This window comes from Erythrolamprus reginae, chromosome 2, assembly GCF_031021105.1.
Source record: "Erythrolamprus reginae isolate rEryReg1 chromosome 2, rEryReg1.hap1, whole genome shotgun sequence".
NCBI lineage: Eukaryota > Metazoa > Chordata > Lepidosauria > Squamata > Dipsadidae > Erythrolamprus > Erythrolamprus reginae.
Genome location: NC_091951.1, coordinates 325,100,110 through 325,244,288, shown reverse-complemented (window position 1 = coordinate 325,244,288; position 144,179 = coordinate 325,100,110). Strand labels below are relative to the sequence as shown.

Sequence of the window (144,179 nt, the reverse complement as noted above, 5' to 3'; positions counted from 1 at the left end):
TAACAGATCACAGAGTTGTCCACTCAACGTTGAATCCCATATTTCTTCTACTTTGATGAGCTGAAGATAGCATCCAGTTCTTCTCACCATCAGGCTCAATATGAGCTCACCAACCATATCGTGAACGTAAACCAGACTGAGAAACCATTACTTGCCCCAAGTACTGGACTGAGCTTTGTGACTGACTCGGAATTTAGAACTTAATTCCCTTTGTTTTATTCCAACAGCTGGACAGTGTTCCCTCGATTTTCGCAGGGGATGCGTTCCGAGACCGCCCGCGAAAGTTGAATTTCCACGAAGTAGAGATGCGGAAGTAAATACACTATTTTTGGCTATGAACAGTATCACAAGCCATCCCTTAACACTTTAAACCCCTAAATTGCAATTTCCCATTCCCTTAGCAACCAATTAGATTATTACTTACCATGTTTCTTTATTAAAGTTTATTAAAAAAAATATTTATTAAAGGTGGATGAAAGTTTGGTGATGATATATGACATCATCATGTAGGAAAAACCATGGTATAGGGGAAAAACCCGCAAAGTATTTGTTAATTAATATTTTTGAAAAAACGTGGTATAGACTTTTCGCGAAGTTTGAACCCGCGAAAATCGAGGAAACACTGTATTTATAACCTGTAATTGCTTTTTGGTGATCTGCAGAGGCTGTATATATTTTCTGATATAGGTCTTTCCCATGGTTGCCCATATTCACAATGTACATTTCAGACAGTCTATATAAATTTAACCATGGTTCTAATATTTGAAAAGCAAGTGTGGCCTTTAGAGTGAGCCAGATGCCTGAGTCATATCTCATTTGTAAGTAAAAGGTGACATTCTACATTGCAATGGAGCTTTTCTTTTCTCTGCCTCTGTGCTCTTTTGAAATCTGATCTAGCAAATTCCCCTTGAAACAGGCTTCTTGATAGAGAGGGAATCACTCACCTTTCCGTAGCATTGGCAAAAGTTGTTCCATGGGAAGGGCCACTTGGAATTCATCCTAAATGTACTTTGGTTTTCTTTACTGTACTTATTCATTTTATTCAATTTTTATGCCACCCACCTTGCCTAGAGGTGACTCTAGGTTTATTTTTTTAAAACCCACTAAAATAATAAGCAGTAACATTAAATTAATTTAAAATTGACAAATTATGTTTTATTCAACACAGTAATAAAGTTACTCTGAATACATTACCTAAATCTAAGAAAAAAAGGGAAGCAATACAAATTCAAACTGTTGTGTTGGCAGTTCTGTGTTAGCAAAAACTTCAGAAGAGAAGGATTTAGGGGTGGTGATTTCTGACAGTCGGACAGTAGGAAAAGCAGGTAGGATTCTTGGCTGCATAGCTAGAAGTATAACAAGCAGGAAGAGGGAGATTGTGATCCCGCTATATGGAGTGCTGGTGAGACCACATTTGGAATACTGTGTTCAGTTCTGGAGACCTCACCTACAAAAAGATATTGACAAAATTGAATGGGTCCAAAGATGGGCTACAAGAATGGTGGAAGGTCTTAAGCATAAAACTTATCAGGAAAGACTTCATGAACTCAATCTGTATAGTCTGGAGGACAAAAGGAAAAGGGGGGACGTGATCGAAATATTTAAATATGTTAAAGGGCTAAATAAGGTTCAGGAGGGAAGAGTTTTTAATAGGAAAGTGAACACAAGAACAAGGGGACACAATCTGAGGTTAGTTGGGGTGAAAGATGAAAAGCAACATGAGAAAATATTATTTTACTGAAATAATTTACAGACAGCCATATTAGGAATTGCCCAAAGCGCTTTCATTACACCATTACCCAGCAATGCTCAGCCAAATGAACTGAAAAACACAACTTAGAGAGTTGTCTTTGCATGGCCCCAGGGAGTCTGACCAACAATCAGAGAGCATTTCTTATACAGGAAAAGGAAATACTGAGATGGGCCCCAACAGAAGTTATAATAACTAAGGGACGCTAAGTAACTGCCCTTTTCTTTTCACCCAACATCTGGAAGCATGTGATCTACCTTTTCTGTTCAGGAACTGATGACATGTCCACTGTTAAACTTCCATGATTCCAGTGTCTTTTTCCCCACTTGTAACTGAACCCAGAAAAATATTCCTTGCAACATCGCCATCCAGAAAACCTCCTTCCTTAGTACTTAGCTTAATTGGCACAAAACTTTGTGAATTACTTGGAGTCACTTAGGTGAGACATACAGGCAAGCAAAGCAGAACAGAGGACGGCAGAGCAAGAAAGTGTAGATTACTCTTGCTATAAGAAATGTACAACTGTTGATCTCTGCAGTAGATGTTTCAAAGTAATCTCAGAAATGGAAGGTAGAATTATTGACAAAGCGTTGAAATCATACAGGCATATCAGTCAGCCCCAGTTAGCAACCTAGAAGGTCTTTTTTGATCTGATTTCAATTTATTTTCAAAGTAATCCCATGTACAACATATTGAGAAATCCATACTTGGAGAACTGGACTACTAGAGAATAGACAGCTGATACTATCTATTGTCTGGTGGGGCATCTCCACGAGTATGTTGTAAGTAGGATTATTAAACTTTTCCAAATAGAAATACAGCACTTATTTTAGCTAATAAAATGTGCTTCAAGACATCAAGGCTGCCTACACCTCCCATGATAAAGATGGATTAGAAACAGAAACATAGAAGATAGACGGCAGAAAAATAGAAGATAGACGGCAGAAAAAGACCTCATGGTCTATCTAGTCTGCCCTTATACTATTTCCTGTATTTTATCTTAGGATGGATCTATGTTTATCCCAGGCATGTTTAAATTCAGTTACTGTGGATTTACCAACCACGTCTGCTGGAAGTTTGTTCTAAGGATCTACTACTTTTTCAGTAAAATAATATTTTCTCACGTTGCTTTTGATCTTTCCCCCAACTAACTTCAGATTGTGTCCCCTTGTTCTTGTGTTCACTTTCCTATTAATTCTTAGCACCACAAGAACTGCACCTGAATATCAAAGAAAATGAAAACTTCCCCCAAAGAGTTTGAATGTCAATCAGCTGTATTAATGACCCATCCCAATTCCCAATGATAAGTGAAAGCATCCTTGGCAAGAATAAGATGAGGGTATTGATTGTGAAAAATCATCACAAAGCAAACTCAAGACTAAGGTAACTGTGCCGTGGATTAGGAATGCAGTAAAAAGGGTGGAGTTTGCTTCAAGATGCCATTGTTTGCATAAATTCACTTTCTTATTTAGGTTAGCAGTGGACTCCTATGGCACAAATGGTAGCTCTTGTTTTTTTCTAAACAGAGCTATAGTTTATACAGGCTGATCCCCAGTCCATAAATTTAATTTAGAATAGAATAGAATAGAATAGAATTTTATTGGCCAAGTGTGATTGGACACACAAGGAATTTGTCTTAGTGGATATGCTCTCAGCGTAGATAAAATAAAATACATTTGTCAAGAATCATGCGATACAACACTTAATGATTGTCATAGGGGTCAAATAAGCAATGAAGAAGCAATATTAATAAAAATCTTAGGATATAAGCAACAAGTTAGTCATACAGTCAACATGGGAGGATATGGGTGATAGGAATGATGAGAAAAACTAGTAGAATAGAAGGGCAGATTTAGTAGAAAGTCTGACAGTGTTGAAGGAATTATTTGTTTAGTAGAGTGATGGCATTCAGAAAAAACTGTTCTTGTGTCTAGTTGTCTTGGTGTGCAGTGCTCTGTAGTGACGTTTTGAGGGTAGGAGTTGAAACAGTTTGTGTCCAGGATGTGAGGGGTCAGTAAATATTTTCCCCGCCCTCTTTTTGACTCGTGTAGTATACAGGTCCTCAATGGAAGGCAGGTTGGCAGCAATTGCTTTTTCTGCAGTTTTTTTCAGATTATACATTGCCTCACCTGGATTGGATGAAAGAAAAAAAGGTAAATTTGGATGTCATGTTTGACTCATGATATTTCTTTCATCTAGAGACGCTTCCCTTTGATCTAGAGAGCTTCTTCATAAAGATACTAAATTATATGGGAAATATACTAAAATCTCAAGATTTAACTGCTGAAGGACGGAGCAATAATCCCTCAGCACCACCTTCTGGAAATGGCTATACAAGTAGATAGACAGGGAAAAAAGGCAGATCCTTATTTAAAAGAGGGACATCTTAGCGTTTGCTCTAAAATGTCAAACAATGAGAGTTCGTCAACAAAACCAAGAATCAAGTCACGTTAAAACATTTCATTGTGTACATCCCTAGTTATTGGATTTTAACATCTTTTATTCTGGTTCCCATTGCTTCTTTTGTGATCGGATTTGGTATTTCTTGGCTTCACTGGCCACTTGCAAGATTCCAGCATGTTCATATTTTCCTCCACTGTCTCAGTGTTAACAATGTGTGTCCAAATCTATGACCTCAAGTAGGGACACAAGAGTCTGTTATTACTATTTGAGCTTCCAATAAACCCCAAGCATGGGCAAGTTTGACCTTATACAACATGTGCAGATTTATTTAGAAGCATTTGGGAATGTCACCTGCTCCCGAGCCCTTTTAACTATATCCACATAAAGCATTTGTCTAACCACACACAGTCACCATAGTCCTCAAAGCTTCACGAGGCTGCACAAGAGGCTGCTTGTGCTTAAGGTCACAGACACGGCACCCCCTCTCAGTGCTTCCTTTGGCTCAGGATGAACCAAATACAGAAAAGAGACAGCTGGTCTAATAAAGCCACTACAAAGCGGTGGAGAGTTTTGGGACCAGCACAGTAAAGTTTGTCATAGCCTTTTGGTTACGGAACTCCTAAGAAAAGGAAGAGAGGGAGAAATTCTCTGGAATTTGTGAATCAATGCATCAATATTTCTCTAAAAATGTTTTTTTTTTTAATGAAATCATTCATTTTCCTCAACAGCATAACATTTCAGTTCTCTGCTGAGACGTGAAGTATGACCAATTGTTTCCAGAACAGCTTTGGGAAATTCAGTGCAAAAATGAAGCTAAGGTAAAACTTTGCCATGGTTCTTTCTACCATGTACAGGGTGTGTTCCAAAAGTAATGCATTTATTATTTTTTAAGTAATTTATTGAACAGATTTGCACAAACACTTAAAATTCTTCAAAGTACTGTCCTTGGACCTCTACACATTTTTTCCAGCGACTCTGCCATGACCAGTACACACCCTGGAAGGCGTCTTCAGGGACCTCTCGCAAGGTCTTCATCACGGCTGATTGGATCTCTTCTATGGATGAAAAATGGGTTCCTTTCAGGGCTGGGAACAAAATGAAGTCTGCTGGGACGACATCAGGACTATGGGGGGGCAGCATTGGCACCTGGTGTTTGGCCAGGAACCCACGGACTCATAGCACATTGTGGCAAGGCACGTTTTTCATCCATAGAAGAGATCCAATCAGCCGTGATGAAAACAGTCCCCGAAGACGCCTTCCAGGGTGCGTACCGGTCATGGCAGTCGCTGGAAAAAATGTGTAGAGGCCCAAGGACAGTACTTTGAAGAATTTTAAGTGTCTGTAGAAATCTGTTCAATACATTTCTTTTAAAAAATAATTGCGTTACCTTTGGAAGGCACCTTGTATGATCTAATCAACTATTTGAAAAATTGATCAGGAATGGCACCAGTAATACTTAGATTAGATAGAATGTCTAATCCAAGGATCCTCAAACTTGGCAACTTTAAGACTTGTGGACTTCAACTCCCAGAATTCCCCAGCCAGCATAACTGGCTGGAGAATTCTGGGAGTCGAAGTTCACAAGTCTTAAAGTTGCCAAGTTTGAAGACCTCTGGTCTAATCTATGACTGCCCATATCTGGTTCCTACCAGGGGTGGCTACTGCCCAGATTGGGGGGGGGACGCAGTGGGGTAGTGAAAATGGAGCTCCACCACAGAGCACCCAATTTGCACCGAAAGGTCTTGAAAGAAAATGCAGGGCATCCTGCATAAGCCATGGCCACAGTGTGGTGGTAAAAATTTTGGTAGCCCTTCACTGTTTCCTACAAATCTCTACACAACTCTGCATAATAATGTGTACTGGTAATCTTTGACCTACGACCACAATAGAGCTCAAAATTTATGTTGCTAAGTGAGAAATGTGTTAAGTGAGTTTTGCACTACTTTATGACTTTTCTTGCCACATTTGTTAAATGAATCGATGTAGTTGTTAAATTAGTAACACTGTTGTTAAGTAACTCTGGCTTTCCCATTGACTTTGCTTTTCACACCCGGGATACTGATACTGCAACTGTCATAATAAATATGAACTAGTTGTTGAGCATTCAAATGTAAATCAACTGACCATGGGGATGCTACAATGGTCATAAGTGTGAAAGTGCTCATATTTAGACATTCTGCAATTTGAACTATAGGTAACCTTTGACTCACGACCAGAATTGAAACCAGAATCTCTATTGCTAAGCAAGGCAGTTTATAAATGAGTTATGCCCAGTTTTATTACCATTTTTGCCATGGTTGTTGAGAAAATCACAGTTGTTAAATGGATCATATAAATTCAGCTTTTCTCCATTGACTTTGCTTGTTAAAAGTCCCTTGGGAAGGAGACACATGGTGATAACATAATCCCAGGATGCTGCAGCCATCATTAAACACATGTTGGCTGGCCAAGCTTCCATATTTTGATGACATAACTGTAGGGATGTTGTAAGGATCATAAGTGTAAGGATGGGACATATAACATTTTTTCAGTGCCTTTGTCATTTTGAATAGTGACTAAACAAATGGTTGTAAATCAAGGATTATTGGCAGCAGTGGGCTACTAGCCGGAATGCTAAATTGTGCTCGCCGCCACAGCTCGTAACTGCTTATGGGGCCAACGCAATTTTGCTTATGCAGCTGTGGAGGTAGCAAAATCGCTCATAAGAACATAAGAACATAAGAAGAGCCATGCTAAATCAGGCCAAAGCCCATCGAGTCCAACATTCTGTTTCACAGTGGTCCACCAATTGTCCTTGGGAATCTTGAGCAGGAAGAGAAGGTAAAACCCTCCCTTTCCCCTGACCCCCAACAAATGGTACTCAAGGGAATCCTGCCTGCCTCAACCAACATAGATGCAGCACATGGACATCCGTTTCAATAACCCCCGATACATTTGGCATCCACGAATCTGTCTAATCCTGCCTTGAAGCTATCAAGACTGACAGCTGTCACAACCTCTTCTGGAAGTGAATTCCATAAACCAACGACCCTCTGGGTGAAGAAATATTTCCCTTTATTTGTCCTCACTTTCTTACCTAGGGGCTTTAGGGAGTGCCCTCGTCCTAATATTATCTGATAGAGAAAAGAATTTTTCCCTATCCACCTTTCCTATCCCATGCATGATTTAATAAACTTCAATCAAGTCATCCCTTAAATGCCGTCTTTCAAGACTGAACAGACCAAGGCGTTGCAACCTGGTATCATAAGGGAGGTGCTTCATTTCCTTGATCATACCTGTTGCCCTTTTTTGCACCTTTTCCAGTTCCATTATATCCTTCTTGACATGCGGTGACCAGAACTGTGCACAGTACTCCAAGTGTGGTCTCACCATCGATTTGTACAGAGGCAATACAACACTTACCGACTTATTTTCGATTCCCTTCCTAATCATGCCAAGTACAGTGGAACCCCGACATAAGAGCTGCTCTACTTAAGAGCAACTCGAGATAAGAGCTGGGAGGGGAGAGATATTTTTGTTCTACTTACAAGCCCAAATTCGAGATACAAGCGCCAAGGAGCTGTCTCCTGAAGCCAAACGCTAACTTCCGCGTTCGGCTTCAGGAGACAGCTGCAAAGCGGCGCGCATGTTTTAAAAGGTTGCAGCCGGCCTGGGGGGCTCGAGGGGGTGCTTGCAGCTTTCTTTCTTGCTCTTTTTCTTTCTCTCTTTTACCTTCCCTTCCTCTATTTCTTCTTTTCTTTCTCCTTCCCACCTTCTTCCCTCCCTCCCTCCCTTCACTCATTCCTCTCTTACTCTCCCCTTTCATAAGTTTCCTTGCTTCCTTCCTCTGTTCCTGTCCCTTCCCCCTTTCTTTCTTTCTTTCTTTCTTGCTTTCTTTCTTGCTCTTTTTCTTTCTCTCTTTTACCTTCCCTTCCTCTATTTCTTCTTTTCTTTCTCCTTCCCACCTTCTTCCCTCCCTCCCTCCCTCCCTTCACTCATTCCTCTCTTACTCTCCCCTTTCATAAGTTTCCTTGCTTCCTTCCTCTGTTCCTGTCCCTTCCCTCTTTCCTTCCTTCCTTCCCACCCTCCGTCCATTTATTCACCCATTCCTCTCTTGATCGCTTAAAGCCGGTCCCTGGTGCAAAAAGGGTTGGGGACCTCTGTCCTACAGGATTGGGTGGCAGAGAAGTTGAACATATGTAAATTTAAAAGTTTAAGAAAGTTTACAAGTTAAGTGAAAGAAACTTCATTATTCATTTATATGTACATGTACATTTCTTCATTAAAAACATGTCTTTCTGCATAATTTAGACTAACTTTGTGAGTTTTTTGAGGGCTGGAACCAATTAAAATTATTTACATTAATTCCTATGGGGAAAAGTCGTTCGAGATAAGAGCTGCTCGACTTAAGAGCCCAGGTCCGGAACGAATTAAACTCGTATCTCGAGGTACCAGTGTATGGAATTTCCTTTTTTTACTGCTGCTGCGCACTGGGTTGACATCTTCATTGAGCTGTCCACTGTCATTGAGCTCATGGAGTCATTGAGCTCATGGAGTCACAGGTATGCCTGTGTTTTGGCATGTGCAGAAGCAAGAAAAACTCACCCAAAAACGGGCACACCTGTGGCTCCGTGAGTGATTTTGCTAACTCCACAGATGCAGAGGCAAAATCACGCTGGCCCCACAAGCACTTACAAGCCGCAGTGGTGAGCACAATTTAGCGATCCAGCTAGTAGCCCACCGCTGATTATTGGTATCCCTTTTGCAATGCTGTAACCTCCCCCACCCGCGCCAATCATGCTGCCAATCAGTAGTTTGGTTTTCAGTACGTATATGAAGGAAACATAAATTTGTAAGACAAACTCCAGAATAGTTTTCATATTGTTTGAAAGTCTAAAACGGGGGAAGCCAGATTTTAATCTCATTGCAAGTGGCAAACCTTCATCTACTTTATATCACTGCCTCTATCCAACAAAATTGCCTCTGCACTTCCCACCACCCACAATTAAATAATCCAAAGATTACCTACTTGGGTTTTGATTTAATTACTGCAGATGAGGAAAGGGGAAGGATAACATTTGTGGCAAATATTACTAAGGAAATTCAGATAAATTCGCCTAAGAAGAAAATATCTTCCTAGCTGCCTCTGGTTATTTGTACAAATGTGCAGGAATATTTGCCCACCTTCTCCTCCCAAAAAGAGCACCTTATGCTTGCAAACTGTTCTTAGCAAAACAAGATACAAGTATATAACTAATCTCAAAGTGCCAAGGAAACAGAATTTCCCAAAAACAATTCTCACACTGTTGTAAGTCATGATGCAGCTGGGCAGAAAATCCTTATTGTTTCTTAAAGCCAATGCTAATTAACTTCAACAATAAAGTTCCTCATAAAGAAATGTTGGCCATGATTCCATTTTATTTTTTCCCACAAAACAATGTTTTCTTCTATTTTTTCTCATAATCCAGCCAGACAAATTAAAATGTATAAATTTCTCAAACAAGCTTGTTTTTCAGGGAGAAAATGCAGTGACATGCTTGTATCCTGTTGGACAATTGAATGTAGAGTGAGTTTTACTGTAATTTGCATTTTGTGGTTAACAAACAAAAGAATAATAAAATACTACAAAAATATAAAATACAATGTCTCCCTAATATTGAGGTAGAGGCAAACTTGAACAATAAATTATCATTCAATAAAGTATGTTAGCAATAAAATCAGTTTGGTGTAAAGGTTTAAATCACCAGGCTAGAAACGGAAATGTGCAAAGAGGTCTTATTTTCTGTGGGGCACGATGACTATTGTTTTTCCGCTTGTCCATATAAAGATAAGTAGTTAAAGAGTCCTTGTAGAACTGGATCAAAAGCTGACCAACAGTGGTATAATGGAGAAGGAATATGGGGAAAGGCAGGTTTAGGGCCTTTTTTGGAGCACAAACTCCAATTTCACCTGCTGGAATTTACAAATTTGCCTTGCCTAAGTTAATGAATGGAAATGCTAAACAGGATTTCAAGTTGTATTATTGTTTGTGACAAACTGCCATAGCAAAATTAAAAAATGAACAAAAGAATCAAGTAAAGCCATGAAGCAGCTCCTATTTATTATTCTAATTTCAATTCCATTCCTAAATGATAACTCTACTTTGCAAGATTATTGACATTACTATTTTAAAAGTTGCATTCCAGCAGACAGAAGTTCATTTGTTACAATTCTATATCAGGGATGGGAAACAATGGTCCTCCAGAAATGCGGAAAAATTCCAACAGCTACGTTCAGCATGATTACAGTGAAGAATTCAAGTTGTTCAGGAATATCTGGAGAACTTCATACTCCTTTCCCCTGCTTAAATATGCTTTGGAAGTTGAATTTGTGCAATCAGAAATAAGCACTTCTCAAAGTTAGCTCCTGTGTTTTCTATTCACCACCACAAGTCTGTGAAATAAACACAACTCTTACAATAAAAGTACAGTGTAATGAAGATAATTGTGATCAGAAATATAAGTAACCTTATGCCAAATATCTTCTCATGGATCATTTTAAGCCTGTCCATTGGTGGTCATTCCATCACTTAGAAGCAACTTCTATAGCTTCTATATAGTTGTAGATGTCTTCTGGAGGAATAAAGCAACTGTCTTAGGAAGCATTCCTTCTCAATCTGTTAAATTATTTTCCTTCTTGGATTTTGGAAAACATAAAACTGTTTCTTCACCTCCTAAACACCTGAATAAAGCATGCGAAATGTGATTTGAATTACTGATTCAATAAATCAACTGAAATTGGACATTTGAATCAAGTTGCCTAATTCGATCAATCTGATTTACCAGTCAATTCATTAAAAATGTTTCTGCAAATGCCCAGAAGTTTCCAAAATTGCCCATATCAACCCAGAGTCATGCTGTTTGATACAATAATTGTAATCAGTTTTCTGCTTCATTCATAAATGTAAAGACTTTAGTTGAATTGCCTTCAAACTGAATTTCCATATAAAATATTCACACAGTTCTTCTAAATTAGTTGATTACTTTCAGATTCGTGGAGGACATTTAAGTATTTAAGCCAAACTCAGTTACCAATCTTCCTATACCATACTTGAAAAGAAGTAGAAGCATCCTTATTTCAGGCAATAAAATGCCTTGGATCATTCTATCTATCTATCTATCTATCTATCTATCTATCTATCTATCTATCTATCTATCATCTGTCTATCTATCAATCATCCATCCATCCATCTATCTTTCTTTTTTTCTTTCTTATATCTTCTATCTTCTCTCATCTATCTCTTCTGCATTCTTTACTGAACATCAACCTTATTGACTTCAAGGGGATTCCTTCTGAATTAGCAGGTAGACAATGTCTGTAAAGCAAAAATAGCTGTATGGAAGACCATGGATATTATAAAACAGTAATTTTATTAGCATGCAATCTTTCAAAAAAAAATCATTAGGCAAGATTGAAAATTTGGAGGTGGTGATGGAATAGGGAAGAGATGTACTATAGGTGATGTTTAAGTCATGTCTATATTGTCTGTGATGGAGAACTTGCAGACTTTTCCATTTCATGCTGCTCTCCTGATAGCAAATGTCTAGGGATGTACAAAAACTGCTTTTTGTGCCTTTATCAAGAAAACTTGGGAGACAGTACAGAAAATCCATACGTAACATTCGCCATTGAGATCTAACAATTTAGGAATGGGGTTCATAAAGACCAATCAGAAAATTCAAAACATTATTGCTGCAGTGTGAAATACACTTACAAGTCATCATTCAGGGCTTGCAGAGTAAATTTTTCTTCTTTGCATTCTGATGAAGAAAATTAAGAGTTCGATTTTAAACCATGTCAGGATAGCAAAATCTCAAACTCCAGCACTGCTTTTTATTCTTTTGGGGGCAGGAATGTGATAATTTCTGCACAAGGGTGATGGGTTTTATATTCCCCCTTATTCATTGATAATGCCATCTACCGTAAGAGGGCGCCCAAGAACCCCATATTAAGGCTAATATTCCATGGAAAAGAGGGGAGTGGTGGTACTAAATGGGGGCTGGGGGGGGGGTGGAGACAAATGAAAAAAAAGGATGTAAATTGCTAAGAAGCTTCTGAAGTAATCAAAATGCCCCAGAGCTTGATAGGAAAGGTCACAATGTCTGTCTCCCCCAAACACAAAACATACCCCCACCTCCCCCCCCCCAAAAAATGCAAGAACAGATCAGTCATTTACCAGCCTGGTTGTGAATGGTTTTGACTGTGGGTGCTGGGAGGTTTGTATTGTGATTCTTGCCCATTTTCAAAAGCTAGGGCTACTGGCGCAGTCTGAGGCACCCAAACAACTGTCTTCTAATATTAGCACGGCTGTATTTCTAGATCTATTATAGTCTGTCCAGACAGATCCTATTGTAATGGGATCTTTTATTAAAAGATTAGCACTATCTCCTGCAGTTGGTGGAAAAAAATCTGTTATCACTGAGTTATTTGCAGTTGCAAGGCTGGGCTTTTGAAAGGGGGGGCGAGGAGAGAGAGACACTGGGGGGACCGGAGTAAGGAAGGGGGGGCAGACTGGGTTGAATGGGAAGGGGAAGGAGGGGGGGGTCACCCGGACTTCAGGAGAAAGAAAGCACCGTGACCTGGCAATAGGCAAGAATTTCTGTCTGCATAATTTGCAGTCTGTTGCCTGTTGGTAACGGCTGGGAGCATGAGGGCTCTGGAGCAGGCGACCACGCAATAGTCTCCTTCTTCTTCTTCTTCCTCCTCCTCGCCTCCTTCTTCCTCTCCTCCTCCTCCCCCCCTTCTATTGTATTGTTTTTATTTAAAGAGGCGGCTTTTTGAATCCACACGCCTCAATTTCTCCACACTCCCCCTCCCCCTCCGTTCAGTAATCATTTGGTACAAAAAGGAAATATCGCCTCTTCGGTTTCATTCAGCGGTGCCAAAAAGAAATGTTTTTTTTTTTTTGTTATGAGAAACGGAGCCCCGTCAACTCTCTGGAAAGCAGGGAAGAGTTGCCAGACGGCGGTTAATAGAGTTAACGGCGCAAAAAGTTCATTAGGCCCGCTCCAGGCGCGTCCTTCTCCTAATAGCCGAGAATCCTTAATTATTTCGTTCTGAGGCGAAAAAAGGACCGCCTACGTCGCCTCCCCGCTCCCGCTCCAGACGCCCTCGAGTCAAGAGGCTTTAACACGCGGGACATTAAACCGGGCATTAAACTTTGATTTGTTTTTGACGAGTCCCAGAGAGGGTGGTGCGGGCGCGCCAGACACTTAAAACTACTGTTTGGAGGTGTGAGGCATTGAGATTAACGAGTAGCCACAACATTTGGGCGGGGGGGGGGGGGGAGGCTGTTGCGAACTAGGCTAGCGGAGGGGAGAGGAGGGAAGGGAAGGAGGCGCGGGAGGGGGGGGGGGCAAAAGAGGCATTCGTGCCGGATTAGAAGCGTGGGTCGCCGGACGTCCCAGCCCCTTACAGACTTATAGGTGCCATCGCGGAACCCTCTCGGCAATGGTAGCGCGCGCGGCACCTTCGACCTCCCCCCCCCCCCCGGCCAACGGGATCTGGGAGAGAGCGAAGGAGAAACGCGGCGGGATAGTCTGGGTCGCGCCTCTGCCCTCCCCACGGGAGCGAAGTGAGGCTGGCGGTTGCCAATGGAAAACAGCCCCGGGAATACGGGCAGGGGAAGGAGCTCGCCTGCTGTTTCCGCGCGCCCAGCCGCTTCGCCTGAGGCGGAGATAAGCGTTACTCTCCCTCCGTCCCTCCCCCCTCCCTCTTTAAGGAAGAGGAGCCTGGGTTTTGGGTTCCCACACTCCGTTCCTCTAAAAAGCCATCCCCTTGGCAGCGAGCGGAAAGGACTCGCTGCTTCCTTTCCCGATCCCTCCAAATGGATCCAAAGCCCCAGCGGTTCCCCTGTCGATTCGATCAAGGTTGAGGAGGGGGGGGGGGGGGATAAGCGAAAGGCTGAGGGAAAGAGAGACGAGCGAAAAGCTGAGGGGGGGAGAGATGGGCGAAAGGCTGAGGAGAAAGAGATGGGCGAAAGGCTGAGGAGGGAGAGAGATAAGCGAAAGGCTGAGGGGAAAGGCTAAGGGGGGAGAGAAAGGCTGAGGGGGAGAGAGATGAGCGAAAGGCTGAGGGGAAAGAGATGGGCGACAGGCTAAGGAGGGAGAGAGACGAGGTGGGCGAAAGGATGAGGAGAAAGAAATGGGTGACAGGCTGAGGTGAACGGCTGAGGGGGGGAGAGACGAGGGAAAGGCTGAGGGGGGGAGAGATATGCCAAAGGCTGAGGGGGAAGGTTGAGGGGAAGAGAGATGAACGAAAAGCTGAGGGGGAAAGAAATGGGCAACAGGCTGAGGGGAACGCCTGAGGGGAGAGAGAGAGACGAGCTAAAGGCTGAGAGGAAAGGCTAAGGGGGGGAAGAGATAAGCGAAAGGCTGAGGGGAAAGGCTGAGGGGCAGAGAGATGAACGAAAGGCTGAGGGGAAAGAGTTGGGCGAAAGGCTGAGTGGGGGGAAGAGAGAGAGATGAGCGAAAGCAGTGGATGGACCCACGCACGCGCGCGCACACACACACCTTGGGAGACAAACAGTCGGAAAGGGATTGAAGCCGAAGTTTTTTAAATCTCCCCCCACCACCCGAGCACGCGCGCGCGCATGCACACACCCTCCTCCCTCCCCCTTTCTCTCATACTCTCCCCCCCTACACACACACATACACACAGAGAGACATTAGAAGACCGCCCACCGCACAACTGAGACCCCATTCGATTTAAAGCCAGACGGCATTCAGAGGCTGACATTCATTCAATAGATAGAGCGATCATAAGCAAGGCTGGGTGACGGGGCGTGCTCGCCTCTTTCTTTACCCTCGCCTGACTCTTGCCACTCGAGGTTGCGTTCGTTCGTCTCTTTCACTCGGAGGGGGAAAAAAGTAATTTAAGGATGTTAAATCAGAGAATCTTTCCGGGCATGGTTTTATTCCTGATGTTTTTCTGCCACTTCATAGAAGATCGAACGGCACAAGGTAAGATACAATTCGCACGCTTCCTCGCTGGTGTTGCCTCTGTCTACTCTCTATATGTTCCTTTCTAGCTCACCAGGCGCCTTTACCTTCTTCAACCCACCCCACGCGTTCCGATCCTAAACTCAAGACGGAGCTTCTCTCTGAAGTCTAGGAGGGTTTTTTTCCCCAACTTGACTTAGTTAGGATCGCTTTGCATTGGGGGCTTTCTGGGAATTTCGGAGACACGGGGGGGGGGGATCCACGATTCGCTGGACAGAGAAATCACTCTTCCCGTCAATCTTATCACCTTAATCACCTTCTCCATCATTAGCTCTAAATGGCTTTTCTTTAAAAATAATAAATAACGAAAGAAACTGGCGTCGCTGTTGCCTGGCTTAAAACTTCCAGCACCAGCTAAGAACTTTTCCGAGTTTGGCCACCGCGGTGGTTCATGCCTGGTGATTTATCCGCCTATTTACACTTCTTTAAAAAAAAAAAATACTCAGCCCTCTTCCTTCTATGGGGTACAAAATAATATTCACATTTAGTCCACACAAATCCGGACGCGGATTCGTGGGCGGAGTGGGGTGGGGGGAGAAAGGGAGAAGAAAAGAGATTGTAAAGTTTGGAGGCTTTTCTTTGTGCCTCTTCGTTTTGTGTCACTGTGGGAATACGGGCTGTGTTGCACAACCGCAAGCCTGACTTGCAGCGCCAATCTAGACGAGCCTTTCCAGAATAAATCCCACCCTCCACCCCGCGCTTCACTTCAGTGGAACTTGCTTCCATTCCAGGTAAACGAGTGAAAGGTTAGGGTTAGGTTAGGATTTGCAACGTTGGGCTTCGTTTAAAGCGCAGCGCACGGAAATTCACACTTTGGAAACTGAAAATAAGTCTCCTCCGCCCCTGGCGTTGTCTTGAGAGAAAAGTTAATTGACATTATTCCGGAACGCATTGTTCTGTCCCATCCATACATTTTATCTTTCATGTTACATCATTGTAACTTTAAGCAAGTAGCAAGGAAAAGAACTTCCTAACTGAGAGATCTTTTGGGTGCTGCTGATATTACTGCCTTAAAATGGGTAGATGTGGGTCACGAGGGCAGCGCCGGTTCTGCCTGGCATTCTCTGGTGTAAAGAAACAAATTCGTTTTGATCTGCATTTGTCGGAGGTCAGGCTGGCGATTCACGAAGGACTGGTTCCAACGAACTTCTCTAGATTATCTCAAGGAATTGGAGGACAGGTCAGATCGGTGTTTTTGGCTCGGTTCTCACAGTAACAGACGGAGTCAAGGTTGTTGGTGTCAGTGTGCGCGTGTTTAAGTGCGCGTGGGTTGCTGTAAAGTCCATGCCAAGTTGTCTATTCCACGCCCTTCTAGGTTATCCCCTCGGTAGAGCTGCAAATTGCTGCGTGTATAGTCTGACTGCTAATTTTCCCCGTCTTGCTTTTTCTCTTCTCTTCTCTCCCTCTTTCTCTCTTCTTTTATTTTCTTCTCTCTTCTCTTCTCCTTTAGGCGAAATTCAAATATTTCGAACGACCCGTCCTTTATACTTGCTAGGATCAGGCGCTCCTACATCTCGGGACTGATGGGGGTGGGAGAAAATGTAGTGAGATTTCCCCCTAAATTTAGTGTGCAAACTTCTTTTTAGTGTTAAATGGTGGTTTTTTTTCTATCGGCTTAGATTGTTTGTAAACAGAGGAGCTGGGTTGAGGAGATTAAGACAGGTTCGCCAACCACAATCACTCTCTTTCTCGCGCACGCACATACAGATACACTCACTTTTGATGCTCCGGGTCTATTTCCAGACCCCGCCGTGCGCAATTAACCCCTCTTCCCCACCCCCACCCCCACCGTCCCTCTGAAATTGCTGGCAGTTGTCTATCTTCCCCGGGAGAAATAACAAGGCATCGAACGGGTTTGATCAAGTTGTTGAAACTGCGCTTCCGTTTGAATTCGGAGGAGTAGCTTCAGGTTATGAAACGGGACGTATAAAAGTAAACAGTCTAGTATAAGTCAATGAAACCCGCACGTGTTATGTCTGGGTCACTGGTAACTGACACTGAGCTGGCTGCGTCTCCCTCTCCCTCTTTCTCTCCCTGCACTAGCTGGGAATTGCTGGCTCCGGCAAGCCAGGAACGGTCGCTGCCAGGTGCTCTACAAAAACGGTCTCAGCAAGGAAGAGTGCTGCAAAACCGGGAGGCTCACCACTGCCTGGACGGAGGAGGATGTCAGCGACCACGTGCTTTTCAAATGGATGATTTTTAGCGGAGGGGCCCCCAACTGCATCCCCTGCAAAGGTGGGTCCTGCTAAGAATGGTCTGGGTTCTTGGAAGGGCTTGTAAGTTAAGAGAGGAAGAGAGGAAGCTGCTTGGAGCATCTTGGTTCATTCAGTCTAGTAACACCTTTACCTGGGTCCCATTAGGTACAGAAGTGTGGTCTCTGTCCCTGAAGAAGCCAAACTACCACTGCTGGGAAGGAAAGGATAAGCAAGATTATTTTCGGTGCCAAGGATTGTACATAAAACATACAAAATCAAGTGGAATGGATGGAAATTGTGCTTGAGCATTTCTTCTCTTCTTGGGAAAACCCCAAAGTGTAGTCAGATAAAAGCATTCATTAGAATGTAGGACTCTGTGTTATATCAATTTAAATTATTAGGCTTCTGAATTATCTTATCTCTCTACGATGAATGGTACTGGATTTTAGAATTTCCAAGAGCCTATCTAAGTAACACTAGTTGACTAGTTGATCTTATTAAAAAAAAAATCAAAAAATCTTGGCTGATCAGAAACAGGATCAGAAAGGATTACTACTTGGATGAGAGGCTACCAGAGAATGCCAGAGCTGTAGACAAGACTGGGAAGTGAAACAGAAGGAGAGACTATCCAAGGAGACAATGTATTATTGTCAAGAAACTTATCCAAAATTTTTGGATAGTGTCCTACCTGCCCAACTGACAGGATGCCAGGAATCAAATTGGAAGTAGATCTTCCTCTCACCTACATAGCCCAAACTAGAAGACAATTTGAGTGGAATGTTTTCTCCTCCATATCATAACTAAGGCTATTTCCAAGTACAGTGGTACCTCTACTTAAAAACGCCTCTACTTAAGAACTTTTCTAGATAAGAACCGGATGGTCAAGATTTTTTTGCCTCTTCTTAAGAACCATTTTCTACTTAAGAACCCAAGCCCAGAAAAATTTCCCAAGAAATTTGAGCACCAAGGTCCGGACAGTTTCCTGCCATTCCCCCTTTAATCCCGGCCATCTCGGGCTTTTCTGGACTTCCAGAGCAGCCTTTCAGTGGCGCTTAAGGAGGCTTTGGCAGTCCAGAGCAAAGGGAGCGTTTTCCCTTTCTCTGGGTGCTTGGAGAGGGAATAAACCTCTGCCAGCTTCTAGAGAAAAGAAATGCTCCCCTTGCTCTGGGCAACGACTGTCCTCCTCCTCCTCCTCTTCTTCTTCCTCCTCCTCCTCCTACCCAAATTCTGAGCTTTTCTTTCTTTCCTAATGGGTTTGCACACATTATTTACTTTTACATTGATTCCTATGGGAAAAATTGATTCTACTTACAAACGTTTCTACTTAATAACTTGGTCACGGAACGAATTAAGTTCTTAAGTAGAGGTACCACTGTACATATTCCCCCTCCATGGCTCAACTGATTGATTGAAAGCCGCATGACTTGACATGCTCCCTCATTCTGGTCCTTGGTATGCTCACCCAGAAAGGTATTTTGTCTTCACTGGAGTTATTCTCTAGGCATCCTATTTCTCAGGCAGGTTTATTTTGTGACTTTGTTAATCACAGTCTCTGTGCTTTTTTAAGCTTTGTAAAACAAGGTTTCTAACAGGATTGGCTCCAGATGCATCAGAGAACTTGTTTTAAGGAGAGGGTCCCTGCCCTCCAGAGGATGATGTAAAGAATTCTTTACCTGCCTTTAAATGCACTAGCATTTAAAACAAATTTCAGACCTAGCTGAAACACAGAATTATGATTGATGTCCTTGGTGCCAGCAGAAAGTTAGCTAAGAAAGCTAAAGAAAGCTAAGAGATGATACAATGGAAATGCAGTTCCGAAGTCACTTAATTTAGTCTGGCACATGCATCAAGAACAAGATTCTTTTCTAAAAGTAAAAACTATGTATTGCAACCAAAGTTTTTCACCCTGAAACCTTGAGAAATTTCTGCGCCAGTAACCTTCAGCATGAAGGATGGTGGAGAACAAACTCAGCCCATGTCAAGGGCACCATATGAGCATATGAGCAGAGATGTTTTTGCACTGACTGATGGAATAGATAGAGGAGGCGGGTGAAATAAAAATAAGGCAGCTTTGGAATCCTGTCTCCCAACTGGCATATGGCATCTTTCCTTGATGGAAATTAGTCACCTTGACATATAGAGTACTTATCAGTGCAATGACAGATTAATCTATTCTATCTGTTCAGAGCCCAAACTCACTCATCCTGCTAAGCCATAGTTTATTGAACAAACCAAAGATGAGATCCCACAATATGATAACCTCTAAACCAGTGTTTCTCAGCCCTGACTTTAAGATTTGTGGACTTTAACTCCCATAGTCCTCGGAGAGGGGCGGCATACAAATCTAATTAATAATAATAATAATAATAATAATAATAATAATAATAATAATGACTTACCAATGTTATATTATTATTATTATTATTATTATTATTATTATTATTATTATTATTATGTCAGTACAACACAGCAAACGAGATTACTATGCTGGATTTCGTATTTCATCACCAGTCGGGCGCTTCCCAAGCACCTAGAACTGCGTGATGTAGTGGTGAATTATGTTTGCCGATCCTAGTAAAGCGGCCTTTTGCAATTGACAGATGGAGATTTTGTCAATTCCAATGTTTTTCAAATGTCCGCTGAGATCCTTTGGCACTGCGCCCAGCGTGCCAAGTACCACTGGGACCACTTTCACGGGCTTATGCCAGAGTCGTTGCAGCTCAATTTTTAGATCTTCGTATTTCACTAATTTCTCTATCTGCTTCTCCTCAATTCTGCTTGTGCTTCATAACAGGTGGATTTGTAAATCAAAGTCAAACAAACCACATTATGCTAATGCAAAGTATGACCTGAGCCAAAGTGTATTTAGAAAGGTTTTAAAGTTTAAATACTAATGCTGCTTTTGTATGTAAAATTGCATATCATTTCATTGCAGTGCAGGGTTTTTTATAAAGTTTTGTTGGGAAAAAACAGTATTTTGTGAGTCAACAATGTTCTCATGTGTTCCCTATGAAATTGTGATGGGAGATTTAGACGTTATTAGACAATGATTTTGGACTTTATGTCACCTGCCCAACTATTTTCTCTCTATCCCCTTCCCATTTCCTCTTTTAGAGACCTGTGAGAATGTGGACTGTGGACCTGGGAAGAAATGTAAAATGAACAAGAAGAACAAACCTCGGTGTGTCTGTGCTCCAGATTGCTCAAATATCACATGGAAGGGACCTGTGTGTGGCTTGGATGGAAAAACCTACAAGAACGAGTGTGCCCTTCTGAAGGCCAAGTGTAAAGAGCAACCAGACCTTGAAATCCAGTATCAGGGCAAATGCAAAAGTATGTTTACAGTAACCTTGTTTTCTCAATCTTAGAATCAGGGATAGAAAGCATGTATAGAAAACTCCATAAATCACTTATTCTACAGAAAGATGATAGGACCCTGTGGGAAAACAGGTTGTGAATTGTGTTCATGTTCACAAAATAATTATAGAGAGTGCTGGTGAGACCACATTTGGAATACTGTGTTCAGTTCTGGGGACCTCACCTACAAAAAGATATTGACAAAATTGAACAGGTCCAAAGACGGGCTACAAGAATGGTGGAAGGTCTTAAGCAGAAAACGTATCAGGAAAGACTTAATGAACTCAATCTGTATAGTCTGGAGCACAGAAGGAAAATGGGGGACATGATCGAAACATTTAAATATGTCAAAGGGTTAAATAAGGTTCAGGAGGGAAGTGTTTTTAATAGGAAAGTGAACACAAGAACAAGGGGACACAATCTGAATTAGTTGGGGGAAAGATTAAAAGCAACATGAGAAAATATTATTTCACTGAAAGAGTTGTAGATCCTTGGAACAAACTTCCAGCAGACGTGGTAGATAAATCCAGAGTAACTGAATTTAAACATGCCTGGGATAATATATCCATTGTAAGATAAAATACAGGAAATAGTGTAAGGACAGACTAGATGGACCATGAGGTCTTTTTCTGCCATCAGTCTTCTATGTTTCTATGTTTCTATAATAACACAAGGGGTGTTCTAAAACACAGGCGATGGGATGGGCAATTTTACCATAGTGTTGTCAAACTTGGTATCCCCAAATGCATGCTTTTCAATTACCAAAATCTTCAGTAATTCCACACTGGCTGAGTATTTTCTCGGGGAAAAAACCAAAAGCCATTCCTATAGAACTCATTTATATTTCTGTGCCAAAACAAAGTAGAAAATCCTGAGATGTCTAAGTTGTATCATAATCGTTCTGCAAGTTTTGTTTTTCTAAAAAAAAAATGAGGAAAAATGTTAGATAGCTGCTCCTTGATGAATTAGCCGCCTTTTCATTTGCAGGTAAAGACCCAGCGGCTGCCTAAGCCAGTATTCAGTTTCCACAACTGTCTCATGGGGACAGAGTAGCAAACACACAAAGCAATAATAGCATCCTGACCACATTTCCCAGTAACTGCCTATAATATTGGCTATAATTCATAGGTGGGAACGGGAGCGCATGGATGTGCGTGTGTGCTTTGCATGTGTGCAATGCTTCTGCACATGTGCAGAGCATTTTTTATTATGCCCAAGCAGGTGGGTGGAGCCTCCCGCTGCTGCTGCTATCAGTTCAGCCAATCCAAGGTGAACCAGTCGCAACCCCCCCACCAATCAGGATGGTACTTTCTGATAACCTTAGCTGCCCCCGTGTCTAATACCTCCTTGAAATCATCCACATTGCTAGTTGCTCTGCATCTTCTGGCAGTGGATTCATTAAACTGCACAGCAGGTGGGGGGGGGGCACATCCAAGAATACAAATCTGCAGTTCTTATACCAGTTCTTGAAAAGTACACAACCTATTTTCCTTCCTATTAAAACTGGAAATTAATTTGTGGACTCAGTGATACAAACTGTGGTCTACGATTCCTTCCCACCGATTTGCAGCCTTGAAAGTTTGCTCACATGCCACTTTTGGATGTGGAGGGCGCAGAAATACTCACTTATATATGAGAAAATATTATTTTACTGAAAGAGTAGTAGATGTTTGGGAGGAACTTCCAGCAGACGTGGTTGGTAAATCCACAGTAACTGAATTTGAACATGCCTGGGATAAACATATATCCATCCAAAGATAAAATACAGGAAATAGTATGAGGGCAGACTAGATGGACCATGGGGTCTTTTTCTGCCGTCAGTCTTCTATGTTTCTATTAAGATGAGAACTCCTTCCTTGGAGGTCTTCCTGATTGCTTCCAAATGGTGTGGAACAGTTTGGAGCAGCTGAAATTACAGCTTCTCATTCTTGTTGGCTAGGGGGTAGGTGACAAGGAAGTGGAAAAAGCAAGTTGGACAATAACAAAGCCATTGTGACATGGACAGTGGGATTTTTCAAAGTTATGCACTTTGGCAGATGCTAATTCTTTTTCTAGGAGGATTAGAAGAGTTTATTTATTTTATTGATTTATTTTTTCAATTTCTATGCCAACCAACTTGCTAGGAACTCTAGGTGGCTCACAGCAAAAATTTAAAACATCAATAATAGTACAAAAACCTCTAAACCAGTTTTAAAACAATTTACAATGCAAACAGTTAAACCCTTGCATATCATTCATGGCTGGATTTCGCTGGTTACCACCATAAGATCAACGGCCCCAGGGCTATTGGAAAAGCCAGGCTTTACTGCTTTCCGGAAAGCCAATAGGATGGGGGTAGTCCAGATCTCAGGAGGTAACTGGTTCCAGAGAGCCAGGGCAGCCAAAAAGAAGGCCCTCTCCCATGGACCCACCAGCCGACACTGTTTAGCTAATGGGACCCCGAGAAGACCAACTCTGTGGACCCTTACCAGTGGCTGGGAGGGTCTGAGTATTTAAAGTATTGGGTAGAACTGAGTTAAGTATATTAGTCCGGCCCTCTAAAACCATCCCAATTTCTCATGCGGCCCCATGGCAAAATTAATTGGCCACCCCTGAACTAGAGTATAAACTAACTGAAAATTAGTTTAATTGCGGTCCACTGCCTTAGTTTAATCAAAGCTTTGCAGTTTTTGCTATTTGTGTCTATTCTGATGGCTCAGATGCTCTTATTGTTCACATGTTTTCCCTACCCATTTATTTCAGAGACATGTAGGGATGTTTTATGCCCAGGGAGTTCCTCATGCGTGGTTGATCAAAATAATAATGCCAATTGTGTGACATGCAACCGGATTTGCCCCGAGCCAACTCTACCTGAACAGTATCTCTGCGGGAATGATGGAATAACATACGCAAGTGCCTGTCATCTAAGAAAAGCTACTTGCCTGCTTGGAAGATCCATTGGCCTAGCCTATGAAGGAAAATGTGTCAGTAAGTACAAGAGATTACCGGTCTATTTTTAAAATGAGAGGAGATACACAAAGGGGAAAGCTTTTCCAACTGATCCAGAATCAGGGTGGGCTACTGCCCAGATTGGGGGGGGGGATGCAGGGGGGTAGCAAAAATGAAGCTCCACCCCAGAGAAACCAATTTGCACTGAAAGATGTTGAAAGAAAATGCAGGACATCCTGCATAAGCCACAGCCACAGTGTGGTAGTAAAAAATTTGGTAGCCCTTCACTGTCTGGAATCCTTATTTCATAGCACAAACCTGGCTATTGTTCTCCATAGTTATTGTTTTTAGATTTCCCCCCAGCAAACTTTAGCAGTTGAGCACCTTTTACATTCTACTCTAGCAATTCAAATCCATGGCTCTTCTTCCTTGAAGCTGAATTGTTATTGGTTATTTATATACAGTAATTGACTTCTTTGCCCCAGAAACAGCTAACTCTCCCTTGCTTTTGAGAATTGTTGCTTGGATTGCTCCACATCCACATTGAAAAACATATATAACAACAAATATAATTTCAATACCAACCCATATATTTGTATCATCTCTTGTAATAAACTAATAAAGTAGCCTAAATCACATGTCAAATTCCCAGTAGTTCAGTCTGTCCAAGAATTTATTTCAAATAGCTAATTTTAATTATATTAAATGACAGACTAGATGACTTTTCTCATTCTTATAATCTTATAATCATTATCTTAAATCTTTATTTCTAAAAGGAAATGAGAAACATTATTGTTATAACCCAAATGACAAAAACAGACAAGGAAGCAGCATTAGATAAATAAGTAACATATACCAAAGGTTAAATTAGAATAGAATGGAAAGAGAAAGAGAAATGGCTCTTGATCTTATATGTCACATGAGGCAGTTGAATCTAGGAATGACCAAAGGGCAAGTGGGCTTCCTTTCAATAGATGTATAGGTAGTCCTTGTTTAATGACCTTAACCAGGACCAGAATTTCCATCACTGAGCAAATCAGTCACTAGGCAAAGCATCACATAACTCTACTACTTAATGACCATAGTTCTAATAGTTCCAGTTGTTAGGCAAGGACCTCACATTCCCCATGCTCTGCCATGTTGGGTTCCACTTCAATTCTCCCCATATTATCATTATTATTATTATTATTATTATTATTATTATTATTATTTAATTAATTAATTGATTTGATTTGTATGCCGCCCTTCTCTGAAGACATCTGCCCATCTCTGTTCCTATCATTGCCCTTTTGGTCACTCTGCACTCTGCCACCACCATCTATCCTTACTTTCTCCCAGCTGTCCCAGCTTCACCAACTTCTTCTGATGTGGCACACCCAGCCAAAGCAGCTGCTGCCCTTTTGAAGACCTCTGCAGTGCCACAAAGAGTTTTTCAGGCTTTGCAGAGGGTTTGTGAAGTATCAAGTAGACCTCGGAATGCCTTTGGGTGGCCAAAAGGCAGAGCTGGTAGAAGATAAATCAGTGTGGGGAGTTGCAATTGTTAATGAAGGTGGGCTGTCAAGTGCCCAAGTTTTGATCACCTGAATGTAGGGCAATTGAACAGCCAAAACCTGGAGCATCAGTTGCAACTATGATTTTTTTCCAAGCGCTTTCATAACTTTGAACAGTGGTTGAATAAATAAATGCCTCTTAAGGGAGGACTACCTATTCCGAACCTGAGCAATCTAGGATTTGAATTGCATCTAAGTACTGGCAATGGGATAGCTTCCCCATTGCGCCAGAACGTAACTTAGCGTTATAGAGGAAGCTCCATAGTATAACCAAATGATCTACATTATTTGACAATTTTATCAGAATGGTGAAGTTGCAATATTATGACATAAGATCCACCTCTTACATGCGTCCATGAGATGTCACAATATATGTACGAAACAGGCAGAGCTTGTATTGTGGCATTACAATGCTTCTTTGCTCGCTGTGCTACCTGTATAGATAGGTATCTGTGAATACAACTTTCTCCCCTTACAGCTCCTCTTAGAACTGATTAATACACTGCTTAAGGATAGTTTAAAAGTAATGGGGAACATGTTATATATTTTAACCTCAACATTTTTCATTGTTCCCATTTTTTAAAAAATACACTTGAAGGTAACTAAATCATTTCGCTTAATGATAAAGGTAGGTCTCAATGGAGAGTGAAGCTGGAAGAAGCCATGCTACCAGATAGTGGCAGTTTTAGTTCTCACCTGTGCTAGTAACAAGAAGAACTAAAACTCTTAAGAGAAATTCCCTTCCCCTAAAGCAGTGCTTCTCAATTATTTTCTGTTATGCACCCCCTAAGAAGAAGTAAACATTAAGTGCCTCCCCATCTCTCTGATCTGGGCCCCAATGGAATTTTGGTGCTAATATTTATTATTTTACTTATTATAAGCTGCAAGCAAACTATTGGATGGGAAAGGCTGCTCTACCCACTTACCTGGGAGTAGGTCACACTAAACTCAGTGGAGCTTGTTTTCGCAACCTCCCATTTCACAACCGCCCTGCCTGGCTGCTTTATTTCCGGGCTCAGAGCAGCTTCAAACTTTCTGTCTGGGAGAATCAATCTAGACTAGAGGCACCATGCATGGTCCCCAAGGTCACACACGCCACCCTGGCATCATTCCATGCCTTCTCTGGGGGCACGCCCCACTATTTGAGAAGGACTGCCCTAAAGCAATATTAATTAATGCTGCTAAACAAAAATAAGAGAGATGGTTAAGATGATGTATTTACATGTCACTTCCTGGTGATGAAAATGTGGCAGTGGTAATAAAGGTACTTTATCCAATAATTAGGCATGAGGACTAGGCATGAGGTAGCTCTCCGGATGTGGATATGCTCAATTTCCAGTTTTCTCAGTATTAACTCTGTTGGTTTGGGCTGCTGAAAGTCATGTTTCAACTACATCTGGAGGTCTACCCCGGTGATGGCAAACTTATGGCACGGGTGCCACGCAGAGCCATATCTGCTGGCACGCGAACTGTTGCCCTAGCTCTGCTCCAAAGTGCATGTGTGTGCCAGCTAGCTGATTTTTGGCTCACACAGAGGCTCTTGGGAGGGCAATTTTGGCTTCCAGAGAGCCGCCAGGGGGTGGGGAGGGCATTTTTACCCTCCCCCAGCTCCAGGGAAGGTTTTAGAGCCTGGGGAGGATGAAACACAAGCCTATTGGGCACACCAGAAGTTGGGAAACAGGCTGTTTCCAACCTTCAAAGGGCCTACAGGGGGCAAGAGAAGCTGTTTAACCCTCCCCAGGCATTGAATTATAGGTGTGGGCACTCACACATGCGCAATAGCATGCACCCATATTCTTTTGGCACCCGTGGAAAAAAAGGTTTGCCATCACTGTTCTACCCTCTGCCATAAATTCCATTGGTGGTATTATCTTACTAAATTGGAGAGGATGATTTACTAAAAGCCCCTTAAAGTGAATGAAAGTCAGAAGCAAATTAGAAATCAGAAACTTTCTGATTCTAGCCCAATTTCTTATTTGCTCTAGCTCAGGGAAGCAGGAAAAACCATACTGCTTATGTAGGTTCGATGTTGGCCCACATAGCCGCCTCTGAAATATTACTGTATTTTTTAGAGTATATGACACACCTTCCCCCCCCCCTTAAAAAAGGCTGAATATTTGGTTGTGTCTTATACTCTGAATGTAACTTTTTCAGAGCTTTTTTTCCAGCCCTAATGAGGCGCTAACAATCTTCCCAGTTCTTTTTCATTGCTACTCTCTCGAAGAAGATTTTTTTCCAGGCCTAAGTTTTTGCAGACTTTTTTTATTGCTACTCGTTTGAAATAAGATTTTTTTAAAGTCCTAACTAACCAAGGGATAAAATACTATGCTGAAGCTGACCAGACTAAGGACGCTAGCCAGATTAATACCTGGTAGGCAGATTTTCCCCCAGTTTAAAAATGACAAATTAGAAGGACAGAAGGACAGTTTAGTCAGTAAGTCAACAGAGATCTGACATCAACTCACTTCTATGTGTGGAAAATCACTTATATATTGTTGCCAAGAGAACTCGTTGGCTGTATAAATTACTAAAAATTGTAATCTCTTTATGTCCCTATCTCAAATTATAGATAGTAAATTACAAATATTATTATGTTTACTCATCAAACATCCAGTAGCATGTCTCTTTAATTAACAGTTTCAAGTAGAATGCAGTCTTTTCAGAACAAAAGAGAAGTTAGCAGGTGGTACTTTAAGCAATATTTAGGATAGTATAGCTAACTACAATTCTCAGAATACTTTAGCATTAATCAGGCTAACAAGGATTGTCAAGCATTATTTAGTAACTTTTGGAAGGCCGCAAGATTCCCTAATCCTGAATTGATAGCGAAATCCATACTTCCAACTTTAAGCAATATAAAATGTTGATCATAATGTTTGCCTTTAATGTGTTTTCCCTAATTTTGTACATCTCTCAGAATCCATTGAAGTTGGGCAGCCAATAAATATAAATTAATAATTCAAAATAACAAGAAGCTAATATTAAAGGCCTATAGAAAACAAACGGGATGGCTTTGACAAAAATACACAAAAACTGTTACCTAGGCAAAGAGAGCTGAACTCTTCTTTAAAACCTAGAGATTAAGATAATATTCTGAAACTACTGAGGGAAATGCCTCTCAAGTTCAATGGAGCATAAAAAGAAGAAGAGCTAAAGTACAATAAGGTTTGCAAGATTGAGGTCAATCCCACTAGATAACCTAGACCAGGAAACTGACTCCAAAGGTAGACTAGAACTACTATATAATAAATAATAATTAATAATAATAATAATAATAATAATAATAATAATTTATTGGATTTGTATGCCGCCCCTCTCCGCAGACTCGGGGCGGCTAACAACAATAATAAACACAACATGTACAATCCAATAATAAAAAACAACTAAAAACCCCTATTATAAAACCAAACATACACACAAACATACCATGCATAACTTGTAATGGCCTAAGGGGAAGAGCTATCTCAACTCCCCCATGCCTGGTGGTATAAATGAGTCTTGAGTAGTTTACGAAAGACAGGGAGGGTGGGGGCAGTTCTAATCTCCAGGGGGAGTTGGTTCCAGAGGGCCGGGGCCGCCACAGAGAAGGCTCTTCCCCTGAGGCCCGCCAAATGACATTGTTTAGTTGACAGGACCCGGAGAAGGCCAACTCTGTGGGACCTTATCAGTCGCTGGGATTTGTGTGGTAGCAGGCGGTTCCGGAGGTAATCTGGTCCATTGCCATGTAGGGCTTTAAAGGTCATGACCAATATTTGATTGAGATGGGCTATATTAGCAAAATCTTCCAAGTCTGTTTTATTTCTCCTTCCTTACTCTCTACATATCTTAATAGATCCTGATCCACATATTTTCAGCCACTCTTTAACTCTCATCAGTCACCTTCACTGGTTTCCATTACCTCTTCCATTTCTGTTGTTTGACTGGCCAATATAACTGCAGCCAGAACAATGTGCCAGAGGTAATAAACACACATACTCTCTCCCTTCTTTTGTTCTCTCATGACTGCTGATGGAGCAGCAATAAACCAAATGGTTCTGAAGAAGTTGATTATGTGAATAAATGAGTTCTAGATGTTTACCCAAAGGATTGGAAATGAATCATTCCCTGTCATGATCTCAATAACGTATCAGGATTAGGTTCAGAAATATTTCAGCTATTTTCTGGAAATGAATGAAGTATCCTGATTTTTTTAAATAATCCTAGTTCAGTGCTAATTAATTGGGGTGAGTGATTTTTTGCATAATTTATATTATATTTATATATGCTGTCATTTATCCTGAATTTATCTAACTTGTCTTCAGTGATGGCATTATATAGTCAAAGTCTACAAATCAGATAAGACTATTACACCATCTCTCACTGACTAACTAATTTAGGAATTAGGAAAAAACAGATGAGCTAAAATCATTCCTAGTAAATAACAGGAGGTAAACATGATAAGAAAAAGTAGGTATTTTCAAAAATTGCTATTTCTGACTTCAAATTATTAAAATGGGGGGGGGACCTCTGGCACAGCTCTTCCATAAAACATTCCACTCCACATCTGCCACATCAGAGCTACTTGCTATGGAAAAATGCTATTGTATACAAATTCATATTTTAAAAACTCATAGGAATGCACTCCTCAGATCCAGAAGGATAGAATTTGGTCAAAAACCTTTTCACCAAATCCAGTTATTGACAATTATTGAAGACTAGTCTTTGGCCCTGATTCCACTGGAATGTGTGATACTTGTGAATACCAAGTCTTTGAAGACATTTTCTGACCACATGGCTTTGGATTCAGTTCAACTGGATTCCAATGGAAACATTTTACTAGGCAAGGAAGCTTAGGAAACACACACTGGATTGATCCAAAACCGCTTTTCTCCCTTACAAATAATAAATAACAGGTCATGCGTATAATGGACATCTGCAAGTACTAAAATCATGATCAAACATAATCTTCAAAATTGTATCAGCATCTTGAAGTGGCTTATAAATTGATAAAGTAGAAAATAAACAAAAAACATTTTTTTTCCAGTAAAAGATCGTTGCAATTACGTTGCAATTACATTTGGATTAAGACTTGATTCCTCTAAAACAAGTCTGCAGAATAGTTTACTTGTCCGTTGAATGCTCTGCCAAGCAAGGAGACATTCCACAATTTAAGCAGTACCATTAGAAGTGTAAATGCAGTGTAATTTAATATCATAACATTAAGTGTTCTCCAGGTGAGTAATCACCTGTCACATTAAATATTAAAGTTCAGTGGCAACTGTTGCATGAGTTCTAGAGGCTATACGCAAAGCTTTTAGGGATCACGTGAAACCCTGAGAATTTAGATTGAATATTTCCGAGTCCACATCTAATTGTGATGTGAGCAAGCATTTGCACACGTGCACAATAACAGACACACACAGCCGATTTCCTCTGCCCTAGTGAAGATTATCCTCACCAGCAGAAGCAAGAAACAAGAAGGTTTAATCCTAACTGATTTGGGAGGAATCTAAGCAAGCAGAGTAAACAAGACTCCTAGGGATGCTATAGCACAGGTTGTAATTGTTGCTATCTATGTTCTAACATGCTTCTATGCAGGGGTGGGCCTCAAAACATTTAGTAAGAGGTTCTCTGCCTGGTTGCTGGGTGGGTGTGGCCTATTCAGCATCCTGAACCCTGGCAGGGGAGGAGCTTTTTGCCCTCCCCAGGCTCCAGAGGCTTTGCTTGAGCCTCCGGGCAGGCAAAAATGGTCTCCCCAGGCTCTGGAAGCCCCAAACAGGCCCATTTCCAGCCTTCCCAAACTTCCAGGAGGCCCATTTTTCACCTTCCCCAAGCCTCCATTCATGCCCTGCACTTATCTGCATCAAAAACGGGCCACATGGGGGTGAGGTGGGTGGGGCAAGTCAGGAGTGGGATTTGGGGGTACTCCAAACTGCAAAGAATCTTAGCTAGAGGTTCTACTGAACCCCCGTGAACCCCTGCCTCTATGTTCCTTTGATTTCAACCCCTGCTTTTATGTTCCTTTGATTTCAAGGGAACAGATTTAGATAAATGCCTAATTTCGCCATTTAAATAACCTACTTTTTAAAATGCTGCGCATTGATGAACCATATTCAGTTCTCCAAAACAGTTGTGCTTTTACAACTACTACTCTTAAATCATAGATTCTAGGTTAGTGCTGCTACACTTAATAGGATGATTTTATAGACTGGTTTTTTCAAAAGGCTAATCTGTCCATTTATTGTAACTTTCCAATTGTCTCTTGAATTCAAAATCAAGCAGAATATTACATTTGTATACTGCTCAAAAAAATAAAGGGAACAGTTAAACAATATAATATAACTCCAAGTAAATCAAACTTCTGTGAAATTAAACTGTCCATTTAGGAAGCAACACTGATTGACAATCAATTTCATTTTGTTATCAGCACATACAACTTTCTACAGAACAAAGTATTCAATGAGAATATTTCATTCATTCAGATCTAGGATGTGTTATTTGAGTGTTCCCTTTATTTTTTTGAGCAGTGCAGTATACTTGCATTTTTGTTTATGTTTGCTCTATCAAATGGTATTCTCAAAAAAAACCCCAAAATTGATTAATTAAACTGAGAGCCTTGATGTGTAGGGTTCAGCTTGTGAGATTTCAATGAAAGGCAATAAACCCAGTAGTTGTTCACCAGATTATTCATAGAGAAGTTTCTTCAGATGTTATACATGGATTTTTTTTTTTGTAATGTCATGTTGTAACTACTTTTTTGGACCCAAGCTGGAAGACCTTGGAAAGGCCATTTCCAGAAATCCCAATCTCAATGACCTCCAGGACTTTTGAGAGTTGTTGCCTAGACCCGACTGAAAGGCACCAGTTTGCAAAAGCATATCTAGATTGTGTAGCCAGAATACTAGGGCATCTGATATTTGATAATAAAAAAGGTCATTTTCCCCAAGAAACAAAGCATTTTCCCCATTTGCCCTTCACTTAAAAATGATGTGTGTGTTTTTAAAGTATGAGCACTGATATCCAAGATCAAGTGAGCTTCAGCAGTTCCTGAGCACAAAGGAACTGCAGGGAGATCTGCTGACTAGCAGCTTGGGAAATCAGTATTAAATAAGGTATGATATAGGCTAAATTCTAAATAACTATTCAAACATAACTCTTATTGTGTTTAGTGACACTGGCTTAGGTGACAAATGCTGAAGAATAAAGAAAATAAATAAGTTGGCTCTTGATATCCTAAACCCTTTCTTAGATAAAAAAGTTACACTGAGGTCATGCCATGTATAGGCCATTTTTAAAAATATAACCATGTTGTCCTATTAGAGCTGAAAGTCAGCTCTTCACATAAAGTAGTTTTAAATAATCAAGCTGCAAGCTTCCTGTAGCCTGACTTCTGTCTTTGTCTGTTTGACCGTCTGTCTGTCTGTCTTCCATTCTCTCTCTCTCTCTCTCTCTCACTCTCTCTCTCTCTCTCTCTCTCACACACACACACACACACATCCCAACAAAAGCAAAGAAAGCATAATCGGAGAGTAGATAAGCTACTTTTAGGAACATTCCTGCCATTAGATTCATTAAATCTGGTTTCTCTGAGCACATGTCAGAAAAACACAATACACAGTACTCTCAGAATCACCTTGAACCACAAGATGGGCAGCAAATAAAATTGATAGTTTACCATCAATTTATCATTATTGATAATAAAGTGCACCCCCTCCTCCATCCACCTTAAGAACTTGAGAACTATATATTGCATTATTACTGTCACTGGGGCAGAAATTATAAAGCAGATTTTAAAAATTATCTCCTGTCCTTTCCAATCATTTTTGAAAGAACTCCCTCCAACTGAAATTAAGAGAAAGGAATAATAAATTAATTTCAAGACAATGTAGATTACATGTCTGCTTGGGCAAATATTTTGGCCAGGGGTGTCAAACTTACATCGTCACAGCATCGTCATATGATGTATTGTGACTTTCTCCCCCATTCATTAAACCAGGCATGGGCATGGCCAGCTTGTGACGCATCCGCCCTGTGGGCCACATGTTTGACACCTCTGGTTTAGGCTAAAAGGACTTTGCTCTAATGAGTACTCCACCCCATCTGGAAAAGAAACCCAGTCAATGTTCCTTTTGTTCCTATGTAATACTAGATTTTTACAAGATTTTACTTTTTAGTGTCGAAAAGAATCAGCCTTTAAGACTACTGGGCAGTACGAGATGATTCCCAACATTTTATTTCCCATCAAAAGTTTCTCCCCAACTTAAGGATGGAAAATATGTTGAATTACATGGTTTTGTGGCAAACCCCCCACCCTGCACCCAAAGTATTGTTGGATGGTAGTTTTAGTCATACTCAAGTCCCACTAATTCTGCTGATTCTACATCAAGCTTGGCTGGAATTAAATCCAGATAATAATATTTATACCAAAGCAGAATAGGAAGGAGTGTTATATTTTGTGTTATACCGAGTACAGAACTGGTCTTGGGTACTCTGCATCTTACCTTGAAGGTTGGGCATCCTTTCTGCAACACTTCAGGTGCGGTCCATAGAACTTGCAGTCACAGTGATTTTGCTTTTTAGCTGAAGAATTCAACCACCTTCACAAACTGCCTTTCCTAGTAGCGCGCTTGATCTTATCCTCTACCCCAGCACTTGGTGATAATTCAAATTCTCCACCTTCGCTTTCACTCTGTTTTGGGGGGGGGGATTCACTACCTCCCCCCCCACACACAAACTTTTTTGAGAGCATTGTTTTTCTTTTGCTCTTTTAACCCTTATCGCTTCCCATTTTTCCTTTAACGAAAACCCTTTATAGAAGCCAAATCTTGCGAAGACATCCAGTGCAGCACTGGGAAGAAATGCTTGTGGGATTCCAGAGTGGGCAGAGGACGGTGTGCCCTTTGTGATGAGCTATGTCCAGAAAGCAAATCAGACGAAGCTGTCTGTGCCAGTGATAACACCACTTATCCAAGTGAGTGTGCCATGAAGGAAGCAGCCTGTTCCCTGGGTGTGCTATTGGAAGTAAAACACCCAGGATCTTGCAACTGTAAGTGAGATTTTTAACCTTGCAGGAACTTTAATCTTCTGAAGGCAAACAAACAAAAATCCTTAGAATAGGTGAGGTTGGAAACCTTTCTTAAACAGGAAAGAAAACTATGCAGTAGTGAGATCTTATGTAGAAAGATTTGTGTGTTATGCAGAAATCTTGTGCTTTGATGAGAAGAAAAATCAAATGTTTGAGGTTCCTTTCTCTTTTTAGGAAGTGTCTAACATCAGAAAGTTGCCTTAGATGCATCTTCCTAGCTGTTTCTTGCCTTCCGTTAATATTGTTTGCTTGAGTGTGCTTTGCTGCCTGCTTTATTAACCCTTGGCTATAACCTAATTGCTCCCTCACCTCAACCCTTCCCAAACTAGCTTAACCCCTAACCATGTGGGCTGCTGTCCGCTCACGATGGCCTCTGAATGAAGGACTCAACAGCAATTTAAAAACCTAGAACACAAGAGCACTTTTTATCTAATTTCAGGAATCTGCCAAATAAACCTGAGCCATTGAGTCTCCAGAATTTGCTGCAATTATGACTTCATAGATTATGTCACACACAATTTACACATACATGCAAAAAAAAAGACAAACAAACAAACAAAAACCCACAATCAACTTTATTGTATAACCACAGGTGCCAAAGTGCATCTCACTGCAAATCTACGCTTTAAAAAAAAACACACCACATCCTATTTTGGCTATGCAGGGGGCTTTGAAAACATGCACAGACAGCTTCTGCGCTTTGTCATCCGTATTTAAACAAGAGCTCCCCTGTATTCTCCTATCTAGCCATCAATGAAGAGCCTGAGGAAGAGGATGAAGAGGATGACCAGGACTACAGCTTTCCTATATCTTCCATTCTAGAGTGGTAAAAAATTCCATCACTTTTGAAACAGCCATTGGGCAAGAATTACAATGTCCATACTGTACATAAGTGTATGCTTATTTATTTGGGGAAGAAAGAAGTATACATATAGTTGAATCTTGTAGACATTTATTTATACTGTGTCATGTTTTATAATTTATACATTAAAGAAGTCTGATTGACTGTACACTTTTTTTTTAAGAAGAAGAAATGTAATCGTTATAGGATGAGCTGTGTTATTTATTGTGAGGTCTCTTGCTTGTAAAGTAAAGCTTTTTTTCTTGTAAACTATAAATCCATTCCTTAGAGCCTAACCCTCCTCCCCAATTACAATTTTCAGCTCCTTATTTCTGCCAATGTTAACTCTTTTCCATTTTAACAAAACTCTGCATGGTCGTTTCAGTTACGTTTTCTATTTATTGTGTTTCCTTCTTGCCAATTCTGTATATAAATACATGCTCCCTCGGATATTTGTTTACAAGGAATCTTGACTGACCAAAAGGCGCTGTAAACTGAGTTAAGTATATATTTGAGGTGGAAAAGAGGGAAAGCTTTAACAAAACCTCTTTCCTGGCTATGTTCTCTGATTGTATCATGTAGTAACGGGATCTCAAAATCCTGAACGTTTATATTGTACTATGAGAATTCAAACCCAAAGATCGGATTATGAAGGGTTTTTTAGTTGCTATGTGGCTAAATGTAAAGAAAGCATTATTTTCTTTTTTTAAGAAAAAGAAGAAAAATGAAAATACATTGTCATGAACACCAATGTTTTATTAGGTCTATCCTATCAGATGGTTTTTTAGACATTCTTTTTGTTTCACGTTCAAAATGTTAACAGAATAGTATATCAAAGCTTTATCAGTTCAAGTTTCTTGCTTTTCATAATACTTTCTTTTTCTGAGGCAATTTTATATTTTCAAACATGACAAGTTAAATATAAATTCATTTAAATATATAGTTTTGTACTTTTCTACCATGTAAATGTGCAATGTATATAAAAGTTATAATGTGTATTTGTAAATAATTATGAGTGAAAAAAATAAAAAAATGGATATCCTTTCCCCCAAACCTGTGTATATTGACTTCAGTTATTGCTTGGGTTAAGATGGTGTACAAGATTGGGTTTTTAAGTGTGGGGAAGGTGATTGATGAAGAAGGTATTTAGTACTTGCAAAACGTTATTCCAAGCTTTGTTCCTAACATCCATAATGCAATGTGTCTTTATCAAATAATATCTAAATAGAAAACCACCAGATTTAAATATTTTTGACTGCTTCTGTTATGGAAAAAGGGTAATATAAACATAATAAATCAATTAATAAGTTGAGCATAACTTTTGCTTGGGTGCAAAACATCTAAAACGAATGCTAGATAATCCAGGTAACTTATGGTCACTAAATGAGAAATATTGTAAGATACCTATGTAGAACAAAGAAGGAAACAAAGATTTTGTATGCCAAAAACTGAGATCGTAGTTAGTAGTTTTCTGGGAATGTGGTAAAAAATGTATGTTCAATCATTTTTAATGTATCCTCATTACTCAATCTTGATGAGAGGAAAATTCTGCCCCATGGCATTGTAAATATTTCATTCTAATGTAAAGGTATTTTTTCAGTCTAGACAACTCTAGCTTTATATCTCCCAGCTACAACCAACTGAATATTTCTAAGTAGCCCATAAAGAAAAATAAAAGGTACTCATTTTTTTTTCATTACTGTTTTCCAGGAACTGATATTAATAGGCTCTGAAATCTGAATTCTGCATATATTCTGCGCATTTGGTTTTTTCAAAACAATTAATAATAATAATAATTAATAATAATAATTTATTAGATTTGTATTCCACCCCTCTCCGAAGACTCGGGGCGGCTCACAACAGTAATAAAAAACAGCATAACAATGGGACAAATCTAATAATAAAAATATATAAAACCCCCAACAATTTAAAAAGCATACAGCACATACAAACCAAACATAAAATATAAAAGCCTGGAGGAGATGTCTTAGTTCCCCCATGCCTGGCGATACAGGTTATGATAAGCTTATGATAATCATTATGATAATCATTCTATCCATTAACAGAATTCCTCATGTGTAATATGATACAAATTTTTCAGGTTCTTTCTTTCAATCGGATTCATTCGGAAATGGGTTACTCATGGTTTGCCTACAATTTTGCAATTCCACGTGTTCTTCAAAAAAATTTGTGATACCATTTTTATTGGCTTACCATTCTGCCACATCTCCTTTACTATCAGGGAGCTTAAAAGCAGATGATATTTTTGAGCACATTTATTTTAAATTTTAGAAATAGTGAAGGGTGCAATTGGTGGTATTTATTTGCCGATCAGTCTGCACTAACAGTGGCTACTCACACTTCTGAAAATAGCCTCATGGGAAGAACTCCCTTATAATGTCTTCCTGGGAGGATTTTAAAACTGGAGGTTTTAAAGAAGAGATTGGAAAGAGCTTGTCTGAAAAGGTAGTGATGGCGAACCTTTTTTTCCTCGGGTGCTGAAAAAAGATGTGTGCATGCTATCACGCATGCGCAAGTGCCCATGTCCATAATTCAATGCCTGCAGAGGGCAAAAACAGCTTTCCCCCACTCCCCAGAGGCCCTCTGGAGGCCAGAAACAGACTGTTTCCCAACTCTCTTGGGCCCAGTAGGCTTGTGTTTTGCCCTCCCCAAGCTCCAAAGGCTTCCCTGGAGCTGGGAGGGTAAAAATGCCCTCCCAGAACCTCTGTACAAGCCAAAAATCATCTGGCCAGCACACATATGCATGTTGGAGCTGAGCTAGAGCAACGGCTCATGTGCCAGCAGATATAGCTCTGTGTGCCATCTGTGGCACCCGTGCCATAGGTTCACCATCACTGGTATAGGTTTCCCTGCTTGAACAGTGGGTTGAACTAGAAGACCATCAATGTTCCTTCCAATCCTGTTATTCTGTTATTCCTAAAAATAGGATGGGTCCAATGAAAGTCAAGATATACACATGCACCTCTTAGTCACCTGATAATTAAAAACAACGTAAGACCTTTACACTCTAGGAAAGTCTTTCAAATTACATGAGGATGGGCAGAAAATTTGCAGCCCAATGATCCACGTTGAATGAATGCTAGTGTGGATTCTATAAGCTGTAGACCATTAAAGTCTACTGTCAGTGAATGACCTCTCCCCTGTCAGTTTGGACGGTTTATGTAGAACCAGTAGCGGGATTTTTCTCCACTTGCTGAACCAGCAACAAAGGCTGCTGAGACACACCCAGAACTAGTCCTCCAGCTTGAAATCCATTCACTGGAGCCAAATTTACACAAAAACAATGCTCTATACATGCAGTTAAACCCAGGAGCAACGGTATGTGTGCACGAAACACTTCCAGCATGACCCCGAACCAATACGGAAGGTAAGTGGAACCTGGGGGAAAAGAAAAAAGGGAGAAAGAAGGAAATACCTATTTGAAAGGTTATATAGAAATGCAAATTAATTATTAATATTAACTATATAAGTAGGAATACGTATTAATGAATATCATGAGAAATATAAACTGACTTGTCACGTAATGTCCACTGTTTTTAAATGTTTTCTGTTTGTTATATGTATTTGTAAATAAAAATTTTCTAAAATTTTTTTTAAAAAAGGAAGGTATGTGGAAGTCACCTCTGACTCACTGGTCCTTCTCTCTTTTTCTTAGTGATCTTCTTAGATCACTGCATTGTGGTGGGGTTAAAAGAAAAGAATTCATTCTGCATGGTGCTCTGACTTCTTTAGATAAAAGAATAAAAAATAAAAACACTAACAAGAGAATTATTAAGAGAATTAAGCCTTTGGCTCCAAAGGTCTATTTGCTTACTAAGAGATGCTCTATTGCAGGCTTCTCCAAGCTTATGCCCATTAATGTGATGAATTACAACTCCCCGAATGCCAAATGTATTTGACTACATATGACCATGTTGAGTGGTCACTTGGGGAGTTGTAATCCAACACATCTGGAGAGTATCAAGTGGGGAAAACTGATTCCTTTCCCAGAAATGATGTGAGGAAAAGATGAGGCTGAAACATTTGTAAGATTCTTTGCAGACAAAATAATTTGTATTTGCTCTAATTAGATGCCACTGGGATCACGTCTTAACCCCAGACGCTGAGAAGAAAGGTGGTCAAACTCACAGAAAATAGTTGAAAAGGTGGGATTTTATTCCAAGATGAGAACACATGTCCTGGTAAGGGGAGGTCTGAGTCAAAAGAGGGTGAAATGGAGGCTAGGGGGAAGATATATAAGTTAGAAGACTCAATCCCGATTGGCTAGATGGACGGTGTCATCCCATATTTGGATGTTGGCTTCACCTACTATGGCACTGAGGATGCAACATTTGTAACATTCTTTGCAGACAAAATAATTTTTATTTGCTCTGGTTAGATGCCACTGGGATCAAGCCTTACCCCAAGCTGGGCACTATCTTAGAATATTATCTGGATTTTATTTACCCTTACGGAAAGTGAAGAAATAGGTATGGTTCTTTTAAGGCTATGAGCTCAGTCACTCGTGTATCATTTGGGTCCTTTAGACAACAAGCATATACTGTATGTGGTTGGTTTCATGAGATGAGCAATGCTTCTTTGAGAAAAAGAAATGCCAATTGCCTTAAGGCAACGTTATGTCCTCTCCTGCCACCGCCACAAGGGCACAGTCTCTCAGTCCAGCTCCTTTATATAACTTCGGCCTGATCTCCAATCTTCAACTTTGGAGAAATATTTTGCAGGCTATTGAAGGGGATCAGAGGATCTTAGATGAAGTGAATTATCTACTGTATATCACTTCTAGTCAAGATGCAGGGCTGGGACCAAAGCTACACTGATTGTTCTGGTGGATTAATTTTGTTAAGGCTTGAAAGGAGGGACTATTGACCATAATATCTCTCTGGACTGTAAGGTTTGGGGAATGATCGTCAAGCCATTCCTATCTGGTCACATGGTTGGCAAGCCACACCCACAAATAAGCCATGCCCACAGTGTGGGAGTAAAGGTTTTTGCAGCCCTTCATTGAACACGATGGATACAAGCTCTGCTCTTTTTAATGTGCAAATAATGTTGTCGTATGAATGTCAGAAGTGGGGCTGCATCATGACACTACAACTGCCTCCTGGATGATTTTGGTTCCACCTGCATGGACCAACATGAACTAAAACACTATCTAGTAATGCTTCTGCACCTTCATTCAGCCCCAAAATACTTAACAATAACCTGTCGAAAAAGTTGTTGTGGTTGAATAATGGCCACTGATCGGGGACTCATTAGCACACCAAAAGGGTGTGCAAATGCAAGGTAGCGTGTGCCCTCACCCATAATGCAATGCTTTCCCCCTCTGCCCTCCTCCATGAGCATAATCCCCCCATGGTCCCCCCCTCTGTGCATGTGTGCAGGCCTCACTGAAGCCTCCGGACTTCCATTAAGCCCATTGGGCTGTTTTTCGTCATTCCCAGAATTCAGGAAAGCCTCCCGAAACCTGGGGAAACAGGCCAACAAGGTGTTTGGAAACAAACTTCCAGTTGGGCCATTGGGCCGTTTTTCGTTGTCCCCAAGCTTCAGGAGGCTTTCTGAACCTGGGGGATGGCAAAAAAAATGGCCAAAAAGAAGCCCAAAAATCAGCTGTGCAGCATGCACATGTGCGCTGGAGCTGGCATACGGCAACATCTTGTGTGCCCTCAGATATGCCATAGGTTTGCCATCAATGGTATATATTTTACCTCTCGTGTAAACAGTCTGGTGCGAAGTTGAGGAAGGCAGCTCTTTATCACTAATATTGTTGAGTTGTGGAATAACGACAGGGGACAGACTTCAAGGAACACTTCTTTACTACTTAACACAACTTCTCTGTGCAACCAGCAACTTGCAGTCTTTCAGCTAGCCCTCTTACAGGGAGCTTTCAGATGCCTCAGCCAATAGGGTTTGAGCATTCGCCTGCTCAAATGCTGGAACTGGGTGAAACAATGTATTCAGTTTAATACATAACAAAGAGGGGTGGGCTACTGCCCGAACTAGAGTCAACACAATTGGGTAGTGAAAATGGAGCTCCATCCCAGAGCACCCAATTTGCACTGAAAGATGTTGAAAGAAAATGCAGGGTGTCCTGCATACGCCACGCCCACAGTGTGGTAGTAAAAAGTTTGTTAGCCCTTCACTGATAAAAAATATGGATTAAGTCTATCAAATGGTTTTTTACGTGGTGAGTTTCACATTTCTTTGAAAAAGGATTGAATATAGATGCAAAATGAGTAGTCATTTCAATGCACAAATGGGACCATTGTTCTTAATTTCTTTCAAGATTTGTTTGCTTTTTAATTTCATAGTAGTATTTTACCTAATTTCATATATATATATATATTTTGTCTTAATACAGTGGGAATTATGCTACTTATTTGCAACAATCATGCCACTTAAATTCAACAGTGTGGTCAGACAGGTTCTATGGAGAAGACAAAACCTGTTGCAAATAAATCCCAGCGACCGGTTATGTTAGGTCCCACAGAGTTGGCCTTCTCCGGGTCCCGTCGACTAAACAATGTCATTTGGCGGGACCCAGAAGAGCCTTCTCTGTGGCGGCCCCGACCCTCTGGAACCAGCTCCTCCCAGATATCAGAGTTGCCCCCACCCTCCTTGCCTTTCGCAAGCTCCTTATAACCCACCTCTGTCGTCAGGCATGGGGGAATTGAAATTTTCCCTTCCCCCTAGGCTTATAGAATTTATACATGGTATGCTTGTTTGTATGATTGGTCTCTTAAATTGGGGTTTTTTAGATTATTTTTTAATATTAGATTTGTTACATTGTCTTCTTTATTGTTGTTAGCCACTCCGAGTCTTCGGAGAGGGGCGGCATACAAATCTAATAAATAAAAATAAAATAAAAAATAAAATAAAATAAGTAATATCTAACTCAGTATGATAAATTACAATTTGAATGCACAGATTCATTCCTTCAAATCCAATGGGTTGACTAGTGAAATTGAGGAACCTGGAAAATCTGATTAACAATTAACTTTCTGATTAATGAAACTTCACTTTTTCTGGGAAATAAGAAAACAAAATAGGATCCATTAGTAATCTCTTCCTCCACAATGGCATGTAATTATATTTCATAGAAGTACAACCAAAAACAAAGCATTCCATAATCATTGTAGCAGCTAAATTATATCGCAATTGGTAGGTGAAGCTGTGGCATTTGGAATGGTTGAGCCCCATTATGAGATCAAGTCTGCCACATGTTTAAAGAGATACCACTCTGTTTCAGAAATGCAAGGAATGTGTGAGACACTTAATCCTACGGGAGACTAGCTGAATGCATAAACAAGGCAGATTACAGGAGGTAACAAAGCTGCAGATGAATTTAATATGAGGTGTCCATGCTGAAATGTATAAACGTGTTAACCTGCCAACTGTTCCATGTTGCATCCATATTCATACAGTAATTGCATGAATTTGGCTGGGGAAAACTAAAGAGAGTATTATGCTTTTAGATTTTAATATGTTGTTATACAATTGTCTGTAACTTTAAAAAAAATCATAGCATGGCATTTAAAGATACTTATGTGAATATTAGTTTGATTGTTGAATGAACGATATTAATGTTTTTTTTCTTTTTAATTAGCATTTTAAAGACTGTTTTTTAATGTATTAATTGGATTGCTATTATTCTTGTTTTTCTGAATATGCTTTGAGCCACCCCGAGTCCTTGGAGAGGGGCAGCATACAAATCCAAATCTAAATTGTGATTGTGATCCCACTATATAAAGCGCTGGTGAGACCACATTTGGAATACTGTGTTCAGTTCTGGAGACCTTACCTACAAAACGATATTGACAAAATTGAACGGGTCCAAAGACGGGCTACAAGAATGGTGGAAGGTCTTAAGCATAAAACGTATCAGGAAAGACTTCATGAACTCAATCTGTATAGTCTGGAGGACAGAAGGGAAAGGGGGGACATGATCGAAACATTTAAATATGTCAAAGGGCTAAATAAGGTTCAGGAGGGAAGTGTTTTTAATAAGAAAGTGAACACAAGAACAAGGGGACACAATCTGAAGTTAGTTGGGGAAAAGATCAAAAGCAACATGAGAAAATATTATTTTACTGAAAGAGTAGTACATCCTTAGAACAAACTTCCAGCAGACGTGGTTGTTAAATCCACAGTAACTGAATTTAAACATGCCTGGGGTAAACATATATCCATCCTAAGATAAATACAAAAAATAGTATAAGAGATAGTATAGTAATAGTATAGATGGAACATGAGGTCTTTGTCTGCCATTAGTCTTCTATGTTTCTATGTTTCTCAATCCATCCATCCATCCATCCATACATACATACATACATACATACATACATACATACATACATACATACAAATTAAAATAGGTAGCATGAAAGAGACCAATATGAAAGCTCTTAGCATTCCAAAATAATATTGACCTGGACTATTTTCTGGTAATAACAACAAAGACAGAGGAAGTAGTGTTTTAAAAATAGGAGGATTAAAAGATGAAAAATAAATTCCGTGACAAAATCCTAAGAAACTTGTTTCATTGTACACATTCAAATCCAGTCATGATAAGACAGTTGATCCAAGCCCAATGAACTCAATAGCCAAATCCAGAATAATAATTAAACAATTATATATTGCAAACTTTACTATATGGGTCTGTGAAGACAGACTGAGTTTTATCCCAATGATACCTTTTACAGCATGCACACACGACTCATTCATGCCCCACACATGCTTACACAACCCCCCCCCCACACACACACACACCATTTTGGGCCTAGCAGGCCTCCCTGCAGGCATTTGAGACCAAAATCGGGTGCGAGGTGAGTGCGACATCCCCCACACCCTATTTTGGGCCTAGCAGGCCTCCCTGCAGGCCTTTGAGACCAAAATCGGGTGCGAGGTGAGTGCGACATCCCCCACACCCTATTTTGGGCCTAGCAGGCCTCCCTGCAGGCCTTTGAGACCAAAATCGGGTGCGAGGTGAGTGCGACATCCCCCACACCCTATTTTGGGCCTAGCAGGCCTCCCTGCAGGCCTTTGAGACCAAAATCGGGTGCGAGGTGAGTGCGACATCCCCCACACCCTATTTTGGGCCTAGCAGGCCTCCCTGCAGGCCTTTGAGACCAAAATCGGGTGCGAGGTGAGTGCGACATCCCCCACACCCTATTTTGGGCCTAGCAGGCCTCCCTGCAGGCCTTTGAGACCAAAATCGGGTGCGAGGTGAGTGCGACATCCCCCACACCCTATTTTGGGCCTAGCAGGCCTCCCTGCAGGCCTTTGAGACCAAAATCGGGTGCGAGGTGAGTGCGACATCCCCCACACCCTATTTTGGGCCTAGCAGGCCTCCCTGCAGGCCTTTGAGACCAAAATCGGGTGCGAGGTGAGTGCGACATCCCCCACACCCTATTTTGGGCCTAGCAGGCCTCCCTGCAGGCCTTTGAGACCAAAATCGGGTGCGAGGTGAGTGCGACATCCCCCCACCCCATTTTGGGCGTAGCAGGCCTCCCTGCAGGCCTTTGAGACCAAAATCGGGTGCGAGGTGAGTGCGACATCCCCCCCCCCATTTTGGGCCTAGCAGGCTTCCCTGCAGCTTCATGGGACCAAAAATGGGCTTTTTTGTACCTCCTACACTTGCCTCACCTCCAAGAATGCACATGTGACCCTCCTACTCCCTGTACATGGATGCACATCTCCTGCATTCACCCTGTACTTTGTACATGCATAACAGATGCCTGAAGATCAGTTGGCTGGCGGTAGATGCATGCACATGGGTGATAGAGCTGAGCTAGGCCAGGGGTAGGCAAATTTGGCTGTTCTGTGACAGGTGGACTTCAATTCCCAGAATTCCTCAGCTAGCATGATTGGCTCAGGAATTCTGGGAGTTGAAGTCCATGAGTCATAGAAGAGCCCATTTTGCCTAACCCTGAGCTAGGTGATGGCTCATATGCCCAGAGAGGGCTCTGCATGCAGAAGTAACTGTGTTTTTCTTAACTGTAGAATTTCTAGCTTTAAAATCTCTGTTACAAAGCAACGTTGCCTCTACACACCTCATGATGCCATAAACTGGGGGGGGGGGGAACACCCTTTCTTCTCCAATTTTGTAGACTTGGGGTGTTTTGCAATATAACACCCAACTGTCAAAGGATGCATCTGGAAGGCCCCAGGTTGAACAACACAATTTACATAGAAGAAATTGAAAATGGGGAAATATTTTGCTTTGAAATGGCCAATTCAATATTGCATATGTATGTACAACATTGTTCATATGGACTTATATGTCAATAAGCAGATTTTGGTGCATGGTCCTTCACAATGCTTAATATAAGATGACCAGACGTCCTGCTTTTGGAGGGACAGTCCCGCTTTTTAATAGTTTGTGCTGTGTCCCACAACGTTTCAAAGATAGGGTCACCTTATTCTAGGGGCTATCTGGTCAAGCCTTTCTTCTGAGCGAAGGAAGACAAAACTTGCACGGAGGTAGCTGTGGAGGCTTTGAAAGAGAGACTATTAAATAAACTGGGGATTTTCTCTCTCTCTCTCTCCTCCCTCCCTCCCTCTCTCTCTCTCACACACACACACACTCATGGCCACAAAAAGGTTCTCTTCCCTCCTGCCCCCTTCCAAGAGTCTCCAACTATGCAGCCACCGCTGCTCCTCTAAAGATAGGGAGGGAGGGAGGAAGAGAGAGAGAAAGAGAACAAGACGGAGGGAAGGAGGGAGAGAGAGAAAGAAAGAGAGAGGGAGGAAGGAAGAGAGAGAGAAATATCTAGTTTGAAACTAGCTCAACTATTTAAGTGGCATTTTGATACTTAGCAGAGTTACTCTCCAGTCTTTTTGTGGAGGCTTTACAAGGCCATGTATGCAACCAAAAGCAAATTGGTCATGTTTAATGTTTCTATGCAGGATAATGACAAATTCCTTTCTAATTTTATTGTAAATGAATTGTACAGATGTCATATTTTCAGGTTTTAAAAAAATCAGCAACATGTTTCTGTACAAATGTTTAAAAGTATGGCTTTTTCTAATTGGATATTGTATTTTTTAAGTCTCATTGAGGGCGCTTTTAATTGCTGCTAAAAAAAATTTATTGCTGCTAAAAAAAAAATCAAAACAACCTCCTTAAGGTGCAAGTCAGCTGAAACTCCTAGAAGGACTAAAAGTAGATAATTCATTAACAATCAAGGCATGTCAAACCAATCTGTGTTGGAACTATACAGTATAGTTCGAGTCAGTTTCCTGAACTGGAGCACATGGATACCAGAGGTAGAAATTGTTTATAATTATTCTTGGTTTCTGGAAGTACAGTACTGTCTACAAGGTGGGAAAATGTTCCTCTAAAGAGATGCCTCTTGTGGCTTGTACAGATATAAAATGTGAAACATTTTCTAACTGCCTTGTATAATAACAGACCTTGAAGGTTTTCTAATCCAATTCAACCCCCCTGCTTAGGCAGGAAGCCCTACACAACTTCAGACAAATGGGTATCCAATATGTTCTTTAAAATCTGCAGTGTTGGAGCATTCACAACTTCTGGTGGCAGGCTGTTCCACGGATTCATTCATTATTCTGTCAGAAATTTTCTCCTTAGTTCTAAGTTGCTTCTCTCCTTGTTTAGTTTCCACACATTGCTTCTTGTCTTACCCTCCGGTGCTTTGGAGAATAGCTTGACTCGTCTCAGATAATTTAGGTACGTAATTTGTTTATTTATTTCATAGACCAAATTTTTAATCAAGGAACCCAACACATACACACCGTCAATGGTGTCCCACTTTACCAATGTGAAAATCTGGTCACCATAGCTTAATATCAATCACAAAAGGTGAGTGGACTATTTACTTACTTACTTACTTACTTACTTACTTACTTACTTACTTACTTACTTACTTACTTACTTACTTACTTACTTATTTATTTATTCAATTTTCAACTATCCATTACTGTTGTTATTATTAGCAGTAATATAATTACTTAAGAGTATTTATTAAAATAGTTGTACATAATACATGTTTGGGGTAGATAAACAACCTGAAACTTCACCAACGTGGTTAATGATATGAAGAATTTTGGGACGCCTAATTTTAAAAGGATTATTTAAGTGACTGTCAAGATTTTGTCATTATAATAAAAACATCTGCCTTAAGCATTAGCAATACTTTTTAAAATTAGCTGTAGCTAAATGGAATACTTTGGGCAACATTTGGCCTAATGTAAGCTGGACCTTACTTGTCTGAGCCAGATTTATAACTGAGAGTATTGGGGTGGGTTTTTTGCTTTCCTTAAATTAACAGGAAAAAATTACCCATGTTCTAATATTGCACCACCCTGAAATCCTGAATTAATTTGAAATGAGTTTGGGATCGCTTACACTTCTCTGAAGCAAACTGAAACAAGTTATATACAAAACCTAGCCTTAAAAAGAATTGTTTATATTCAAAACTAGGTTTTGTGGTCCTATTTTTTTTATCATTATTTCTGCTTGATCCTTGATGCTATAGATATGCCAAGTATTTTGAGATCCGGGAACAATAAGTGAAAAAGGCAAGTGTTGTTTAAGTGTTGTTTTTACTTATTTTATATGACTAATGTTCACACTGGCAGTCCTGGGAAATCTATACCTCTTATTTTGGAAAGCTCTGCCTGAAAAGGTTTCAACTCCCTAGAGACTGATATGTAGATGAGACATTAAGGAAGATTATAATACCCTGTTATTACCTCCCCACATGCTACTAACCAGCACAATAGCCTGAGAATAGTCTTCATTCACCAATTTGGGTTGCTATTGAATTCATCCTCTTGTTCCAGGTCTTCACACTGAAAAGCCATGACTGGAGAAGGTTGTGAGCATTGAAGGAGAAGGAAATCTGGTGCTAATTGTGATGGAAGATTTTGAATCCAGTGAAGTGACAGACAGATCACAAGGAAGTTAGGATCCAAATCAGGGACTTCATTCTCTCCTGCCTCTTTTTAGAAACTTTAACAAGAAGAGATTATGTCCAAGCCAAAGGATACTAGAATAGAGAAAATAAAAGCTGCCAATTTTAATGCTAGTATTTCTAAATGTATACAGTAGTCCCTCGCTATACCGCGCTTCACCTACTGCGGCTTCACTTCATCGCGGGCTTCTGAGGAAGTCGATCGGCAGATTTAAACAGCCCGCCGAACTCGATCGGCAGTTTTTTTTTTTTTTTTTTTAAATCTAAAATTGTAAATACTGTATTTAAATACTGTATCTAAAATAAATACTGTGTGGGAAGGGTTTATAAACACTTAAAACAATGAAAACTTACCAAACAATTACAATATAAATACTTAAATAAGTACTATCAGTCGATAAATTCCCCATCGCGGATTTCACCTATCGCGGCCAGGTCTGGAACGTAACACCAGCGATAGGTGAGGGACTACTGTAGTAACAAATCATTTAACAGATTAGGAAAGATTAATATTTAATTTAGGAGCAATACATTTCTACATTGCTTCCTTTTGATGTTAAATATAATATGCCAGTAAACAGTGTGGCTTTTGTTGATGAAATTTTGAAGTTAATCAACCTTGTCATATTTTTAGTAGCAGGAAATCCAATTTGGAATGAAATAAACGCCACTCAAAGTTACCCCGAGGAAAGATGGACAGCAAATAAATATTATAAATATTTTATAACCATAAATAAATAAATAGAATCTAAAGAACTTGAGGTTGGGAAAATTATTCTTTTAAAAAAACCAATATTCTATATATACACACGAAAGCTCTGTTTTACTGAGAACATTGTTTTCCATTAAATGCTCTTTATTAAAAACATATCTAAGACCCAGTAAAGTCAGGTTTTTAGCAAGGCATCAATAAGTTCATAATAATGAAGATCAGATTTATTAATATAGTAAGAATGTAATAATGTGGTTGCAGGCCCTTAGAAATAGAGTTAGTCCTGCCTTAGGCACAAAGACAGCTGGCTGACCTTGGGTCAGTAATGTTCTCGCAGCCTTAGGAAGAAGACAATGGCAAACCACTTCTGAAAAACCTTACCAAAAACATGCAGGGACTTGTCCAGGCAATCTCTTAGAATCAGACCTAAATGAATGGAAGAAAAGCAATGCTAGTCTAGATTAGCCAAAATATTAATAGCAGACTTACACTGATGGAATTTGCATATCTGAATGTATGGTATGTTTAACAATAAGTAGCATTGAGAAAAGAGCTAATTTGATGTAGTGGTTAAGGCATCCGGTTAAAAACTGGGAGACCATGGGTTCTAGTCTTCCTTTAGGCACAAATCCAAATGGGTGACTTTGGGCCAGTCACAACCTCTCAGTCTCAGGAATAAGGCAATGGTAGCCACTTCTGAAAAATCTTGCCAAAAAACCTGCAGAGACTTGTCCAGGCCATTGTCAGCAGTGATCATTTATTTAAAAGCACAAACACATTAGAATAGTTTGAACATCTTTGGCCCATGGTTTGTGAGATTTGATTCAATACTGTTATCTAGTGTAAAATAACCTATACTATTTTTTTTTAAAAATATATATCATTAACAAAGTTGGAAGGGACCTTGTAGGTCATCTAGAATTCTATTCTATTCTATTCTTTATGAATTGTTATGAATTGTTTTATTGTGTTGTGAGCCGCCCCGAGTCCACGGAAAGGGGTGGCATACAAATCTAATAAATAAAATTAAATAAATAAATATTCTCCACTCCACTCCATTCCAACCCCCTCCTCAAGCAGGAGACTCTACACCATTTCTGACAATTTGGTTTGCTTCTGTGTGATAACTGGTTTTTGAGGGAATTGCTTCTTGCAGCAATTTTTGTGCAAGAAGCAATTTTTATGTAATTTCATAGCTGCTTTCATATGTTTACCTGTGTGTGGCTTTTGAGCTCCTGCAACTTGATGGGTTTCTGATTGCCCTGCTTTTGTTTTCCTAGGTTAATCTTAGTCCCAGGTCTTTTGTCTTTCTTACCCTGGGGGTTAAGGAAACAGGAAAAGGGCAGTTCCAGGTGAGCTAATTTTAACCTTCTGATTCCCCTTGTCTTAATGGGTGTACTTAAGAATTTAGCTGGTGCATTTTCTTTAAGGGGAAAGGGCTGGCTTGTATTTCTTGGCAATAGTTTTTGTGGTTTCTGGTTTTGTGAGGTTTCTGGCGCTTTATGCTAATACTTTCCATAATGCCTTGATGTTTTTTATTCCAGTGGTTTTATCTTTCCAGTCCCTGGGGGGGGGGGGGAATGGTGTTTTGGGGAAAAACTGTTGTTATTCTTTTGGCGTTTCCCTGGCACTGTCATAATTTGGTTGTGTGTTTATAATGTCCCACAGTTATCTACATATTAATAATGATCGAATACTAATAATATTTGCTTACACACTTTAGTGCCCTTTCCTTACACCTGTTTTCTTTCATACTTTTAGATTTGTAATTTCTGTTTCTGTTAGTTAACCATTGAGAAAATAAATCCCATTTTAAAAAGTATTTGAAGCCTTCTCCTTGATTTTAATTGTCAATTTATTCATTTATGTACATTGTAATATTTTCTTTGTTTCATTTTCATATCTTTGTTTTTTCACTGTTGTGCAAACACAATTCCAGAAGCTATCAATATATGTAAACTTAAATATGTATTGTATTCCCTGTGAAATACTCTACAAAATACAGTGCTACCTCATCTTACGAACTTAATTGGTTCCGGGAGGAGGTTCGTAAGGTGAAAAGTTCGTAAAACGAAACGTTTCCCATAGGAAACAATGTAAAACCGATTAATGCATGCAAGCAAAAGAAAAATCGCAAAAACGGCATTCCTCTGGGTGCCGCCACCCGGCTGTCCCCTTTTGAAACAGCCCGGCGCTTCTCGGCGTTCTCCTGAACGCGAAACCCGAAAAGTTCGGCAAAAGTTCGGGTTCGGCGTTCGGATGGCTGCTGAGAAGCGCCGCCGCCCAGCTGTCACCTTCCAAAACAGCCAGGAGGCTTCTCGGCATTCTCCTGAACACCAAACCCAGAGGTTCGGCAAAAGTTCGGGTTCAGCATTCAGGAGAATGCTGAGAAGCGCAACCGCCCAGCTGTCACCTTGCCAGAAGAGCCATGGAGCTGTCGGCCAGTCGGGAGGCTCAAACAGAGGTGGGGAATCGCAATAGGGAATTCCAGGGACGGAGCTTTGACGTCATGGAGATGTCCTTCCTGGGCAGCTGAAACGTGGACTCCAGGAAGGAAGTCTTCGTGACATCAAAGCTCCGCCCCTGGAATTCCCTATTGGGATTCTCCAATTTCCGGGTTTGGCATTCGCGGTGGCAGGTTCATAAGGCTAAAAAAGTTTGTAAGAAGAGGCAAAAAAAATTCCGAACCCTGGCTTCGTATTTTGAAAAGTTCGTATGACGAGGGGTTCGTATCACAAGGTACTACTGTATTTCTGGTTTTAAATCCATATCTTGCTTTACCATTACTTCTAACCATGGCACCACTAACTCTTGAATAGCTACTTGGACTGACCTAAGTACTAAATCTAATTCATATATTCCTGTTTTTTGAACTGAGGAATAAATTTCAGAAAAAGAAATCTGTATTACTCTCTGAATATGCCTATGACATTCATTCTTCTTGATCTAACTTCTTAGATGAAAAACTACATTTTTCCTGATTGTTGAGGGACATCCTTCCTGAAAATTCTGCACATTCTAGGTTTATAACAAAGATCCCTTCTGTTACCTGTAGTCCTCAACTTACAATCACAATCGAGTCCATACCACAATATTACTTTATTTCTTTCGCAGTTAGTATTATTTAACAGGATGAAGAAGAGGCAACAGTGTTTGATTTATACACAAAGAAACCGAGATAGGGACAATCAGATGATCCAAAACAGTCACCAGCAACACTAGTACCACCTGCAAAACCGCTTGTACCACTTTGAAGTGGGAGAAAGCAGCAAGTCCATCTCCTCAACTGAAAGTCTTAGAAACATAGAAACATAGAAGTCTGACGGCAGAAAAAGACCTCATGGTCCATGGTTATACTATTTTCTGTATTTTATCTTAGGATGGATATATGTTTATCCCAGGCATGTTTAAATTCAGTTACTGTGGATTTATCTACCACATCTGCTGGAAGTTTGTTCCAAGGATCTACTACTCTTTCAGTAAAATAATATTTTCTCATGTTGCTTTTGATCTTTCCCCCAACTAACTTCAGATTGTGTCCCCTTGTTCTTGTGTTCACTTTCCTATTAAAAACACTTCCCTCCTGGACCTTATTTAACCCTTTAATATATTTAAATGTTTCGATCATGTCCCCCCTTTTCCTTCTATCCTCCAGACTATACAGATTGAGTTCATTAAGTCTTTCCTGATACGTTTTATGCTTAAGACCTTCCACCATTCTTGTAGCCCGTCTTTGGACCCGTTCAATTTTGTCAATATCTTTTTGTAGGTGAGGTCTCCAGAACTGAACACAGTATTCCAAATGGGGTCTCACCAGCGCTCTATACAGCGGGATCACAATCTCCCTCTTCCTGCTTGTTATACCTCTAGCTATGCAGCCAAGCATCCTACTTGCTTTCCCTACCGCCTGACTGCACTGCTCACCCATTTTGAGACTGTCAGAAATCACTACCCCTAAATCCTTTTCTTCTTCCAAACGTTTTGTTTGTACAAGGCCAAACCTTCCAAGAAAGTTAGTAATCCATTTTCTATTGCATTTAGAATATCACTTTCTTTATTTCTGCATTTATTTATTCATTTATTTATTACTTAGATTTGTATGCCACCCCTCTCCGAAGACTCTTTAATTTACTATTTTACTATTTACTATTTTACTATTTTACTATTTTACTATTTTACTATTTACTATTAATTTACTATTAATCCTAATCATAGTCCTAGCCTCTTTTATTCTGCAGATCAGAAAAACAGGCTAATGCGTCACTGTTGCCTAAATTTATTACTCTTCAAAAGAAAAAAAAAATTAAGTTCAGACATCTAACAAACTTCATTGTTAAAATGCGCCCCCACTTAATTTCCTCCAGCAATGCTAGACACATAAATGTATGATTTTTAAAATTTCACATAGTGCCACCAATCAAATGTTGTTCTTGGCTACTAGCAAAAATTGAAATGATGATTGCAACCACTGCCTAACATTTCAATTCCAACACATATACAAGGAAATCCCTCTCATAATCTTATTACCTTAGCCAACTCAGACCAAGGTACATAAGAGCTGTAAGTAAAAACAATATATCTGGCAGGAATATTAATGATTTTCATTATGGCATAGTGAAGCTGAGCATTTTCATATAACAGTCATTTTTTAAAAAAATAAGTACATTTAACATTTGTTCTTAAGAGACTCTTCTTTAATAATTTAATTTCTACTACATAGGTAGCTCTTGGAATTTAACAAAGCTTCACTTTACAAATCCATGAATAACAGATTATATATCAAGATCTACTTAAGTAAAAAACTGTTTTGCATGTAAAATAGTTTTGTCTCCTTTGTTAGGGACTTCTCCAGGCTAAATATCATATTTAAGAAGACTACCAGTGTTCTCACTCAATGAACATTTGACAGCAGAGCAAAGAATATTATACATATCAGAAAGGTCAGAAAAAATGGTGTTAGAACATGCAGATTTCCAGACTCCATGATCCTAAATGGTTTCTGGCATTAGAAATTATAACTAGCATTTTCAATTACGCATGGGAAATGGCTGATTGTCACTAAGATATGTGGGTGTATTTTCATCTAGATTAATGAAGAAATTCTAATTTTATTACAGTTGAAAGTATAAAGGACAGTCAGCTGCATATTAACAAACATAACGTCATGGGTAATTTAAATTATTGTATTAACTAGGTGGCATTTATGCAAAACTAAAGTTATAAATTCAATAAAAAAAGAACAAGATAATTATTTTAAGGATTTTTATAAATTTTGTAAACTAATGAGAATTGATGGGAGGATTACAATAATCCTTGATGCACTGAGTTTTATTTATGTCTGATTTTTCTGATTTGTTACAGAAGTGATGATCAATGTTAAATGTTTACTTGACTTCTTTTGAAATATTAATGAAAAGATAAAAATAAGCTGCAATATAAATACATGACAGCTATGATAGAAACAGGTCTGTAACAATAATGCATACATGAAAGACACTTTTAAATAAAATAGGTACCTCATAAATTCCCCAAAGTTCCATTGATAAAATTTGGAATATTAGTTCTAAAAAATAACATTGCATCACACAATTAACACTCTTTTAACAAGAATGCATAAATTAATACTTGTTTTGACTGGAAGGATGAGTTTAGGCAAATTATTGATGAGCCGACAGAGGAAACCTTGATAAATGGGTAATGAAAAATGTGCATTTGTAATTTTGTAAAAGGTGACATGTTGTGATGTGAACTGTATTGTAACAGGAATTCTCACGTTGCAAATTAAAACAACAGAAATAAATAAGGTAAGTATAAAATAAGGTAAAGAAATACTGTCTAGGAATCATAGATTTTGCAAAACATAATTTGTAGAAGATGTTTTGAGGTGCCTCTCAAAAACAAGAATTTGGTTGCATGGGATAGAGAATTAATGTCACTTTTGCTTTGCCAATGCTTCCTGTTGGGTTAAGAAGTCCTTTATTCTCTATGACAGAATCCGCAGCTGAATGCTTGATAATGTCGAAGGGCTATTAATATGCTAAGCCTTTTAATAGGATGGGATACCACTATCCTGTTCTCTCCAATTTTATAGTATGGCTCCCTGGTTTATAATTTTACTTAAAGAAATCTAAGCTTGTACTATTTAAGCTGGTATAATTTAAAATCTAATATATAGTAATAAAAATGGAGTCACGTTTTGGTAAGTTTATCAGATTACTTTTCTGTACTAAAGTATAAATTTCACTTCACTGTGAAAAAAGAAGGATCACATGATTATTAATTGCTCTTGAAGTTTGGATCTCTTCTTAGGTACTTTTTTAAAAAGTCATTTATATATTGTTGTTTGGGTAATGAATATAGTATTTCAGTATAGTAGTATTATATTTATTAAACTACCCCCCATTTCATTTTATTGCATGGAATGAATGATAATGCAATTTTGGCCAGTTGGAATTCCTAATTCATTAAGAAGAACACAGATTGGTCTAGTTAATTTTTGGGGTTGTAAACCAACAATGTATTTCACTAGACAATGCCAAAACAGAACATCCAATGGATTTTCTGCGGTTTATTGTGTAGGACAGGACAACAGCAAAGAGGTGCAATCATATACTGTACTTGTGTCCAAAAGTCAATCCTCCTAAATTGGCCTCTCAGGAAACTGAACATTATCCAAGAACCTTAAGATGCTATTCAGTGATGGACAGCAAAAATGACTGCCTGCCCACCCACCCTGTTTCAAGTTTAGGAGATCATAAGAAAAGATAACTCCACTGGCGAATAAGCTTCAATGAATTCAATATGTCTCACTTTTCAATAAAAGGTATACATTGTTAGGGGTGTTAAAGGCTGGAATGTGAGATGTGAGATATGACACATTTTCTGTTTTAATTTATATCCTGCACTTTCATGATTAACATATGTTACCTAATTGCCTGATAAGAAGAAACAAATATAAAAGTGGAGAATACCATATTTATTCAAAAATAGATAGAAAGGAAATAATCCATACAATATTCTCAAGAAATTTATGAAATATGCTCACTTTTAAAAAAATAAATAAATCATTTGAAAATGAATTTTCTTCTTTTTAGGTAACTACAGTAAGGCATATAAAGAAATGCAATGTACTTGGAACTGGGGTATATATATGATATGTCAAGAATCGTAAGGTACAACATTTAATGATTGTGATAGGTTACAAATAAGCAATCAGGAAACAATCAATATTAATATAAATCATAAGGATATAAGCAGCAAGTTACAGTCATATAGTCATAAGTGGAAGGAGATGGGTGATAGGAACGATGAGAAGACTAATAGACAGTAATAGCAATGCAGCCTTAGGGAATAGTTTGACAGTGATGAGGGAACTATTTGTTTACGCAGAGTGATGGCATTTGGCAAAAAACTGTTCTTGTGTCTAGTTGTCTTGGTGTGCAGTGCTCTATAGCATTGTTTCTAGAGTAAGAGTTGAAACAATTCATGTCCAGGATGCAAGGGGTCAGTAAATATTTTCATGTATAGGTAAAGGTATATAAATGCATGCTGCAAGTATATATTTATGTGTTGTATGCAAAATGAGCACAAATGAATAATGAAAACAATGCAATGAAATTTCAAGAAAGATGGATTTATTATAACAGTGGTTATTCACATCATCTCTGGATGGCATCTGCACCTCCCTAAGGGTGGTACTCCTCATAGCTTGTGAGCCGCCACGAGTCTTCGGAGAGGGGCGGCAGACAAATCTAATAAATAATAACAACATAATAATAATAAAATGTGCTAGAAGTGGTTATTCCATCTGGAAGGGAAAAGTATAGCATTGAAACACTTCATTGCTGGCAACACCTGAGAGGAATAGATTTCATTTTGCAGGGATAAAAGCAGTTGCAAAGTAAAATTGAAATAATCAATTTCTTCCCATATCAGCTTACATTTCAAGTTTTTATGATTGTTTTGCGATGATGATGATATAACAATAAGTGGAACTGTCCATTAACCAGAGGGGGAAAAGAGAATAAGGGACTTGAAATAAATATCTAAGAAAAATATTAGCAATAATGAATCTTCTCTCAAGCTTTATCAGGACTTTTTGAGGGTTATTAATATGCAAAACCGATCAAAGAAACAATAAAATAAACTGAATTCATGAAAACATCACAACAATACCGACTATCTTTCCATAATTCATGTCGCCTAGTTACAAAATTCAATTGTCTTCTGGGTTTGCATAATAGATAATTATTTTTTGGCTAAACTTTTAACACAATTAATACCAATCAATTGTGGCATGTTGTCTGAACACAATCTAGTTAGCCATCAAATTCATTGGGTAATTTAAGACAAGTCACTAATCTCGCAATCTAATCTATAAAACAGGGCTGTAATGTAGGGAAAATGTACTTTACCTTGAGTTTCCAAAAATAAAAATTGTGTTAATTATTGTCAAAGTATGAGCCAGATTACACAGATAGTTGTTAAGGTCTACTAAGCCTGGAATCAGGTGAGAATGTTATTTGAACATCTAACAACAACATGCTGAACTATGGATTGCATGGGAAGAAAATTAATGGTGAAATGAGTTATTTCACGTAACTAAAAAACCATTTCATATAATTGAGAATAGGCGTTGATTGCTTACCTGAACGCCTCTTCTCGTACGGTGAGCGGGTACAGCAGTCACATGGGTTGCTCATGTCCAATCCGGTGGAACTGAGCCTAGTATTAAAAAAGCTTGCCGGATCCGCCCCTTCCCCAGAATTCGCGAATCCATAGACTAGGCTCAGTTGTGAAGCTCTGTAGTGTTCAACTCTCATTGTTAGAGGAAGAAAGATATAGAAAGGTAAAGAAGACACATACAAGGGCGGGAAGTGACTGCTGTACCCGCTCACCGTACGAGAAGAGGCGTTCAGGTAAGCAATCAACGCCTATTCTCCGTACTGAAGGAGCGGGTCCAGCAGTCACATGGGACATACCCAATAGATGGTCCCTAGGGTGGGATTAGCTTGCTATCGTGTGAGATAACGGATTGGAGTACCCTTCTGCCGAAGGCAGTGTCCGCTGAAGCGTAAGAATCAATCTTGTAGTGCCTGATGAAGGAATTTGGCGAGGCCCAAGTGGCTGCTTTGCAGACCTCCTCCAACGGGGCTTGAGTCGCCCAAGCGGCCGAGGTGGCTGCGCTCCTGGTGGAATGCGCTGTGATGTTCCTTGGAACTGAGAGGGAGGCCGACTCATAGGCCTTAGATATAGTCCCTCTGATCCAACGGCCTATTACTGTTGAAGACACTTTGGCCCCCATGACTCTGGGATGATAGGCTACAAAAAGTGCTTCTGACCTCCGAAAGGGTCCTGTGCGTTGGATATAGATTCTCAGCGCTCTGGTGAGATCCAGGGTGTGCCATCTAATTGCCAGGGGATGGTCTCGTTGGAGGCAGAAGGAAGGTAGGACAATATCCTGAGATCTGTGGAACATGGAACTGACCTTGGGTAAGAAGGTGGGGTCCAGTCGCAAGACTACCTTGTCCTGATGGAATTGGCAAAGGTCCTGCCTGATTGAGAGGGCAGCCAGCTCCGAAATGCGTCGAGCAGAGGTAATAGCCACCAGGAATGCTACCTTAAAGGATAGGTACCTGAGGGACGCCGATTTTAGGGGTTCGTATGGTGCCTGCGTGAGGGAATGGAGAACCCGTGGCAAATCCCATGATGGGTACCTGTGGACCTTGGAAGGTCTGAGGTTGGCTATGCCCTTGAGGAATTCCTGAACTTCAGGGAAGGATCGGAGAGGCTGTCTGCGGGGACCTCCTAGGACAGATGAAATGGCTGCCAGATGACGCCGGAGGGTGCTGGTGGAAAGTCCTTTATGGAAGCCTTGCATAAGGAAGGAAATTATTCTGTGTATGGGGATGCACAGAGGGGAGAGACCTTCCTGTAGACACCACTGGTGAAACTTGGACCACGTGTGGTCGTAGATTCGATTGGTCGAACCCCTTCTGGCTTTTAAAATGACCTCCACTGAATCGGGGTCATGACCACGCAGCTCTAAATCTCTCCTGATAACAGCCAGGCGGTGAGGTGGAACCACTCCGGGTCTGGATGGAAGGAGGCCCCCTGCCGCAGCATATCCCCCGAAACGGGGAGTCGCCAAGGGTCCTGGACGGACAGCTGTTGGAGATCCGCGAACCAGGGCCGGCGGGGCCAGTGAGGGGCGATTAGGATTACTCGGGCCCTCTCGGTGAGGACCTTGTGAATCACGTCCGGGAGGATTGGAATTGGAGGAAATGCGTAGAGTAGGCCTGGAGGCCATGGACTCCGGAGGGCATTGATTGCTTCCGCTCCCGGGGATGGAAATCTGGAATAGAAGCGAGGGAGTTGGGCGTTCGCATTGGTCGCGAAGAGATCCAGAAATGGTAGGCCGAATCTGAGGGTGATTTGATGGAACAGGTCTTGATGGAGGTTCCATTCTCCTGGGTCTATCGTTGCCCGGGATAGCCAATCCGCCTGGACGTTGAGACTCCCCGAGATGTGATCGGCTAGGAGCGACTGGAGATGTTTTTCCGCCCAAAGGCCCAGCTTGAGGGCCTCCCTCATGAGGGCCTTGGATCTCGTGCCCCCCTGTCTGCAAATGTGGCTTTTCGTGGCTATGTTGTCGGTGAGAATGAGAACGTGCCGGTTGGGAATGCGAGGAGAGAAATGCTTCAGAGCCAGGGAAACGGCTCTTAACTCTAGCCAATTGATTGGCCTGGAAGCTTCCTCCGGGGACCACGTGCCCTGGGCTATCATCCCCTGGGCGTGGGCGCCCCATCCCGATAGACTGGCATCTGTGGTGATGACAAATTGATCCGGGCACCTGAACGGGGATCCTCTGTCCATGGCCGGAGACTTCCACCACTTGAAGGATCTGCGAACACTCAGTGGGATGACAATGCGTCGATTTGAGTTGCTGTGCCCTGATCTCTGAAAAGGTAACAGGAGCCACTGGAGTTCCCTAGCATGAAGGCGAGCCCAGGGAATGATGCCTATGCATGACACCATCTTCCCCAAAAGGGAAGATAGAGTGACTATGGAAACTGAAGAATTAGATAAAATGTTAGAAATTAACTCCACTATACTGAGTTTTCTCTCGGGAGAGAGAAAAACCTGGGAGGATTCTGAATCAATAATGGATCCCAGGTGAGAAATGGATGTGGAGGGTTGGAGGTGGCTCTTATCAAAGTTGATGGAAAATCCATGGTCCTGAAGGACTGACATGGTGACAGAAAGGTCTGTTTTCACTTTCTCTAGGGAGTTCCCATGAATTAAAATATCATCAAGATAACATAAAATGTGGATGGGAAACGCCCTGATATAGGCCGCCAGGGAGCCCAAGAGCTTTGTAAAGACCCGAGGGGCCGAGGAAAGGCCAAATGGCATCGCCCTATACTGGAAATGCCTGCCTTGAAAGGAAAAACGTAAAAATTTTCTGTGGCATTTGGCTATAGGAATGTGAAGGTAGGCCTCAGTGAGGTCTAAGGAGACCATGAAATCTCCCGAGTGAATGGCGGCCAAAATAGAAGACAAGGAGTGCATCTTAAACTTCCTATATTTGATGAATAAATTTAGTTTCTTTAAATCCAAAATAGCTCTCCAACCTCCGGAGGACTTTGGAACCATAAATAGGATGGAGTAAAAACCTAGGCCCTTCTGACCGGAAGGGACCGGTTGAATGGCTCTGATGGACAATAGATGAGAAATGGCCTCCTCCATACGGTTACAATCTGAGGATGACCTGGGAGAAGGGCAGGAAATAAAACGTTTAGGGGGAGGAGAAATAAATTCTAGAAGAAGGCCTGTTTGAACAGTGTCAATGACCCAAGGGTCCTTGGAGGTGAGACGCCAATTAGAGGCGAAATGAGCTAGGCGACCCCCTATGGGAATAGAGGTAGGATTACCATCTAGGTTTTTTTGAAGCCCTGTTAGAGGAAGCTCCCCTTTGGAAGCGAAACCCTCTACCCCTGGAGTTCCTACCTTGGGAACGAAAGCGGGGGGAATACTGACCTGGAGATCTCTGGTAGGAAGCCGCTTGATCTTGCTGGCGCCCTGGGCGACGAAAGGACTGCGTTTTGGTAGCCTTCTTTGTGGTTGGACCCAAAACTTTCTTCTTGTCCGTGGTTTCCGTGAGGAGTGGATCCAGAAGATCACCGAAGAGAAGGTCGCGCTTTAAGGGACCCTGGGATAACTGCCACTTTTGGCGAACTCCCGCTTGCCAAGGGCGAATCCATAGGAGTCTTCTTGCCGTAGTAGAAGCTGCAATAGCCTTAGCAGAAAACCTAGTAGATTGCAAGGTGGCATCAGCCACGTACTAGGCAGCTGCAAAAACCTTGTTGAAGTCTTGTTGACCTCTCAAGTCATCGGGAGGAATATGCTGTTGAAGTTGGCGAAGCCACAGCAGCATGGCTCTGGAGAAAAAGGAAGCCGCTGCAGAGCTTTTAGTGGCCCAGGAATCAGCGGTGAATCCTCTTTTGAGCATTTGCTCAATGCGCTTGTCCTCTGGGCGAAGGACTTCCTCCGCCTCGCCTGGCACAGCCGCTGCCGAGTGAAGAATCTTGACAGGTTCATCCGGTTTGGGAAAGGATAGAAGCTCTTCATAGGAAGAGGAAAGTTTGTACAACTTTCTGTCCTTGGTGGAGGGATTAAGGCCAGAGGCTGGAAATTCCCACTGTTTGAGTAAAGCATCTTTAAACAACTTAGGCATAGGAATTACCTCATTATCCTCCTGTTCCTCTGTGAAGTAAGGTAAATTCTCCTCCGGGGGATCAGTGGAAGTGGAGGCTTGTTTCTCCTGGGCCGCTAATCCCGTAGAAATTCTAGCTTTGAGGAGGAGACATTTGAATAATTGAGAAGGAAAAATAGTAATAGGAGGAGGAACCTTTATTTGGGATTCCTCATCATCTGATAGGCCTTGAAAGGCATCCTCATCATCCTCTATATCCTCATATTCATCCTGGGAGGAATCTGAATCATCCTGAATAGGAGCTCTGACCGCTGGGGGAGAACCCAAGGGGCGGGAGGAGCGAGAAGGAGGAAGAGGTAAGGGAAGCTCATTGATGGTGGAGAGTTTGGCATCAATGGCTTTGGACAACACAGCAAAAATAGACTGGAACTCAGGAGGTAAACTGGAAATGTCAGCAGAAATGGCAGAAGAATCCCTAAAGGCCTGGGAGGATCCTGGCTGGGGGGAATCTTCAATAATATCTGGTTCCTCTGGACCTATGCCCCATAGGTTAGGTTGGGGTCTGTCTAGGTTTGGCTCATCCAGAGATAACACAGGGACCCCAGAAGGAGGCAGACTAGAAGCCTCTGGGGGGTCTTGACTACTGATTACTTGGGCCTGCACTTTCAAACGTTTTGCTGATTTGTCATGGATTTTTTGTAGGGCTAGGTCCCTTCTCTTCTCGGCCCTGGTGACCTTGGTCGGGGGGCGGGCCCCTGGAGAAGAGGAGGAAGAGGCCTGGGGGATACTAGTAATTTCATCGCCTGTAGGCCTGGCCTCTCTGGGACCTTTAGTTGTGCCTCTCTTGGGAAAAGTAGCCATAGTCTGACAATTAACAGAAGACAAGGCTGAGCCAATAACTGAATAATAAGGAGAAGAATTTCAAGGACTTCCCAAGAGGAAAGGATCCTGCTTCGAGGCCTCGAAGCTGCTGAAACTTGAGGACAATCTGGGCAAACCCAGAGTTCGTGCCCCCAAACCCAGCGGGGCCAGCCTCCCTAAACTTTATAATTAAGTAAACCAAGGCACTCTGGTTGGAGGCTTAGCCGGTGGAGAATTTAGCCTGGGACCCCCAAGGCCCGCTCCGGGATCCACGCGGTGGACTGAGGCCTACACGGCTGGCAGGGGGCCAACACGAGAGGCCTAGATTTAAAAAGGGCGCGAAGGCCTTCGCGCCGAAAAAGATCGCTGCGTAAAATTTCTTAAAGGGGAAGCGATCGACTAAGTCCAGGAGACTAGAAGGCGTCTCACTCCGCAGGAGGTATTTCTTAAGCCCTTAAATATTTTTGTATACAATAATAATCAATAATTCAATTGGTAAATACTTGCACCAGGACCTCCAGGCCAAAGGATTAGAAGAATCCACAAGCGGCCGCAGGAATCGTAACCGGCAAAACCGCCGGGGGAAAACGAAACCGCAACTTCTCCCAAGGAAAAAAGCCTAGCCGCTTTTTTTCTTTTTTTCTTTTAAACGGCTGGCGCAATTAGTGCAAGTAAATAATAAAAGACAATAAATCTTACTACTTTTTGAAGGAAAAGATCGAAGGGAAGGTGTTAGAATGTTGAACGAGCTATCACAATACAACCGCAGGATATGCGAACTGAGCGAATTCTGGGGAAGGGGCGGATCCGGCAAGCTTTTTTAATACTAGGCTCAGTTCCACCGGATTGGACATGAGCAACCCATGTGACTGCTGGACCCGCTCCTTCAGTACGGAGAAATAAGACCGATAATTTTAGAATTTTAGGATGCTTTACGTTATGTGACTTAATCCTAAACAAAAATAGGAACTGGATTTTTGTACTCACTTATGAAAGTATATTCTAACCCAATTATGATTAGAATTGCCCCCACCCTCCTTGCCTTTCGTAAGCTGCTTAAAACCCACCTCTGCCGCCAGGCATGGGGGAACTAAGATACACTTTCCCCCTAGGCCTTCACAATTTTATGTATGGTATGTTTATATGTATGATTGGTTTTTATATAATGGGTTTTTTAACTGCTTTTTTGTATTGGATTTTGTTGTACTGTTTTACTGCTGTTGTTAGCCGCCCCGAGTCTGCGGAGAGGGGTGGCATACAAATCCAATAAATAATAATAATAATAATAATAATAATAATAATAATAATAATAATATAATAATAATATTTACATACAATTAAAAATAGCTTCTCTTGGTGTATTTTTCCAAACTATCAAGGTATTTAGACTTCGTATAATATCAAATCAATACTGGTTCAGCGGGTAACTGGTTTTTCCCACATATTGTTTGTTTGCTATTGCTTCTTTTTAAAAAACTTTGCATTCCTTTGAAACTTTACTAGAGAATTCTTCCATTAAAACGATTTATAAATGGTTCACAATAGACTATTAAATAGAAAACAAACATTTATCTGCTCTGTCTTCTTGTCTATGTCCTTGTCCATTTTTTTTTAAAGCTGGATTGTTTTGAAAAACAAGAATTAGAAGGGGATTTGGGGACAACACAAGTACTAGCCAATCAGCACTATCCACAGCTGGCTTTTATTGCAAATTTGTTAAGGCTTCTTTTCAGAGCTCAAGCCAGGAAGTGAAAGGTAATGCAAGTTTCCAGCTCAAGCCTAGTGCTCTGAAAATGTTTACATAAGCCTTCACCTTTAGTGCGGAATAGGAAATAGTGCCAAACATAGAGATACCGTATTCAAACATGGGCATCTCAGGTAACACAGCAAAGAAAGATCTTTGGCTCAACAGCTGTGCTGATGGCCTGTTGACAGCCCTTGAGGGAAGGGGAGGGGGAAGGAACAAACTGTTGAAAATATCAGGCATTTTAAAGATGGATCAATGAAAAGAGAGTCTATTTAGCATTGAGCTGGGAGCTCTAGCAGACAAGGCACCCGTCAAATGTACAATATGTTGGGGCTTTGCTAAAACAGTTTCAAAAGTCTCTGTTTCTTCCTACCAGCAGACTTCAAAAAGGACAACAAAGAGAGATTTTCTCCTCAGCAAAGAACGATTAGCATTTAACATTATTATCTACCAAGTTGTGTCTGATTTACGCTGCTTGAGGCACAAGAGCCATTATGAGTAGCTTCTCTTTTATTGTTCACAGGGCTCAAGCCTGACTTAGGAACGCCCAAGATATTTAAAAAAAAACAAGATCTGACAAAAAAAGAATTTAGAGCATATGGTTCTAAAAATTCAAAGACAAAAAATCTGTTCTACCTCATTTTCCTTAGGGAAAACATAACCAAATATACCCCCATGGAAGAAACTATAAGAAAGGGGAGGGTTTGTGTAGTGAATGAAAGAGAAAAGAGTAAATCCCTGTCTTACGTCAAACAATGAGAACAGTCTCTAAATGTTGTCAATCACTAAACAAGCCTGAAACAAATTTAACTTTGAAAACTCTAGTGGCCTACTATTCACTCGTCCTGCTGGTTTTAAATAGAGAAAAATCAGGGAAGGGCTGCTGCCCAGAGTGGGAGAGGACGCCAGTAGGGGTAGTAAGTTTATGCACTATTTGTTGAATACTTAATAGTTATTTTTATTGTCCTTCCTTCTCTAGTACCTTACTATGATCCTTGATTACTTTTAAAATAGGAAATAATTAAATAGTATGTTTTTGCCCATAAACGCTTTAATCATTTTAATCTAGAACTTAACTTTTATAGCAATTAAAGAAAATTGAGCCACTTGCCTTATTTGTTATCATACTGTGGGTTCAGTGCGAAACTTTAAAATGTTACTGTGCTCCTCAACAAATAATGCTGTCTATCATTTGTCCTTTTTGTGGCTATTCAAATAAAGTGATTTAATCAACTGAAAAAGAGTCCAAGCACCTATTAGAAAATTTATCTTGGTCGGTAAGCCACTCCCACCCAGTAACATGATCTTCAAGCTACCCACGGTCACATAATTGTCAAGCCACTCCCACCTGGTCACATGACTGGCAAGCCACTCCTATCTGGTCACATGGCCATCAAGCCATACCCACACAATAAGCCACACCCAAAGTGTGGTAGTAAAGTTTTTTCAGCCCTTCACTGGAACAATTATAATAGTTATTAACAGCTGAAGATGTTCCAAATATTTTTAACTTCACATGAGGAAATCCATATTGTAGTTGCAGGGTTGTAATATTCAGAAGAATCTCTATTTCCCCACTTCATTTATGCCCTTCTCCAGATTATTGCCTGTTGAGGTAGACTTTTACAAAACTTTGGAAATAAACCGCTATTCAAAACAATATTCTCTGAGAATACTTGGGAAGAAAGGGTATGATTGAAATTATTATACGAGGGTCGCCCAGAAAGTAATGCACCCCATTTTTTTCTTTAACAATTATTTATTGAACACAATAAAACTTACACACAAGAAAAAAATTAAGTTTCTTCCACACTCCCTATTTTTCCATGTAATCTCTGGCTCGTTCTACGGCCTTCCTCCAGTGAGACACAAGGGCGTGTATGCCCTGTCGGTACCACTCCTTGTTCTGGTCACGTAGCCATTTCTGCACGGTGTGAATCACCTCTTCGTCATCCTCGAAATGTCTTCCGTGAATGGCATCCTTTAAGGGCCAAACAAGTGGAAGTCTGAGGGAGCTAGGTCAGGGCTGTAGGGTGGCTGGGGTAACACTGTCCAACCCTTTTTAGTGATGTGTTCTGAAGTCCGCAAACTTGTGTGAGGCTGAGCATTATCATGTTGAATCAAACATTCACCTGGGTTGTTATGGCACCGAAGTAGCTGGAAGCGTTTCTTGGGTTTGGTTAATGTCTTCAAAAGTTTCAAAATTAATGGTGCTGCCTCTTGGCATCACATCAATAAGTATGACACCCTCACAGTCCCAAAACACTGGGATCATGACTTTACCGGAAGAAGCAATTGCTTTGAATTTTTTCTTCTGCGGAGATTGAGGATGGCGCCATTCCATCGACTGTTGTTTTGTTTCGGGCTGAAAATGGTGAACCCAGGTTGCATCACCTGTCACAGTCCTGGACAAGAACGCTTCCCCCTCCGCTTCAGAACATTTCAGCAGCTCAGAAGAAATGTTTTTTATGAAAGATTTGTGGTCCACTGTAAGACAGTGTGGAACCCATTGTGCATACACTTTTGAGTAAACAAGAGCATGGATGATTGCATCCACACTTCCTTTGCTGATTGACAGCTTCAGTGCCAACTGCCGAGCACATCAGCAAGCTGCGTCTCGTCAGGGGTGACAGCCGTGGATGGCCACCCCGAACACTGCAAATCTTGTAACTCTGCCAAACCGTCTTCTAATGTCCTCACCCTCTGTGTCCAGCAACTAACCGTACTTCTGTCAACTGCAGATTCTCCATAAACTCTACACAAATGTTTGTGAATGTTCCCAACAGTTTCTTTTTCCCCAGTGAGAAATTCAATGATGACACGCTGCTTGTAACTTACATCAGTTACAGATGGCATTTCGAAACACTGCTGCAGCTACGCTATCTGTCTGAAGAAGCGTAAAATTTACACACGCACTCCTGACAATTCAAATAATGTATATCTAAAGTTCTGCATTCGGACCATTACTGTAGGTAATGAAAAAAGGTGGTGCATTACTTTCTGGGTGACTCTCGTATGCATGTGGCTTCAAAATGATGCACATTAAAATGTATTGTATTTTATATTTTACTTTATTTAGCAGACTTGGGAAAGGAGGAATTTTCTCATAGGACTATGCCATATGCTTGGTTGCATATGAAATGGACAAAGTAGCAGAAGTTGTCTGTTTTTAATTTTTCCTTTCCTCCTTTGACTATGATATTTTATGGACGACTCATACAAGACTCTTTTTTTTCTCTCTCTCTCTGTGTGTGTGTGTGTGTGTGTGGTGAAATTAGAACCAGATAGTTCTGACTTCATGGTAAATTTCATGTGCAGTCCAGCAAGCCTAACAAATCTCCCAGCCACTCTTTGACTATTGGAGAATGCATAAAATCATAAGTAAAATGTTAGATGCCTACTTCATTTATTTTGAACTATGAAAATTGTATGAGTGTGAGAGCTGTTGTTATCTAACAGAGTTGCACAGTAAATTCAGTTGATTTTTAAAAGACGCAAAAGAGCAAGGGAAAGAGTTATTATTTTATTTTATTTTATTGAATTCCGTAGTCAGGAAAAAATAGCTTTGCATCTGGAAGTAAGTGGTAAAACACTGTGTGTGTGTGTGTGTGCTTGTGTGTGTGTGTACAAAAACAGAATACATACATAAGACTCAAGTCCCTGGTTTCTAACTCTTTGTTTGGGTTTGTTTGTTTGTTTTTTATTTATTTATTCATACATACATGCATACATACATGCATACATACATACATACATACATACATACAGTGATACCTTGTCTTACAAACTTAATTGGTTCTGGGACAAGGTTTGTAAGGTGAAAGGTTTGTAAGAAGAAACAATGTTTCCCATAGAAATCAATGGAAAAGCGATTAATGCTGGAAGAAAAAATAGAAAACCTAGAACAGGAACTGAACACCATTAAACTTAACAACGGCAACAACAAACCTCAAAGCACACAAAAAGAACAACCACATCCAGTAGACAGAAATTACCATGCCACCTCCACACGAAACACTCCCCCAGAAGACAAAAACAGCTGGACACATGTCACCCACAGAAAAAAGTGTAAAACAAACACAAAACCTACGACAAAAGCAACTCACCCGCAACCAATTCCACTAAGACAAGCAACCACAACCACTACCAAGGACTCCCAATAGAAGAAAACAAATAGGCAGCTGATGAAGAAGCACCAACTAGAACCCCCAACAAAATAACAACACCAATTACCACCATGATAGTGCTTGTAATTGGGGACTCAATTCTCAGGGGAACAGCACCTGCCATTTGCAGGCCGGACAATCAATCCAGGGAGGTATGCTGCCTCCCTGGAGCCAAAATTTCTGACATAACAGAAAAAATAACCAAGATAATAAAACCCACAGACTACTACCCCCTAATAATATTCCATGTGGGAACAAATGACACAGCAAAAGACCTAAAAAGAACAATGAGGGACTACGACCAACTGGGCAAGAAAGCCAAAGACATGGGTGCACAGGTAGTTTTTTGTCCATACTACCTACAAGAGGACAGAACCCAACAAGAGAACGAAAAATTCTGCAGTTGAACCACTGGCTAAAAGGTTGGTGCCGCCAAAGAAACTTTGGATTTCTTGATCATGGACTACACTTTCTCCAGGCTGGGATTCTAGCTAGGGATGAGTTACACCTCACTAAGACCGGGAAGTGTCCTTGGAAACCGTCTAGCCCAACTCATCAACACTGTGTGGGGTGGGCATTCATATTCCAGAAACTAACGCCAATCAGGGCCCCTCAACAAGCAGGATCAACAACAAACCAAAAAGGGAAGGGAAGGGAGACACACACAAACACCAACCAGAAGTCACCCAGGGCCCTCCCAAAAACAGGCACAAAGAACTCAAATGTCTCTATACCAATGCACAAAGCCTAGGGAACAAACAGGGTGAACTAGAAATTCTAATACACGAAGGCAAATGCGACATACAGTGGAACCTCGACATACGAGCAGCTCTACTTACGAGCTACTCGAGATAAGAGCTGGGAGGGGAGCGACATTTTTGTTCGCCTCCCGAGCTCACATTCGGGATACGAGCGCCAAGGAGCTGTCTCCTGAAGCCGAACACTAACTTCCGCTTTCGGCTTCAGGAGACAGCTCCTTGGCGCTCGTATCCCGCGTGTTTTAAAAGGTTGCAGCCGGCCTGGGGGGCTCGGGGGGAAGCCCCCGAGCCCCCCAGGCCGGCTGTGACGTTTTAAAACACGCGCGCTGCTTCGCAGCTCTCTGCTGAATCCGGAACACTAACTTCCGCGTTCGGATTCAGCAGACAGCTGCGAAGCAGCGCGCGTGTTTTAAAACGTGGCAGCCGGCCTGGGGGGCTCGGGGGGAAGCCCCCGAACCCCCCAGGCTGGCTGCAACCTTTTAAAACATGCGCGCCGCTTCGCAGCTCTCTGCTGAATCCGGAACGCTAACTTCCGCGTTCGGATTCAGCAGACCGCTGCGAAGCAGCGCGCGTGTTTTAAAACGTGGCAGCCGGCCTGGGGGGCTCGGGGGGAAGCCCCGAGCCCCCCAGGCCGGCTGCCACGTTTTAAAACACGCGCGCCGCTTCGCAGCTCTCTGCTGAATCCGGAACGCTAACTTCCGCGTTCGGATTCAGCAGACAGCTGCGAAGCAGCGCGCGTGTTTTAAAAGGTTGCAGCCGGCCTGGGGGGCTCGGGGCTTCCCCCCGAGCCCCCCAGGCTGGCTGCCACGTTTTAAAACACGTGCGCTGCTTCGCAGCTGTCTGCTGAATCCGAACGCGGAAGTTAGCGTTCCAGATTCAGCAGACAGCTGCGAAGCGGCGCGCGTGTTTTAAAACGTGGCAGCCGGCCTGGGGGGCTCGGGGGCTTCCCCCCGAGCCCCCCAGGCCGGCTGCCACGTTTTAAAAAACGCGCGCTGCTTCGCAGCTGTCTCTGAACGCTAACTTCCGCGTTCGGCGGCAGCGGTTTTTGTTGTTGTTGCACGGATTAATTGACTTTACATTGTTTCCTATGGGAAACAATGTTTCGTCATACGAGCGTTCCGACTTACGAGCCTCCTTCCGGAACCAATTAGTCTCGTAAGTCGGGGTTCTACTGTAGTTGGAATCACCGGAACTTGGTGGGACGATACACACAACTGGAATATACAGATTAAAGGATACAAATTATTTTAAAAAAACAGATCACACAAAAAAGGAGGTGGAGTTGCACTGTACATAAAAGACCACTACAATGTCACTGAGATACAACTACAAAAGAAGAAAACCTTCTAGAAAGCTTATGGGTCAACATCAAAGAAGAAAAAAGTGCAACAATTGGTGTGTACTACAGACCACCAAACCAAACAGAAACAATGGACAACCTTTTCAACAACAAACTGACACACATACGCAAGAAAAACAACACAGTAATAATGGGAGACTTTAACTACCCGGACATAAATTGAAATTTTCCCTTCCCCCTAGGCTTATAGAATTTATACATGGTATGCTTGTATGTATGATTGGTTCTTTAAATTGGGATTTTTTAAAGATTATTTTTAATATTAATTTGTTCACATTGTCTTTTTTATTGTTGTTAGCCACCCCGAGTCTTCGGAGAGGGGCGGCATACAAATCTAATAAATACAAATAAATTGGAAAAATAATTCCACACCAAGCAAAAAATCAAACAAATTTCTGACATGCCTTGCAGACAACGTCCAAAAAGTAGAGGAAAGAACTAGAGGGGCAGCCATACTGGACCTAATTCTCGCAAACAGAGAAGAAATGATCGTTGGGGTCGAAACAGATGGAGTGCTAGGTGAAAGTGACCACAACATTCTCAAATTCAATATAATATCAACACAATCAACTAGACCCAACAACACCAAAATCCCATATTTTAAAAAAGCAGACTTCAATAAACTTAGAGAAAACTTGAGAGTGATCACTTGGACAACAGTCCTAAAAGGCAAAACCACGCAGGAAGCTTAGGAAATCTCAAAAAACCACGATCACAAAAGCCCAAAACAATGCTATCCCGATGAAAAAGAAACACCCAAAATCCAAAAAGAAACTAGCTTGGCTACACAAGGACCTAACCAACAAACTGAAGGGGGAAAAAGACAGATACAAAAAATGGAAAGAAGGGCACATAACCAAGGCAGATTACCAACAAACAGCCAGAATCTGCAAAGAAAAAAATCAGGATAGCAAAAGCCCAGTATGAACTAAGCCTAGCATCAAAGGTCCAAGACAATAAAAAAAGCTTCTTCCAACACATAAACACCCCCCCAAAAAATCAAGGAAGCAGTCGGTCCACTAGAAAGAGGAGATGGCACAGAAGTAACGGACAATAAAGAGAAAGAAGAACTGCTCAACGCCTTTTTTGCATCACTTTTCACGCACAAAGAAACAACAAAACAACGAGCTTGTATCACAGCTGTAGAAATCAAAATTGGAACAAAACACTACTTTAATAGAAATACAGTAAGAGACCACCTATTGGAACTGAATGAGTACAAATCACCAGGACCAGATGGACTGCACCCCAGAGTCCTAAAGGAGCTTGCCGATGTCATCACTGAACCTCTGTACCACATCTTTCAAAAATCCTGGACCACAGGAGACCTACCAGACAATTGGAAACGAGCCGATGTGGTCCCTATTTACAAAAAAGGCAAAAAAACAGACCCAGGAAATTACAGACCGATCAGCCTTACGTCTATTCCCGGGAAAATATTAGAAAAGATAATCAAGAAACAGATCTGCCACCACTTTGAATCGAATAACCACCAGGCAACACGGATTCATCAGAAACAAATCATGCCAAACCAACCTCATTTCATTCTTCGATACTGTGACAAAATCAATTGACCAGAGAAATGCAGTGGGCATAATATACTTAGACTTTAGCAAAGCATTCGACAAGGTGGACCACAACCTTCTACTCTCCAAAGTAAAGAAGAGTGGGATCGACAGTAACACAACAAGATGGATTGAAAACTGGCTGACCAATCGCACCCAGCGAGTAGCCCTCAATGGGACTAAGTCCACATGGAAAGAGGTAGGCAGCGGGGTACCACAGGAATCAGTCCTAGGCCCAGTACTCTTTAACATATTTATCAATGACCTAGATGAGGGAATAGAGGAGGAATTAATTAAATTCGCAGATGACACCAAGCTGGCAGGAGTGGCCAACACCCCAGAGGATAGACACAGGATACAGAAAGATCTAGACAGACTTGTACAGTGGGCCGAAACGAACAAAATGAAGTTCAATGTAGAGAAGAATAAAATCCTGCACCTAGGCAAAATACCCCAAAACATGCATACAAATTAGGCGAAACCACACTCACCATAAGTGACTGTGAAAGGGATCTTGGAGTCTTGGTGGATAACCAGCTAAACATGGGCCAGCAATGTGCAGCAGCGGCTAAAAAAGCCAACACAATCCTAAGCTGCATGAACAGGGTGATACACTTCAAGACCAGAGAGGTAATAATACCACTCTATAAGGCCCTGGTCAGACCGCACCTGGAGTATTGCATCCAGTTCTGGTCACCACACTTCAAAAGAGATATAGAGACTCTGGAAAGGGTGCAGAAAAGAGCAATTAAAATGATAAGGGGACTAGAGACCAGGCCATATGAGGAAAAGTTGCTGGAACTGGGCATGGATAGTCTAGTAAAAAGAAGGGCTAGGGAGGACATGATAGCTGTATACAGGTACTTAAGGGGTTGCCACGGAGAGGAGGGGGACACACTATTTTCCAGGGCACCAGAGGGCCGGACAAGGAACAACGGTTGGAAGCTGACCAAGGAAAGATTCACAAATCTTTTCCCCAGAGGGCTCCTGGAGCCCCCAGGAGCCCTCTGCAGGTGTCCCAAGCCCTCTGCAAAAAATGGGTGAAAAATGGGGCAATTTTTGCAAAAAACAGGGCACACAGACAGTTTGCGAGGCTGGGGAGGACAAAACCTTTTTTTCTTACTCATCTCTTTAAAATCTTTTTGCGTCTTATACACTGGTGCGTCTTATAATCTGAAAAATATGGTATTCTAAAAAATAAATGCAACACAACATATGTACAATAGTAACTGTACTGTATAGAAAAATATTTACAGAATTAAGTTGAACTTCCATTAAACATGCAGCAAACTAGTCCTGTGCTATTTAAATAAAGTTCACACCTAATCTTTCAAGACTAAAGATTTCATTATTGCATAACTTTCATCAATTAGCTCATGAAATCGCGTAGTGAATTACTGTCAACATGCCAGGGGCAGTAGCCAACTTCTCTCTCTCAAATCTTGTGCAACAGTTTGATATGTAGCAATTTATACTCCCAAAAGCTTCCTGAGAGTAGAATTGTTTGACAGCAGAACCAATTACCCAGAGAGGTAATTGGGGCCCCTTCACTGGATGTATTCAATGGTGAACTCCCTTTCGCTGGCTAAAAACATACAAATAACCCTGCTGAATCAGCTCAGGAGTCATCTCATTTCCCCCAGGCCTATACAATTTATGCATGGTATATTTGTGTGTATGTTTGGTTTTTAATAAGGGTTTTTAGTTATTTTAAATATTAGATTTGTTATATGTTGTTTTATTACTGTTGTTAGCTGCCCCGAGTCTACGGAGAGGGGCGGCATACAAATCTAATAAATAAATAAATCTTAATTCAATAGTTTGTCTGTCACAATGTTTAAGCCACATGTCTCTGGGCTACTCACAAGATGTAGAGATGTCTTATTCTGCTGCCTTAAAGGGATTAAGTTGTTTTATTTCTATGATTTATAGGACTGCTTGAATTGTTATGAACTGGGAGCACACTGGGAGTTCAGAAGTGGTCCTAACTGTAGTATTAGAGATATTCCTTTTATTGTCTGTATTGTCTCTTCTGGCAGCATGTAGCATGGACATCTGGGAAGCAAAAGGGGTAAATCTACAGTGATCCCCCGTTTATTGCGTCCCCAACCATTGCGAACAGGGTACTTCGCTATTTTTCAACCCGGAAGTCAAAATACCATCTACGCATGGGTGCCCGTGGGCACGCATGCGTAGATGGCAACCGGGAGATCAGCTGCTGGGCGGCTTCCCTGAGTCTTCCCCCTCTTGCTGGCGTCAGCGAGGAGTTTCCCCACCGCCCACGCAAACTCCTCGCTGCCGCCCGCCCTTCGCCCGCCCACGCCGTTCATTCTCGCCGCACGGGCCTGTCCACGCTGTCTCTCGGCGCTTTCCAGCTGAGTCGGGGAGCGAGTTCGCTCCCGGACTCAGCACGAAAGCCCCGAGAGACAGCGCCAAGGAACGGGCCTGTCCACGCTGTCTCTCGGCGCTTTCCAGCTGAGTCGGGGAGCGAGTTCGCTCCCGGACTCAGCACGAAAGCCCCGAGAGACAGCGCCAAGGAACGGGCCTGTCCACGCTGTCTCTCGGCGCTTTCCAGCTGAGTCGGGGAGCGAGTTCGCTCCCGGACTCAGCACGAAAGCCCCGAGAGACAGCGCCAAGGAACGGGCCTGTCCACGCTGTCTCTCAGCGCTTTCCAGCTGAGTCGGGGAGCGAGTTTGCTCCCGGACTCAGCACGAAAGCGCCGAGAGACAGCGCCCCCCGGACCCCCAACCCGGGTTTGGGGGGCTGCTAGGAAGCCCCCCATGCCGGCGGCAAACAGCCGCGCCGCCCCCAATCTTCGGCTCCTCGCTAGCGCTGTGGGAGTAAAAACACCGTCTGCACATGCGCAGATGGTGTTTTTACTTCCGCATCGCTACTTCGCGAAAACCCGCTCGTTGCGGGGGCTCCTGGAACGGAACCCTCGCAACGAGCGGGGGATCACTGTATATATATAAAAGCACATGTATCACAAAATCTCCAGAACCGTAAAGCTTGAAATTTGCTGCATGTACCGTATTTTTCGCTCTATAAGACGCACCTGCTGATAAGACGCACCTAGATTTTAGAGGAGGAAAATAGAAAAAAAATATTTTGAGCCAAAAAGTAGGCTAAAATATTTATTACAATAACACTGCCCTAGGGGAATTGGGAAAATATACAAACAAGCAACATCTCACTTGGATCATTTTGATGTTAAATATAATTGACTTTCTACTAAAGCTCAGATACAAGGGTAAATAATAACTTGTATGACAATGCCAGGCAGCATCTTACATAAAGTAGCTAGCAGCTATCACTGTTAAAAGAGAATTTAATGAGTTTCAATCTCCTGGGCTAGATTAACTACACTTTGTAATACAGTAGAAACTTAATAATAGTCTCGCTAAAACTTTGGGTTTTTTTCTTCCTTTCAACAAATTTTTGAGAAGTGGAGGAAGTCAAATATCTGGGGATTTGCAAACTAATCAATCTGACACGTCTGAAAAAACTATAGTACAGAGAGAGAGAGAGATCTTGAAAACTGCAATAGTAGTTCACAACCTGGATATGGATAAAACTCTGAAATTTAGGAAATTTCACAGAATAACTTGTTAGACAACATAAAGAAGAATCTTGCCAAAATAGGCAGTACAGTAGAACCTCGACATGAGGGCGCCCGGTTGGACGCAGCGCGGGCCCACGCACCGGGAGCGAGAGAGCGAGCAAGCGAGCGGGCAGGGGGGTTGTCCTCCAGTCCCAGAGGCGCTCGTGGGGCAGAGAATCATCCCAGGCGAGCCGCTCTGCCCGAGCCACAACGGGCCGCGTGTGGGCGAGCTTCGCTCCCGCTGCATCTGCCCGGAACGTCGGGCTCGGAGGGGCGACTTCTCCGGCGCGGGGCGGGGGCGCTTCTGCTCGGCCTGCTCCTGCGGGCGAGGAAGAGGTTGGCGGCGGCTGCTCTCCGGGGCGAAAGCGCTTTTGGGGCGAGCCCGCGGGCTCCCGGCCAGGCCTTTAGGCGAGTGGGGGGGGGGCTGTCGAGGCTGATCCTGCAGGCGGGAGGGCCCAGCGGCCTGCGCTGCCAAATCCCCGGACGGGCAGCTGGGCGGACAGGGGGCTGCTTCGGCTCCTCACCCCTCCTGCAGCGGTGCGCGTTACCTGCCCCTCCCCCGCCCGCCTCCGAGGGGAGGCCCCTAGTTTCTTCTTCGCCCGCGGGAGCCTCTCTGGATGCTTTGCGGCGCGGGACCCCCTGCCTCCCCCGGTGTTGCGGGCTCTTTTCTATTCCGAAATGCCCGCAGCCAGCGAAGCGCCTCTCCGCTCGCCAAGTGCCGCTTTGCTGCTTGCCTTCCGCCTTCCTTCCCGCTGATGCAGAGCGGCTTCCGAAGCGACGCGAAGACGGGTGAAGGTGGCTGGGCCGAGCGCTCGGAGGGGGCACAGCCTGGAGCGAGACTTGGCCTCCGCTGCGGCTGCTTTTTGGGCTTGCGCCCCCCCCCCTCCCTGCCTGCATCTTCGCTCCATAAGACGCTGCTGATTTTTCAACCTACTTTGGGAGGGAAAAAACTGCGTCTTATGGAGCGAAAAATACGGTATATCTCTTGCCTTCTAGGTGCTCACTAAGAAAGAATTCTTCAAAATGAACATTGGAGCATGACTATTTCTGATATTATGATTACGATTAACAAGCTCTGATGATAAGGAGTTCTACTCCTCCCTCCCCACCTGAAACAAAATCTGATCCAAATGCAAAACACAAGCAGAGGAGTTTCAGTTTCAATGTTGCTTTTACAGCAGCAAGCAGCTTCACTACAGAATAATTGAGCTAATCCATACACAGACTCCTTCCTGCCTCTTTCTTGCTCACATAGCAAATACTGTTTGAGTTTCCAAACACTCCTATTTGAAAACTTATCTTGATAGGTAAGCCACTCCCATCCAGTCACATGACCTTTATGCCACCCCATCACATGATTATCAAGCCACTCCCACCTGGTCATATGGCCAGAAAGCCACAACCACAAAATAAACCATGCCCACAGCATGACAATATATTTACCCACGATTGAGTTGACTCTTGCATCCCCCTGAAAAGAAGCAAGTTCGTTTTAGGCATTTTGTGTTTTGATTGCATATGCAATCAAAACACAAAATGCCTAAAACAAACTTGCTTCTTTTCAGGGGGATGCAAGAGTCAACTCAATCATGGGTAAATGGCTTAATTCCCGGACTTGTGGAACCACTTCTTAAAGTTCCACACCCAACTCTTAGAAGGGACTAATAATCAAAAAAGCACAACAAAGAATGTTTTTTCTGCACCAACTCAGAAATCTCAAACTGCCCAAAGAGCTGCTGATACAGTTCAACAGAGGAATCATTGAGTCTGTCATCTGAACCTCTACAACTGTCTGGTTTGGTTCTGCAACCCAACAAGACTGACACAGACTTCAGAGGATAATTAGAACTGCAGAAAAAACAATTGCTGCCAACCTGCCTTCCATTGAGGACCTGTAGACTGCACGAGTCAAAAAGAGTCATGAAAATATTTACAGACACCTCACACCCTGTACATAAATTGTTTCAACTCCTACCCTCAAAACGTCACTACAGAGCACTGCACAAGACAACCAGACACAAGTTTTTCCCCCAAACGCCATCACTCTGCCAAATAAAGTTCCCTCAGAACTGTCAAGCTATTTACTAAGTCTGCACTACTATTACTTGTTTTTTCTCATCATTCCTATCACCCATTTCCTCCCACTTATGACTGTAACTTGCTCCTTGCATCCTTAAGATTTTTATTAATATTGTTTCCTCATTGCTTATTTGACCCCTAGGACAATCATTAAGTGTGGTACCTCATGATTCTTGACAAATGTATCTTTTTCTTTTATGTACATTGAGAGCATATGCACCAAAGACAAATTCCTTGTGTGTGCAATCACACTTGGCCAATAAATAATTCTATTCTATTATTATTTTTTATTAGATTTGTATGCCGCCCTTCTCCGAAGACTATTCTATTCTATTCTATTCTATTCTATTCTATATACCCGCTCGGGTATTGTCCTCACACGTCGCCCTGCCCGCCACCATCCCGCCCTTTTATTTTGCATTGCCGTAAACACCCGCCTTTCTCGTCCGCTCGGTCAGCGCCGGCGATTTCAAGCGGCGTCACTTCGCCTTCCTGACGAGGACGGAGGTAGTTTGTCCCTCGCGACCCGCCTTCCCCGGAAGCAGCTGTTCGCACCATCATGGCGGCGGCGGTGCTGTTGCTGCGGGAGGTCTCAATGACAACGGCTGCGGCGAGGCACCTATTGCGCGGGGGAGGAGGAGGAAGAACGAGCGAAGCGGTCCTCGCCATTGCGGCCAGGTATCTAGAGAAGGGGCGGGTGGCTTCTTGGCTAGACGGATTTCCCGCCCCCTCCTCGCCGCCATTGCATCTTTGCCTGCCCAGCCGTCCTCTGTCCCGCGAAAGTGTCAGAGGTGAGGACGTTTAGCCCCCCTCAGGCCTGAGGAATGTTTCGCGTCTCCGGCTGTAAAAGCTGAGCTCCCCATTTGGAATCCCCCGGTGGAGGGGACTTTATCCCGCCTCTGCCACCTCTGAGGAAGGAGTAGCGGAAGGGCAGGCTGTCAAAACAAAGCAGACGCTGCGGCATCAAACGGGAATGCTGCTCCCAAATAGCAGAATTTCTCAGACGCGCGTGAAATCTTTTACGTGTGGATATCCCACACTGTTTCAGCTGCAGGCTGAATTATCCAAGCAATGGAGGCTGTATAAGGCTGGGTCGTTATCAGTCCAAAAAGGATGGTCAAAACAGTTGTTCTGACCATGCTACCTTTCCTGATTCTCTGTGTAAGGGGAAAAGAATGTTTATATGTCCACCGGTCTCACACAAAATGATTTTGGGTGGAATACAGTACAACCAATTGTCAAGCAATAACAGGGCGAGAGTGCCATATTAGGTCTGCACTTGAATAACCCATGGTGTTATACATTTTAACATAAAATTAATTATTTCCATGCTTTACATGCAATTCTGCCAATTCTACTTACAACAGATACAAAGATAATAGGAATGTCTCCTAACTCTTAATGGACAACTTCTTCATTTTTTCCCCCTTTGTCAAGAGCATATTATGTCTCTGATGAAGGTTAGCAATAGCATGAGCATTTAGACTTATATACCGCTCCACAGTGCCTTACAGCCCTCTCTAAGCGGTTTACAGAGGGTAAGCATATTGCCCCCAACAAGCTGGGTCCTCATTTTACCAACCTTGGAAGGATGGAAGGCTGAGTCAATCTTGAACCTACTGAGATTCAATCTGGCAAACTGTTGGCAGCTGGTAATCAGCACTAGTTTGCAGTACTGCACTCTAACCACTGCACCACCGAGGCTCTTATGTTTCCAGAACATGGTTCAGTTTATTGATATGTATGATTTTCAAAGCTTCCCATATTTGCAGATCCTTTTCTTTCTTTCTTTCTTTCTTTCTTTCTTTCTTTCTTTCTTTCTTTCTTTCTTTCTTTCTTTCTAAGTTCTAAGTTTCTAAGGCATCAGATAGATAGATAGATAGATAGATAGATAGATAGATAGATAGATAGATAGATAGATAGATAGATTTAGATTCTTGTTCAGAAATTATAGATCTGCTTCTCAGTGTAAAATTGTATATGGTATATTCCACATAAATAATTGGTCTGTTATTTTTTGGCCAGTGTACTTCATAAGTTTGGGTATTTAGAAATGAGTTTTTGAGTTTATTCTTTGAATCTATGATAGATCATTGTTTTCCCCCCGCTAAACAATATTGTTCATTTTTTCTTCTTCTTCCATTCCATCATTTTCAATTCTCTCCAAGACTTCTGGGCAAATTCCTGCTTTTTCCCTGGCAAGACTTTTCAGAAGTGGTTTGCCATTGACTCCTTTCTAGGGCTGAAAGAAATTGACTGGTCCAATCAATGTCATTGATTGACAAACCCTCTGGCTTTGAGTTTAAAGTGGGAGTAGAACTCACAATTTCCCAGTTTCTAATCTGATGCTTTAATTATTACATCAAACTGATTCTCATGATTTTTTAAAATTTCAATATAAAAATATGTACAATTAGCAATAAAATTCCCTCCACAAGAGTGTAAAAATATTTTGTTAACTTTCCCAAATGAAAGTTTTTAGAAATTTAAAACCATTAAAACAATGTTGAAGGATTTATGTCAGTTTATAGCCAAAATCCAATTAGCTCCAAGTATTTTATTACTGAAAATTAGTACTTAACATGAGGCATGTTATTTAGAATGTTGTAAAAACACCCTAATTGTATATGCCTGCATACTATATGATACTTTACAATAATGAAAGCAATGTCTTTCAAAATCCAGATTACACATTGTGCTTCATTCTATTCCTAAAAAGCAAAGCAATTCCTTGTGAAATTGCAGTTGAAAGTGAAGCAGTTGCTGTGGTTGTTTGTATAATATTTTTAAAATATCTTTTAAGTAGTAGAAACTCAGATATTAGAAGCATACTTTAGGCTACTCTTAATTAAAAGCCAGTTCATCATTTTGTAAGACAGAATGCTCATTTTCAAAGATAAGATGGTAGTATAACCTAACTGCTACCAAGTATTCATTAAATCAAAATGCAGAAGAACATATGAAAAATATATTATGAATATAATTAATTTACAACCTAAATTCTACAAAGTTATATTTCTTTATATTTGTGATAATATTGTTCTGCAGCAAACAGACAGTCCTCTTTGACCAATCTTTTTAAACTTGCCATTATATCCCAACTAGTCATTAACATTCCAAGAATGTTTTTCATCACAAAACACATATTTGATTGTTGATATGAGAAACCCCATCTCTAAGGTCTTTGTAGCCAAAAAGAACTGGTATTTTCAAGCAGTATTTGAAATCAGTTTTTCAATCAGTAAGCTTGATGATAACACAGTTTTTCACAGCTATTTTCCCCCATGTATTAAAGTAGGAAATAATTATATTTACATAGTTATTGAACTTTTATATTCAAATGTAATTATTTTAGATCAAGCTAGAAATACTCAGCCAGCTGTTGCTAAGTTTAGTTTATGTTATACAAAATGCACTTGATTCAAGAACCGTTCTCACTATTCTCTTGTTCCGAGTAATAATTGCCTTTCGATGTAGCATTGAAAGTAGATCAAGTGCATTTCATTCAATGATTTGCTAAAGCATTGAAATATTAGGCATATGGGTTTTAAGTTAACAATATTAGGAATAATTTACACAAACTTTATTCAGAAGAGCCACTAGTCTAAGGAACTTTGAAACAAAACAATGCTCTAATGATACTTAGTTTTACTTATACATTTCCCATGCAATTGTTGTAAAGTTTAAACTAATGAGTAAATCCTGATTAATTCTAAAGTTTTCTTCAAGTTAAGATCAATTCCTGCTGATTTATGGACATATCCATGGCATTTTTTGAAGTGGTTTGATGGTTTTCCTTTTTCCTCCTAATATCTTAATCCCTAGCCCTGGATCTCCCATCCAAATGCTAACCACACCTTCCCCCATTTAGCTTACCAGCCATGCCAAGCTCATTACACAGCTAAGAAAAGTACATGAAAACATAACTGTTAAGAATCTAGTTAATATTGTGGAATTCTATATATTTTTTAGGACCAGTCATCTATTGAAACTTGTTAGGACAAAGTAAATGAATTTCATTTGAAAATATAAAAAGTAGTACTAAGAATACTTTTTGTATGCAGCTATAGTATATTGATTAGGAATGTGTCCTGTTGCTCTCCAGTCTTGGTAATAACTTATCATTAATTCCTGAAACAGAAAGAAAACTCATTTTGTAGTAGAATATTTATTTATACTTTTAAACTACTCAAAAACTGAAGTGTACAGATTAAAAACTTAAAATGCAAATCACAGTACAAATAGTCCTTAAGTTACTATCACAATTGAGCCCAAAATTTCCATTCCTAAGCAAGACAATTGTTAAGTGAGTTTTGCTCTTCTTGCCACAGTTGTTAAGTGGATCACTGTAGTTGATAAGTTAGTAACCCGGTTGTTAAATGAATCTGACTTCCCCATTTACTTTGCTTGTCAAAAGGTTGCAAAAGGTTATCACATGACATGGGACTCAGCAACGGTCATAAATATAAACTAGTTGCCACGCATCTAAGTTTTGATTGCATGATCATGGTGATTCAACAAAGGTTGTTACTGTGAAAAATTGTCATGTCACTTTTTCAGTATTGTTGTAACTTTCAACGGTCACTAAATGAACTGTTGTAAATCAGGGACTACCTGTATCTTCAAATGCATATAAAAATAAAAGGGTACATGTTGAAAAATCAAAACATAGGCTTCATGCTGTTTTTAGTAGAAGGAATTCTAGGCACAGAAGACTATCATTGAAAAGACCCTCTCACTTGTAAAGTATCTACGTCCTGTCATTAATTTTAGAAACATAGAAGACTGACGGCAGAAAAAGACCTCATGGTCCATCTAGTCTGCCCTTATACTATTTCCTGTATTTTATCTTACAATGGATATATGTTTATCCCAGGCATGTTTAAATTCAGTTACTGTGGATGTACCAACCACTTCTGCTGGAAGTTTGTTCCAAGCATCTACTACTCTTTCAGTAAAATAATATTTTCTCACGTTGCTTTTGATCTTTCCCCCAACTAACTTCAGATTGTGTCCCCTTGTTCTTGTGTTCACTTTCCTATTAAAAACACTTCCCTCCTGAACCTTATTTAACCCTTTAACATATTTAAATGTTTCGATCATGTCCCCCCCTTTTCCTTCTGTCCTCCAGACTATACAGATTGAGTTCATTAAGTCTTTCCTGATACGTTTTATGCTTAAGACCTTCCACCATTCTTGTAGCCCGTCTTTGGATCCGTTCAATTTTGTCAATATCTTTTTGTAGGTGAGGTCTCCAGAACTGAACACAGTATTCCATTTTGGACCCTAGTAGAAATTATTCATATATTCTGAGTATTTTAACGGAGGAGAATCCTTCTTTCTGATAAACAAATAATTAATACTTCGAATTGACCTCATAAACATTCAACATCCAGTAATTTTAAAAATAATTTAAATAATTTATTTTTAATAATATCATTTGTCTACCGTCCCAATTTACATATTTAATTATTTTATTTATATCTCACAATTTTAATTTGTACAACTCAAGGTGGCTTAATCCCTAAAGTTTATAAACTGATTTCAGTGTGGAAAAGAGATTCTTTCAAATTTGACTTCACAGGTTGACTCCTAGTCTAATGTTACATCTGAAGGGGCCTTTCATGGGGCCCTATATTGTCAGTCATTGTATATTTTCTATCTGTGTGGTTTCAGCATCTTCTTACATTGCTTAAACTGGGAAGCCAGAATGATCTTCATCTTGGATGTTTCCTGCTGGGAATATACTGTATTCTCTTGGCAAACATTTCCTGCATTCTTTGCTGATTCCTCCTCGGAACACCTACTGCCATCCCCGCCATCATTATGATGATACATTATACCAAAATTAGAGGTGGGAGGGGCGCAGTCTGATTACCTGAACATATTCCAAATAGCTTCCTTTATTATCTGGAAATCAGATATTTTTTATCACCAACAAGTTCTTTTTTTAAAATATCCCAATTAATCTGAGTTTTAACAATTTTCCAGCAGTCTTCCATCCAAGTATTAATCAGTCTGGACACTTTATAGCTTTTATCAAAGTCAACCAATACCTGCTAGATACTGTTACAATGCGCCTTATATATTATATTTAGAAATAAAGAAACACATATTAAAATATTGAGAATTGTTTATGACATTATGTCTAGGTCATTATGACCCATTCAGTTCATTCATGCCTTCAGTGATGTATAAGTTCTGCCCATAAGTGGAATACCATTTCACTTGATTTGAGATGTCTAACCAATCATGCTTCCACATGACAAGTAAAACAGTTTATCCTATAAAACAAGCCAAACTGAAATAGATCCTGAAAATCATTAATATTTGATATTGCCTACAATTGATCAGCAATTGCCATCTGGAACATCTGGCTAAAGGTTAGTTTGGTAGCTAGCATTTACATTTTAAAAGATGAATATATCTTTCATGAGTGGGGGATTATTTAACATAAACAACAAAGTATAGCAGTTCTAAAGCACTCTGAACAGTGAAAAGATATAGATTTCAAATGTCGAGTGGGTTGTAGAGCATAAGCTTCTCATTCCTTGTACTTCTGGAATTAAATAATTTGACTTTTGAGTTACATTGTGTTCTGTCTGGGTCACTCCAGAAGCCAATACCAACCCAAAAAGAGAAACCAGACACACGGGTAAAAGGCAACAGCAGTTTTATAAAATTCAAGAAAAACACAGGTAACAGAAAATGTCCTTACAAACAGGAAAATGCTGTATCTTCAGACATATTCACGAAGGCCAAAAGTCCATGCAGCAATACAGAATTCTTGCTGCCAAGCCAAGGCTGTAGATAGCAGACCTATACCTCCCACGGATCTTCCAAAGCTGCTGGGCCACAAGCCAGGAACAGAGACGCCGAGAAACAAGACAGGATAACGCCACGCCAAGCTGATAACACTCCACATGGCTTAAAGGGCTTGCCTGCCTTTTAAACCCTGCTGATGAGTACCACACCCAAACCCAGCTGTTTCTACTTCAATGGTGAAAATATCTCTTTAACTGCTCCTTTCGTTGCTCTGAACGTCGCTGTCTCATGTCAATGACAGCTTGTGCGTCATCACCTAATGACTCCAAGCTACTGGCTGGGGAGAGCCCCCCCCCCCCGGGCTCTCATGCTGTTCGCCTTCATCCCATTCCTGATTTTCCTCTCCCCCGTCCGACTGTTCAGCCCCCTCCCTGTGCTGTCATCCTCCTCCGGACATGGAGCCAGCAGAGACACAGCTGGTCCCTGAGCAGCCTCAGGCTGAATCACAACACATTGTGATAATTAATGCACACTTGGTATGATCTGAATATATTTGTGGGGAGACATTTGACATTTTAGAAAACATGCAAGATAAAGCACAGGGTCACCTGTGGTGCTTTGCAAATAATACACCATTCTTCTCACAGTTTTCAGCAGTTAGCCCACAATTACAGAATTCCAGCACTGGTCAGTAGTTCAGAAATTGTTGAACGAGCACAATAATTATTCTCTTAAATTTGTTTACCATATGAAAACTATTTTTTCCATATTGTAGATAAAGAAAGTTTGGAACTAATGCCATAGCCTGTTACTCTAGTTAGGATAGTTGCTTCTTGGTCTGATATTAGAAGTAGCTTTTTCTTAAGTACTGTATTGTTTCTTTTCATAAGTAACTATATTCATAAAGACTATTGATGATGAATTATTTAGAAATCTGGTACCAGGGAAGAATTAAACAAAAATCTCTTTAATGAAAGGCTTATTGAAAGGCTTGCATTTTAAATTTGGTTGTTTGTAATATCCAGTTGAATGTCTTTTAATAGTGTGCTTTCTTATTTATTTATTGAATTTATATTGCTGTCTACTTGCCCATGGCGACTCAAAGTGGCTTACAGAATATAAAACCACATTTAGAATAAAATTAACAAAAAGAATCAAATAAATTAATACAGTACAATATAACAAAGTCACCCCCCACCTCCTACCCCTACACCCTGGTGAGAGCAGATCGCACGAGCCATTTAATGGGCTCAATCCTGCTCTGGATTCCCCAGGCCTACTGGCAGAACCAGATGTTCAGCACCCTCTACAATACTATTACATTCTAATCTCTGGGGGAATGATGTTCCAGAAAGAGGGAGCCACCGCAAAGAAGAGCCTTCTTTTGGGTCCCACCAGGTATATCTACCTTGCAACATTCCTTGCCTTTACACTCTGATGGGTAGATGTGACCTGCAAGAGATAACCTGGTCCCAAGCCATGAAGGGCTTTAAAGGTGACAACCAGCACCTTCAGTTGCACCTGCAAGCAAATCAGCAACCAATGTAACTCCCACAGGAGAAGTGATACATAGGCACACCGGGGTCTGCACAAAATTCCACTGTATTTTGCAACAACTGGAGCTTCTGGATGTTCTTCAGCCCTATGCAGAGTGTGTTGCAATTGTCAAGATGAGAAATGCCTAGAACATGAGTGACTGTGAGTAGGGACTGTTGGTCCAGGAAAGGTCATAACTGGCGCCCAACCCGCAGTTGCGCAAAGGCCCTCATGGCCACTACCGCCACTGCTCTTCAAGCAGGAGTCATGAGTTTAGGAAAACCCTTAGATTATGCACAGGATCTGCTTGGGGTAATGCAACCCTATCCAAGACCAAAGGTCGCAATTCACCCTGAGCCAACGAACCCCAAACCCAGAGCCACTCAGTCTTGCAAGGGTTTAGTTTCAACCTGTTTGCTCTCCATCCAGCCCCTAACAGTCTCTAGGCACTGCAAGAAGGAGGACATGGCATCACTTAAGTCACCCCAGGCTGAGACATACAACTGAGTATCACCAGCATATTGGCGATACCTCAATCCACGGTGATAGATGATCTCACCCATCGGCTTCATGTGTGGAACAGGTGTGGAGAGAGTACCGAGCCCTAAAGCAGTGGGTGAGGGCTGAATCTCTCCCCTCCTATCAACACTGACTAAGAGCAGCCACAGAAGAAGGAAGTGAACCAGGATAGCACAAAGCCTCCTACTCCCACCCCCCCAGCTGCCTCAGGAGAATACCCTGGTTGATGGCATCAAAAGCCACCAAGAGGTCAAGTAGAGCAAGGATAGATGCACTACTCCCATCCCACTCCTGCCAGAGATCATCCAAAAGTACGACCAGTGCCATTTCTGTCCCAAAATCAGAATCTGAATACTAATTGGTAAGGGTTGAGATATATGAATAGAGCAGTTGATAATGCCTTACTATGAAATAAAAAATAATGTAGATAGAATGAAACTCAAGAGATATACCCAAAATTGACTTTCAGAGTAGTTATTCATGTTTTTTTGAAAATATTCAGTACAGTATTTTAAAAAAACCTCTTCTGGTATAGATGCTTTCTATTTCAGTATTTTTGTGGTTTTTGTGTTCTTTTTGGTGTTCTGTAGGTGATGATGATATAGGTTTTTATTTGTATGGCTAGAAAAAATGTTGGTGTCAATTGTTCGTGCTTTGGAAACTTCTAGATTAAACTATTGCAATTGTTTCTAGATGGGATAGGTTTTAAAAACAGTTCTGCAATTTCAGTAAGTGTAATTTGGCACTGAAAATCTGTTGTTTGAGATTTGAACCAGGGTTAATTTTAAGTGCTAGTAGTATGTGTCTATGTGTTTGATAGGACTTTTGGAGAGATCCACAGAAAATACATTTTGCCATTAAAATAAGAACTATCAAGAAACTCTTTTCTTCTGTTTTAAAATGGCTCCTTTTTAGCTTTCATATACTTGACTTCAACAGTGCTAATTGAAATCTGAAAATATGATTCATGTTCTGTGATACAATGCATTTATATGGTTCATATTATGGTCTTCTCTGAAATAATTTTTGAGGTTTTACTAAACAATTGACTTAATAATTTTAGTCATTTTTCATCAATTTCAGCTGAACTGTCACAATTTTTTCAGAATTGCAGTGAGCAAGATTCCAAGCAGTAATTACTGGAAAATATAATCTGCTTATTATTCAGATACATTAAAGCAATTTTTAATGTGTTTATTTATTTAAAAGTTTTATAAGACTGTCCATCTTGTGTAATCATGATTCTCAACAGTGTGCATTGCATTTCCTAACATACTGTTAGGAAAACTAAATTATGGTTAAAACTAGCAACATCAAGAATTAGATGGCAGCTTTTTTTTCATGTCACCATGAAATAATAGTGTTTTGGTCAGGAATAATGATGAAAACTTGGATGTTCAGTAAAATGTAAGCAGTCCAGAGTGAAAAGGTACATTGGATACATGCTTCCAAGGAATGTCTTGCACTTTTTACATACATATAGGTAAAAAAAGCTATGCAGGGCAATCCTGATTATTACTTGGAGGATGTTTTCTCAGGTAACCTGAAGGTTGTAGACTAGACTGGTAATTGGGTTTTTTAAAAATCCCCATAAAAAGGCAAATTACTTCCCTATCTTTACCTATAAAATGGCATTGATGTCTCCATGTAACTCACTAGGAATCCAATTTGATGAGGGAGTTTTATTACCATACAGAGCCTCACAGAATGTAACTAATCGCCAATTGATTCTTATAGTACTAGCTTTGATTGGATATCAGCTGGATTATAAAATCAATTTATGGGTTTTTTATTGCTCTCAATTGGGCGAGATTTCCTTTGCAGTGGAAAGGGACAATCTCACATGAGTAAGCCATTTAATCTATAGTCTAGTTTTAGTTAATTAATTAAATTTGAAACACTTATATGAATGAGTGACTGTAGGCAGTTGACAACAATTCTAAATAAATAACAGCAACCAACATACTGCCATGCTGCCAATGTCTGAGAACACCCTGAATCACTGAGATATCCTTTCCCCCTAGGCCTATACAATTTATACATGGTATGTTTGTGTGTGTGCTTGTTTGGTTTTTAATAAGTTTTTTTTTAGTTATTTTAAATATTAGATTTGTTATATGCTGTTTTTATTGTTGTTGTTAGCCGCCCCGAGTCTATGGAGAGGGGCGGCATACAAATCAAATCAAATCAAATGAATGAATGAATGAATGAATGAATGAATAAATAAATAAAATCAATCATGCATATAATTTACCAGAACACCTGTGTGTATTTGTAAAGGACAGCTCCATGTAGAATTCATAAGAGCAATCCAATTGGAAAGTCCCTGGTGTATGATTAATTGTGGGCAGAACCTCCCAGTCCATGAACTGGGCAATTTGCACACAAAATGAATTGCTTTCTTGTGCAACCTCCCCTTCCCCAACTTTGGTTGTAAAAGGAGGACTTCCAAATCCAATTCCGTGTGCACCTATTAAATGTTGTAATGAAAAATCACATTTCAGGGATCGGAAGACTAGTCTCACCTACTAAAAAGGGATAAGCATGGTCTGCTTATCCCTTTTTAGGTCCTGAAAGCCTGCAGACACTGCATAAACATCTCAACAGAGTCCTTGGTTTAAACATCTATAATTGAATATCTGATAAATTTGATATCTTTTTCTGTGCCAATGAATGACTTTGCCTACTGGTAGATTTTAAATTAGGATGGAGAGGGAGTTGTAATAATACAGGGCAGTGACATTGGGGAACAGGTGGTGGAGCCTACAGGAGGTATGTGGGCATGGCAAACATTTCAAAAGGTACCCTCCCTAGTTTTCTGGACTATAAAGGCAACTGGTGTGTGTGTCTTGGATGAGAAATGAAACATTTTCAAGGAAAATCTGGAGAAAGACCATTTGTCTTTTGAAAAGCACCTTTGGGACAACCATGACCTGGTTGATTGAGAATTGCTATAAACAGTCATCTGCAAATGTGACCAGTGCTGTTATGGTTCTATTACCCACTCTAAAACTTGGCTGAAGATTCTGCATAACTGCTTTCTCCAGGATCTGATGAACTGAACGTCTAGCACTGTGATGGTGAACCTATGGCACACATGCCAGAGGTGGCACACAGCACCCTCTCTGATGGCACGCAAGCCATTACCCTAGCTCAGCTCTACCACACATGCAAGCGTGCCTCCCACGTGCCAACTCATTTTCAGGTCTCTGCTGTGCATGCATGGGGAGGCATGTGGGAGATGAGTGGGTGAGGGGCTGGAAGTCATGCGTTCATGCACAGGGGTAGGGAGCATGGGGGTCATGCATGAATGGAGTGGCATGCTCATTGCATTATGGGCATGTGACGACATAAAGGTTAGCCATCACTGATCTAGCACCTCTAAACAGTTTTATTAAAAGGAATTTCTTAAGAGAGTGACAGTTATCAAATACAGTTGGTTTCTTAAGGAGGAGTGGACAACTGCCTACTTCAAGACAAGTGGAGCTAACCTTTGTCCCAAAGAGGTATTAACCGCCATTTGGAACCAACTGCATGACGCTATTTAGGAGGTCTTGACCAGGAGAGACATAAATCCAGAACTCAGGTGGTAGAGATCATAATGTCAAGGACTCTCTATTTATTCAGGAATAACAAGCAGGAACCTGTCCCAGATAATGGAACAAAATCATACATCAATCACCACTATAGAACCAGCCAGAGTTCAACTCAGAGGGAATCTGAGTAATTTTAGCTAACAGATTAGTCTACAGAATGATGCAGTAAGGACTCCATAGCCTCCCTTGTACCTAAAAGGGACCACGACCTTCAGGTTCATAAGAACAGAGAAAGTAAGCCCATTTCACTACTTTTATTACCGAAAATAATTCCTAATTTAGACATTTATCTGTGCCCAGCAGGATTTATTCTTTATATTGTTTTATTATTGCTTTAGGCTAGCAATCCTCCATTGCGAGTCATATAGAAACATAGAAGATTGACGGCAGAAAAAGACCTCATCCAGTTTGCCCTTATACTATTTCCTGTATTTTATCTTAGGATGGATATATGTTTATCCCAGGCATGTTTAAATTCAGTTACTGTGGATTTACCAACCATGTCTGCTGGAAGATAAGGCCACCTTGGAAGCCTAGAGCCATGATGGTGAACCTGTGGCATGCAGAACCCTCTCTGTGGGCCCGTACTCCATCACCAGCTTCTCTTCTGGTTTCTGGTGCGGTAGGTCCTGGACACAGGAGAAAAACAAGGATGGAAGGGGTTCACAGGTGGAAAAAGATTGAGAAACATTGTTCTTGGCATATCTTGTACCCAGAGTATGTTACAGGATTCATGGTCCCAGAGACAATCCAATTCAAGACTGTCAATACAAGCCCATTCCAAGCTGCAATTCAGAGTCCAGCTGAACTGTGCATTGTTGCTTTGGAAATTATTATTATATTGGTCTGTCTCCATTTTTTCATTGACAAATACATTTTTCACTTTAAATCTTGTATTGCAGGCCTTTGAAGACTTCCACATGGCAGCTGGCACAGGACCAAACCCAAGATACACAACTTATCACAGTTGATCAAAAATTGGTAAGGCTTTTCTTATGTACATACTCCCTTCAAGATATTTCTGTGTATCAGGTACTAAGAATTGTATACTGTAGTTGAGAATTCGTGTAAGTACAATTGCCAGTTATTAAAGTTCTTCAACAAAAATAACTTATCAAAAGGCATTCACGTTAAAAAATGTCATAAGGATATATGGAGGCTTAATATGCAGACTCCACATATTTAATCATGTATTTTGAAATTTGAAATTGAAAATGACAAGTGCCAAGGTACCATTGTACTTATAATACATAAAGTACAATAGTACCTCGGGACTTGTCATTAATTGGTTCTGGGAAGCACAGCAAGTACCAAAAAAGACAACTACCAAACCATTTTTTCCCATAAGGAATAATGTACTAGTCATGAAACAACTGACAAGTAGTACCTTGCTTGTCAAGTATCAAACAAATGAGTATCGAGACAAAATGTTCATGTCAAAATGTGTCAAGTACCAAATTTGATGAGTTTGAAAGCAGTCAAGTATCACACTATACTTGCATTATGTTTATGAAGCAATGTTTTAATATGCAATGTGCCATTTTGAAATACTTTTCTGAGTAAAATTTTGAAGTCATACGTGGTTAAATAACACTTATTAAAAGTAATTGTTAGATTTACCCTTTTTAAAGAAATGTAATAAAAATGCATCTTATAAATTGATTGTAAAATCTGCTCATATATTCTGTCCAAAATGTGCCTGAAGGATCACAATTGGGAACAACTGTATAGCATTCTTTTGCTAATCATTACCAGTTCATAATTTTTAAGTTCCAATATATTACAATGTGTGGCTTATTACCAAAACAGTGATGCTGTAATATTTATGCTTATATAATTCATTAATTGGATGGTTTTTTTAAAAAAAGCCTTCAAGGAACCATGAAATATCATCATGGTTTACATAATAATCTCCATTGACATTGAGTCTTCGGAGAGGGGCGGCATACAAATCTAATAAATTATTATTATAATAATTATTATTATTGTGTTTTATTTTTGCTGGTGAAAAATAGTAACAAATCTCTAGCACAGCAAAAACAAAACACACTTAGATCTGTATAAAATTACTTTTTTATAAAATGATTTTTAAAAACTTACAATAATAACAGAGCTTTAAGTAGGGATAATTTTGTCACTATAGACTACAATTTTGGCACAATGCATGTTGAATATTGGATCTATTTTTATTGTCTGTGACGATTTGCAACTGACATTCCATACATTTAAAGTTTAAAGCAGAAGGAAGTGTTCTTATGTTTTTCATCTTATTAGGATGGTTGGATTGGGATGCAAGAAAGTCAGGAAAATAAATAACATTAAGGGAAGTTTGTTTCATTGTTTGAATTTATCGCTGTTATGATATAAAGAAATTTTCACAATTCATTTTTTGGGCATGAAATAAAAAAGAGCTAACAGTTTAATTGAATACATGACATTTCTCTTTAATAATGTATACTTCAGTTGCATTTTGTTTTTTTTTATCCAACATTTTAGCAGTTGCAGTCTCAACTTCTCCGTACTGAAGGAGTGGGTCCAGCAGTCACATGGGTTGCTCCTGTCCAATCCGTTGGAACTGAGCCTAGTATTAAAAAAGACTGCTGGATCCGCCCCTTCCCCAGAATTCGCTCAGTTCGCATATCCTGCGGTTGTATTGTGAATGCTCGTTCAACATTCTAACACCTTCCCTTCGATCTTTCCTTCAAAAAGTAGTAAGATTTATTGTCTTTATTTAATTACTTGCACTAATTGCGCCAGCCGTTTAAAAGAAAAAAAGAAAAGAACGCGGCTTGGCTTTATTTCCTTGGGAGAAGTTGCGGTTTCGTTTTCCCCCGGCGGTTTTGCCGGTTACGATTCCTGCGGCCGCTTGTGGATTCTTCTAATCCCTTGGCCTGGAGGTCCTAGTGCAAGTATTTATCCATTGAAATATTGATTATTTATTGTATATAAATATTTAAGGGCTTATAAAATACCTCCTGCGGAGTGAGACGCCTTCTAGTCTCCTGGACTTAGTCGATCGCTTTTCCCTTAAGAAATTCTCAGCAGCGATCTTTTCGGCGCGAAGGCCTTCGCGCCCTTTTTTAAAAATCTAGGCCTCTCGTGTTGGCCTTCTGCCAGCCGCGTAGGCCTCAGTCCACCGCGTGGATCCGGGAGCGGGCCTTGGGGGTCCCAGGCTAAATTCTCCACCGGCTAAGCCTCCAACCAGAGTGCCTTGGTTTACTTAATTACAAAGTTTAGGGAGGCTGGCCCCGCTGGATTTGGGGGCACGAACTCTGGGTTTGCCCAGATTGTCCTCACGTTTCAGCAGCTTCGAGGCCTCGAAGCAGGATCCATTCCTCTTGGGAAGTCCTTGAAATCTTCTCCTTATAATTCAGTTATTGGCTCAGCCTTGTCTTCTGTTAATTGTCAGACTATGGCTACTTTTCCCAAGAGAGGCACAACTAAAGGTCCCAAAGAGGTTAGGCCTACTGGTAATTCTACTGAAGTTCCCCAGGCCTCTTCCTCCTCTTCCTCAGGCACCCATTCCTTAGCCAAGCCCACCAGGGCTGAGAAGAGAAGGGACCCAGCCCTACAAAAAATACATGATAAATCAGCCAAACTTTTTAAGGTGCAGGCCCAAGTACATATCAATCCAACCCCCCCGGAGGCCTCTAACCTGCCTCTTTCTGGGGTTCCTGTGCTATCCCTGGATGAGCCAAACCTAAATCCACCCCAACCTAACCTATGGGGTTTAGGTCCAGAGGAGCCAGATATTACCGAGGATTCCTCCCAGCCAGAACCTGCTCAGGCCCTCAGGGATCCTCCGGCTTTTCCGGCTGATATTTCTTCCTTGCCTCCGGAGTTTCAGTCTATCTTGACTATTCTAACTAACACCATTGACGCTAAACTCTCATCTTTCAATGTGCCTTCTCTGTCTCATCCCCCACCTCGCTCCTCCCGTCCCGTGAGTTCTTCTCCTTCCTACAGAGCCCCAGCCATGGAGGTCTCTGACTCCTCTCAGGAAGAGGATGAGGATGGGGACGCAGAAGAGGATGATGACCCATTTCAGCGTCTGTCGGAAGATGAGGAATCTCAGATCAAGATTCCAGCCCCAGCTGCTATCTTTCCTTCGCAGCTTTTCAAATCTCTCCTGTTTAAAGCTAGAGTATCCACGGGGCTAGCCGGGCAAGAAAAACAGGCTACTTCTTCCTCAGACCCTCCGGAGGAAAATCTTCCTTATTTCATGGAAGAACAGGAAGACAATGAGGTAATACCTATGCCCAAGTTGTTTAAGGACGCTTTGCTTAAACAGTGGGACCACCCAACCGTTGGCCTTACTCCCACTCCCAAGGACAAGAAACTCTACAAGCTCTTCTCCTCCTATGAGGAACTCCTAACATGTCCCAAACCAGATGAACCAGTGAAGACACTCCACTCGACTTCTGCCATACCGGGCGAAGCAAAGGAGGTCCTCCGGCCAGAGGACAAACGACTTGAGCAAATGCTCAAAAGGAGTCTCCTTGCAGACTCATGGGCCATTAAGAGTGCTGCAGCGGCATCCTTCTTTTCCAGAGCTGTGCTCTTGTGGCTTCGTCAGCTCCAACCACACCTGCCGCCAGATGACTTACGGGGCCAACAGGATTTCAACAATATCTTCGCAGCTCCCCGATATGTAGCAGATGCTTCCCTCCAATCTTCCAGATTTGCAGCCAGGTCAGTAGCAGCCTCCACAACGGCCAGAAGACTTCTATGGCTCCGCCCTTGGCAGGCGGGAGTAAGACAGAAGTGGCAGTTAGCCATGGGTCCGCTGAAAGGTAACCTCCTCTTCGGAGACCTTCTGGACCCTCTCCTTACGGAGACCACAGACAAGAAAAAGGTCTTCGGACCTACCACCAAGAAGGCCCCTAAACCGCAGCCCTTTCGGCGCACAGGGCGTCAACAGGATCAGGGCTCCGCATTTCAAAGGAATCCAGGTCAGTATTTCCCTCGGTTTCGATCCCAATCTAGAACCACCAGGGGCGGAGGTTCCCATTATCAGAGAGGATCCTCTTCTACCAGGGCTTCCAAAGAGCCAGATGGTAAGTTTTCCTCCTTTCCCATAGGCGGTCGCCTAGCCTGGTTCTCTTCCGACTGGCACCGTTCTTGTAAGGACCCCTGGGTCATTGACACTGTGGAAAGGGGCCTAAGGTTAGAGTTCATTTCACCTTCCCCTAACCGTTTTATTTCTTGTCCTTCTCCCAGTTCCACTCCATCTCGTATCCGAATGGAGGAGGCTATTTCTCATTGTTGACTATTAGAGCTTTCAACCGGTCCCCTCTCTCCAGAGAGGTTTAGGCTTCTATTCCATCCTCTTCATGGTCCCTAAGACCTCTGGAGGCTGGAGAGCCACCTTAGATCTAAAGAATTTGAACCGGTTCATAAAATATAGGAAATTCAAAATGCATTCCTTATCTTCCATTTTAGCAGCTCTACATCAGGGAGACTTTATGGGGTCTCTGGATCTCACGGAGGCCTACCTCCATATTCCCATTGCCAAGGTCCATAGGAATTTCTGCGCTTTGCCCTTCAAGGCAGGCTTTTTCAGTATAGGGCTATGCCATTTGGGCTCTCCTCAGCTCCCAGAGTCTTCACTAAACTCTTGGGATCCTTGGCAGCTCATATCCGGGCCTCTCCCATTCATATTTTATGTTATTTAGATGACATTTTAATTCATGGAAATTCCAGATCTGGTGGGGCTGCAGACCTCTGTTTTACCATGTCGGTTCTACAGAATCATGGTTCTCCATAAATCTTAAAAAGAGCCACCTTGATCCATCCTCTTCCATTCTGCATCTGGGAACTATCATTAATTCCGAGATATCCCAGGTTTTCCTCTCCACTGAGAGAAAACGCAGCTTTTTGGATCTCATTGCTCGCATCCTGCCCCAGCAATCTACCTCCATTGCCACCCTATCTTCCCTTTGGGTAAAATGGTGTCATGTATTGGTATTGTTCCCTGGGTCCGTCTTCACGCCAGGGAACTACAGTGGCTCCCATTACCCTTCCAGAGATCGGGCCACAGCAACTCGAATCGTCGCATCACCATCCCACCGACGGTTCGCAGATCCCTCAAGTGGTGGACTTCTCCAGCCCTAGACAAGGGATCTCCCTCCCGGTGCCCCGACCAGTTTGTAGTCACCACAGATGCCAGCCTCTCGGGCTGGGGAGCCCACGCCCAGGGTCTTTTAGCTCAGGGCACATGGGCACCGGAGGAGGCTTCCAGGCCCATCAATTGGCTAGAATTAAGAACCGTGTCTCTAGCTCTAAAACAATTCCACTCTCACATCTCCAACCAACATGTGCTGATTCTCACCGACAATATAGTCACCAAAGGCCATATTTGCAGACAGGGAGGCACAAGATCCAAGGCCCTCATGAGGGAGGCCCGAAGTTAGGCCTTTGGGCAGAGAAAACTCTCCAGTCGCTTCTAGCCGACCACATCTCGGGGAGCCTCAATGTCCAAGCGGACTGGCTCTCGCGAGTGACCTTAGATCCAGGCGAGTGGAATCTCCATCAGTCACTGTTCCACCAGATCTGCCTCAGGTTCGGCCATCCAGTGTTGGATCTATTTGCGACCAAAGCCAATGCCCAGCTCCCTCGCTTCATCTCCAGGTTCCCGTCTCCGGGAGCAGAGGCTATCAATGCTCTCAGGAGCCCTTGGCCTCCAGGTCTATTGTATGCCTTCCCTCCAATTCCAATTCTGCCAGACGTGATCAACAAAATCCTCCTGGAGAAGGCCCGAGTAATTCTGATTGCCCCTCACTGGCCTCGCAGGCCCTGGTTCGCGGACCTCCAACAACTGTCCGTCCAGGACCCCTGGCGACTCCCCGTTTCGGAGGATATGTTGCGACAGGGGGCCTCCTTCCACCCGGACCCAGAGTGGTTCCACCTCACCGCCTGGCTATTATCCGGAGGGACTTAGACCTGCGAGGGTATGACCCGGACACAGTGGAAATCATCCTGAAGTCTAGAAGAGGGTCTACCAACCGGATCTACGACCATACTTGGTCCAAATTCCATCAGTGGTGCTCGCAGGGGGGTTTTTCAGCACCAGCCGCCGACACCTGGCCGCCACTTCTTCCGTCTTGGCGGGGCCTCGCAGGCAGCCCTCCGCTCTTTTCCAGAAATCCAAGAATTTCTAAGAGGAGTGGCCATCCTCAGGCCTTCTAAAATCCACAGATATCCTACCTGGGACTTGCCACGGGTTCTCCACTCTCTTACTCAGGCACCTTACGAACCCCTGAATTCTGCGTTCCTCAGGTACCTATCCTTTTAGGTAGCATTCCTGGTGGCGATTACATCCGCCCGACGCATATCTGAGTTGGCAGCCCTTTCTATCACACAGGACCTTTGCCAGGTTTCACCAGGATAAAGTGGTTCTGCGACTGGACCCCACCTTTCTACCAAAGGTTAGTTCCATGTTTCACAGATCTCAGGATATCATATTACCTTCCTTCTGCCTCCAACGAGAGCATCCCCTGGCAACTAGATGGCACACTCTGGATCTCACTAGAGCGCTAAAAGGTTTATATCCAACGCACAAGATCCATCCGGAGATCTGAAGCACTCTTCATAGCCTACCATCCCAGATCCTTGGGATCCAGAGTGTCTCCTACAGTAATAGGTCGTTGGATCAGAGGGACCATCTCTAAGGCCTACGAGACAGCTCCCCTTTCCATTCCAAGGAATATTACAGCGCATTCCACCAGAAGTGCTGCCACATCTGCCGCTTGGGCGACTCAGGCTCCGTTGGAAGAAGTCTGCAAAGCAGCCACTTGGGCCTCGCCAAATTTCTTCATAAGGCACTACAAAATCGATTCGTACGCATCAGCGGACGCTGCCTTCGGCAGAAGAGTACTCCAATCCGTTATCTCTCACGATAGCAATGTACTCCCACCCTAGGGACCTATCTCTTGGGTATGTCCCATGTGACTGCTGGACCCACTCCTTCAGTACGGAGAATAGGCGTTGATTGCTTACCTGAACGCCTCTTCTCGTACGGTGAGTGGGTACAGCAGTCACTTCCCTCCCTATGTGTGGTCTTCTTTACCTTCTATTCTATTTTCTTATAACACATGAGAGTTGAACATTAAAGAGCTTCACTACTGAGCCTAGTCTATGGATTCGCGAATTCTGGGGAAGGGGCGGATCCAGCAGTCTTTTTTAATACTAGGCTCAGTTCCAACGGATTGGACAGGAGCAACCCATGTGACTGCTGTACCCACTCACCGTACGAGAAGAGGCGTTCAGGTAAGCAATCAACGCCTATTTTCAAGTTGAAGCCAACAAATTGTATAATTTTAATTGAATTATGTACTCGCTGTAACTAATATTCTTCTGTATAGTAATAATTCTTAGAATTAGTAAATGAGGCAACATTTTGTAATAACTGCTAGATGAGGAATCAAAATGTGGGACTGACTCCATTTCACAAATGATACTTTTTGTCAGATAGTTTCATTCAACTTAAATGAATAGAATTCTATATCTAGTAGAAAATTATTTTCCTATCAAATTTTATGTATCTTTTAAATTAGACCAAAAGTCCAGAAACTGAAAAATCTTCTTGGATTAGAGGCAAAACATTTTCAAGGGGAAAAAACCAAGAAAGTCCATTTGTCTTTTGTAAAAGCACTGTTGGGACAGTCATGAACTGTTTATATGTCTAGGAAGCTAAAATGGCAATGTTCTAAAATATAGTACCACCCTACATAGCATTCTCATTTCCTACTACTTAAAAGCAATTTACATCTAAACCATCAATTGGAGTTCTAGAGATCTGGGATACGGCCTAAAGATGTGAAAGCTATTTGATCTTATTGTTTTCAGAGTTACAGGTGGCTCCTATACAGTTTCTCTGTTGCTAATGTGAGATTTCAGTAGTGATCTCTCTCAGTGAAGCTTAAAATGGTTTACAGCCTCACATATGAAACAAAAGGAGTTCCAGTGCAGGGGTAGTTTCCTCCCAGTTTAGACCAAAGCTATAGCAACCCGCTGGTGATGTCATGATGGCGTCACAGATCTGGTTTGGTCAGTGCTGGTCCAAGGATGCCATCATCTTTTTTTTACAGTTTGGATGTTTTTTCCTCTGCTGCGGCTTGAAAAAGGACCCTCCCGTCCACTCCCGGGTTTATACTTAACTTTATTTTTTCAACCAAAGCACAGCTGATCAGCTCCTCAGCTGTGTTTCAGGCTGATTATAATTACTGAGCATGCGCTGAAGCAGAATTGCACAAGGGGATGCATGGGTCCATGCTTGCTTCGCTCACGCATGCACAAAAAATATCACGATGCGAACCAGTGACCCATCCCTGTTCCAGTGCTATTGTTTCTCCTTGTGTGTTACATATGGTTTTCCTTCAGCCATTTCTTCAGACTTTTGGCCCGAGTCACCCTGTCAGTATGTCTTTTAATCCAGCTCAAATTTTGAATTTGTTGGCAGTATTTCATTATTTTTCCATTTAAAACCAGAAAACATACAGAAGTAGCTGTCTTTATTCAGTTTGATGCTAAAATAATATGTGTGTAGTAGGTACTATGAGATTATTGTTAATACTATTAGTGTCCAATTATTACTAAAAAGCTTGCATCATAAATATGATTGTAAATTATTGTGTCAGATAAATCTTCCTTTAATATTGAAAGTGGAATTCCTAACATGCTAGTTTCCCTAACATTCTACTTTTCCATAAGGAAAAAAGAGGGGAAACATTTTCTAAAATTGTGGACTTCCATCAGAACATATTCTGATGTAGATTTGACCAGTTAATCACAGCAACGTGTGACCTTTGGATAAAAGGAAAGATATTATAATACTTCATAATAGAGTCTAGCACTTTTATACCATCTGTGTAATCCACTCTCAGATAGTCCAGGCTACCTTTGCTAAACTAACTCGGTTCACGTTATCCTAGAGGGTGTCTTTAAGTTCAGTTCATCTTTTATTCATATAATGGAGAAGGCAGATTTTATTCTCTTCTAATCAATGGCTTGTCCATCCACTCGTGGTAGTGAAGATCAGCATTGCCAGACTATTTTCCATGGTCGCTCTTTCTATAGGGATCCTGAAAGCATTTCTCTGATCCTTGTTTGCTTCTTTGATCTGCTTGACTTCAGCCCGCAGATGAATGAATACTCCCAAATGAAATATTTGTCTTTATCTTGGGTTGGTTTTACTTAGAGACCCAAAAGGAAGGTTCATCATGACTTTTGTGTGGCAATTTCTTGTAGACTTCAGTAAAGCTTAGTGACTAAGATTGAGCTTAGTGATATGTGATAATGTAATAAAATGTGTTCACTGTTTTAAGTTTGATGGTTGTGGATTTCTTGGTAAAAAAATTAAACTGATAACCTTGTCAAAGGCAAGGAAAACATCAACCGAGTAAGTACCAACTCGCTACCAATACGTGTAGTCAAAAGTTGTAAATTAAGCTTATAAAATGAAATGGACAAGTAAAGTGAAATGGGCGTTTATGATTTAGAATTTGGTCCTTTATTTTCTTCTGGGATCAAAATCAGAATATATTCAGAAACATTCTGTTCTTGAATTCTGCATTATGGCTTTTGCATATGACTTTTATTAGAGAATTTTAGAACTCTTGTAAAACAATTGTAGGCTCCACCTCTCCATCCCCAGGGTGGGACACAACAAATATGTCAATGAAATTCTTGGAGTCATGTTATTCTTTAAATATCCTTGGAAACAATTTGTTATACAAATTAACTTATGCTGTGCCATAGCAGAATTACAGAAATGTAGACACATGGATAGGAAACAAACAGATTGCATTTGTTGATCCCTAACAGTCTAAATATGGAACAGGCCCCAGACTTTTGTACTACTGCTTTACTTCCAGTGGTGCAAGCCAAGCCACTCATATTACTTACTGAAGATTTATCTCAAATAAGCTGCCCAGTTCAATCTGACTGCATATGCTGTAATGCTGTATAATTGGGCTGATCAGTTGCTTGCTACTCATCCCTTTACTGAATAACACGCCTCAAAGAGTACTTTGTGTAGCCAAGAACAATATTGTTGTTGCTTAATTTGTGTTATGAAGAGTTCTGCTTGTTTTCCGCTTTTAGCTACTGAAGATTTGCTTTACTGTTCTGTGTCCATCCAAATATATTTTTGTAGCTAGTACCAGTTCAAAGCATAGTTGAAGACAGCTGTACCTTGGACACAAGCAGTGGAAGGATTATAATAACCTTTGTATTTAAATTGAAGGTTGTGTCATTGACGAGAATCTTTTCTTCTTTGTCTCTGACAAAAATTTACTGAAATAAAATATAGAAAAAATGCTGTCTTTGTGAAATAAGTTGGCAAATGAGAGTGCAACTTTGGTTATATGTACACTATATTTTCAAATAAATTATTTTTATTAATTATTTTAATTTATTTTAAATTCATAATCATTATGTACTTTAAATTATTTTTATTTCTATTGTTTTATTTCAACATAATTCTTATATTTATATAAGAAAGAGTTCAGTTAAGTTTTGCATTTTTGCCACATTTATTAACAATATTTTTCTATTCTGGCCAGTATTGTGGAATGTCTGTGTGATTCATTCACATTTTCCCTCTTTCTCTCCTCCTCCTCCCGCCAGTCTCTTTCTTTTTTCTTCTTTCCAGTTTTCTAATATATTTCACTCCAATATAAATACAGTATATAAATGTGCTCATGCATTTGCATACACACACATAATGGGCAATTTCTGACTGTCTTCTGGATGGGTTGAATTTAAGGAGTATAATTAAGAATTGTGGCTGTCTTCCAGTAAAATTTAGTTCTCAACAATAAACCTGATACTAGATCTGTCTTTTACCGAATGAATGAGTGAGTGAGTGAGTGAGTGAGTGAGTGAGTGAGTGAGTGAGTGAGTGAGTGAATTAATTAAGAGAAAGGAAGGGAGGGAGGGTGGGTGTGGGATAGAAACTGAAATTCCTATCTAAAGGAAATTAATTGACACAATTAATTATTAGAAATAGAACTTGATAATGAACAATTGCTGCAATTCCTTCATAATAGTTTCTTAGCTTTGTTTACCAACAAAATCAGCATCAGAAGTTCTTGGATTCTTATTTACTTACATAATTTTTATGTTTCACTTTGTCTAATTTAATCTTGAATAATCCAAAATTACCAGCTAAGTTTCTTGACAGTATCAACAGCCAGAAACAGAATCTGTAAATCTGGTTACAAAAGAAAGAAATATCAGTGTTAAATTATTTGAAGTAGAGCAATCTGGAATGGAAGTGGTATGAGAAGCATTACTTATAAATATATTTCAAATATGTAGTCGAATAGCTGGAATTAATACGCATAAATACTTATTCATGACTATTTATCTAAGTTCTTATAATATTTGTAAAGCATTTATCTTTGTGAGATTGCTGAAATAATCTTCAAAAATTATTGACTACCTTTGTTTCTTACTACTTGATTTCAAGTTTCCTCCAGCCAACACTCCAGAAGATAGGCTCAAAATACAGAAGGATCTTGACACACTTGAACATTGGGCACTGTCTAACCAAATGAAATTCAATGTTACCTTGCTCAACAGTAGTAACTGTGAGAGAGACCTTGGAGTCCTAGTAAACAATATTTAAATATGAGCCAGCAGTGTGCAGCAGCTGCCAAAAAAGCCAACACAGTTCTAGGCTTTCCCTTAACAAAGGGAAAGAATCAAGATCATATGAAGTATTAATTCCACTTTATGGTGCCTTGGTAAGGCTACACTTGGAATACTGCATTCAGTTTTGGTCGCCACAATGTAGAAAGGATATTGAGACTCTAGAAAGAGTGCAGAGAAGAGCAACAAAGATTATTAGGAGACTGGAAACTAAAACATGAAGATTGGTTGCAGGAACTGGGTATGTCTAGTTTAATGGAAAGAAGGACTAGGGGATGCATGATAGCACTGTTCCAATATCTCAGGGGTTGCCACAAAAAAGAGAGAATCATGCTGTTCTCCAAAGCACCTGAAGGTAGAACAAGAAGCAATGGGTAGAAACTAATCCAGGAGAGAAGCAACTTAGAACTAAGGAGAAAATTCCTGACAGAACAATTAATCAGAGGAACAGCTTGCCTGCAGAAGTTGTGAATGCTCCAACACTAGAGGTTTTAAAGATGTTGGATAACCATTTGTTTGAAGTGGTATAGGGTTTCCTGCCTAAGTAGGGGTTGGACTAGAAGACCTCCAAGATCCCTTCCAACTCTGTTACTCTATTCCATTCCATTCTATTCTATTAGTCATTCTTTTGCAAGATTCTTAAAATTACTGTTTTATTTGTCTCAAAGATGCTTTTTCAAAAGGCAACTGGACTTTGGAGCCACCCCGAGTTTTCGGAGAAGGGCTGCATACAAGTCTAAAAAATTGAATTGAATTTTGTTTTTCCTTGAAGAAGTTTCGCTTCTCATCCAAGTAGCTTCTTCAGTTCTGTTCAGAACTGAAGAAGCTTCTTGGATGAGAAGTGAAATGTCTTCAAGAAAAAACAATCCACTTGCTTTTTGAAAAAGCACCTTAAGGACAACCATGACCTGGATGATTAAGAATCTCCATGGACAACTGGTTTATTTATCAGCATTTGGGCACTTTAAAAAGAATATTGATATTCTTGCTTAATCATACTCAGTGTTTTAGAACAAATCCGTGTAATGGATTGTGATGGTGTCTGTCCTAAGGTACTGATTAGTTGTGTTTGTTTTAAAAGAGCATTCTGGGGGGGGGGGTGGCAAATTAGAAATTGCAAGATGTTCAATCATTTTGGATAGAAGACCTTGTATGCTAAGAATAATTCCCTGCTAATAGTGAGACAAAATTCAGGCTTTGAATATACGGTAAGTATCATCCATTCCAAGCTTTTAATCACCCAAACAGTCCATAACTAAAACCTAAACCATCTTTCAGTTTATAGTTAGATATCATCTTATGATCTCTCAGTATAGTGACTTGAGACATAGGTGCAATAAAAGATCTCAGGCTTGGAGGCTTTAAGGCTTGGGATACAAAAACAACACAAAACAGAAGTTGAATCCTGTCAAGACTGAATCATTGTGTGACCAGAAACTGGCTTTGTCTGCTCCAACAATAATTGCAGAAAGAAAACAAAGACAGAAAGGTGGAAGCAAAATTTATTTACAAATAAGGCTCTGGTAATGCAGATAATCCTCAGTTAATAACAACAATTATGTCTGGAATTTTCATTACTAAACAATGTGAAAGCACAATGTCAGGTGACATCATTTAGCAACAACAGTCCAAATAGTCTCTGTTGCCATTGTTAAATGAGCATTGCGGGTCATTAAGGGAAGACCTTCTCGACTTTCTACAGCTTCCAACAAATAATGTTAGTGTGAAAGCTAGCAAGAAGTTGTAAGTCCCTGGTGGATTGCAGTCAGGTTGGCAGGCAGATACTGCCAGATGGCTGTAATGGCACAGTTTTCTATTCCAGTGGTGGCTGCTGCCATGCGGGAAAGTTTTACTCAAGCAACTTGCAATCTTCCCTGTTGGCTTCCCTGAGGGCAGGACAAGAAAGAGTGGATGGAAACTAATCAAGGAAAGAAGCGACCTGGAATTAAGGAGTGAGAATAATTAACCAGTGGAACAATTTATTTATTTATTTATTTATTTATTACTTAGATTTGTATGCCGCCCCTCTCCGAAGACTTGCCTTCAGAAGTTGTGGTTCTTCATTACTGGAGGTTTTTAAGAAGAGACTAGATCAGTGATGGCAAATCTTTTTTCTTTCACGTGTGTGTGTGTGTGTTAGCACAGGTACACGTGGCCACGCCCACTTTCTCACACACACGTGTGTGCATCCGTGTTGCCCCTGCACATGCACACAACCCACCCACCCCCAACCCACACTTACGCACAGGCCTCACTGAAGCCTGGGATGGTGAAAAAACAGAAAAACGGAAATTTGGAAAAACGGACTTCCAGTTTGACCTTTCACACTGGGCTTCAAGAAGCTTCCCTGAAACTTCCAGAGCAGTGTTCCCCGTAAGCTGCGTGCGTGCATGCGCGTGCACCCCAAAATACCCCCCCGCGCACCCTTTTCCACGGGTGCGCGCTCCCCATCCCCCTGCCAGCCCGCAGGTGGGGGGGGGAGGTGCCGGCAGTAGGAGGAAAGGGAGCCGCAGCCTCCCCAAGCAGCCTTCCCCAATGCTGAAAATCAACTGACTAGCACGCGCATGAGTGCTGGAGTTGACACAGGGAAATACCTCTTGTGGCCTCTGATATGGCTGATAGGACTAGTCACTTGTCTGAAATGTTATAGGGGCTTGATCAGGGGCTGGACCTCCAAGGTTAGTTCCAGTTCTATTCTGATGGATGGATGGATGGATGGATGGATGGATGGATGGATGGATGGATGGATGGATGGACGGACGGACTGACTGACTGATTTTGGTTGTGGGAAGCCAGGAGGAGAGGTCACAAATGGCAATGACATGACTGGGATGCTGCAAGTATCATAACTCCAAATCTATTGCCAAGCACCCAAATTGCAATCATGTGCAACAGTTGGATCTTTGAGGACCAGTTGTAAGTATTATTTATTGGATTTGTATGCCGCCCCTCTCCGCAGACTCGGAGTATATATATTCAGCAGTGTCACAACGTTAAGACAGTTTCTGAACTAATGGTAAATAAGCAAAGATTAGTTATAGCTGTTTTTCTTTTCTATGATATGGCCTATCCCAGAGGTGGTTAAACCTTTTTGGCACCAAGTACTGAAACTAGAACACACGCACACCGGAATCCAGAAGAGAGCAGCTGGCCAGTGTGTATGCACACAGCGGCCAGCTGCTCTTCCGGGTTCCATCACGTACCAGACAGTTGGCACACATGTGCGTGACGGAACCTGGAAAAGCAGCTGGTGATGGCACACATACCCACAAAGAGGGCTCTTTCTGCCACCTCTGACACATGTGCAGTGATGGGCTCCTACGGGAACGGTCAGGAACACAGTTCCTGTAGCAAAATTTGGAGCTTTACCCCAGAGCTCTGAAAGATGTCGAAACAAAATGCATAAGCTACGCCAAGGTGTGGTAGTAAAACTTTTGGTAGCCTATCACTGCACGTGGGCCATAGGTTTGCTATCATTTAGGGACATGGTTATTTAGATATGTTCACAGTACAATATTTTGCATGTTTTTTGTCTGCCACAAATTTCCAAAGTGTTCTTAAAATAGATATTAAAACTATCACAATTATCAAAATGCTACCATTTGATATATATACACTTGTTTTATAGTAATTACAGCTTGATTGTAACTTACAAATGTTTGTCTACTGTAGAAAACACTGCAAAGTAACATTAAGAAAAGAAAAACAAACATGATAATTATGCTGGTATTAAAGCCATCGTCTCAGCCAATGCATGCATATTTATATCTAGATAAATATATTCACTCTTTTTTAAAAAAAGGATCGCTAATTCATTGCAATTCATTACTTGTCAATTAATTCCCTCTTTAATTAGAATAACATATCTCAATTCAGCCTCTGGTGCTTGCTGCCACTTGCTTTTGTAAGTAATTACTGTGATTAAACATGTGGCAGTGTTAGCTAGCTCAGCTAACTGGCTAGTGATACAGAGTTTTCTGTAAAATGACTGCAGGCAGCGAGTAGTCTGCTAGACAACAGTCTATATCTGTAACTGTCGCAGTTCAAATATATATATATGTAAGATATTTTTGCTGATAATGAAAAGGAATAATGATTCAACAGAAAACCCCCCTCATATATTAATATACACACGTACGTACATACATACATACATACATACATACATACATACATACATACAGGTTTATTTATATATATAAATAACTTTTCTAGATAAGAACTGGGTGTTCAAGATTTTTTGTTCACAAAGTGTATACAGTACACACACTTGTTGGTACATTCTCAATTTTATTTGTTCTTCCTACCATGGTTACTCTTACATATATACTGTATTGGCTTTTTTCCCTTTTTTCTTTGAATTTGTTTTAGAAAAAGATACTTTGTTTTTCTTTTTAAAAAAATCATCAGAATTCCTTCTTCCAATAACTCCAAAATAGAGCATGTGTCATTATCAGGCATTGTTTTTGAAATGTAACCCTGCTGTGAGAGCCTGCAATTGCAGATAAAAGAAAGAGGCGCCTTTTTGGGGATAGTGTCTTGTGGGGAGGATGGTTTCCCTAGATAGGATCTATCTGAATTTTCTTTAGTGCCAGGTAAAAACTACTGCTCTTTAAGTACGGTTTTTGAAGTCATGGCTTCTTAAAATATTAGACTTAATTTTGCATAATTTTACTGCTTACACGTCTTTACTTATACTGTGTTTCAGATTATGATGTAATCTTTATTGCTAACTTTTAATTTTATTAATATTTAATTCTTCCCAAGTTAAGGAGGATCACAGAAATATTAATAATATAAATAGTAAAGTCAAACCTCAAAAAATAAAATAGATGTGTTGCGAAATACGTATTTCAAATTGAACAATATTAATAACTAAACATACGTATTGAACATTAAACATTTAAAAGACTGCTCCAAACTGCCATCACAACTACCGTCTGAGTTATTCTTTGATGTAATGCAAAAAACCTCATGAATTAAAAAAGACTCCTGTCTGCCCTTCAAAGAGAAATATCCTTTGACCCAGTGCTCCAGACTGAAGTCTTGAAATATCTGCACAAGAAATTTCTATGAGAAAAATCCAGACAAAACAGCCACTTGAGATTTTTTTTCTTTTAAAAAAAAGCTCAATCCAATTTGTTCCTATACCCCAAAAGAGATTTCTCAATTTCAATGTGAAATTGGACAGGCAAAATAAAACTTCTGTTCACTTTGCAAGCCAAATGCAAATATATTATGCACACAAAAAAATGTCAGATTAGTAATTCAAAATAATACTCTTATACTCTGAAAAATCTGTCAGATTAGTTTTTTAAATGGAGAAAAGTATGTGTATTTCTTTTATCACATTTTCAATTAAAATATATTCCTTTTAAACAAATACACACACACACACACAGAGTGATACCTCTACTTATGAAGTTAATTGGTTGTGTGACCAGGTTCTTAAATAGAAAAGTTTGTAAGAAGAAGCAATTTTTCCCATAGGAATCAATGTAAAAGCAAATAATGAATGCATTTGGGGAAACCACAGGGAGGGTGGAGGTCCTCTTTCCTCCCAGGAGATTCCTAGAGAGGCCCCATGGAGGTTTCTCCCTGCCTTTTCCGGCCTTGTTTCCTCCCAGGAGGAAACAGTGTGTGTGTGTTTGATTGTGTCACTTTTTATCTGGAATCATTTCTCTCACATAAATTTCACTCATTCATTGAACTACAGTATGTTTATTTTGAAATATGTTATGGTAACAAATTAGCAACTAACAATAATGATCAGATTCTTACATTGCATTGATGTACATGCAAAGAAAAAGTTTCTATTTATCCAAAAGCAAGAATCATAAAAGAAACTACAATTTCTTTTAAAAAAATATACCAAGTAAACTAGCTTACTGTTGAATCTGTAAATATCTATCAATTTGTTTGCAGACCTGTCAACACAATCTGAAAAGATTGTGAAAGTCTAGTGAGTTATTTTCAGAATCAATTTCTACTTATTTGCTTGATTAGATTTTAAAGAGATTTTTTTTAAAATTCTTTGTCAGACACTAATTGTGTCGACCTAATTACTTAGAACTTTTAAAGGCAATGAACAAGCAATTGGAAAAGAACCAAAGATCAAAACCCAAAAGATAACCAACCAAACAGATCTGAGTGAATTTTCTTTACAGATACTAGGAATATTGATTGAGAGTTGTCCATAGTTGGTTTTAAAAAAGATTCTTTACAGCAATCTTGTAAAAAATATCAGATATCAGATCTACAACACCCTTAACAAGGCTACTGACTGGCTACTTGTAGTGTGAGTGGAAAAATAAGTTTTACTGTCCTTATTTCAATGAAGAAAACCTTAATAGAAAATTTTGCTTTTGTTCATCAGATTTTGTTCATCACCTTCTTCCAGCAGTGTTGTAGGTATATCTGATGCCATTTATCTCCTGGAAATCCTTAGAAAACCAAAGGGATACAACACTGAATGATTGTCATAGGGGTCAAATAAGCAACGAAGAAACAATCAGTATTAATAAAAATCTTAAGGATACAAGCAACAAGTTACAGACATACAGTCATAAGAGGGAGGAAATGGGTGATAAGAATGATGAGAAAAAACTAGTAGTAATAATAGTGCAGATTTAGTAAATAGTTTGATAGTATTGAGGGAATTATTTGTTTAGCAGAGTGATGGCGTTCAGGAAAAAATTGTGCCGAATATTTCAAACAATTGTCTCGGCAGAGAATTGTGGGGGACGCACAAAATGTTTACTTCTTCCCGGGGGGGGGCATAACAAAATAATTGAGAAGCACTGGTTTACTCTAAGAAACAAGACCAGATTGAATGTCAGTAATTAGCAGGAGCACAAGTAAGCAAATATGCTGCCATGCTTGGGGCCATTAGATCCTAGTCCCCTGACCGACGAGGGTATTAGTATGTTTTGCTGAGTGAATCGTGATGAATGTTTTAAAATCATATTAGAGCTTTTTGAAAGTCTTTTTAGCCATATTAATTGGATTTTTAGATGTACAGTGGTACCTCATCATACGAACTTAATTGGTTCCAGGAGGAGGTTCGTAAGGTGAAAAGTTCGTAAGATGAAACAATGTTTCTCATAGGAATCAATGTAAAAGCAAATAATGCGTGCAAATCCTTCAGGAAAATCCCAAACTTTAGAAGGGAGGCGAACAGAGGGCAGGGAGGAGCAGCTAAAGGGGGCGGTGGAAGAAGCAAGGCTAGGCTAAAGGGTGAGTGGGAAGGAAGAAAGGAAAGGGGGGCGCCCCTCCCTTTTCTTTCTTCAAAAGACACCCTTTCAGTGCCTTTGCAAGCACATTGTTCTCTGCAAAATCTTTCCTCCTCCAAGCCGCCCCTCCCTTTTCTTTCTTCAAAAAAGGGGGAAAAAAGAAACCCCTTCATCCCAGCAGCAGCGGCTTGGGTTCGTAAGGTGAAAATAGTTCGGAAGAAGAGGCAAAAAAATCTTAAACACCAGGTTCGTATCTTGAAAAGTTCGTTAGAAGAGGCGTTCGTAAGATGAGGTACCACTGTATTTGTTATATTGTTTCTGATACGTTGTGAGCCGCCCCGAGTTCTCGGAGAGGGGTGGCATATAAAACAAACAAATAAATAAATAAGTGAATGCTTACAAAAATGTTCAAGGGATTATTTTTAATGGAATTCTCAAAATACTAGGTATTAGGTGACAAAATAAAGTGAAATTTTTAAAAGCCAGTAGCCATATCATTGTTAAAGCATAATAGTGTGAAATGTTAATATTATAGAACTATACACCATTGTGTGCACTTTTAACAGGATAATTGTGTCAATTCTTTTCTGCCTGACTACCTGCTGGGTATGGAAATCATATTATTTGAGGCTTGTTATTTCGCCTGTCCACAACAGTGTGTATATAGGAATCTGTAGAAAAAGAGAATGTCTTAACAGATGAGGCTTCAAAAATATATACATCCTGCAATAATATCTAAAACTAAAACACCAACATTTGCAGACTTCTAAAAGAACTTCCAAAGAATCTTGATATTTCAGATTTTCTGATCCTTCCATGTTGTGTCTTTGCATCATTGAACTGTATTTACTGTTTGTGTTTAATTTTCTTGAACTCTCTGAGAACTTGTTTCACCCCATGAATATATGTTGTCTTTTGTGCCTAGACAGTAATTGAAACTAGCTAAGGTATTTCTGTTTTTTTACTAGATCTTTTAAATATTTTTTTCTGAGATAGTAGTGACCAAACTTTGTTGTATTCCAAAAATGCTAAATTTGTAGGATACTGCCCATTAATAAAATTAATGGTTTAAGTGATATTTGATAAGCAATAAATATATTACTTTCAATATTTAAATACAATCACACGTGTAATTATACTTAAATGTGTGATTTACCACTTTGTGGTAAAGCAACTGCCCACTATCAGCTTACAAAAACAAAATGAAGAGTAAACCCCTGCATGAGTTTTCACTTTACTTGCATAAGCCTGAAAGGTGGATTTGTTTGTTTGCTTGTTTGTTTTAAAAATATGCCTTCTCCCATTTAATTGCTTGCAACTTCCACAAGATGCTATATGGCAATTCTAGATTTAAGAAAGCTTAGACCTGCACAGCACTAATAATAGATTCAAAGGACAAAATTGTGTGCAGTGCAGAGATCTACATTCATTATTAGAGCACATATTCAAAATTGAATGTTCAAAGAATTCCTGATGGGAATATCTTAAAGTAATCATTCTCTTTTATCCTTTTTCAGCATTAAAGGTAGCAAATAATACTTATTGTGATCCAGTCTGGAGGCAATAGTACACAATTCTTTACAGCTAATTATTTATGTTAGACAATATGGCATTTATCATAATTGTATAATCTGATTTTTCTCAGTTTTTTTCCTTGTATTGACTACTGTCCAGTGTAGTCTGTCTACAAAATTGCCAGGCATAGCAATAATAATGATTTTGATGATGTGTCACAACAACTACAGCTGCCCCCCCCCAAAAGCCAATGCAGTCCTAGCCTGCATCAACAAAGGTTTAAGACACCAAGAAATGAAAGTACTTTTTTAGACTGCATTAGTGAGACCACACTTGGAATACTGCATCCAGTTGTGGTCACCAGCTTACAAAAAAGATGTTGAGACCCTGGAAAGTGTGCAGCGAAGAGCAACAAAGATGATAAAAAGTCTGAATGACTAACAGTTGAGAGATCTAGATATGTCTAGCCTAGCAAAGAGAAGTATTAGGTGGGACATAGCTGTCCATCAGTACTTGAGAGGATGTCAGGAGGAAGAGGAAGAAAGGATTTATTTATTCCCTATGGCAGTGGTTTTCAACCTTTTTTGAGCCACGGCACATTTTGTACATTTACAGACTCCTGGGGCACACAACCAACCAAAATGACACTTGAGCTCTTTAAGAAAATGACCCTTCAGGAGGCCTTATACAGTATACATTGTGATGTATTGTATATCACCCTCTGCGGGGGCCTCTTATAAAAAGAAAAAGGTCAAATATCTATATACACCATCAGGATAGACATACCCAGCTGAGGCTGAGGCTTCATCTAATGGTGGCAACGTTTACCTCCAGTCCTGACCAGGATTAGAAATCAGGACCATGAAGAGGAGTAGCAGCTTCAACTACTCGCCGCAGCCACACAATATCAAGTGCGTGGCAGCACGAGCGGGGACCTTCCTGGGTGTGGATGAGAGGCGGCCTGCTATTGGTTCACCGCTAGTGGTCAGGATGAATCCTAGAAGGTGATTGGTCAGTGAGCGTTCCCTGTGCCTCCACTCTTCCTGTTGCTGATAGTTGGGAAGGGAATGTTAATGTTTGGATGGAGGTGGATGGAGATGGGCTGGATAAATGGCCTCCGCGGGCCGTATCCGGCACGCGGGCTGTAGTTTGGGGACCCATGTTTAATTTCCCCACGGCACACCTGGCCATGTCTCACGGCACACTAGTGTGCCACGGCACAGTGGTTGAAAAACACTGCCCTAGGGCATCAGAGGGCAGGCCAAGAAGTAATGGGCAGAAGCTTGTAATAGAGAGACACAAGGGAGAAGTAAGGAGAAAATGTAAAGTTAACAGCAAAAGCAAGTAATCAATGGAATAGCTTGCCTCCTGGGATTGTGGGTGTTCCATCACTGCAAATTTTCCAAAATAGGCTGGACAACTCTTCCATCCCTAAGATTCTATGAAATTTCTTAGTGGAATTTAATGCTTTAGTTATAGTGCTAGAGGAGGGAGAACAGCGCAAACATGCTAAAACATCTGTTTGCGCCTGTTTGTGAATTAACTCACAACTGAAGAGTGTTATATATTGGAAGGAATTTACTTGCATAGCTTCTCCTCACAGGAGACCTGTGTTTATAACTTTTCTTCACTTCTTTCTGTCGAATAAATTACACGTTTGCCTGAATTCAATATCTTTTCAGATTTATTTATTAAATTTATACAGCCCTCAATCTCATCGAAAGGAATTCCATGTGGTGTAAAACAATCACATAAAAAACAATAAATAAAAACAACAAAATAAAAATCAGTGTTAATAAATATCATGAAAACAAAATCCAAATCCTAGAAGAGGGAGGATATATATATGGGCACCTGAACAATGGAGCCATCTGAGCAAGTCTACTGCTTTCTGGGAGCTCCAGGCCTGACTACATAGTCGGGTCTTAGAGGACCTGCAGTTTCCTCTGCTTTTAGCCAAGAGATCTATAGTAAAATTTAAGTGCAACAGCACCATCCTATCTGGAAATGATGAAAATCTATCCAGAGTAGGAAAAGGTTGCAATTTTTGGGAATATAAAGCGCACCTTTTTCTCCCCTGAAAGAGGGCGGAAGTGTTGGTACATCTTATACACCGAATAATACAGCCATTTTTGGCCTCCCAAATCCCTGCCCACCATGTCCCATTTTTGCAATTTATTTATTAATAAATAAATTCACAATTTATTTACACAAAAATGGTATGCACAGAGTGTTTGGGTGGCCTGCAGAGTGGGGCCTGCCAACCCCTAGGAGGACTCTGTAGACCTCCCAAACACTCGGTGCACTCAATTTTTGCAAAAAATGGGTGAAAAATGGGGCAGTTTTTGTCTTCCCCAGTCCCCAGAAACATTCTGCAGGCTTCCCAAACACTCTGTATGCCCCATTTGCCAAAACGCTGAGTGCACAGAGGGCTTGGGGGGCCTGCAGAGTTCTCCTGGGGGGAGGCAAAAACATCCCCATTTTTGCAAAAAAAAAAAACCAGGGTCATGGAGGGTTTGGGAGGCTTGCAGAGTGCTGCTGGCAGCTGGGGAGGATAAAAACTTTTTTTCTTACTTACCTCTTTGAAATCTTGGTACGTCTTATACACCAGTGTGCCTTGTAATCCGAAAAATACGGTCATGGGAAAAGCAACTAAACTAATGCAACCCAAATTTTCACATTCATATTTTTGAAGGTCAAGAAACAAAATTTGTTACACGACTTGGTTTAATGTCCACTTGGTTTAATGTTCACTTTGTTCAGGTGTCGATCCCAGCAATGCATCACCTTTGTGGTGTTAGTTTTATATTTGTATATTTGGGCTACCTTTTGTCCCAAAAATATGGGAGGTTGTTGGTCATTAATCCCTTTTCTTTTTAATCCAAGGATCTATTATGGAGTTGAAGTAGGCTAGGGAACCGGAAGTAATTATGAAGGCCACTGGCATTTTTTCAGTTTAATAAAAGCAGGGACTAATTATTCAGTTTTTATTTAACTGAAATGCAGCCAAAAAGGAGGCTCCTGCAGAGCAGCTGCACTTCTTCAGTGTTATCCCAATTTACCACAGACACAACTGTCACAAACAGTACTTTTAAACTTGATACATAGCCATAGAAGGAAGGAGCCTTTTGTCTTGAGTGCATGCAGAACTTCTTTATACAAATCAACTGGCAGATGATGGACAATGATGAAAATTTGATTCTTTGAAGTCATAATGGTCATTGAAATGTGTGAAATTCTGGCATTGAAAAGAGGGTAGCTAGCAAGTTTCAGTATCTTGGGTGGCTGCTGGGAGCTTGCTGGGAGGTTTTCTGCATTTTGACATCAACTTCCCGTCGCTTGTTCCCAGCTTCCTTTATTTAGAGAAGAGGAAAATGTTAAACAGCTACTTGCTCACATGGACGCTATACAGTCTCTTTGGGATTGTGCAGATGGAAATTTTGGATGTATTTCTGTCACTTGAAACACATACCTCTGACACTTAAATATCCATAAATAACTTGGGGCAGAAACAAGATTTTATTCTGCCTTATTCTTTACTTCTAACATGTTACTTAATACTTCACCTTGTGAACTTGTGTGCCATAATAAATTGGCCAAAGTGACTTGAGAACTAAAGCAGGAGAATAGTAAATGGACATTATTCCACTGTTGTTGTTTTGAGTCAATAATTCCATTGGTTCCCCCTTCCTTTGTGGAAGTACATAGAAACATAGAAACATAGAAGTCTGACAGCAGAAAAAGACCTCATGGTCCATCTAGTCTGCCCTTATACTATTTTCTGTATTTTATCTTAGGATGGATATATGTTTATCCCAGGCATGTTTAAATTCAGTTACTGTGGATTTATCTACCACGTCTGCTGGAAGTTTGTTCCAAGGATCTACTACTCTTTCAGTAAAATAATATTTTCTCATGTTGCTTTTGATCTTTCCCCCAACTAACTTCAGATTGTGTCCCCTTGTTCTTGTGTTCACTTTCCTATTAAAAACACTTCCCTCCTGGACCTTATTTAACCCTTTAACATATTTAAATGTTTCGATCATGTCCCCCCTTTTCCTTCTGTCCTCCAGACTATACAGATTGAGTTCATGAAGTCTTTCCTGATACGTTTTATGCTTAAGACCTTCCACCATTCTTGTAGCCCGTCTTTGGACCCGTTCAATTTTGTCAATATCTTTTTGTAGGTGAGGTCTCCAGAACTGAACACAGTATTCCAAATGTGGTCTCACCAGCACTCTATATAGCGGGATCATAATCTCCCTCTTCTTGCTTGTTATACCTCTAGCTATGCAGCCAAGCATCCTACTTGCTTTCCCTGGTTTAAACATGGTTTAAAGACTTGAACTCCATATACTAGTTTCTTAAATCTCTAAGAGTTCTATTGTAGGATATTTAACTCTTTAAAAAAGAAAGCAAATAGTAATATTTAATATTTCTCCTTTAGATCACTGCTTCTGAGAATAAGCTTCAAAATTGGAGGAATTATGTGCCATGCTAATTCATTTTATATATAGTTTTCCCAGTTGATCTTTTCCCATTTCCTCATTAAATATCTTGAAATATACATATATATCAGGGTGCATCAAAGGACTTCCACACATTCTGTGTTGCCAATAATTAAAGGAAAAAGAACTTGAAATCATGAAGATAAAGAAATTATTAAAATACTACTCCCAACTATAGTGTTGAAGCCATTTGGTTCACTGGTACTTTCACTAAGAACTTGAACTTGGAGCAAAGTACTTGGTTACACTGGAGAACTGAATTTGGAGAGGGGTTTTTTTCTGTTTTTTGTTTCTTTTCTTTCATTTCTTTTTTATTTTTTATTTTTATTTATTAGATTTGTATGCTGCCCCTCTCTGAAGACTCGGGGCGGCTAACAACAATGAAAAGACAATGAAAACAAATCTAATATTAAAAATTAATCTAAAAAACCCCAATTTAAAGAACCACTCATACAAACAAGCATACCATGTATAAATTCTATAAGCCTTTTTTGTATGCTATATTGTATGTTTTCAATGTTATTTATGTTTCGTTTTGTTTTAATCCAAATATTTCAATTAAAATTATTTTTAAAAAGAATTTAGTTTTTTTTCCTCCCAACATCTAAAATAATTTAAATGGCATCTAGAAGCAAGAGATTTAACCCTTTTAAATGTGACTAAAAAGACCATTTATTTGGTCAGCAACTAAAGCTGTGTGGATGAAATAACTATAGTAGATTGTTACACATTTTCAAAATGCAACTTAGAGTAGGAAGATGTTATTCCTATGGTTTAAGAATGTACTAAGTGAATATTTTACTTTTAGTCAGATCTATTCTTCCTTAAATCAAAGGTTTATGTTCAGAATTTACATTTCTAGTATGAGTCATAGCTTCCACGTTTTATTTATTTATTGTTCGTATTCATATTTATTCTCCGTATTCAAGATCAACAGAACTTTCTAATAGAAGCAAAGATGATTATTAGTGATTTGTCAAAAAATTCAAGAGCATGATTGGTATTTATTTTAAAGTTAAGTTTATTACGTTAAAAGATGAAAATTATTCCAGCAGGCTAATGTTCAGATGTCTGGCTTTTGGTCGTGGAATGCTCCTGAGTGACACACATTACGGTAGTTAAGCTGATTAGTCCCTCCAGCCTTGCAAAACAGGTCTTTATGTTCTTTTTTTTCCCATGGAAGAAATGGTGGCTCACATCTGTTTTTTTTCCCCCCTGCTAAATTGCAGCGTCTAATATCTACCTCTTCATGGTCGCTATTTGGCAAAGCATAATCTATAGCCCCAAGTATCAACATTGTGGTCCACTGTATTTAAATTTGCATCCATTCATCCATTGTGCAAATTGATTTAGTGGAGTGAAAACTGAGATTGAAAAATAATTTGCTAATGCTAGCAATTTTTGTAAGGCATGTATCTTGCTACACTTCTGTATTCAGTGTTTTCTTTGTAAGTGTCCTGGGTGAAGTCCTGTTGAAAATGTGTCTGAGAAAACCAGAAAAGGTTTTATTTAAAAAAAAATGAATATAGAGAATGGTTGCCTTCCCTTATTGTGTTTACGTTTAGTCAAAATGGTCTTTTCTCATAGCATCCATTGAAGACAGGCACAGGGAAATCATGGATTGAACCCATTCTTACCCAAGTACCACATGGGTAAACCATGGAGGTGAAACAGCCTAATCCATTTCTTGTTTATTTCAATTAAGGATCGAATATCCTTTAATGGGATATTCTCACTGAATTATATTTTTCATATATCCTACATGAGATACAATTATTTATAAAACATTTTCTTTCTGGTTCAGGAAGACAATTCAGAAATATGTAAAATGAAGTTGCAGTATTTTCTCCTTGATGGCCTAATTTCAGATGCACATTTATTCAAATGTCAATATAGATCTGGAGGTTTTTGCAAGAGTAGCTTTTGAAGACTGGTAAACACATTTGGAATCTGGAACCATACCATGGAAACTCTTGACAAACTGCCGCGAGGAGATTTATACATGTGCAAAATCATTGTAACTGTGACCATTCACAAAAATCTCATTAACCAGATGGCAAATGGGAGAAGCTGTTCCTAGCCCCATCTTGCAGCTGCCTACTCCACCACAACTTTCATCTTTTTTTTTGTTTTAAGATGCATGTGGCAGCTAAAAATGCATATTTTTAATTCTATGTTATGGTTTGCAAGGTAGTTTCTAAATATTCTACTTTGTGTAGAATTGCATGATATTACATGCATTAATACTAGGCTTTGACTGTAGCATTGACTATGCTTGTGGCCAAAATATGCTGAAAATGATGGTACTGTCCGTATTATTAGCAGGAAAGATTGGTTGCTGAATGCAATATTTTATTTATTTATTTATTTATTTATTGGATTTGTATGCCGCCCCTCTCCAGAGACTCGGGGCGGCTAACAGCGACAATAAAACAGTGTACAATAGTAATTTGGTATTGATGATTAAAAATCAATTAATATAAAAACCAAACATACATACATACATACCATGCATAGAATTGTAAAGGCCTAGGGGGAAAGAGGATCTCAATTCCCCCATGCCTGGCGGCAGAGGTGGGTTTTAAGTTGTTTACGAAAGGCAAGGAGGGTGGGGGTAGTTCTAATCTCTGGGGGGAGTTGGTTCCAGAGGGCTGGGGCCACCACAGAGAAGGCTCTTCCCCTGGGTCCCGCCAGGCGACATTGCTTAGTTGACGGGACCCGGAGAAGATCCACTCTGTGGGACCTAACTGGTCGCTGGGATTCATGCAGCAGAAGGCAGTCCCTGAGGTAATCTGGTCCGGTGCCATGAAGGGCTTTATAGGTCATAACCAACACTTTGAATTGTGACCGGAAACTGATCGGCAACCAATGCAGACTGCGGAGTGTTGGTGTAACATGGGCATATTTGGGAAAGCCCATGATTGCTCTCACAGCTGCATTCTGCACGATCTGAAGTTTCCGAACATTTTTCAAAGGTATATGATAGAAGTAAATAATTTATGACACTAAGGTAGTGAGAGTAACACTTAGCAAATTGGTATATGGTGCCCAGTTGGTTATTTATTCTGTTAATTGTAAATATGTCAAGAATTTTTGTATGATATTACACACATTGGTTGGGGATACGAATACAGTGATCCCTCGATTTGCGCGTTCTCGATTAGCGCGAAACGCTGCAACGCGGTTTTTCAAAAAATATTAATTAAAAAATAAGTCCGCGTTTTTTTTCCTACACCACGGTTTTTCCCGCCCGATGACGTCATACTGATTGCTGATTGGCCAAAATCTCGACCAATCGTTGCAAACGCAAAAAAAAAGCTTTGCAACTGTTGGAACTTGTTCAGACTTGTTGGAAGATGCCTCCTAAACGTTGCACACGGAGTGGAGGCGGCGACGCTAAAAAGACCAGGAGGATACTCACAATTAAAGAGAAAATTGACATTTTGGACATGCTGAAAGGGGGACGCTCTTATGCAGATGTTGGGTTGCCATTGCCATTGCCGCCAGCGCTGCCCCAAGAAAGCCGGTGAGAGGAAGGAAGGAGGGAAGGAGGGAGGGAGAGAAGGGAAGGAGGGAAGGAGGGAGGGTTGCCATTGCCATTGCCGCCAGCGCTGCCCTGTGGGTAGCGGCGAGGAGCCCGGAAAAATCACCATTGCATTGCCAGCCTCCGAACTTGCGTCGCTCCACCTTCTGCGCATGTGCGGCCATGGAACAAAGGGCGCGCATGCGCAGATGGTGTTTTTACTTCCGCATCCAGTATAACGCGGAAATCGGTTAGCGCGGGAGGTCTTGGAACGTAACCCCCGCGCTAACCGAGGGATCACTGTACAGCTGTATAGGGAGAATCCTGAATTGTTGCCTAAGAATCTGAAGTATTTTCAGGAAATCAAGATAGTTGTTTTTGACAGGAGAATGAAACTAGCAACAGCAATTTAACAGACTCCCACCAAAATTACACAAATTGGGGGGTAGGGAGAAAGGAAGAATGCAAAAGTGAGTAATTCCAAGACATAAATTGTTGTGGTTTGGTCATATAGAGAGAACCTATGAGGACTGAATCATAAAACAAATACCTGAAAGCAGAGGGAAGAAGTCAAGAGAATGGGAAGAACCAAGAAAGTTATAGTTGAATGGAGCTGATGGAGCTTACAAAAAAGTGGTAAATTTGAAAGAGCAAAAGGCAACCTATGTAGTGATATATGGACATGGTCATTGTCACTCACGCTTTAATCACTTCCCAGTTGAAAGTGGTGATCGGATGGAGTTGATGAGGTCCTTCAAAAGAAGGGCATGAGAAGTTTAAAAAGCAGCATATGAAGCAGTACAAGGGCATTCTGGAAGAATGAAAAAAATATGTGGGGAAATATATGAATGATGTTGGTGTAAACTACCATATTTTTCGGAGTATTAGACGCACCAGAGTATAAGATGCACCTTAGTTTTGGGGGAGGAAAATAGGGGAAAGAATCTGCTTCCCAAGTATTCATCTATCTAGCATCCTTAGTCTGGTCAGCTTCAGCACATTATTTTCTCTCCTGGTTAAGGGCTTAAAAAACCCTTTAGTTTGAGACATTAACAATTAAAGAGCTTCAAAGCCAGTAAGAGCTGGGAACATCATTCGCACCTGGAAAGAAACATTTGGAACAAGTAGAGCAATGGAAAAAAACCTGCAAAGACTTAGGGCTTGGAAAACATTCTTCTTCGCAGAGAGTAACAATGAAAGAGCTTGGGAACATTAATAGCACCTGATTAGGGCTGGAAAGAAACATCTGGAGCAAGTAAAGCAATGAAAAAACAACCCTATGAAGACAGGGTTTGGAAAACATTCTTCTACTCAGAGAGTAACAATGAAAGAGCTTGCAAGCCAGTAAAAGCTGGGAACATTGTTAGCACCTGGTTAATAATAAATTTATTGTCATTGTCAAAACAACGAATTGTCATTGGCAACGAAAGTCGTGTGACACCCAAAGACCAGTCCCACCATACATAAAATCAGAATAGGTAAATTTAAAAATAGGGCTGGAAAGAAACTTCTTCTGAGTAAGTTAGAGCAATGGAAAAAACCCTGCAAAGACTTAGGGCTTGGAAAACATTCTTCACAGAGAGAAACAATGAAAGAGCCTACAAGGTAAGAGATGGGAAGATCTTTAGCAGTTAGTTAGGGTTGGGGGGGGGAAGGGGAAAGCTACATTCAGAGTATAAGACGCACCCTAATTATCAGTCTCTTTTAGGGAGGAAAAAGGTGTGTCTTATACATCGAAAAATACAGTACACTTAGCTAATTTTCTTTTTCTCATCTCATGTTTAGGGTTTTTTTTCCCTTTACAATTTTTAAAAACTTTTCTATCCTTTGCATAACGTAGTTTATTCCAAAAGTAAGTACAGTATTGTAAAGCTTAGGTACTTCAATTTTTGTTATTTTTTTAAAAAATTGCGTAATGTATATGTCTGCATATTTTGTGATATCCCTTTTAGAATCAGTAGAAGCTGCTTTTCTGTCAGTTACATATTTATGCAGAGGCACACAATTCCTAACTTTAAGAATGTATCTGTGTGAATGTGAATAAATTGCCAGTTGATTTTTTATCAACAGACAAGCTGCAACAGTTAAGCCTCACCTTATTTTTACCATAGGTGAAACAAATTGTGTGAAATACTACAATTGATTGCCCAAACAAACAACCTTTGTGATATTTCTTTTTAAGCAATCAAATAAATGCCTGTCTGTCGGATAGAGAGAGTAGTTTTGTATGTTGCAACTTTTTTGACTAAATAATTGGTGTATCTTCATATTTTGACTAGTCTGGAATTTAATATAAACACTATTTGGACTCAAAGAAAACATTTATGATTAAATTGTTAAAATATTTTGACAGTTTGCTTTAGGGAGTCTGAGCTTAGCTTTTATGCCTTGTTGTAATTTCCTGTGGGTTCCCCCCCCCCTTTAGTTCTAAATGCAAGACAAACACTTCACACTTGGCAGTTGTGACTGATCTCTTTGAGTTGATATTATAAAGTGAAACAAAAAGAGGAGGGGGCAATGGAAGACATGCCTCCCCTTTTCCAGGAATGGTCTGCTGAGAGCAGTTTTAAAGCCTTTGGCAGCAGACACTCTGAGGTTGGTAGCTGGAGGCTTATTTTTTTTAATCCCAAGGTGCTATTTAAATTTGTTTGCCTCCTTAAATTTAAGTCATGTCATCACTGGTTTTGGATTAACTCTGTCTGCCAAGAGTTGGACTTGCATCAGATCAGCCTTTGTTTTGGAGACAGGGAGAAGAAAGAGGTCCAAGCCATTCCCATTGGCATTGTGAAGGCAAAAATCTAAAGTAGGTGGTAGTTTTGAATTACCCTGCTAGATTAATGTGGTCGTTTTGGGAGGAAGCATTTGATAATCTGAGCTTTTGTCAACAGATGTTAGAAGATTAGGATTCAAATTATAGAGAATGCTTTTTGTACCACCATGGGCTTGCTTCAAACCTATGCAAAATATCTGGCTTATTGAGCTCTAATCAAATCACTCCAATTCCATTCATGCGGTATGTTACTGGCTAAAACCAGAAATAGTTGTGTTGGACTATAAGACCTAAAACTAACCTCCAGACGTTATTCGATACTCGTAATCCGATCAGCAAAATTGCACAAAATTACGCAAGGTTTTTTGCTTTCCAGAATTCTTCATTCAGCTGGGTAGCCATTCGAGCTGTAAATTCAAAACATAAGTCAAGTATGGTGTAGAATTTGGAGGTGAAATGTAGAATTTGGAGTCATCACAGTTGTAACTGAACAGCCACAGCAAGGTAGTCAGTGAACAAGGACTACAGTGATCCCTCGGGTTTCGCGAGGGTTCCGTTCCAAGACCCCTCGCGAAACTCGATTTTTCGCGATATAGCGGTGCAGAAGTAAAAACACCATCTGCGCATGCGCGCCCTTTTTTTTCATGGCCGCACATGCGCAGATGGTGGAGTTTGCGTGTGGGCGGCGGGGAAGACCCAGGGAAGGTTCCTTCGGCCGCCCAACAGCTGATCTGCTCCGCAGCGCGGCAGCAGCGAGGAGCCGAAGATGGGGTTTCCCCGTTGCCCAGGCAACGGGGAAACCCCATCTTCGGCTCCTCACTGTTGCCGCGCTGCGGAGCAGATCAGCTGTTGGGCGGCCGAAGGAACCTTCCCTGGGTCTTCCCGCCGCCCAGGCAAAGGGGAAACCCCAAGATCGCTTGCCTCTTGCCCGTTCACCCGCCCGCCCGGCTGCTCGCTTGCCCGTTCACCCGCCCGGCCGCTCCGCTTGCCCGTTCACCCGCCCGCCCGGCCACTCCGCTTGCCCGTTCGCCCGCCTGCCCGGCCGCTCCGCTTGCCCGTTCGCCCGCCCGCCCGGCTGCTCGCTTGCTGCTCGAGAGCAAGAGGGGGAGAGATAGAGAAAGAGAGAGAAGGAAAGAAAGAGATGAGAGAGGGAGGAAGAGAGTGAGAGAGAGGAAGAAGCAAGATAGAGAAAGAGAGAGAGAAAAAAAGATGAGAAAGGAAGGGAGTGACGTCATCGGGTGGAAAAATCACGATATAGCGTTTCGCAAAGATCGAGATCGCGAAACTCGGGGGATCACTGTATATGTAATGGCGTTGAAAAACTGCTTAGTCATGGCACTGAGATAAATGCATGCTTATTTATTCATTTGTTATTAGAGTTGAAAGGGACCTGGCAGGTCATCAAGTCCAACTCCCTGCTTAAGCAGGAAATCCTACAGCACCCCAGCCAAATGACAGTCCAATCTCCTCTTGAAAATGTCCACAGTTGGGGAGTTCACAACCTCCACTGGCAGGCCGTTCCACTGGTTGATCGCTCTGACCATTAGGAAGTTCTTCCTTATTTCTAAGTTGAATCTCTCCTTGGTCAGCCTCCAACCGTTGTTCCTCGCCTGGCCCTCCGGTGCCCTGGAAAAAAGCGTGACCCCCCTCCCCTCTGTGGCAACCCCTCAAGTGCCTGTAGATTGCTATCATGTCCTCATGGCCCTTCTTTTCTCTAGGCTATCCATGCCCAGTTCCAGCAATCTATCTTCATAAGCCTTGGTTTCTAGTCCCCTAGAAATATTGTTAAGCAGGGGTGGGGTTCTACTGGTTTGAGTGAACTGGATGCTCTGATGATCAGCTGGGAGTGAACCAGCTCGCACCGACGATCAGATAGGCCCGCCCATCTGCCCGCCTATGCAACTTCCTGACCTATATCTTCTCAGCTGATTTGTGCGCCAGAGCAGATTGCCCCAATTCAGCTGCGTTTCTCCCCAGGTAAGTTTTTGTAAAACTGTATGCGCACAGCAATAGACACAATCACCAAAACGGTTGTTAAATCAGATATGGCGTTAAACTGCAGTAAGACTTCTCCAGTGTCCCATAGAGCTACATTGTTTAACACTATAGAAGAAATGTTTACAATAGCTCATTGCAAAGGTATCGCAGCACCTCTAAGGTTTAAATGCTAAGGATCTTCTGTTCAATGAAAAATTGTAATTCCAGAAAGATTATGTAAGATGGATAAAAGATGCTTGAATATTTGTTATCCTATACATGAATGATGAATAGATTTGGAAACATCTTCTCAATGAAAGTTCATTTTTACCAAAGTGTAGATCATTGGCATTTTAAAAAATGCACGTGTTTTATCTTTTTCTTATTGTTTTCATAGGACATTACCACCCTGACTGGTGTTCCAGAGGAGCATATTAAAACAAGAAAAGCTTATATTTTTGTTCCAGCCCGTAATGCCATGCAAGCTGGTGTTAATAACACGAAAAAATGGAAAATGGAATTTGATACAAGGGAGCGCTGGGAAAACCCACTGATGGGTTGGGCATCTTCGTAAGTATAAAATAGTTAGCATTTTCACAGTTTATTCTTTGATCAACTAATGCAGACATTTATCAAGTGCAGTTAGATTTTTAAAGTGCTAATAAAATTATATTTTTGCCAGGGATGTTAGTTTTTAGTTGGGATTCTTTTTATCAACTTCTAAGAGCCAGGATGGCGCAGCAGGTAGAGTGCTGTACTGCAGGCCACTGAAGCTGACTGTAGATCTGAAGGTCAGCAGTTCAAATCTCATCACCAGCTCAAGGTTGACTCAGCCTTCCATCCTTCCGAAGTGGGTAAAATGAGGACCCGAATTGTGGGGGCAATATGCTGGCTCTGTTAAAAAGTGCTATTGCTAACATGTTGTAAGCCGCCCTGAGTCTAAGGAGGAGGGCAGCATAAAAATTGAATAAATAAATAAATATGAAATTGGAGCTATTCTCATACTCTAGAAAGGAAGTCATCTGGTGGTCGAATGTACAAGTGACCATGTAGAGTTGCATATTAAGTAGGCCATGAAAATTCCAAGAGTCAGACAAGGTCAAATTGTTATTATTAGCTCCATTACATAAGAATCAGTTTTGTCCAGGGATGAAATTCAGCAGGTTCTGACAGGTTCTGGAGAACCGGTAGTAGAAATTTTTGAGTATTTCGTAGAACCGGCAAATACTACCTCTGGCTGGCCTCAGAGTAAGGAGGGAATGGGGATTTTGCAGTATCCTTCCTCTGCCACGCCCACCAAGCTACCACAGAAGGTAGGGGAAAATGTTGAATTTCACCCCTGATTTTGTCCAGTGGTTAAAGCATCCAGATAGAAGCCAGGAGACTGTAAGTTCTAGTCCTGCTTTAGGCATGAAGCAGCTGCAAAAAAGGCAAACACAATCCTGGGATATATGTATGTATGTATTGATTGATTGATTGATTGATTGGATTTATATGCCGCTCCTCTCCGCAGACTCCGGGTGGCTAACAACAGTAATAAAACAGCATATAATAATAATCCAATACTAAAAACAATTAAAAACCCATTATTATAAAAACCAAACATACATACAGATATACCATGCATAAAATTGTAGAGGCCTAGGGGAAAGAGTATCTCAATTCCCCCATGCCTGGCGGCAGAGGTGGGTTTTAAGCAGCTTACGAAAGGCAAGGAGGGTGGGGGCAATTCTAATCTCGGGGGGGAGTTGGTTCCAGAGGGTCGGGGCCGCCACAGAGAAGGCTCTTCCCCTGGTCCCGCCAAGCGACATTGTTTAGTTGATGGGACCCGGAGAAGACCCACTCTGTGGGACCTAACTGGTCGCTGGGATTCGTGCAGCAGAAGGCGGTCCCTGAGATAATCTGGTCCGGTGCCATGAAGGGCTTTATAGGTCATAACCAACACTTTGAATTGTAACCGGAAACTGATCGGCAACCAATGCAGACTGCGGAGTGTTGGTGTAACATGGGCATATTTGGGAAAGCCCAATATGCCCAATGTATCAAGAGGTGCATAGAATCTCGCTCACGTGAAGTAATTATTCTTCTCTACAGTACAGTACTTTGGTACGACCACACTTGGAATACTGTGTTCCGTTCTGGGGGGCCCAATTTAAAAAGGACATTGATAAACTAGAGCAAGTTCAAAGGAGAGTTACAAGGATGGTGAGTGGTCTGGAAACCATGTCCTATGAGGAACGGTTAAAGGATCTAGGGATATTTAGTCTGCAATGGAGAAGACTGAGAGGAGACTTGATAGCTGTCTACAAATATCTGAAGGGCTGTCACAGAGCAGAGGGATCAGCATTGTTCTCATTAGCACATGGAAGGACTAGAAACAATGGAATGAAACTGCAAGGGAGTAGATTTAGATTAGATATCAGAAAAAACTTTCTACCAGTAAGGGTGATAAACCGGTGGATCAGTTTGCCACAGGATGTGGGGAGCTCGCCTTCACTGGAGATCTTCAAACAGAGACTGGACAGTCATCTTTCTGGGATGGTTTAATGAATCCTGCATTGAGCAGGGGGTTGGACCCGATGACCCCGGAGGTCCCTTCCAACTCTATGGAAGCCAGTGTCAGGAAAGCTTTTCAAGTTGACAGCCAGCTGGGTAACTTTGGGCCAGTCACTCTGTCTCAGCCCATGACATCAGGCTCAAGCCGCAATGTGCTGTGTGGATTTTCTGTCCAATCAATTGATCAACCCTCTGTTGATTTGAAACACAGACTCTACTCTTAGGAGAAAATGCTTCAGAAAGGGGGGGCGGGGACTAGATTAAATTTTACTGATAAAAAAAATGAGAGGCCAAAACAGAAAGTTATCTTTATTTACTGTAGCCTAATGGATCTTAACCCAGAATCTGGGAAATTTACAATTAAATAAATTGCAATAAAAGGTATACCGGTAATTTACTAATTACAGATAAAACTCTAAATATGTGGTGATTTGCAGGATCTAATTTGTTCCCTTTGCTTGTGACTAAGCAATGTCTGTGAAATAATCACTATATTCCAACATATTTTTGGTTTATCTGTACACTGTATAAACAATGATGAACTCCCTCATCTTATCAATTCGGTCAGATAGAGAACGCATTCCAGTGAAAGCATTGCTAAAGGTTGCAAACAGATGTGACAAGGTGATATGTATCTGTAGGGATGCTTCCAGCTTAGGTAATATTTTATCTACCATATTTTTCTTGGTATAAGATGCACCAGAGTATAACACACACCTTAGTTTTTGGGGAGGAAAATGGGGAAAAGAATCTGCTTACCAGGTAGTCATCTGGCTAGCGTCCTTAGTCTGGTCAGCTTCAGCACATTATTTTATCCCCTGGTTAGGACTTTTAAAAAAACTTTATTTGGAGAGAGTAACAATGAAAGAGCTTGCAAGCCAGTAAGAGCTGGGAACATCATTATCACCTGGAAAGAAACATTTGGAGCAAGTAGAGCAATGGAAAAAAACCTGCAAAGACTTAGGGCTTGGAAAACATTCTTCTTCGTAGAGAGTAACAATGAAAGAGCTTGCAAGCCAGTAAGAGTTGGGAACATTGTTAGCACATGGTTAGGGCTGCAAAGAAACATTCGGAGCAAATAGAGAATGAAAAAAGAGAGTAACAATGAAAGAACTTGCAAGCCGGCAATAGCTGGGAACATTGTTAGCATCTGGTTAGGGCTGGAAAGAAACGTATTCGGAGCAATTTAGAGCAATGAAAAAAACCCTGCAAAGACTTAGGGCTTGGAAAACGTTCTCCGCAGAGAGAAACAATGAAAGAACCTGCAAGGTAAGAGCTGGGAAGATCGTTATCAGCTAATTAGGGCAGGGCGGTGTGGGGAGGAGCTACATTCAGAGTATAAGATACACCCAAATTATCAGCCTCTTTAGGGAGGAAAAAGGTGCATCTTATACTCCCAAAAATATGGTCGGTTCCTAAAGTAATTGCCTGAGTTCCTTAATTCTCTTACTTTTAGAATTAGACTTCTTCTTCTTTGGGGACTATGCCATTTTAGATAATGGCTGAAGCAATTCTTTGGGAACATTCTTAGTTTACCTTATTTTACTGTATTAGAGAGGGTTGTGTCTACCTTAAGAAAAAATATCAATCTTAATTTCTCTTAGTGCAACAGCATGGGATTTTGGACTTCAGGTTTTTTTTTAAAAAGAGTTTCCAATTTGTATTATAATTGCCCACATTCCTAGCTCAAAAGTCGCTGACCTCAATATGTGAGTGGAGGCATTTTTGTTGTATAATATCATGTGATCGTATCTCCATAGTCCTTTAATAATTTGTTAATTTTTATATCAAAGGCTCAATGAAAGAAGCCATTCGGTTTACAATCTGTCTTCGTCTATCACTTACCTCCTTGCTTTCTAAAGTCAGAAAGTTGGTTCTCCATCTCTGAAGAGAGTACTGCAGTTTTTATGAAGATTTAGTTGCAGACCAAAAGACCAAGCAATTTGCACATACAACCTTTTATGACCTCGAGACACATTTTGCATAATTTCAGAGTTGCTGTAACCGATTTGTTCTCATAAATTCTGAGAATTCATCATGCTTCCCTTGGTAGTACTAGAAGTTCTATTTTAGTGATTGTGGTGGTGTTATTCATGAAAGAGATATTCTGAAAAATTAAGTAAGCACATGTTTAACATTTCAGGCCGGACTGTGGGTTTGGATGTTTGGCTTGCCCACAAGATGGAAGGCTAAGAATTCTTGGCCCTTTTGTGGTTCAGCCTCCTTAGAAATCAAACATTAGAATGCACACAGAAAAGCTAGATTATTTTTGTTTCTTGTGTGTGTGTGTGTGTGTGTGTAATAAATTGTATTTCTAACCCACCATAAGATATTGTGAAACTTCAGAATTAGAAGCAGTCAGTTGCAATTTGTCTCAATTCTTGGATAGAAAATATGACTTAAATTTAAATAGAATGCATGCAAGGTTGTGCGGTGGTTCTAGCCAGATCTGTATTTGAAAAATCTGTGGGATGTCCAGCCAGGCCTGAAGCACACTTCTGTTGTGCCCACAAGCTTCCATTCTATTCTACACCATCTGTTGTTTTTCTTCAGCAGTTCTCTGGAACTACTCAATGTGGTCATCTAGAGATTTGGAGTTAAATGTGATCAGCATATGATGACACTTTTCCTATGCCCTAATGCAGTGATGGCGAACCTTTTTTTCTCAGGTGCCGATAGAGCATGTGTGTGTGCTATCTCCCATGCACACACCCATAATTCAATGCCGGGGGGGCCAAAAACACCTTCCCCCACTCCCTGGAGGCCCTCTGGAGGCTGGAAATGGCCTGTTTCCCAACTTCTGGTGGGCCCAGTAGGTTTATGTTTTGCCCTCCCCAGGCTCCAAAGGCTTCCCTGAAGCTGGGGGAGGGTAAAAACGCTCTCCCCACCCCCTGGAGGATCTCTGGAAGCCAAAAACACCCTCCCAGAGCCTCTGTGCAAGCCAAAAATCAGCTGGCTGGCACACACATGCACATTGGAGCTGAACTAGGGCAATGGCTCGCATGCCAGCAGATATGACTCTGCGTGGCACCTGTGCCATAGGTTCGCCATCACTGCCCTAGTCCATTGAGGCCATGGAGATGCTAGACCAGTATCTACTTTTGACAATAAGCTAGGTGGTAGTAAGAAAACAGAAGCTGAACTCTAACAAGAAGAAAGTCCTGTGAGCTAATGGTCATTGTATTTATGGAGTTGATAAATCTTCTATTCTGGACAGGATTGTCCTCGTATTTCATCCGTAGTATTGTTATTATAGACCCAAATACTTTTTGCCCAGTTTTGGTATCTCTTAATAATCTAGATACTGTGATGTTTAAGAACTATCTATCAGCATTACTGAAGCGTATTGTGATGCTTCAAAGAGTACAGAATATGGTTGTTATAATTTTATGGTGAATTTTATCAGAAGCAGAGGGTTTGCCCTTTGATTACCCAACTCCATTCAGAATGCTCATTAAAGCCCTATGTGGCATCTTACTATTGTATCTGTCTATTAAGAATCTCTGTTGAAACTGTCCATGGAGATTCTCAATCATCCAGGTCATGGTTGTCCCAAAAGTGCTTTTTCAAAAGTCAAGTGGACTTTCTTGTGGTTTTTTTCCCCTTGAAAATGTTTCACTTCCTCATCCAAAAAGCTTCCTCAGGTCTTGAATCTTTAGTCCAGTTGTGTTTAGAAGAAGCACCTTTGTGACTCTGTTGAAACTTCATGTGCCTTTTCTCTCAGCGATACAAAGATAATCTATAGGAAGAGGATTTCCTTTAGACCAAAGCTAATGTTTGTGCCATTTTGGCATTAGAAAAAACATACAGATAGATCTTAATAGTTTATTGAAGTCATAGTACAACTTTTAAATGTTCTACTTGCTATTTCCATAATGTTTTATTTTTTACAGAGCGGATCCTCTATCCAATTTGCAACTAACGTTCTCTACAAAAGAAGATGCTATTGCATTTGCTGAAAAAAATGGTATGTACCACAGCAACCAGAGTACAGTTGATGAATGCATACTTAGTGAATGAGATAGAGAGTTTGAGCTACTAGCAGAAATAAATGACAGTGGCATGGGATTGAAATTTCATCTTGGTAGATGTTTTCTGTTGAATGGGTAGTAATATTAGTGTAAAAAGTTATTTATAATAGGAACTTCTATAGAACATTCAAATATTAACATTCTCTTATATTTCTTGAAATTGAAGTTTGGATTAACACTTGATATTGTTAATAATAAAAAATATTGAACCTCGTCAGTAGTAAAAATTATTCAATTGTTCCTGTTCTGTCTCAGCTACGGACCACGAAGAATGCAGCACACACAAAGTCTGTACAAAGCATAGTTTACTAATTAAGGACTACTAATGAGCTTTCTTAGTACTCTTCAAACACACATACAGTTTAAAGCAGTCTTTTCTGAACACTGGCTGTTAATTCAACTTCCTTAACAGCCAGCAGAAGTCCACAAAGTAATGACTCAATTCTGAGTAAACAGTCTTGTAGGTAAAAGCAATCATACAGTAGTTGGCAAAATGCCCAGAAGCAATTAACAGGAAAAATAGCAAGAGAGAGAACAAGAGCCAATCAGATGTTTCTGAAGTCAAGACATGAAGGAATATGAATGTAGTTGTTTCCTGCAAATTGGCTCCTTCATCTTCATCCCTTAAATAGGCTAGGGGAGTGGCCAGTTAGCCCCAAGCCTTATATCCGAGGAGATCGCCTCCTGAGGAACCATTCCTGCCTTTTGGCAGCTCTGCGTACCCGTGCATTGAGAATAGGCTCCTCCTCTTCTTCCTTGTCACTGAAGGTTCTGGAGGTTGTAAAGGCCCTGGCTGAATCTCTGCCTCTGGCATCGAGTCCTCTCCAGCCTCCTTACTGTCTGACTTGGGTGCCAGCTGCACAAGCCACTGGAGTATCACCACATCAGCCTCTTCACTGTCGGGATCAGCTACCAGCTGCACAGACTGTTGACGAGTCACAACAGTTTCTTCCTAGACTTTTGTCATTCTCATTTTCTCAGCCATCCTCACTCTGGTTGACTATCTTGGCATAGGGTGATTGGTGTCTTTCTTTGCAGATTTCTCATTTGTGTATAATTTAGCCTGGAATATTGATTCAGCAGTTAAAGATGCTGAACTTGTCAACTGGAAAGTTGACATCCCAAGTTTGAACTTGAGTGTCATATGACATGGTGAAGTCCCATTACTTGCCCCAGCCCTTGCTGACTTAGCAGCTTGAAAGCATGGAAATGTGAGTAGATCAGGGTGTCCAGCAAACCTGGAAAACAGGGAAATCAGGGAATTATCAGGACAATCTGCAGTTCAGGAAATATCAGGGAATTTGTGAAAAAAGCAGAATAAATCAGGGGGAATAAACAAACTATTAAAATGTTTAAAAGTCAGGGGGAAATCATGTAAAAAACCGCCGGATCATGCTGCATGGCAGAGTCAAGCAAAAATGAGCATAACTGGCAATAACTTGCTTCCTCAGCTATCGATATTTCTCCACGACTTAGCCATTTGGTATGATATCATCTACAACCGCGTCTTAACTAGATCGCAAGTTACAGGGAAATATCAGGGAATTTCAAACTGCTTTCCCTGTGGACACCCTGGTAGATAAATAGGTACCACTTCAGTGGGAGGTAACAGCATTCTGTGCCCTGTGCACAGTATTCTGTGTATAATCATGCTGTCCATAGGACCATGGAAATGTCTTCAGACAATATTAAGAAATGGAGATGAACACCGCTCCGTAGAGTCAGAAACAACTGGAAAAGGGAAATATTTACCGTTATTGATTCCAAGTTCTGGTACTGTGTTTCATGGGGGGTTTATAGCCAACATTGTGTTCCCCAATAGGGGAAGGATGGAGATGCCATAGTGGTAGTACAGTGATACCTCGTCTTACAAACACCTCGTCATACAAACTTTTTGAGATACAAACCTGATGTTTAAGATTTTTTTGCCTCTTCTTACAAACTATTTTCACCTTACAAACCCACTGCCACCACTGGAATGCCCCGCCTCCGGACTTCCATTGCCAGCCAAAGCGCCCGTTTTTGTGCTGCTGGGATTCCCCTGAGGCTCCCCTCCATGGGAAACTCCACCTCCGGACTTCCGTGTTCTGTGTTTTTGTGATGCTGCAACAGAAGTTCAGAGGTGGGGTTTCCAAGCGAGGGGATCCTCAGGGGAATCCCAGCATCGCAAAAACACAGGTCCAGAGGTGGGGTTTCGAGGACTTCAATGTTTTTGCGATGCTGCAATTTCACTGATGCTCCCTTCCCTGAGAAACCCCACCTCCGGACTTCCGTTGCCAGTGAGCTTGTTTTTGCGATGCTGGGATTCCCCTGCAGCATCGCAAAAACACAGAAGTCTGGAATTGGGGTTTCCCATGGAGGGGAGCCTCAGGGAAATCCCAGCAGCACAAAAACAGGCGCTTTGGCTGTTTAAGGGTGAATTTTGGGTTTGCACGCATTAATCGCTTTTCCATTGATTCCTATGGGAAACATTGTTTCATCTTACAAACTTTTCATCTTAAGAACCTCGTCCCAGAACCAATTAAGTTTGTAAGACAAGGTATCACTGTATTGAGAAACACATTTCTTACTGTCCACAGATGTCTTTGGAGGGAGGATCCTTAGCAACCTTAATGAGGACATGGTTACTGGGGGGAAGAGGCTAGGGGTGGTGGTGTAGATCCATCTATACTAAATGGTTCTGCAGATAGAAAGCCATTTAGCTCTAGAGATTAAAGCCAGCACCAAGAAACAGATTCTCAATAAGTAATTTGATCTATGCATAGCAAGCATTTGTAATTAATATTGTTGCTTTTAGTGGGAAGATCAGCTAATGGATCAAAATTTAAATGTGGGATCATTTGCCTCCATTTTGTAGCACCAAAAAATGTTGATTTAGCAACTTTGTTAACTAAAGCATATTGAACATGTTACGCCTGACATCTTAAATAGACTGAGAATTTTTAGGGAGTAGTTCTTATAAGCATTCATATACCATAAATATTGGCGTTAGACTAAATCTCTACATTTTACTTTATCTCTTTTCCTACAAATATTTGACAGGAAAATCAGTTTGCTAAAGTGAGAACTAAGAACATTGGCCTAATTCCAGTGAATGCGAGTGAGAGATGTTTTACCATCTGCCTGTGCCAGGGCATCTTTATCTAGGTTTACAAGTCTCACTTATTCCATGATTAGGTCCCGTGAGTGCAGAGATTCTCAGGCAGATCAAATGATGCCAAACCCTGTGATTCTTTATGTGCTTGTTTCTAACACTCTGCAAACATGCAGTTATTAAACCCAGTTTCATTCCTCAACTAGAGTCAAAAGTTGAAATTATCCCTAGGAGCCTAACACAGGTTTGCTTTCTTGTTTAATATACATATTTACTTCAGCATAAATTATCCCTAACAACACATAATGTTGACAGTATTTTAAGAAATATAGGCCAAAAGATTTAGACATCTAAATTGGTTAATCTAATTTGCCTGTGTGTTTGTATTAGTAATGGGTGTATTTTGTGTGTGTGATGTGTGTAGCTAGATAGATGATAGATAGATAGATAGATAGATAGATAGATAGATAGATAGATAGACAGACAGACAGACAGACAGACAGACAGACAGACAGACAGACAGACAGACAGACAGTGTAATGCATAGTAATGCATTACTAACAGTAATGTATTAATAGGAAATTTGTAAGCATAAAATTAATAATCAATTAACTAATCAACAACAATATTAAACAGTCGCCATGTTGATATATTTTGAAATTCTTCTGACTCAATTTTTTTTTTATGATAGAAGGGAATTAGCTGTGATTTTTCTCTAGATTACATCTTGCACATTAAAGAGAGTAAAATAAAAAAAAGATTTATTCTGTATCCTCTCCCGTTCCCACTCTCGTTCCCAGAAGGCCAACTCAGAAGCAAGTGCAGAGTATCACTATTGCACTTTTACTGGGATGTGAATAGTCTATTAATCACATTCATCCTTCCTTGATCCCATGTCTCTGCTCAGACGGCCCGTTCCTTTCTGCCTCTGTATGGTTATCATCATGCAAATCCATTTTCTGAATGTGACAGAACAATATAACCAGAATAAGATTTATAGCTGGAAAACGACTCTTTAAAAGGCTAATTTCAGGCAATTCGGTTTGTTTTTAAATGTGAAGCTATGGAAAAATTAGCAAGATTCCTGTTATATGAAGCAGCTGATTCTGAATTCAGGATCACATTCCAAATTCTCCAAAGCTCACCTCTTTGTCCTTCTTGCTTCCTTGTGGCATTGGGGTACTCTGCTACCAGGCATATTTCCAGAACTTGGCTTGACATCTGATAGAGAGGTGTGAATGCATAAGATTACAGGCCTTCATATGTCAACTGTCGGTCCTGGTCCATCAGCAGGAGCGGTGAAAGTTGGAACACACAGTGCCTAAGATCTGACAAACCTGGGAACAGGTGTAGGTCACATTTAAGGCATATCTGTCTTAAAGGATTATTGTTCCCTGCCTTTTGCAAAAGAATAAACTAATAATTGCATATTGTATATCAAATATGTTGGTATTTCTATTCTGTTAGCTCTTTAAAAGTTTGAACTTGCTTTTGTTTGTGTTGCACTTGCTCAGTATTACCAGCTATGTGTGTGTTGTTTAGAATTCTCAACATGTTTTTTCCTAGGCTGGAGCTATGATGTTCAAGAGCAGAGGATTCCAAAACCTAAATCCAAGTCTTATGGTGCAAACTTTTCTTGGAACAAAAGAACAAGGGTGTCCACAAAATAGGTTGGCATTGGTTGTCTCTGCATCTGACTGTGAATAAAGTCAGCTGTGCTGTATTTATAGTCCATGTATAATACATCTCTTAATCTCCTAATAAATTTGACCTTTAAACTACTCATGCATCTTGTGGTGTCTATTTAAAATGTTTTTGATGTCTCCAATTGAACCTGTTACAAACTTCCCTATATTTAGAGAGGAGATTTGGGGTGTTCATACCTCTAGGAAATTGCTGTACGTGGAATTCATTAAAAGGAATGTTTGAAATGAGCTGCAGCATTAAATACCAAGCCTTGGCTTTTGAATAATTGTATTAATTCAATATCTAGTCATGTGTGTGTTTGTGCGTGTGTGTGTGTGTGTGTGTGTGTGTATGTATATATGTAACATATTTTGCTGATAATGAAAAGGAAGGCAGACTATTATAGATCTATACTCGACCAAAAAAATCACACATACATATATACATACATGCGCACACACACGCACACTTATATATACATACACATAAGTACACACATACATACATATAGATATAGATATATCTAGATATATATATATATATATATATATATATATATATATATATATATATATATATATATATGAGTAAAAGCTCACTCATATATATATATATGAGTGAGATTTTTTACTTTATTATATACAAGGGTGTACTATTTTATTAAAATAGTAAGATTTTTTTAAAGTCAATAGCAGGTCCCTCTGGAAGATTAAATGTACATTCTTCTGACTCTCAATGCCATTCTACCTTAAAAATGATGAAAGATGTTATATTTTGAAAACTGGAAGCCGTACTCACAACATAAAACCTATCCTAGAAATCCTGCCATGGCTTGTTAATATATAAGTGTGAAAACCAATCAGGATCCAAGTAAAACTGTGCTCCATTACTGCAAGAGGAAAGGATACATCCTATCACCCTGTTGTGAATATTGCGATATCTTTTCCAGTCAAGAATTCTCTGCAACTAAGACAAAAATTTCACTGTCTTTATTCCAGCCCTTCTCAGAGAGGCAGTGACCAGTTCCAGTGTTGCTTTTCAGAGTAGCATCAAGGCAGGCACCAAAATATAAGACCAAGACTTTTACAAAATTGCAACGAAAATTGCAACTGTAAAAGTAAGCAGCTTCTTTCTCAAGGAATAAGTGCCACTGCAGCCTTCTGGCACTTCATATCTGGAAGAATGAATTTGAGAAAGTTAGTTATAACTGTTCCTGCTACTGCTCAAAACTGGGGCCAAAACATTAGTCATCATGCTGAAGACCAAGAAGAAGGCAGTGCCTCTTGTAATGTCATCACCTAATGACTCCAAACTACTGGCTGGGGAGAGCCCCCCCCCCCGGGGCTCTCATGCTGTTCTCCTTCATCCCATTCCTGATTTTCCTCTCCCCCATCCGACTGTTCAGCCCCCTCCTCTTCGCTGTCATCCTCCTCCGGGCATGGAGCCAGCAGAGACACAGCCGGTCCCTGAGCAGCCTCAGGCTGAACCACAACATACATACATACATACATACATACATACATACATACATACATACATACATACATACATACATTGTTTCCCCAAAAATAATTTTCTTTTGAGCTCTGAAATAAGCACTAGGGCTTATTTGGGGGGGATGTCTTATTTATTTTGATTGTTGCCTCCGCTAAGCAGGGATATAGTGCTGCCCCATGTTCTCTGTACTGGCTTAACTCAAAGCCCCTGCAGCCAGACTATCCACACCCCAACTCCTGCCTTGCCTTGTGGCTCAGCCTCCTGAGCAGCTGTAAGCAAGCAGAAGTGAGCTGGCCATGCGGGGTCTTGCTGGACCGGTTTGTTGAAGCCACTACCATGAGGCAAGGCAATTGTAGGGGTGTGAATGGCCTGGCTACAGGGGCCATGAGGTAAGCTGGTGCAGGGCGCCTCCCTGCTTTGCCTCGTGGCCTCAGCATTGGCGTTTTGCTAAATCTCCTGTTCTGGTGCCATGTAAGTGCTTAAGTAGGGCGTATTTTGGGAGTAGGGTTTATTTATTTATTTATTAGATTTGTATCTCCATAGACTCAGGGCGGCTCACAGCATACAATGAAACAATTCATAACAAATCTAATAAATTTAAAAAACTTTTTAAAACCCCATTATTAAAACAGACATACACACAAACATACCATACATAAATTGTATAGGCCTGGGGGGGGTGCCTCAATTCCCCCATGCCTGATGGCAGAGGTGGGTTTTAAGGAGTTTACAAAAGGCATGGAGGGGGGGCAGTTCTAATCTCCGGAGGGAGCTGGTTCCAGAGAGTCGGGGCCGCCACAGAGAAGGCTCTTCCCCTGGGACCCGCCAGACGACATTGTTTAGTCGACGGGACCCAGAGAAGGCCAACTCTGTTGGACCTAATCGGTCGCTGGGATTCGTGCGGCAGAAGGCAGTCCCGGAGATATTCTGGTCCGATGCCATGAAGGGCTTTGTAGGTCAAAACCAACACTTTGAATTGTGACCAGAAATTGATTGGCAACCAATGCAGACTGCGGAGTGTTGGTGTGGCATGGGCATATTTAGGAAAGCCCATGATAGCAAATGTCCCCCTCGCCACAGCTGAAAGATGGTTCTCTAATGTGAGCTGTGGATCGAGGAGAACGCCCAAGTTGTGTACCCTCTCTGAGGGGGTCAATAATCTCCCCCCAGGGTTATAGATGGACAGATGGAATTGTCCTTGCAAGGCAGAACCCACAGCCACTCTGTTTTATCTGGGTTGAGTTTGAGTCTGTTGACACCCATCCAGACCCCAACAGCCTCTGGGCTCTGGCACATCACTTCCACTGCTTCGTTGACTGGACATGGGGTGGAGATGTACAACTGGGTATCATCTGCATACTGATGATATCTCACCCCATGTCTCTGGATGATCTCACCCAGCTTATATTGCAAGCACATGCAGAAAACATGCTAGGGCTTACTTTTAGGATAGGTCTTATTTTGGGGAAAACACAGTAGTTCACATGTGACCCCCATCAGGCTTAAAGTGGAAAGAAATCCACAGCAGGTGAGGTTTCTACGTTTGTCATGTTAAAGATTAAAACAAACTATTTGCAAGAGAAGAAAAATCACGCAACACTCCTTGTGTGCTATTGACAAACTTAGAGGAAAAGGCAAGTTTCTTTTTTTATTTTAAGGTTCCAAATTTTGAAAGCTATTTAAGTCATATCACCTGAATGTTTGCAGCTTTATGGTATTATGACTACATTGTCAGGTATTAATGGGCAATTTTAGACAACTCTGTCTTTTAAGTGAAATTGCAAATGAAAAGCCTTCAAAGTATTGGTACAGGGAAAGAAAAACAAATCCAAATTTAGACCAACATAAATTTCTAATAAAGGATAATATTTGTAGCTCAGAGCAGTTTGTTTTCTTACAGATACAGTGTTCCCTCAATTTTCGTGGGGGATGCGTTCCGAGACTGCCCGCGAAAGTTGAATTTCCACAAACTAGAGACACGGAAATAAATACACCATTTTGGGCTATGGACAGTATCACAAGCCATCCCTTAACACTTTAAACCCATAAATTACCATTTCCCATTCCCTTAACAACCATTTACTCACCATTATTACTGGTACTCACCATTGAATAAGACACTTAGTGATCCTGATACTTATAAACATAATTATTTATTAACAATAATTATTTTTTTTGTTATTTATTTGCAAAAAATATTAGTTTGGCGATGACGTATGACGTCATTGGGCGGGAAAAACCATGGTATAGAAAAAAAACCCACGAAGTATTTTTTAATTAATATTTTTTGAAAAACCATGGTATAGGCTATTCGCGAAGTTTGAACCCGCAAAAATCGAGGGAACACTGTATTTCATTACCCAAACTAGAAAACATCCTGAGTGTTAGATAACTACATCACTAGCACATGCTAGATCCTCACATCAAGTTATTTCTTTTAAAATCTTTCTAGGAATTGCTAGTTATAAATTAATTATTTTTGGAATTATGTGGCATTAGAAATGAGATATTGGTTGCATATCAGCCTACCAAAATTTACTATCAGTTAAAAATTATCAGACAACCTCTTTACTTTGAAATAGCAAAAACACTTAGACTTATATACCATGTCACAATGCTTTCACATCTTTCTCTAAGAAGTTTACAAAGTCAGCATATTGCCCCTAACAACCTGGGTCCTCATTTCACCATTCTTGGACGGATAGAAAGCTGAGTCAACCTTGAGCTGGTCAGAATTGAATTGCTGAATTCAGGCAGCTGGCAGGCAGCATAAGCTGCCTGAACTACTCCACTCTAATCACTCCACCACATTTGGCTTTTAATATTAAAGAAAGCATGTCTCTAAACTAATCAGAGTAGCAAAGAAGGAAACAAGGATAAAGCTTGAGACTCAGAGAATCATTAAAATTATCAACCATTAATCTTGGGATTTTACAAAATTATTTTCCTGTTTAATCTAGTTTTGGAATACAATAAGTGTGTGGCTCCACCTGTTGTTCCACTTCCATAAGTGGTTCAAATGTTTCTAAACTTTGAGTCATTTAATTATTGAAACTTTTGTTGTCACTGAATGCATGTCCAACTTAATAAACCTAAAATCTGCCACGTCTGACAGAGAACTGTCTATAATTCATCTAAAGAAGTAGGTGACCTCATTGTTTATTAAAATAAACAAGGATTTACACATTCTTTCCTAATTAAAATATAGAAAAACACTTTAAATCTAAACATCTTCGGAAATTACAGCCAAATACCAATGTAAGCTTGTTAGCTGAAGGCTAATGTTAAAGAAAGCCGGGGATAAAATATAATGTATATTTATTTAGATATATTTAAAATCTGTGTGTTGATTGCAATTTGCAAAGTTTAAGAAATGCTGCAAATCAGCTAGAAGACAAATATTAAATAACCAGTGATGCCGGTGAAGAAACATGGTTTATAAACTGATATCATCCTTCAAATAACTGAGCTTGAAAAACATATTGCAAGCTTGAAAAAATTATTTCTAGGGCATATTGCAAGTATAGGAGGAAACTGAATCCTAGTATCGATCTAAATCCATCCAAAATATTTCTGGCTTGTAAATGTTAGAAAAGAATCAGCTAAGGATGAGGAAGTTTAAAAGGTTAGATCCAGAAATTCTTTATGCTCTTGTGATATGTCTGAAAATTTGTAAGGTTGCAGCCACTAGTAGGTTCTAAAACATGTTGCTACCGGTTTGCATGCGCACTCATGCATGTTGCTTCTGCTCATGTGCAGAAGCGTCCTGGGAAGATGGGTGGTGCCTCCTGGGTGGGTGGGCGGAGCCTTCTGCCACCTCTACCGGTTCACAGAACTCGGCCAAAGCAGGAGCAACCAAACACTGGTTGTAACCTTAGATAAGAAAGAAAGGAATGCTGCGGATATATAGAAACATAGAAGACTGACGGCAGAAAAAGACCTCATGATCCATCTAGTCTGCCCTTATACTATTTCCTGTATTTTATCTTACAATGGATATATGTTTATCCCAGGCATATTTAAATTCAGTTACTGTGGATTTACCAACCACGTCTGCTGGAAGTTTGTTCCAAGGATCTACTACTCTTTCAGTGAAATAATATTTTCTCACGTTGTTTTTGATCTTTCCCCCATAGCATATTAATCTATAGGTTCCCTATTCCCCCATATAGCATATTCATCTATAGGTAACACTGATAAATTTGAAAAAGATTAAATATCTGAGTATCCCCTACAAGAAATAGAAGACATTTCTATTATTTCAAGAAAAAAAATAAAGTGTTGGATTTGGTGATTCTAAATTTGCAAATAAAATGTTTTAGTAATCCAGAGTTAAATAAAGTTGCATCATTATTGATTGATACCCTTAAGCAGGGGTTCCCAAACTTGGCAACTTTAAGACTTGTGGACTTCAACTCCTAGAATTCTTCAGCCAGCATAACTCCAGCTAGCATAGAATTCTGTGAGTTGAAGTCCATAAGTTTTAAAGTTGCCAAGTTTGAAGACCTCTGCCCTTAAGGCTGCACATGCCTCATTTCCTGTTATATTTTTACATGTAAGGCTGAATGCGTACCACTGAAATTATATAATTTGGTATAAGCGAATCATTACTACTTCTTTCAATTATCTATTTCATTATGAAGCTTAAAAAAAACAAGCAATAAATCCATGTTTCTTTATAAGAATTTATAAATTATTGCAACCAGGTGTCTATTTCTAAAATTCTCTGACCAGTCAATTGTTCATATCAGTTTTTATTTGTTCACTTCAAAAATAGATATAAAGTGATTATCTGAGCATTTGGTAATAGTCTAAAGAAAAGTCAAAGTGTCACAAAGTCGTTTATGCACACCGCAATAAGAAACAGGATTGTTTAGATCCTTTTGTACAAACTGCACAGTACCATACAAGCTTAAATGCTAGAAGTTTTTTGAGTTTTTAGATCCAGTTCCTAAGGCAATAGTACAACTTAAGGCCAACTCAACAAGAAGTTTCCTGCCAGAAAGCCAAGAAATTTTACATGCAAAGAGGAGGCATTGCAGTTCTCGTGGCTGGGATCCTTTGGGCTATCTTGCATTCTGTTCAAGCCCATTTGGAAGTGTTGTGGTTAGCTCTGGCCCAGCTCCTGCCCCAAGGACTGTGTATGTGGGGGAGACATCCACATGCTGCAGGCCTGTTTTGCCCCCATGGAATCTGATGATGAAGGCTCCTCTGACCAAGAAGACATGAGTGAAAGGGAGGAGGAGAGTGTGGCAGACAGCTCAGAAGGAGATCAATTATCTAGCTCCTCCTTGGATTCAGAACAAGAGTTAATGATACAGCCACGCATGCGGACAGCGATGCATAGTCAACAACTGAGAGATTATTACCAAAGAAAATGAGGCCACCTGTGGTTGGGTGGGGCTGTGGTAATTAGTGAGACTGCTATAAATAGCAGCCTGTGGGTTTGGCCATTGTGGAGGATTATCTGATCATTGTGTTTCGTGACTGCTTTACTGACTTTGACTTTTTGTGTGTGCTGATTTCCCCCCCACTTTGAAACTAAACCAGAGCAAAGTGTGTTTCACTTTGTGAAAGAAAGACTGTGAATTGCCTCACAGCTGCAAGCTAAGTATCACAGAACTGATAAGGGACTTGTATAAATTACCAGTTTGTTTGGAGACCAGTGCTCTTTGCTATACCAAAAGAGGGCTTGGTTTAAGTGAATTTTCATTATAAAGAACATTGTTTTGAATTTTCAAACGTGTGTGTGTGTGTGTCTGAAATTTGTACCTGTGAATTTTTGGGAGGATTCTACCAGAGAGCCCGACAGAACAGGCAGCAGACACAAAAGTCTTTTTTTTTTCCTTTTGACTACTGGAATTGTTATATGAGACTAAAAGCAAAACAACACAACCACTTCAATATTGAGAACACGGGGAAGGTTTTCTTCTCTTTTGAGGCAGAATTTTAAATCATTTTGCGGTCAGGCTGTAACACTAAACTTCAACATTTGCAGTCAGAAGATGTGGTAATGGTTACCAATTTTGATAGATTTAGAGGGATTACTCAAATTTATGGAGGATAAATCCATCAACTGAGGCTAGCCACAATAAAGATATGCAACCTCCGGGCCCAAAGTTACCATTCTGTTGTAGAACATCTGCTAAGGAGCAATAGGGAGAGAAACAAAAACACAGTAGCTTATTCCCTGATGAAGGCTTCTCAGGAGCTTCTGACTGGCCATTACTCAGAATCCGATGCAAGCTTACTACTCAAATTCAGGAGAGCGCTTACGATCAGCTATTATTTTGAATATTTTTTAAAAAATTAAAAGGCACAAGTAACTGATTAATCTGTAGGAAACTAAAAAGATAATTAGCCTAGGACATTGGCCAAACTGTGATAATAGTGATGAAGTAACAAAAACACTTTCTCTTCTGTCTCTTGCTGTGAAAAATAAATTTAATGCTCTTAAAATATCCCTAGTGAATCCACAATGCTTCCTTCTCCTCCTTGTGCTTTCTGACTGTTAAAAGTTCAGTCAATGTGAGCAATCAACCAATCTAGGCATTGTAGTCTACAAAAAGGGCTTTCAGATCTTTTCTAGATGCAGAAATTGTTTTCAAAACATCTCCTAAAACTTCTGATCAAGAGACAACGCTCTAGTGATAGAAAATGGTTGGATGGACTCTTAATTATTCACCAAACTCCATCAGGTTCCCATGGAATGCTAGAATTCCACTAGCATTCCATGTTGGAGCAGAGTTTGAAAAAAGTTGGTCTAATTCACCTGGAATGTGCCTGTTTCCTAAGGATCCAAAGTTCATGGTGTCCTGGAGGTGTCATCAAAGGCAATTTTTTGGATTTATGTTTGTTGGATTGAATAAAATTAAGCAGAGGAGACCTCTGGAGGTGCTGTCTATCAGAAAGCATGGACACTCCAAAGTATAAATGCAGAATTAATTGCTGAATTATCTTTTACTATTCTTTTGCAATTGCAGACCTGAAATTTCATTTATTTTTCTAAAAATATTGTGGAGAATAGTTAATAAACAAATGGGTATCTGTCCAAGTCCAGCGGAGCAATTCAGACCTAGTTAGTCTTAGAATGG

The 144,179-nt window shown here is 40.7% G+C and overlaps 2 protein-coding genes across 2 annotated transcripts; both read left to right on the top strand.

Moving 5' to 3' along the window:
- The first annotated feature begins 14,864 nt into the window (after positions 1-14,864).
- FST (follistatin) lies at positions 14,865-36,159 on the top strand. The gene is made up of 6 exons (XM_070743355.1): positions 14,865-15,132; positions 17,215-17,406; positions 20,481-20,699; positions 23,466-23,690; positions 33,996-34,226; positions 35,013-36,159. The coding sequence occupies exons 1-6, from the start codon at positions 15,051-15,053 to the stop codon at positions 35,093-35,095; spliced, it is 1,032 nt and encodes a 343-aa protein (XP_070599456.1). The 5' UTR covers positions 14,865-15,050; the 3' UTR covers positions 35,096-36,159.
- A 41,966-nt stretch (positions 36,160-78,125) lies between these two features.
- NDUFS4 (NADH:ubiquinone oxidoreductase subunit S4) lies at positions 78,126-135,683 on the top strand. The gene is made up of 5 exons (XM_070743354.1): positions 78,126-78,304; positions 90,945-91,023; positions 124,619-124,791; positions 130,671-130,744; positions 135,469-135,683. Exons 1-5 carry the CDS (start codon positions 78,186-78,188, stop codon positions 135,570-135,572), a joined length of 549 nt encoding a protein of 182 aa, XP_070599455.1. The 5' UTR covers positions 78,126-78,185; the 3' UTR covers positions 135,573-135,683.
- The last annotated feature ends 8,496 nt before the right edge of the window (positions 135,684-144,179 follow it).

Coding starts and splice junctions, on each gene's coding strand:
- FST (XM_070743355.1), top strand. CDS start 15,051: ATGTTAAATCAGAGAATCTTTCCGGGCATGGTTTTATTCCTGATGTTT. Junction 20,700..23,465: donor GTATCAGGGCAAATGCAAAA/GTATGTTTACAG, acceptor CATTTATTTCAG/AGACATGTAGGGATGTTTTA. Junction 34,227..35,012: donor ACACCCAGGATCTTGCAACT/GTAAGTGAGATT, acceptor TCTCCTATCTAG/CCATCAATGAAGAGCCTGAG.
- NDUFS4 (XM_070743354.1), top strand. CDS start 78,186: ATGGCGGCGGCGGTGCTGTTGCTGCGGGAGGTCTCAATGACAACGGCT. Junction 91,024..124,618: donor TCACAGTTGATCAAAAATTG/GTAAGGCTTTTC, acceptor TTGTTTTCATAG/GACATTACCACCCTGACTGG. Junction 124,792..130,670: donor CTGATGGGTTGGGCATCTTC/GTAAGTATAAAA, acceptor TATTTTTTACAG/AGCGGATCCTCTATCCAATT.